The following is a 142,498-nucleotide window of genomic DNA, read 5'->3' as shown; positions in this document are numbered from 1 at the left end:
TTAAGTGTTAATCACCTGGGAACACAATAACTACTCCGGTGGGCACAGTTTTTCCTTAAATTCAGATATTCCCGCCTGGCTGAAAGCAATGCAAATCTCACGTGCCTGTCCAAGAGCCGTGGTTTGGTTCTTTGATACGAGACCGCTGGCACCGCGGATGGCACCAGCGCTGCAGAAGTGACGCACCAGCCGAGCTGCAAGAAGGTGCAAGCAGAAAATCTGAGCAGCGTAAGCAGGCGGTAACATTTTTTGCTTAGACACGTCATGCCTTCCCAGCAGCCACGCTTTCCACCGAGATAACCGTCCGGTGTGCCTTGTTTTCCAAACTCACTGGAGGTTACTGATGTACTGCCAATGTTTTAGCAGGAGAGCGCGCCGAATCCCACCCGTCCCGAGCCCCGGAGGAGCACCACGGGGTCGGGGCGGCGACGGCCCACGAGCCGCTGCAGCGAGGCGAGATGAAGAGCCCCGGAGCCTGTTCATTGTTTTTCCATTTTAAAGAAAACACTTGCCTGTAACTGTAACCAAGAGGAGAGGCAGCCACATCCTTTTTTCTTGTTTGGTAAATAAACCTATGTTAAGGGTACTTTGCTGGAAATGTTTATACTTTATTTATTTAAAAAAAATATACAGAGCACGTTGATAGCACAACATTTGGCCTATTTAAACAGGCATGGAGAAGAGGGTAAAAGCACATATGTGCTGCGATGCGAAATGTCCTTGGGAGGGGAGCCGGGATACGTTGCTCTGCGGGCTTTTACTTTCACGCTAATAGCAAAGACTTCTTTTGCCCCAGTGGTGAATAGTTTGGGGTTTTATGATCTCTAGAAGATAGAGAATAGCACCATGGGTCAACCTCAGGGATTCTGCTTGCCCAGCCTCTAGGCTTGCGCTAGGGCTAGCGCAAAAGGATGCTCCTTTTTAAAGAAAAGCCCATAAATGGAGGTGAGTGAATAACCCGTTCTCTAGAGAAGTTTTTGAACTCGGTGGAGAGCAGCATCACCAGGACGGTTCAGACGGAGGTGCTCCGCAGGGGCAGAGATACCACCCCAGCCTCCTGCTAGGCTGCAGGTAACGCCGTAAGGAGAAGCTCCCGAGAGCCCCTGAAACTCGCCACAGCCAAAAATACCTGTTAGGAGGGTTTAATTAAACCAATAGCTCCAGAGAGAAAGCAAACAGAGCGCACGAGTACGTGTGGGTAAATTCCAGTAGCATCAAAGTTGGCAAAATTGCCACTTTCTGACCAACGCACAGAAGTTTTGTTCTGTTTTAGGACATACTCTCTATTTATACGTCAAGGAGTAATTTGCCACTATTCCAGCTTGAGCAGAAATACTGCCAGCCGGGTTTCTCATGGGTTTGCCGAGTGGCCGGTAGCTCTGAAGGCTCAGACGCGAGATGCTAATCCGCAAAGGGCCTCGGCGCGCTCACCCTGCTCTGTACCATCACTGCGGCACGACCCGCAAACCATTTAAACGCAGTGATTTCAAGCGCAGACGCGCTGCTCGCGCAGGCCCTGGCAGAGCACTCGCCCGCCGCACAAGAACGGGTCCCGGGGGGAAAAGCGGCTGCATCGCACCGGAGCAACCGGGCTCTCCGTGCAGCCAGCGGGAAAATCCCCAGGGGCTGGTCTCCAGCCCTCCCCAGCCCCAAACGCGACACCCACGTTGGTCCACGAGTGCCACGCTCAAAGTTTTTGGCTATCCCTTTCCAGTGCAGCCAGATTTTCCTCTCCTCTTTCAATGAATGCTAAGTAGGGGGAAAAAAAAAAAAAAAAAAAAGCACCTTCACCGTTTCCAGCTCGGATCCACCCTCGCGTTTTGCAGCCTGAACCCGGAGCCGCGGAGGACGAGGTCTCGCGGCCCGGAGCCGGGCTGTTACGTGAGATGTTCAGGAAGTTATTTGAGTCGCCTGGATAAAAGCCCGCGGCAGCTGGGCGCGAGGCAGGAGCGAGACAGAGCGGGGCTGTATCACCCAGCAGCCCCAGGAACCGCGTTAGCTGCAGCCGCACAATGAGTTGTTTACTGGCCTCGGCTGCCTGCGGGAGCTGCCAAAAAGAGCGGAGGAAAAGGAGCAGCGGACACAACGCGGGCGAGGCGCGCTAGCCGGGAGGCTGGGCTTTAACGGCGGCTCCGGCTTGCAACCCCATGGAGCTGGAGACGGCCGGGGAAGAAAGGAGAGGGCAGCGAGCGCTCGGCTCCGCCAGCGAGCCGAGGTGAATCCACCGCTCCCCGCGTTGCCCTTCCCCGCGGCCGGGAGATCCTCTTCCCCCGCTGATGGGCCGGTATCGAAGGTAAGGGAGGAAAGCGGAGCTCGCGGCGGCTTGCGGGAAGGCAGACGGCAGAGAGGCAGCAGGCAAAGCGGGGCTCCTTCCCGGGGCAGGCAGGGTTTGCAATTATGCCCATAAACATGAGATCCTACAGGTTTCCCAGCGGGAGCCCAGGCTTTTGCAGCGAGCGGCTGGGGGACGAGCCCCCAGCCCGCGCTGGCTCACTCTGCGGAGAGCGTTTGCAAAAGAACCACTTTAAATTAAATCTCAGTTGAGAAAGATCTTATTTTCCTGCCCTGCTTTGCTTTGCTTTGCTTTGCAGCTCCTAGGTGCTTTCAAATGCCTTCCCGTTCCCCAGATCTCCCCTCGCCTCTTTGCTCTTAGTTTTTTCATCGGGAGGAAAAACAATCACAGCTGTGCAAAGGAAAACCGGGGCTTTACAACAGCTTTCCCCGCTGGGGACGGCGGCCAGGCTGGAGCTGCACGCACACACGCACGCTCGCGCGGCCGCGGCTGCCAGCTAAGTGCTCCGGAAAGAGGCTTCCTCCATCGCCGGCTGCGCTCGAGCCGCTCGCTGCCCGGGGGGGCCGCCTGGGCCCGGCGATGCTCTGCGAGGGGAGGAGGCCGGCGCGGAGCCCCCCGCCAGCCCCCCTGCGCAGCGGGCCGGGCTCAACGCCCCTTCCCCGAGCCGTGATGGCTGCAGCCTTCCCTCGGCAGCTTCTCCCCCTGCAAAGGGCTGGAGATGGCCCCGGCCGCGGCGTCCTTCGGGGACAAGCGCGGCCCCCCCGGTGTGGGGCAGCCCCACGGGGAGCACGGAGGGGCTGCACAGGGCCCCGGCCCGGCCCCGGCCTTCCGCTCCGCTCGGCCTCGGGGAGCTGGTTTCCTCGCTTCCTAACTCAGCATAAAACCGTCCAGATCTAATGTTGGCACCAAGGAAAAAAAAAAAAAAAAAACCCAAGATTTTAACGTTTTCTGAAATCCAGCTCGCACAAAGCCGTGGCACAAGCCCGGGCGCCCGGCCGGAGCCGCGCGGCAGCAGGGATCTGCAACGCGCTTCCACCCAGGCAGGTCTCGTTCCTCCCCCCGGAGCAACGACACGATTGGGATGGCGGGGGGAAATTTCTTTTTAAAGTGAAAGCCGTGATGTGCAAGCTCTCGGAAAGCGGTTCCCGTAGGAGCTGCTCGTCCGTGCTGGCGCAGGGAAATCAGCAGAGCTCGCGCCGTAATGCCGCTCACGTCACCGAGGGGACAAGCTCAAGACTTTTCCGCCGTTATTGTTTGTTTCAGCTTGGTGGAAAATATCCCTTGCCGAGGGATTTTTTTGTACTTGCAGGCAGTATCATAAAGACAGTCTTTAACACAAGCTTAAGAGATGAAAGCAGATGAATGTGGCGAGAGCCAAGACTTTCAGCTCACAATAATATATTCCTAGTTTCACGTACTGCGATCAAGAGATCTGCTTCCTACAAACTACATTAAAAAACAGGAAAAAAGTTGTAGTTTTATACTGAAAACTTTAAACTAGCACCTTGGCTTTCATTCATAGCTAAAATAAACTCCTCCTAAACTCATCTGCAAAATGCCACACGAAAACTTGAATGCAGCTATACACGGACAGAAAAACAATTGCCAGAAGTAAAACGCAAGAGGCACAACTCACTCAGAGCCATGTAAAGATGCAGCTGTTTGAAAGAAATATGACTTCATGCAGCAAGTCCACTGCAGCGCAGTGTGCAAGAAAAGCTTGTAGTTTTTAATAACGCTCCTTACTCCTTTTTGGAGAGGAGACGACCGTATCTTTGATTATTGCTCCCTGTGTGAACAGCACAGTAAACCCTGGAGGACGGGAGGTGCGGGGTCCACGGGTCAGCGGTGAGGATATCCCCCCTCGTGGCACTTTTCCATCCTCTTTCCCGTAGAAGTGTTTGGAAAGCACATATCCAGCGCTCCGCAGGTCCCTGCGGGTCGAGCGCGTGCACGGAGACGGGCTCCGCTCCTCCGCGTGTCGCATCTCCTCCGTAAACAAGGCGCTGGCTTAGTCCCAGGGCAGGGGAGCCCAGTGCCTTTCACAAAAGGCAGATTCTCTCCTTGGAAAGAGAAGTTATTTAGTCGCAGGAACAGACAGCGGCTCCACAAGGTTTCCTCAAATGCATCATCCTCTGAATTCAGTCCCAAGAAGGGGGGTAAGGAGCCATGGTTTCAGAGCCCGGTTCACCTTAGCTGACCCCGGTGGCAAGGAAAGTTTTCTGAGTTATCTGCAATGGGGGGGTTTTGCTTTGCAGAAAACGCAAAGCCTCCTGATCTTGGCAAGTTTGCGCAAGTCACATTGAAGGGCATTCATCGGCCCCCGAGCCCAGGGACAAAGATGCATGCAAGCAACATAATGCATTGCTTTCTCTGTACATAATATGCTTTTATAATATTTTAAATGCCTACTGTGCCCATAGACAGCCACAACTGAAGCTCTTCTTTTCATCTAATATTTTTCCCATTTTAATTTATGAACCTGTGGATAACACACTGTCTTCCACCACAACACGCGCTCGCTCTCGCATGGGAAACGGGAATCACCGCGTTCCCCAGAAACAGCAGCATGCCTCATAGCATGCCAAAACCCGGTTCCCTTTCACTCCTGTCATTATTAGAAATGGTTTCTGTGAAACTTAGCTGCAGAAACATCCCTCGCTGTCTCTGATTTCGTAGTTTTGCATCGTGAAGTCGTGCTATGCTTAACGCATTAGTACAACTCTGCTCTCTGCAGTTCTTGCTGAGGAGCACCGCAGCTGCACGTCCTCGCTCCTCGCACGCGCTCTCACCGTACACCGCTAAATAGTCCTCGAGACGTGAATGCTTTGCCCAAGAAGGGTGGCGAGGGGGGAGCATGGAAACCGCGCTCATGCCTCCAGATCAGCCAAACGTGCCCCGAGAACAGGGGATGAGCGGCTTCATCCCGGCGGTGCCCAGCAATGCGGGAGGCACCCAGAGCCTGCTGCTCCCGCAAGGCCGGGCTCACCCGAGGAGCTGAGCTCAGCCTATCTGCCCCAGCCCTGCCCAGGCTCTTGGGGGAAGAGTGCTCCAACCTCGCCGTCTCCTGCGAATGAAGCAACCGGAGCGGAAAGCCCTGCGTGACCAGCTCCCTGCGGCGAAGCGGTGCAGGGCACCGATCCTCCGAGGTCCCGAGCACCTGAGCACAGTGCTCATCGCGGCCACCGGCAACGTCCCTGCGGGGGAACACGCCCCGCACGCGGAGGAAACCCAGCCGCGGGTCCCTGCCGCCGAGCTTTACCTGCCAAAAGCCGAAACGGGCGCTTGTGCTGCTGCAGGCTGGCGGGAAGCTTGCTGAAGCTGATGCATGCAGAGAGAAGGAAAAAAGCCTGTAATTTTGGATAAACAGAGGTGAAAGTTCAGCTCTGCTGCTTCAGCAAAGGGCCTGGAACAAGGAGGCAGCCCAGAGGCAGGGCCCAGCGTGGGGCCGGGCACCCGGGCAGAGCGAGGGGCAAGGACTGCACGGGCACCCAGAACCACCAGACGCAGAGAGGATGCTTTGGGGGCAGAGAGCTGGCTGGAAAGGGGTTTGCAGCCCTCAGCAAATAAACTGGCTCCTGCTGTTGGATCCCTGAGAGTATGCAGGGCAACGGGACTCTCCCCCCCTTTTTTTTTTTTAATGCTCTTTGTCGATAAACAGGACTGCATCAAAGACAGCGCTACCTGCACCATCGGTTCCTACTCCAGAGTGAAAACAACCTTCGAGCGTTGGGTCGAACAGCGTAACTCTGTTTTTCATCAATTCTTCAATTTTTTTCATTGCATCTAAATCTTCTCTTGCAAGATCCAGTAGAGATCCTGGTAATGCTGTCATAAAGAGATGTCCCCGTAGCAAAGGGCCTGAGGTTGCAAAAAAGCAGTGTTCATACAATATTCCAAAATCCTGTTGCAGCTCCTTTGCAAGTGAAAAAAAGTCCTTCTGGTAGAAGCAAAGGATGCAGGCTGAGCTGGGGAGCTCGGGGTGAACTCCGTCGTCCCTGCCCGTAGATTCGCCCCTCGGAGGGCTGCAGCGGACGGGCTGCCGAAGCCCGGCAAGGGTTAAGCGGTGATGTAGATGGCGAGAGACATTCCTAGTGAAAACAAAAAGCGAGTCATGCCCTGAGGATCAGTGGCTGAACGTGGGGTAAGGCAGTTCACTCTCCTCTTCAGAAGGAAACATTTTAATTAGCTCAACACAAAACAGATACAGCGCAGAGAAGTCACCACGAGCAGGAAATGCTTTGGAGGTCTCAGAGGACAGTTAGGAGACAACGGCAGTGCTGAGCAATTAAAGAGAAAAGGGGGGGGGTGTTAGGAGTGGGTCTGATCGGCTCAGGTTTCCATCTCCAAGCCGAATTACCTTGGGGTCCTGCTTCAGTTCGGTCACCCTCTTCCCTCCCGGCAAGGGAAAATCGCTGCTGCCCTTGGCGGGTCGGGGAGGCTGGGAAGCCCCCACGGAGCCTGGTGCTAGGGGGTTTGTTTTTCTTCTGCCTAAGAGGATTTGACAGAATTTGAAAATCAGATGGCGAAATCTGATCGACTGAGATGATCAAGAGTAACTCACAATTTCACCTTCCTATCAGGCGTGGGAGATGTCACTAGACGCGCTGTAAGGATCGGGGAATCAACGTAGCATTGGCATTGAGGATCCTGGCACAATAAGCGTCAAAGCCATGAATAAGGGCCTTTCTGCCCGTCTTTTATCGCCTGAAGACGCTGCCTCTCGCCCCTGCGTGGCTGAGCGTTCGTTCGGGTGAGCCCCGGGGAAGAACGGTCCTTTGAAGCTGCAGCAACCTTTGCTGGACTTCAAAGCCACGCTCCTGTCTGCTCCTTTCCTACTGTTCTCGAATACATCACTCCGGATTAGGAAATGAAAGAGATTAAAGCATTTGTGCTTTCCGTCACTTTTTATGGTCAATAGCGCTTTGTTTCCCGGTGTATAATCCCATCGGCTTCTCCCGCTCGTACCGCACTGGGAAGAAACGTAGGAAAAGCTTACTGTAAAACCGAAGGAGTACAGTGGGGGATGCAGAGCTCAAAGCAGCTTTGCAAGGTGGCCAGATTAAAAGCCGAAGCAGAACTTTGTATCCATCAAAAACAAGCTGCGAGTGCTGTTAGTGCTGTTTCCCTGCAGCAGCAGGCAGCAGAAGTGGGACCAGCAGCTCCTGCTCCATCCAGGTACAGCGGCTTGCAAGCCCTCGCCACCGGGTACCGGGAAAACGGAGTCGGCATCGCTTTGGGACACACTCACTATCCTGCCATCCACTAGTCCATCCATAAGGTCGACACTTGCAGTATAGGCTTACCTTAATACAGTACTTCTCACTGCGAGAAGAACCCAAGTGCTAGAGCCTTATGTGGAATTATGATCTGAACAAAAACCTTCAGAAAAACCCTATTTGGACCTCTGACATAATCAAGGTAGAACAAAGGAGGGAAGTAAAAAAAGAAACTGAGAAAATGATAGCTGATGTGGCTGCAGAGCCACAGCACGGGGCTCGCAGGTGGGTCTGGTACCCGGCAGCGTGCTGTACGGCCCCCGCGCAACTGCGTGAACACCAGTAAAGTAAAAACCTCCCGATGAATGCAATTCTTGTCAAGAGAAGGCATAAAGCACATGCTGTGCCCAAGGAAAATACTTGTTTATTTGCGAGGTCAAGGTTTGAGACTGTATCAAAACACAACAAGAGTTACCATAACCTACAGACGTTTCTGGACAAAACCCAGAGAAAACCCCAAAAGCTAGTAAAACCTGCCTTTTGGTCTGTCAATTTTTTGGCTTCTGCGCAGCTACCGTCCTCTATAAAGCCTGTTTGTCACCGGATTTAGAGATAATGCAGGTACAGATAGCAATAACCCAGAAAAAAAAGTCTTTCAGATTTGAAAGGTCTTCATTCGGTCGGTCACAAACGTCCCGTGAAACGGCTCTGCAGCTTTGGTTATTTCAGTAAACACACGCACAGGATGCCCCGCGCGGTCACGCTAATAAGGATACATTCATCTCACGTCTCCTCTTAAAAACAAGGAGGAGAAAAAGTAAACATTGAGATGCAGTATCAGCCCCAAAATTCACACTGTAATCTTTTTGACCTCAGTTTAACGGACTTGTGGAGAATAAGATAAACCTATGGAAACAGAAAGAGTGCCACGTAGCAGAGCTGCAGTAGCTGAACTTAAAACCTGCTTTGTACCTGCAGTAATTATTTTTGATGCAAACGAACGATTGGCCTGAATTAAGCTACAGCCGCGAGCGGCTCTGCCGAAGCCCTCGGGGGCCACACGAGCGAGTCCCAGCTGCTGCCGGCTGCTTGCAGCACCCGGTACAAGGCAGAGCATCTCCTCCGTGTCACCACCCAAAGCCGGGTCCGCGTTCTGCCGCGGTGCCACTTCTGGCAGCTGGGCAGGGTCCTTCCCCCTTCTCCCCCCCGTTTTAGATACGGGACTTAAAGTTTTGGTCTGCCTGAAAAAGCACAGTGTAAAGTGATTTTGTTTATGTTTGCTTAGCTCCGTGTTTTAAAACGCGCTGCTAGAGGTTCTTCCGCCAGCGAAGCACAAGCAGCGGTGAACGTGATGGACGTGGAGATCATCCTGCTGCTCCGATTCTCCCTGCAAGGGAAGGGAAGGGAAACGAGTCTCACGCTCGGAGAACTGAACCCGTAGACTCGGGCTTCAGAGTCTGAAGCGTGTGGCTCGGTTTCAAAGCAACTCGTCAGCTTGTTTAAACCCCTCAGCGTTAGATAGGTAAACACCACAGGCCGGTGTTTTGCAGACCATAACTTAGCTGGACAGTTGCTGGCAGGCGATTCCCATGGACCTCTACACTAGAAAAACTCACGGTTGCACGATGCAGAGCAGGAGGGACGGAATGAAAGGATGAAGCACCGCGTCTCCCGCGCAGGGCAGCGCGTGAAAACGGGCTGCACCGGGCCGGGTTTTGTGGGGCAGCCCAAACCCTGCACCGCGTGCGCAGGTTGGAAAGGGGGGTTTCTGCATCCCTCCCGGGCACGTGGCTGGGCAAGCTCCGGAGGGACACCCAAGCCTCTCGGAGCTCCCCAGCGCGAGACGGGGCCAGGCCGGCCCGCGCGGTTTCACGCGGAGGAAAAAATCTGCTTATTGAGTTCAGTACAAATGCAAAAACGGCTTCTGGTGCAGATGATGTGCAGCCTCTACATGCTGCAAGAGGGTAGCAAGCCACGAACTTGACCTGTCCAGCTGAGCGTTAAGCCGAGAGGCAACACTATTCCCGTTGGAGCCAACGTGCGCCTTGGCACCCGATGGCATTTCGGGTTGTAGATGAGACTCCAGCCATTTCGATTGCTTCACACACAAGGAAAATGCACCTTTGAGCTTTTATTACCAAACAGTTTAAATGTTCGATGTTGTCTCCAAGCTACTTTCTACCATTTCACAATGAAGTTCATTCTGCCATGAATTTAGTAGGAAAAGCACTGAGATGATGTGCGCAGGAGCCCAAAGGGGTCTAAGGAGCAGTTTACTCCCTGCCCGGCAAGTGCCCTCACGGTCAGCTCCCTTCCTGCCCTCTTTGCTTAACAAAGCGGCCGTTTACACATGCTCTAGAAAAAACCCGAACATGTTTGGGTTTCATCTCAGCTGTCCATGCCCCACAACCAACAGCCATCAGGTAAGAGCCCGGCTGCCTCCGATTTGGACATTTGCTAATGCAGGAGCTCATCGCAAGCGTGTTACTGGAAACACAATTAAAACGAAGACAGAGTTTGCTAAATTGGTTGAAGGGCACGCAGCAAAGCCTCCTGAGGAAATTACAGCGATTTCTGCTAGTTCGGGGCGCGCACGGCCGACGGCAGCCAGAACAAGGGACCGGCGCAAGGCAACGCCGCCCTGCCCCGGTCCTGCCGCGCCAGGGCCTGCAGAGAGGCGGGGGCACGAATCCCCCCGGCAGGACGCACACAAGCACAGTTCCAAGTCATCCTTTTGGACGCCAAAAGATCCAAGTCATCTGAAAGTCATCTTCCTGCAAGCGAGATGTGGGGATCCTCCCTTCCTGCTGGTTCGCTCTGCACCCAGCGCGTCCGGAGGGGCGAAGGGCGGCCGCTGCCTGCCGTTGGCCTCAGCCCCGGTGCAGCGGGTCCGTGTTGTCCACGCGCTGCCGGGCGAGGGCAGGACTCACCTGTCCTTCGGCAAAGCCGCCACCACGACGCCTCTCTCAGCACTGGACATTTCACCGGCTGACTCACCGGCGGCACGCAAGAACAACCCTCAGCGTAAGCGTTTCCAGTAGGAAAACATATGGAAAACATTTAAATTTCATCAGAGGTTTTGCATCCCAGATTGTCTCGATTCCGTGCTTTCTTCACCCATTTGTTTGTTTATATGTTGCCATTTCAACCTTTAACACAAACTTTTTCAGTTACGCGTTTGCTGTTGAAACCCCGTTGTCAGAGGACCCCTCTCTGGAACAGATCCACTTCTTCACAATGGCCTCATCTCCCCAGACTGCTCCATCGCTTTAGTAACTAAGACGTGTTATATTACAGATTACCAGAGGACACAAACTTTGTTTCCTATTTGGTTTGCTATGTTTTATGGTGCAAAGGTCCCTCCGGTAGTTATCCAGCTTTGCTCCGCATTTCCAAGACGTTACCAGCCGCCATGCCCACGTCCCACATTGCAAACTATTCTCTCTCCGATTAATGAGACTTTCTGGCCACTTTTTTACAGACCTTAAAAATACATACTTAGAATAGCAATACGAGAACATCAAGAGAGTACTAAAAGCACTTATTTCTGGTAAACAGCACGCTTACTTCAACTACACGCTTCTGTAAAGCTTGCTGAATTGGGACAAAGGCTTACGAGCGCGCGATTTATGAGATTTCTCAAACTTCTGTTTCTGAACCTGGACAAAGAGAAGGGAAAGTAAAGCTGTCAAAACCTTACAGGAGTCCCCTTTAGAAAATTCTTTTTTTGGGGGGGAAATGTAAAATGCTTTGCAAAATATTACCATTTTTGCAGAAATTTAGAAGGAATCCCTTCCCCAACTTTTCCAAAAGCGTCAAGCATTTAGTTTTTGGAAAGCATTTACGGTAAACATTTCTGAAATACAACATTTCAGTTTTTCACTCTCAAAAACTTGTTTAGAATGTTCTTATTTTCAAACAGAAAAAAGGCAAAGCAGCACTTTGCCAAAATAAAGGGTTTTTCTTAATGCTTTTTAATTAAAAAAAGGGTTGTAAAATCATAGAAGTTTTATTTTTGCACAGATAAAGGCAAACACTAAAAATTTCAACTCCTTTCTGCTCTCAGTACATGTTTAGGTGAATACTTTAGATTGTCATTTGCTTCCATACCTGGGCAACATCATGGGTTCATGATCTAATTTCTTTCCAAATGCACTGGGCCACCTCCATCTAAAAATTAAGACAAACCTTTCCAATGCAGAAAGCTGGAGTTAGCTCTCACTCTCCCTTCCAACAGGAGACTAGAGAGCAAAGCGGGAGGGGAAAGGAAAGGCAGTTCAGTAACTGCTGTGGTCAACTTTGAAAAATTCCAATAAGAGCAGAATTTAAGAGGACTACATTGTAAACTAATTACTGGTCTTGTCTTCGCGTCCATTCCTTCGGAAAGGAAAGAATACCTGCTCTTTTGCACAGACACTTTAAAGGATAGTAGGTTGCAGGACTGATAGCTTCTGTTTGTCTCTCCTTTAGGACGAAAGGACTCGTGACAAACTCATGGTAGCAAGGCGTCAAGCGACCTTCCTGGGATGTGCTTCTTCAGGAGGAAGAGAGATCACTACCTTATTTTATGGATGTCACTGAAATAGACTTTGAGGCTCTTCGGAAGCCCATCACAAACCTGGCATGGGAAACCACAGCAACAATCATACCTGCTTGACAGATGATTCCTTTAAGTACAACTTGTACGGAGCTGTGTACAGCGTGGTCTTCATCCTCGGTTTGATTACTAACTGTGCCTCCCTCTTCGTTTTCTGCTGCCGGATGAAAATGCGAAGCGAAACAGCCATTTTCATGACAAACCTGGCTGTTTCAGACTTGCTGTTTGTGTTCACCTTGCCTTTTAAAATTTTTTATAATTTCAACAGGCATTGGCCTTTTGGAGACAGCCTCTGCAAGATTTCCGGTACAGCATTTCTCACTAACATCTACGGCAGCATGCTGTTCCTCACCTGCATCAGCGTCGACCGTTTCCTTGCTATCGTCTATCCATTCCGATCTCGTACCATCAGGACGAGGAGAAATTCAGCCATAGTATGTGCTGGTGTTTGGATACTGGTCCTCAGTGGCGGGATTTCAGCTTCACTGTTCTCTACAACCAACGTCTCTAACACCAGCACAACCTGTTTTGAAGGTTTTTCCAAACGTATCTGGAAAACCTACTTGTCTAAGATCACTATATTTATTGAAGTGGTAGGATTCATAATTCCTTTGCTACTCAACCTTACATGCTCCTCTTTAGTACTCAGGACTCTTCGGAAACCTGCCACCTTGTCTCAGATTGGGACAAACAAAGAGAAAGTACTGAAAATGATCATTGTGCACGTGGCCATTTTTGTTGTGTGCTTTGTGCCTTACAATTCCATACTCTTCTTGTACGCGCTCGTGCGGTCCCAAGCAATAGCAAACTGCTCCTTGGAGCGATTTGCCAGGACAATGTACCCAATCACCTTGTGCATCGCTACAATGAACTGCTGCTTTGACCCGTTCATCTATTACTTCACATCAGAATCCTTCCAGAAGTCTTTCAACATAAAAACCCAGATAAAAATGGATTCTCTTTTCAAGACTGAAACACCTCTCACAAAGACTGCACTACCAGCACCACAGGATGAAATAAGTGACCAGGCTATTACGAATGGGGGAGATCCAACATCTGAATCACATTTCTAGTGACATGTTTACACATGCAGTTATCTCCCATTCATTTCTTCATTAACACGACGTGCAAAACAGTTGTTTCAGAACATAGGTTCACACCTGGTGCTACTGAAGAAAAGTTAATGGGGGATAACTACACAGGTGGGCAAACGCTCACACTGGGATTGCTCCATCAGCTGCAACAGGCATCTCCACTTGAGAACATGAGATATAATGATCCAGATGGATCTCTTCGGAGATTATGGATGGGTGACAACACACACACCAGCTAAGGAGGGAATGGATCAGATTCTTTAATCACAAGATGCCAACATTTGGCATTTCTTCCCCCCAGCATTTGACATGGGACCAGCTGGGAAATATAAAATTTAATTTTCTTAGAGATATCTGCCAATATTTCATGTCTTCTGGAGATGAATCTTCATATGTTAACTCAATAACTTCACACAATATGTATGTTTGCTTAAAAAAAGGTGTAATAAAAGCCTTGGCTTTTTCTTATTTCACTGCAAGAGTATACATCCTGGTTTTACTAGATACAGGCATTTTAAATTTATTTTTTGGAGAGGTTTGGAGTGTAAATAATTCTGTTTTGAAAAGGCAGCAAAGCAGTTGCTTGCTGATATAAAAGCAAATTAATAAGAAAGAATAATTAATGAAGCAATTTAGAAATAAGTTTCATTCTTGTACGATTAAGCTGCTTTTTGTTATAAATGCCATCTCCAGGGAGAAGTAAAGAGTGCATTACAGCTGTGTTGCACCTGGGTTTTTATATCCCAGGAGATTATGCGTGACTATTTCTGGTAAGGGCTGGACTATAAAGTCAGCTGAAAGAAAGGGTCTGAAACCCCGGAGTTCTTTCTAGGCCAAATCTCTTACATGGAAATTGTACACAACGGAAGGACTGAAGAACCACGGAGTGCTGATCTTGCTAAAGAACTTGTTTGGATATAGACAACTGGTGTCCTATTAGCAGAATTAATCTTCTGCCAATTAGCAGAAGATCTCATAAGTGATTGTTTGCTATTTTTTTGCTACATGGTCAACTAATTAAACTGGAGGTCACAAAATAATTCCAAAAGAGAAATAAGTAAAACAAGTTAGCTGCACTGTTTTCCTAGGGAGTGATAGCAATGTGTTTTCTTGTTTTGCAATTAATTTATTACATCCTGCACTTCCTTTTATAGATATAGATTATATAAATATATATGTAAAGTTAACTATCTGTATGCTGTTGCATTTTACTGAATGGTTCATTCCTGCAGCCTTCGTAGGGACAGAAGCTATACTGACCTTAACTGGCTGATTCATTCCTCAGTGTAAGACATGTAAATGAGATAACCAAGTTAACATGGAAAAGAATGAAGTTACTACTTGCTAGATGAATGGTGTACATTTTCTGCTGGACAGCATAAAGCTGCTTCTAGGGCTATATTGCCAATAAAAGACAGATAAAAAATTAATGGAACAGATGCCTTCCACTGAACCACTTATCTTAATTCTCTCAGATCAAATCTCATGAAATACTGAGAGTCACACATCAAATGCAATTATTTCTCAACACGATCAGAGGTTTTAAAAGTGTGAAAAGACTCAGCTGCAAAAAAGTTTTGTTTTAAAAGGAATGTTTATGTAGCACTACTTTCACTTTGAATGAAAAAGTAATTTGCTTAACAAGCCTAAGACAAGCCCTCGAGGTCATTCCATTTTAGTTCTAAAATGACTGTTGGTTATATAGTGCCCCTGGCTTTTAGCATGTATTGCAGAGAACAAGTATATAATAAATTCGTTATAAGCAGGGAGTGTTAAAGCAGCCAAACCATTATATCTCAGCTTTGAGTTACGCCTGGATTCAGCTTGCATGTGAGACTGGCCTGGGAGATTTTTGCTGCATATTGAACCCTCAGACAACAACTGATCCACTTTTAGGCAGAAAAGAAATGGGAAAGCAGGCACAGGTCATTCAAGCTAATTGGCAGAATGAGATAGATGTGGCAGGACTGGAACACCGTGATTTTGTCAGTGGCCAGAAAAAATTTACCTTGAGTAGAAACAGCAAGCCGTGCTTTAAGGAGTATCGGTATTTGCTGAATGCGTTTCCCTGTCTGCTTATGCCGAAATCCCAAGAAGCATAAAGCCCCCCCCCCCCCACAGCTGATTGCAGCTAGCTTGGTTCTCATCTGCCTCCTCCACGAGATGAAGGTTCCCGTGCAGCTCCGCACGCGTCCCTGCAACTCAGCACAGCCATTCAACCCCAGGCAAAGCACCATGCCCCTTCTGCCCTTCCAGTACAGGCCCAAGCTGAACCGCTTAGGAGGCTTTTCAAAATCCCCATTTCCTTTGGCTGACGGGCCCGTTTCAACACTTGCCATAAAATGTATATTTTTTCAAAGAAGCTGTTTCCATAACTTCGGATCAAAATCCAGAGTGAGGCAAGTGGGATTTTACAAGCTCTGATACAAGCAGGGTTTCCATGTGCAGCAAGTTGTCCTTCACACCGCAGCACTGTCGAGCGAAGGAGAGGGGTCCGTGCAGCCATCAACGACTCCGACACATCCCGCGTCGCGGGGCAGAAGGGGCCACCCCAGCTCCCCTGCCCTACCACTGTCTGCTGGTTCACAGCTGTATCTAATGAGGCACAAGAGCTCTATTTTTAGGGGTGGCAGACAGAACAGCAGTGGAAAGGATACTTTAAAGAGCTGAGATTATGGTGTTGGAGATGCATTTCAAGCCCTCTTCTTGCGGGCAAGAAAAATATATGGTACATGAGTAAATGCAGTTCTCCAAGGCAAAAATCCTTCTTATTTCAGTTTTACAATGAGAAAATAGAAACTTGTTTACATGCCAGCTGTATCTCAGTGGGTGACGTTTTACCTGCCAGCTTGTGAATCTCCTGGTTAAAGCTGCTGCTTTCCACTTGCAAGCAAGAAGCAGAAAGATGAGATTCGCGAGTTAGACGCAGGGCTTGGGAGTTTCCTGGGACAAGGCTGTTCTCATTAACGGCGGCAGCTTAGCTGCTCCGGTGCGAGCGAGAGCAGACCTGGCAACAAAGCAACATCTCGTTTGCAAGAATCCTGGAAGACCTTCTGCTCCATGCTCTGCAGACCTTCCTCTGGTTAAATGTGAAGAAAGAAAAAAAAAATCCAACCTAGAAACCACTGTCTAGCCTCCTTAAGGAAACGTTAAAAGAGAGGGGGAAAGAACTGTGTGTGACTGGACAACATCCAGGCTGTGCATACATAGCTCAACTGTAACACGAGCATAATGGTTGTCTTTTTCTGAGTGAAACCAGTGCCAATGCTTACAAATTTCTGTTTGCAGTTTTATGGGGCAAGAGCTGTGGTTGATAGTCTCACATAAAATGTAATACTATCATCATGTGCCAAAATGCTAACTGAAAAGATTCATTATTTTGTAATTTAATACCTTATAAATTATATGGAGATCATATGTTGACTGACATTCACATCTGGTAGGATAGTTCTTGACTAATCTTTTTTCTAGGTCAGGTATACCAAGTAAATGCTGTATGGTTTGTATATAAATAACCAATTATGCATTCAGAGAGAGGAGAAGTAATTTTTCAGATGTTGGTCAAGACAAGCTGGAAGGAACGATGGTGGTAAATGAAAACTGGATTCACAGTTTTTCTGGCTAACGTGCAGCCGAGTTTTTCTTCTCCTCTAACAAAGGGCTATTGTCAGCAAACAGTACAAACCAGATTAAACGCAAAAAATCAAATTAAGAAGTCATCAATGCATTTATCTAGCTGAAGCTGAGAGACAGGATGCAGCAGTCCTCTCGGATGCTGAACATACAACAACGTTAATCCAAGACTTCATCTGCTCCCAGCCAGCTCCCTTCTCCCATTCCCCACTGCTCCTTGAGTGACTCACTCAGCTGTAAGCTCACCACCTCACTTCGCAAAGCTTTCCCATTCTGGAAAGCCCAAGCTCTGAGAAACAACACGCAAACCTCTCTGCTCAAGCTCACCTTCACACATGCACATCTCTACATAATGCCAGTCTGCAAGTTTTCATGGTAGCTGTCGTTACATGAGGAAGCAGAGCCTTGTGTTACGGTCACCAGGAAAGCCCTCCTCTTATAGCGGGTTTTTGTTAGTTAAAGAACAGGATCCACACCAGAAGAAAGGTGCCAAGTGCTCAGGTGACAGCATAAGTCTTCCCTGTCTTTGCAGAATTAGTGGGAATTACCCAGGCTCAAATCTGAAGTGGTCTGCAAGGGCGAGGAGGCAGCAGAAGGTCACACGTAGAAAGCTGCGTACTGGCTCCTTGCATAAGGAGGATGAGCTCCTGGTCAGAAAGGCACGCTCTGTTCCTGCCAACCTTGCCCATCTCGGAGATCTGCTGGGTGGATTCAACCTCTCGGTCCCTCTAAAAACAGCTTCATGACATTTTTTGAGAGTCCTCCCTGTGGTTTTGCAGGCAAGACCCTTCCCTCTCCTCTCTTTATCCAGACAAAATCCGCTATATAATTCAGAGAAGTCTCCCCTCTAGCAAACAGTTGTAGAGAAAAATGGGACCTATCGTATTTATACGATAAGATTATATAGCACCTCTAACGACCTTCTTGAAGGCCTGTGTCCCTAAGGGACTCCCCAGTAACACCTCCACTTATCTTTGCCCCAGGCTGATAAGCCCAAACAAGACACACAGAGCTGCGCGGGCCGGGAGCAGGACAGCTGCACTTCTGCACTCCCGCAGCTCCTCTCCGAAGCTGGGTGCACAAACGTGTAGGTCAGGAGAGCCCATCCCGCGCTCCTGAGGCTGGTGTCGGCACACCAAAAGCCAGGCTGGGTATCACTGCACCTGCAGAGCAAACGTAGCCCTGAGCACAGGAAAACCCCAAAGCTTTGCTGCATCCCAAGGATGGGCTGCAAGCGGTTCTCAGGGCATGATTTGCTCCAAGAACTCATAACCAAATGGTCCCCTTTTCAGTAGATAGATGACATTTGTCAGCATTAAAGAGGCACAATTATTCTTCCTAAGATTAGAAGTCCAAGCCCTGCTTTTCCTCCCCAAATGCAAGAAGCTGGAGTTTTAACTTCTGAGCGCTGACCTCAGGCTTACGCTTGAGAGTCCTTTCTGGGTGCAAGCTGGGGGCCGAGTCTCTGATAGACGCCCAAGGACCACAACTCTCAACACCCATGAGGTGGTGTGCTGCAAAGGCATTTTATTTTGAAAATTAAGTTAATGAGAGACTTAAAATGTTGCACTCAACCAGGGCCTACAAAGTGAGAAAGAACTATTCAAAAAGCCCTTCTTTACTTCCCAAAACAGCGATCAAAGACATACAGGGACTGTTGCTACTAGCTGAAAATCTAACAGCCTTCACTGGCAAGGCCTCCTTTTCTCTAGACGCTGATTCCAGCTTTTGAAATCTTTTCCCTTTCATGTTTGTTCTCTCCATATGCATATTAGTAAAGGTTTGCCTTGTTCCTTACTGTGCTTTTTGCTGTGGATGTGAATGCCAATGATTTGCCCCAGCATGGAGGATGCCAGGCATGGAGGATGCCAAGCTGACTTGGGTCTGCGCAGAGCTTTTTGCCTGCCAGTGGTCTCCCTGCAGGAAAAAAGGCTGCTGGATTTTCAGAACCTGCCGGGGTAGGGGAAAGGGAGGACAGAAAACAGACAAATGGACTTTCAAGCCTGTCATTTAATGCAGTGATTTTAGCCTCTGTAAAACAGGCGTATTTCATGGTGAAGAAAAAGGAAAGCATAGCACTATTTCTGGTTTTCTCTGGAAAGTGTCACTTCACTTAAAAATAATATTTAACTGCACTGGCAGTTCTCTCTAAAGTCTTAAATTTCACCTCTTCCATGTAAAAGCAACAGGACCCACAAACACACCTAAAACACTGGGACAAAAAAGGAGAGTCAGGTGGTTTCTCGTTAGGGTCAGGCAGTTACGTGGTGCATTTGTTTTCCCAAAATACTTGTCTGTCAAGTACCTAAGAAAATCCTGTGCTAACTTTTCTCTGCCTGTGGGATTTTGACCAGTGTAAACATTGCATAGAAGTTATCAACACGCATGTTTTGCACTGTCTGCTTTTTTATATGTGTGCACGTGTGTGTGCGTGCGCATAATGAAAAAGGAAAGTTTTTTCCAGAAAAACAGTATGTGTGAGTGTGCTCATTTATTCTGACTTCTATAAATAGACATATTAACTGGAATAATATTTAAATTGAAGGTTTTCTGTAGACCTCTTGAGAAACTCTGGCTACATCCATCACACAGAGAATTTCCTGGAAACCATAAGTATGGGAAACTGGTCATTCCCTTTTTGTTGTTTTATATAAATCCCCCCCAGCTTCTTCTGTGGCAACACATCGTTAGCCTCAAGCGTCTCTGGAATCACGCAATGCTCCCTTTGAAGTCAGTCACTCCATCACTTCTGAAAGTCAGCATCCAAAGAGCACAGACAGATGAGGAGGCCAGAGCAGTTGCCAGAGAACTTATTTTAATGAATTTACTTCCCTGAAGACATCCTCTCTCTCTGACACAGGATAATAAAGTCGGAGGCCGGGCTGCCAAAGCACCCTCCCGGCACCGCTCGTGCCTCCCCAGCTGCTTTCCGTCCAGCGTGCACGTCCGCGGGCCCTCCTTCGCCCCGACTGCTTCCCATTTCTGCTGCCTCGCTGGAGGAGTTTGCCAGGGAGCAGGCTGGTGTCACAGTGCACTCAACCCAAAGAGAAAGTGAGAGGACAGATATCCTCTAAGGGAAAAGGAGAGCGTTTCTCTAGATTTGGCGGTTTGGCTGTTACACTTGAATCTCAAGCCCAACAGTGGCACAAAGTTTGTGTTCTCATACTAATGGCAAAAAATTAATCTCAGTCTCTCCTGCCCACTGGAAGGGCTGTGCTGTTTCCAAAACTGGCATCAGGCTGTCTTATCTCCATAAATGAGCTGGCAGCAAAACGAACTCTGCAAAAGTCGGCGTTGAGACCTCCAACAATCTCGCACAAGGAGCCCGAGAACCGCACGTCACACTTTGAACGACACTGATTTAGGAGCTGACAGACAGGGGAGATATGATTGCATTTGCTAAACTAAATCAGCTGCAATAGGGCAACCGGGGAAAGTGCTTCCAATTCTGGTGTCCCACAACTCGGCAACAACTCAGCACAGTGAGACATCACTCTGAGGCCGCTTGCTACTGCACCGCTGTTAGATCTTGGGTTGGAAGACACTTCTACAAAGATCACTTGCATAAAAAGGGAAAAGACCTGTTATCCTGTCATAACAGTGGCATGCTGTCATTATTGCATTACAAATTATAGTCTGCCCTGTCACTGTACATTACTGCCTTCAAAAGAACATGTGCAGTAAAACACTTATATCCAGGAATAAAGGAAAAAGTCATAAAAAAACAGAATAAAATCTTGCGCAAGTGTAGGGCACAGTTTAGCAAAGTCAGGCGCTGACCATGCTGCTCCAGGTAATGGGGTAAAGACATTTTAGCATGAGAATACTTTTTGGCATAAGTATCATCATCGGTGCCCCAATATCAGGCTTAAAATTACAACAGAACTGAGATCCACTCACACAGCTGTAGAGCCATAGCAAACCAGGCAATGCATGAGTTAAACCAGGCTCTCCCCTTTCAAAGAGATGCACATTTTCACCTGCTTGAAAAAAAACTTCACAAGAAAGCACCTGAAGCTCAATTTTGAACAAAACCCCCTTTCTCCTGGTCAACAAAGCATGGTAATCACCAGCATCAGCACACATCCTCGCCCTTCACAAGCTCAGCGGGGGCAGCACCTTTCACAAGGGCCATCCCAGCCTTTTCGTACCAGTCTCCTTCCTTATCTTCAGGCTGGTCAATTGGCAGAATCTCATTTGCCAAACAACTTCTTAACCCTTTCCTGATCCTGAACGTATCATCACAGAGATAGGAACTGACGTTTCCATGGGGTTAATTTATCGTGGCTTTCTGCAGCTCAGAAGAGCTCATTATCTACCATATATCACAGAACTCCCTCACAAAATTCGGCTGGAAGTCAGAGTTTTTGCACTCAAGCAAGCACACAGTTTTTCCTTCCAGGATATTGTTTCATGTTGCTCTCCTCTGCCGATGCAATAACAAAAGCGGCATTTGGCATTCACTAATTTGCCACCCTGCAGCTACGAGCACGTAAATCTACCACAAGAGAGGTTTTGCTTTCTACATCTGCAGCTCACCTTGACATTTGCAGTTTGACACACGCACATCCCTAGGATTTCAAATCCTCCGCAGTGGCTGTTCAGCAGTCCCTCTACCAGCTCAACAAGAAAGTGGAAAACAATAGACTGTCAGAGGGAAAAGCAGCTTTTCTGCACATAAGCAATATCAAATACGCAGAACAACTTCTTAAAACCAGTAAGAAGCCATATACATAACTACCTGACTTTGCAACCCACCCAGAAAATAAAATAAGCGAATGAGTGTGGATGGCTGACAGATTTGAGTAGACTTGGATTCATTTTCAGATTTGTGCAGAAATAAGATATTCAGATTTACCGAAGGATGAATTTTAGTCTCAAGTCCCACAGTCACATCCTGCTAAATGTTCTCCCTGTAGAAAACATCTTCTCCAGTGATTACTATTTTTGGTCCTTGGTTGTGCAGTGTAACTGCACTTGCACTGTGTACAGCTAGGAAGCCACAGAGTAAGGGGGCAGGGGTTTCCATTAAAGTTTCTGCACTAACCTAAAGGTTTTTTGCTGCAAATTTGAATTGCATTTTTTTCCTCAACACTGCTTATGAGCATATTTTTTCATTTAAATGGAGAGAAAACAAACAAAGACTCTGCAACCTCCCTCCCACTCGTGTGTGGGAAGGCAAGGACATACCCGAGCAATAGAACCCATCCCAACCCAAGAGAAGGACAAATATTTATAAAACCCTTTTTTGCATTAAGCCATAAGCATGTTGTATCCACAGCACAGCAATAAATACGTTACCCTTCAGCATTTCAGATACCTGTGCTTGTTCCCAGATATTATCTCTTCACCAAAAACTAGCTTTGCAGCTAGGGGCCACAGATGGAGGTGAGGATGAGGAGGAGGAACATGTGAGACACTTCACACAGGCAGTAGTCACTCGAGCTCCCAGACAGGTATTCTGGAGTAACTCCCCCCACAAAAAAAAAGCCTGTGTTGGTTAATTGATACCCCCTGATGGCTGGATTCACAAGTGGTGGGTTTTTTTTGTGTGTGTGGCGGGGGGGGGGGTTATTTAATCCAATTCCTGTTAAAAGCTCTGTTCCATCAGCAGTTGTGTTGGCACGGCTGAGGGGAGGGTGTCTGTGCAGGTAGGACAGTGGCAACTTTTCAAGCCAACTTTGCCGCTCAGGTCAGTGCATCACAGAACGGCATTCCCCCGTTAAAGGGTAGGCCGTGTAACGGAGAGGGGTTTTAAATTCCATGTGAGGCCTTAAAAAACAGCTAAACATTTGAACTCCCGAGCTGATAAGACCAGCACCTCACTGGATCTGGCCCCATCCTTAGAGGTCAGCACACACATTTGGAATTCAGGTCATAACCATCAACTGTGGTTCAAACACTGTTTCACAGTTCAAAACAGAAATGAACCTGTTGCATGCATCATTTGCACTGCATAACAGGCTACAGACATCCCCCAGCAAACAGCCGCCTTCCTCAACTCAGGAGCCTGGTTCATGCTGTATTTTTACTTAGCTTAACCTGCTTGGGTTTGCTGTCCAACTCTCATAGCACCAAAGTACCTTCTACTGATAGAGCAACATGCCACTGGAAGAAGAATAAGCGATGCTGTTACAAGCATCCTTCACAGCTCTCAGTACGGTTACCGTTGAGGAGGGACAGTTACTGCTTCATCCCTGTTAAACACAGCAGGACAGGCTGAGCGTGTAGAACAGTTACAAGGCCAAACTGGAAAGAGAGCAAGGATAACTGCTGCCAAGCAACGAGTACATTTGTTTGAGCTCTTGAAGAGCCCTTGCATATGACAGACAGCCATGGCCTTGAGCTAGACTTTGATTAATGCAAGTACTGCAGGACTGGATGTTTTGGCTATTTAGGGATTTTTAAATCACATGTGGATTTGTCTGACACTAAAGCCTCAGACTTTGCGTGATCTATAGCACTTCAGTGAAGGGCCTAGTAAGAAATTTGCAGTGGTAAATTCCTTTAAAAATTAAATAAACAAAACCCAAGCTCATGATTACCAAACTATGAACTCATAACTGACAGCTCAGCACCTAGGTCACTGCAAGCTAAGCCAGCGCAAGCCTGTTATAAGCATAAGGGTCACACTATAGTAGACCAAGTAAATCGGGTTTTAATCAGGTCTTTGCTAAGGCCATCTGTCTCTTTACACTGACAAGGCCTACAGAACAATACGTTGTATTACAGCAAGAGGCTTGTTACTCGTTTTAACAGGCATACTCAAACGTAATTCAATGCTGACAACAACAATTCCCGTCCTCGGCCCCTGAACAGCTGCCAGACAGTGATGCCGAACTCGTAACAACGCAGAGGAGAAAGTTCACACATGGGGGATCAGCGCTGGGAATGACACACTCGCCCGGCAAGGTGACAAGTCATTAGGTACAAACACCTCTTGGTGATGGTGATAGCAGAAAAATGTGGCAAGTCTCGTTCCTTCCAAATAACATCCAAGCGAATTGGCAAGATATTTGCAAAGTGCTATGAGCCTGAAGAAACAACCTAGCATTTCAATGGTTTAAAAAAAAGAAGAAAAAGGAAAACCCAGACAGTCAGGCTTGCTGCCCTTCAGCCCTTCTACGCTGACCCAGGTATAAGATAAGGGAATGCTTATGGGGGTGTGCGCCCTGCATTGCTCATTTGCTCAACTACTGTGCTCCTGCAATGCACTAGACTTCCCGACCTCGTTTAGGGCATGTAATAAGAAAAAAAATGACCAGAAGTGCCCTAAGATTCTCCCCTATCTATGAGCAATGGCCTAAAAGAATTCCCTCACCGTATCCAAACTGGTATCCGAATGAGTACGAGGTTTTAAAGAGCTACAAAGACAGGAGGGTAAGAAATAAGTACAGCAAAGAGTTCAGGATAATCCCACATGCATATTTCTGGAGGAATTCATGCAGTGATTTCTAGAACGAGTAGTTTATACTACAGCAGAGTATGAAGATTTGGGGAGGGAGAGAATCAAAATTAGAGCTTGGATTTCCCCAAATATATGGGCTTGAATCTTGCACAGGATTTACATCCACTTGCCAAGCTGGCTGGACGCCAGCCAGCTCGCACCTGAAATCCCCGTCACTGCCCCAGAACAGCGCTGCGCTCCAGGTTTAATAAGTCGAGGCTCTCGGCAGGGGCTGCTGGCTCGGGAACAGCGCTGAGCTCACGCGGCTCTGTCGTTTCCGTCACGGCGCTGACTTGCACCTGGCCCGTGCAGAGCGCGCACGGGGACAGCCCACGTCCCACCGCTGAAGGACCAAACTTAAACGCATCAGGTGCTTTGGAGACGATTTTGCAACGCAATTGTTTTTTTGATTACGAGCAGGAATTTGTAACCAGGACAAACTGGAAACTGATTTTTCAAATAAGCTTCATCTATCATGCAGCATCTCAGACTAGAGCAGGGAGGAAAAGTACAGCCCCTTGCCAAAGCGATTCCTCTTTGCCTGTGAGTCAACAGCTTGACTCAGCCTGATGGGACACGAGCCATCTGACAACAACAGAAATCTGGCAGTTTGCATCTGCAAGTTAAACAAGCTCACGCGCCCTAAAAATAAAGTCTGCTAAGCTGCTGAAGTTGTATTTCCCTACCAAATTTCCTGCTGAGCAATTCCAGCCATCATTTGACCACATGCTGCTACAGGGATAACCTTCTTGGTTTATTATAGGTAAGGAGATTTAATTAGTAAGCAAGGAATTCCTGTTTATTGAGGTGGGAGTAGGAGGGAAGAACAAATGAGACAAAAAAAGTTATGAGCGATGTGGATGTTTGTTCTGGCACCACAGTCACCTCAGAATAAATATGATGTTATGAAACGCACCTCCTTCCTCTGCATGTATGTCTCACCTTCCTTCCCTTCACGGAGTATGGTTTAAATAAAGAAACATCTGCAGAAACTCTGCAGCAGAGGAGCCCTAATCAGGCAGAGATAAATATAAGTATCTGAGGCGTGTACAGAGGTGTAGGATAGCAAGGCTCTTTGTGAGAAATGGGTGCCAAGTCACTCGAGCTGTAGATTAGAGTTGGCGAGGATTTCAAGGCAGCCAAACGCCCGGCCTCTGGTACGGGGAAAATGCACGGCGGTAAAGATACAGCAACGAGAGGTACTTACAGGAAAATACATGTTGAAGTATCACGGCATGAAAAGGAATATATATGTGTCTATAGACATCTCAGTAAAAAGGATACGTTACAAGCAGATCTATATAGCAGACATATAGAACAAGATGGTGATAGCGCAACAAACCCTGTGACACACAGAGGTCATCGCTAGAGCTGGAATTACCCTGCGATTGCAGAATGACTTCTCCTGTGCATGGGAGCTCTCAGAAGCAGGCCCCATCTTTCTGCCTTTTCTTAGGGAGAATCCAGGCAGGGAAGTCCAGGCCTGATCAGAGACTTGTAGGAGAAATGAGCTCTTCAGGGTCCCGGTCTCCAACCAAGGTGTCCTCTGGATGCTCTACACAAAAGAAGGACACGGCCTCTGCTCTTAATGGACATGCTTGATGCTTTGCATGATTAAATAACCAATCCATATACAAATAATATAATCACCCTGATTCATGAAGCATCTCCTAAGTAAACTGTCACCATTAAAAATGATTTTTATCTGCCAACGCTGATCATTACCACAGTCATGTCTGTGCTTTGAACAGGAAATCCAAGAAAACGCCATGCAGGGCTCTGAACAAGCAGCGACTCTTTAAGCAGCCGTTGCTGGTAGTATTTTCACACCTCTCTCTTGGACTGCTGTTTCTCTTCCTATTCTGCTAAAAGTTTCACCTGGGGGAGATGGGTAACACAGGAGATTTAAAGCAGCCTCTCATAAAACCTGCTCAGTTCCACAGCCCTCGCTCCGGCAGTAAAATTTCATCTGGTAAAGTTAAACAGGCAGTTGCAGCTGGAGCAGGGCGAGACCAATGGCTTGCACAGGATATATTTTTACTGGCTTTGTCTCACTTGACTGCAACAGAAAGAAACCTAAGGGCTCTAGGAAAGGACTGGAGATCAAATTTACTTCCTTTTCTTGCAGAGTTTAAAGTGAAAGAGCATACTCCACAATGCTCTCACATGAAAGCGCATCAAGCATATTTTTAACTTTTTTTTTGTAATAGCTTATGCATGACTGCACTGGATAAAGACCAGAGACGGGGCCTGGTATCTGTCTGCATCATTGACATTGTACCGGCTGGGCTGAGCCCCACCACAAAGTTGCAGAGACACATTAAAGGACACATTCACAGCAAGAATTTAACCAGCCAATTTTTCATGTGCTCAGCCCCAAGCACAGAGTCAAGGACTCTGCGAGAGGCCCGTAGGCACCTTGCAGAGCTGATGAAAGGTGGGTGTCTCACAGCTCTATAACACTCTCCAAGCCAGAACTGTGAGGTGCTTATCAAATAAAGTCAAATTTTGCAGCTCAAGGTCACAACTTCTTCTGCATGGAACAGCAGAGCTGGACTGGAGCCTCCCGCTGTGGGAAAAGTCCTCCCATCTCAGTTATTTCACAGGCCTAAGGAAAGTAATGCTTCCGAAACCCCCATCTCTCCAGTCGCTATCGTAGTGACGAAGCTCAGCCTTTCACAACATTTCACTCAAGAATTCCAGGCCGCGAGAAGCCATAGGCTAAAACCAAGTGACCCCGGAGATTGCCAAGTTGTCACTTAGTTCCTTGGGGAAAAAGCTGTTGGTCAGTGTTTGTTTTCTGACTCACACTGCTCTGTTCACACTGGGAACACCGAAAGCAAGTAAGGAAGGAAGCTCCATTCCCATCTGGAAAACAATGCTTTAACTAAGGAAACACAGGATAAATTGAAATAGGAAGGGATGCAGATAATACAGAGGTTGCATTACTGTGCCTTGGCTATGTAAAGCTCCAGTGATACTTTGGAGACCATCCTAAGAAAAGGCTATTTATTCCTAGCAATGAAAATAGGTTTGTGTTAGCTCTTACTGCACTGCAGCAACACTGCACGTCTTTAAGTACCTTTAGCAGGAAATCAGGGTGGGAATTTTGGTCACAGGTCATCACCACTGAAGATGTGTATTTGGATAAAAGAGACTTTTTATCCAGTTCCTCCTGCTGCTTGATTCATAGTCAAATTATAACCCCATCCATATGGCCTTACAAAGTTGAACTTCCATAACGACCCTATTTAAGCTAGCTTCAGGATAGCAGAGAAAGCAGAAAGGTCATTATTTAAGTGCTTTGTTATTATAACTACTACAAGAAACCCAGTGACAAACACACAGACAGCTCCATTTATTTTTAAGTTTAATTTATTTAAAAGTAAAAGTTCCTCTAGTGCAAAAATCCTTCATTTCAGAATCTACAAATTGTTGGTCTGCTCTTATATACCTGTACTTCACTTAAAACGCTGTTCCCTATGGGAAGAGGCAAGCTTTAGTGAAGACGCAGAGCAAGAGAGTGAAACCGGCTCCATTTTCAGTGGTGCATACATTGGAGAATCACGCGGAAACGTATTGTTAGTCTTTGCTGTTATAGCCCCCAAGCATTGCAGTAATTCCCTTTTATAGTCACGGTGATCTACAGAGGAAGAGGCAGGGCAGATGGCTGACATGGGAACTAATCGCCCTTTGAAGAGCCTGGATTGTCTCCGTTAGCTGAAGTACTGACTTCTGTATTGTTTAGTCAGAAATACACAGAGTAGAAGAAAACTTGCCCAGAGTGCTACACACCTCCATTTGTTCCTAAACGAGCACACACCCATCAGCTCCTCCAGCTCCGATATAGCTATGACGCAGGTACGGCTGAAGCTGACACCAAGCCCAGCCCCACGTCCAGACCTCCCTGAAGCCATGCCCCAAAACCAAAGGGAAGAAGGGAGCTTCCAAAACCTCTGTGCCAAGCTGGCCCTGAGGCATGATGCCAGGATGGCATCATTCCCGGCTTACTGCATTTCTGTATCAGCATCAGAGCTGTTTGCACAGGGTATTTTTCCCCACCCATGGAAATGAGACAACTGTTTTTTTATGGAGGAAAAAAAAAAAAAAGCATACCTTCGATTATACAGTCAAACCAACGAAACAAAGCATCCTGTCCAGAGCCTGCAGACTGCTGCAGTTTGGACACCTGAAGCAGCAAACCACTGCCGCACTAGCGCAGCGGCTTCGGGCACGAGCACTTCCGCAGCCTCCCACTTTGAAGCCGAGCACCGAGCACGTCTTGTCCTTCCCTCTACACACCCACCACTTAAGGCAAATGTAGAAGAGGGAAGGATGCAGCTGGTGTTGTTTGGCTGTGAACATCCCACACATGCTGGATTTCACTTCAGATACTGCCATGATCATTAAAGCACCTGGCCCCGTGATGCTGAAACACTGCTGATGCATTTGTTTCCACATGAGAGCTCTAAGGGAGCTGTGTATTTATTTCAAAATATAGAGAATTTAGTTTATAGCCAATATCAGTATTTCTCTCTGGTCTTCACAGCTCTGGTGCTCGTTTCAAGTGAAAGATGAACCAAGGATATCGCGCTGGTGCAGGGCCCAGGGCCGCTGCTACCTGCATCCCCCGGCTGCCTTCCCCAGTTCCCTTAACTGTCTCCGGGATGGCTCATTAGACACCGTGACAAACACAAACGCAAAGCATCTCTTCTCCAAAGCAAGCCTCTAGAACATAAGCCATCTTTTCCTTTCAGCTTTTGCGAGCAATAAAAACACAGCATTTCTGGAAGAGCGAGACACGTAGTCAGCAGCCGAGTGCTGCCTCCTTACCTCCGACTGATCCAAAGGCCCGATGCTCAGCAGCAAGCGGGATGACGCTGGTGGGACCTGGGGGCAGGAGCTACCCCTCATGCAGTGGCAGGGCTGATGAGACGAGGCCAGGTATGGGGGTCATCCCACACTTTTCCACCTCTCCTCTGGAGGGAGATCCTGAAAGGAAGGTGATTGTTAGCAGCTGGCATTCAACACCCTCGTCACCTTCCAGGCACAGACACCAGCCGCACTGAGGCACGTCCCACCTGCAGAACCCTCCGCCCTCTTTGAAGGCCAAATTGGTCCTGTTGCTGGCTTTGCAGCCACCTGCTTGCCCATGGAAATCCACCTGGATACTGCCTGGCACCTGCTGCTCCCCAGATGCCTTTCCTCAGCCTAAGATCTTATCTTGATTTTTACCAAGTTGAATGTGTTACTTGCAACTCAACAACCCAGAGTTTAGGCTGGGATCAGCTAACACAGGTCAGTCAGGTAACTCAAACACTTCCACCGAATTAAGAAGTAGAGAAGGTAGATCTGGAAGTCTTCTGTTTTTTCAAGTTTGTACCAAGCTGGAGAGCAGACATCTCCAAGCTCACAGCAGCCACCTCTGCCGCTTTGAGTGAATCGAGCATCACTGCTCGGATGAGCAGATTATGGCATCTGGTGTCTATTGCTTGTCAAACGCACTCCAGGGGAGGACCAGTATGTGCCAAGTGCCCCTCGGCCTTGGGACGTCACTGAGCAGCAATGCCCCCAAGCACTTCCCAGCCAGGCCTCCTCCTAGCTGCTACGTTCCTGGCAGGAGCAGGTAGCAGGGGAACAGGGTCAGCCCTGCCTGCCTCAGCACGACACAGTCCCGTCCCAAATGGGAGCAAGGAGAGGGAGCAGCCACCTCTCTGGTGGCCCAGGGGACCAGAGGATGCAGCAGAGGGAAAAGGGGACATGCAGACAACTGGGGGAAAGACATGAAAGGGCAAGATGGGCTTGGGCAAATGCAGAGAGATAGAGCAGAAGAAAACCCCTAAGAACTAGAGGGAAGGAAGGAGGAAAGCAGCTGGAAAGCAAAGATAACCGGGCAGAGAGAAGTGATGTAGGACAGACAGGAAAGAGAAGCTTAGAACAAGGCATGAAATTGGAAGAAAGTTTAAACCAGGAGTCACTTGTTTATAGCCACGAATCCATCACACACTGAACCTATCCCTCACAGTTGGCTAAGAAGGAAACAGTAGAGATTCTTAGGTCCAGAGTCGCTGAAGATATCACCTCCAACATCAAAGCCATCCAGCCCAAAAAGGATCCACGCTGCCAACTCATCCTCTGTTTTGTTCTACAAAAATGACCATATGCTACTGTAAGAACTCGGGAAGAATAAACATATCGCTGCTAGTATCAAGAAAGCCAGGAAAGCCCAATTTCTCTTGCAAGACCCCACATGTAATCATATAGCTTGGGCTGAAAGGGCAGGCAGTTGCCTCCCCACCACTACACACACATGCAGTCATTCCTAAGTAGTTACCAAGGACAAGAGAGTTGAGTACCCACAACAGCTTTCCTGAGCAGAATTTCACCAAGCTGTTATATCTGTTGCAGATCTACATTACAGCACTCCTTCCCACCAAACCGATCTCAGGATCCCTGCGGCGGGTGCTCCAGACACACACACACACACACCACAACAGCCCTTGCTCTGCAGAGCTTACCCATTGCTGGGGAAGGCAACTGTTAGTTCGCTATGCTCAGAAATCACCCAGGGCCAAGGCATTTGCTTCCCTCAGCTCCTGACTGGCATCACCGGACACCAGTTTCTGCAGAATAAGTTCCTCCAGCCCAGTCTAGCCAGTCTGCTGCTATTTTCCTTCCCCAGTCACACACTGCAATTCTCAGTATTAACTACAGGCAGCATCTCAAGCGTGTAGAAAGGAGATACTAAGTGAAGACATTCACCCCATTCCTGCCCATGCAGCTCCTCCTGAACTGCTGCTGCGAGGAGGCAGTTCATACATCAGCTTTGGGAAGTCATTTCTGCAGCAGCTGCTGCTTATTTGTGACCTCCTTAAGCACAGTGCTAGAGTCAGTGCCCTTTAACCTCCTTCCTCCCCCATCTAGGAAGGACTGATTTTTCTCTACACCATATATCTGCCAGCAGTGACAGCCCAGGCTGGGATTAAGTGAGCTCTAGTTAAATATTCTAAAAAGCATATCTGTAACACCCAAATCTCTCCCAAGTACATAACTCAGCTGTAAATTATACCCAAGACTACATATCAGTTTTTTATCTAGAAGTGTATCAGGAGGAGAACTGCTTACGAGACCCCTTTTGGCAATGCCAGTAAGTGGTTTATGGTCAGTTCCAATTAATGTTTCTTTCCCAGCAAGGGGACCTGAAACCCTTCCCACCCATGGAGGTTGGCCAAAGCCACTTGGGAGCACTGACACTTTGCGTGTGTTAGTTCCCTAAACGCACAAGCTACTCGTCTCCTCTCCTGATCATCCTGCTGCAAGAGGACTGTGTCAATACACTCCACAGGAAACGTCTGGGTGCAACTTGTAGTTTTGCACTTGCTGTCATTAGGCCTGGGACCTCTTTAATTAACCTCTCCAGGGCTGGAAGCGCTTTGCTAAGACTTGCTACCAGCATCCTCAGGATTTCAGGGCTTGGACTGGGGAGTACAGAGCATGCACAAATTCCTCTTTTCTTCCCCCTAATGATACCTGTCAGAACCATGCTGACCTGACGTTTTTATTTTATTTTTTTAAAGGTAGTCTTTAGAAAAGTCTGACTCCTGAAGGTGGTAAGGGTGCATCTGAGTTTTACACACCTAATTATTGGGGTTCTGCGTGTAAGGAAAGTGTCCCCCAATGACAAGTGATTGTATTCACATGGTCAGTTTTTCTCTGGTGCTTAGAGCAGTGAGAGCATCCCCTTCCCTTTTATTCTTTGCCTTCACACACGAGAAACTGCCCAAGGCACAGGAGCCCTATGGAATAGATGAGCTCTGCCATTGCTCTGAGCTTCCCTAACCCACAGAAGGCATCCACCACCTTCCCCTTCCCAGATGGGCTCTCCTAATTCGACCAGGGGCTTGACTAACAGCTTATTTTCCACACTTCTGCTAAAAAGCATTATTGATTCATATACTTAGGTACATATGTCTTCAGTGAGAAGATGGTCACACTTTGGGCCTTGAATTTCACTTGTTTGCTGCCTTCTACCTCTTCTTTTCAGAGAAGCATCTTCATTTCTAGCTCCACATCTGCTTAGGTGTTTGTACCTTATTTAAAGTGCTCTTTTTGTTTTCCTGAGGATAGTGCAGCCAGTCATTCAGAGCTGAGTACAGCAGCACTGTTTCATGGCTTGCCCAAGTTAACTAAGAGGCTAATGAAGCAATTAGAGGCAGCAAGGGCCTAAAGAAATGGCAGGTTTCTCAAAATTGCTTTCTGCCTTTTCTTTTATATGATCCCCCTTGGTCAGATACTATCATCACACCCTCAAATACAAATAATACTAAAAATAAGCACCATGAAACAAAAAGTAGAGCAACTCAAGGCTACAAAGTCTGTATGGAAAACTGCTTAATGACAACCAGAAAAGCCATACTGTGACAGACAGCAGGGCCAGCCACGCAGAGCCAGAGCAACACCAGAGGGCAGGCGTGGGACACGAAAGCAAGCAGGAATCAGAAGCTGAGAGGAATCAATAAAATACATCACGATGAGAACAGTCTTCTGTAAATTCATCTCCTGACAGAGGAATTTGAGAGTATTTTTGAAGGCTGGAGGAAAAAACGTTGCTAAGTGGGAATATGCACAGGACCCCATAAGTAAATAAACAAACAAAAAAAATCATTAAGGTCCTTCAGAAGCCTCAGATCACCTGAAAGCTTGTTTTCCAAGCGAGTCCAACACTCCAGATCCTCATGCCACATGTTCATATCCAGAATTTCTCCTTCCTATAACTACTTCCGAAGGTCCTCTTCTTCTAAGCTCACTACCTTCTTTAATCTACCACTGACAAATTCCTTCAATGAAAGGTTTGTTGCCACAACATCAAATACTGCTTTTCCCATTACACCACCTTGAGCTACAGACTGATCCATCAGCAGAGTTCCCAAACCCGTTATCGACATGAGAAGCAGCACCTTGCAGAGGAAACACTGTGACTCAAAGCAACAGGACACAGTACCAGGAAGGAATTCAGATGCATTAGGAATAAGGGGAGGGGGAGGAATTTGGAAAGGACTGCACTTTTAAAAAGGAAAGTTATTTTAGGCATGGGAGCATAAATACTTCTTTCACTTCTTAGAAGTTACTGTAAAGAAAAGGATTACAGGTTTACAGTCAGTTACTTTTAATATTAAAAATCAGAGCTAGTGCCTAAGGTATGTACTGCCCTCATGTGTTCAGAAAGAAAAACAAAGGACAAGAGAAAGCACTAACCTAGAAAGTTCAGCCAGTAAATGGAAACACCACTGTTTTGCAAGATCTACAAGCATTGCATAGCATCAGCTACTCCTAGGCATTAAGATCAGATTCCTGCTTACCACTCCAAACAGCTCAGCATCTTTTCCCAAATAAAACTGATGGTACAAGCAGCAGGAGAGCCAGAGCCATTCTAAACCAAGCAGCTCAGTCTGCTCCTCCCATGGGTCTGCCCTCTCCTGGCTTTCCCATCCTGCTTTAGAAATGGCAATGAGGCTCAGGTGGGGAACGAGCTCCAGGTGCACCTGTTTTCTAGACCTCCTTCCATCTTTGCCTCAAGAAATGAGCCATGGATTATCAAAATGCTCTTGAAATTGCACCCAGAGTCACCCCTTGGCAAATATTGTGATGGCAGAGCCACAATTCTGCAAGTAGGTAAAAGAAAACAGCAGTATATAAATGCTAGAAATTAGCAATACAAGACTCTTAAAGAACTGAGGTACCGAGTATGCTTGGTGGTGATTTTGCTTATAAATTCCCTGATCCAAAGTGTACTTGCCCTCAAAGGGAATGTGGTCATTATAGGAGATTTTTAAAAGCTATTTTTAGACTCACCAGTCATTTGCTCATAAAGTTACCAGCACATTAAAAAGTGCAAACCATGTGTGATTAGTGTTCAGAAAAAAACCAAAATCTAATAATTTTAAAAGGCATATTGCAACAAGACAAGCTAAAGAGTGATTGTTAGCCAAGAAGACTGAACTGCTGATGCCTTCATTACTGAGCATAGTTGGTTGGGAATATTAATACGAAAGGCAATCTGAAAGACCCTCAAATTCCTCAAAAAAATGAGGTGAAACTGTCTGAGCTTCAAAGAAGACACAGTCAAAGGAGTTAAAACCAAAAAAAAAACCACCTGTCAAAAAGCAAACCTAAGCCAAATTATTTCTCCTTTGAGGTTTACAAGAGCATAGCTCTTCTTGCCCCCACTTTCACACCTCTTAGAAAGCTATTAAGGAATCCCAGATTGAAAGCACTAGTGCTTTGCTTGGACCCACTCTAACATCACTCTGCCGGATGCCGGGTTTTCTTTTCCCTTTTCTAATGAAGCACAGGCACAGTCCTGAACAGCTCTGAGCAGTGACCCAGCCAATTCATGAACACATCCAAGTGCTTTTGCAGTTCACCCTCAATTTCAGGACAGCTGGCATGGCTCTTTTCAGGGGAGCAGGAGCTAAATGCTAGAAGCTAAAAGTCTTTTATGATAACACAGCTGGGTGTTCTAGAAGGGACCGTCTAAAGGAGAGGAAGGCGACAGCCTGGAACATTACTTGTGTTGATGATGTTTGGGGAACAGATCATTTTTGATTAACAGCAACCAATTGTTCCTGATTCTTTTAAGAAGTAAAGTCTCCACTCCTTAAGGCAAACAACCCACCCAACAGAAAAAGCTGTGCTTTTTACTCTAGCATGTCACAATATTAATGAAAACATGGCAGCTCTTTGCTGCACATTAGGATATTGAGTTATCATGACTTGCCAAAAATTCTTCTAGCTGATATGATAGCTATAGCCATACCAGATGACAGAAAACTTGTGCTATCTCCTGTGGTCAAAACAGAAGAAGTGGTGAGAGTCTGGAACAGAAGAACCACTGTGCTGGACTTGAGTTCATGTCCAGTCATCCTGAGATTCTGGCTTGGACAAGAGGAGATGGACCAGAAACAGCCAGTTAATTCTGTAGATTATTCGGCATAGACAAATGTTTTATATTTGTATTTGAGGGTGAGATTATCCAGAAATTAAGTGTAGAGGGAGAATTGAATGAAGAATGAAGCCCTCTAGGAACCCTACAAAATTCAGGGAGAAAGATGTACTAAAAGATGGACTAGTGAGACAGGAGGAATACCCAGACCAGAATACTACAGCATTTTGGTTGCCAAGGGAAGACAAATACTTCAGGAAGAGCACTGTTGGACCAGTACTGGCTGAGGGGACAAGGAGATTGAAAATAGAGTACTGCCTTTAAGAACTGGCTCCTCAAAACATGATTTGACACTTTGACAAGAGCAGTTTGAATAGACTGTCAAGGGCAAAGGAGGGTTAGAGGAAGAGAGTAATAAGGAAGGACAGGATGGACAAGGTGATCTCAGGTGAGGGTTGTATATTTTTTCATTTCTATCTGTGGAAAAATTTGAGCTATTCTGTGTGAAGGGAGATTCAGAAGCAGGAAGAAGTTAGGTCTTGTGGGGTGAATCAAGGTGACAAGAAACAGTTAGAATTATGGGCTGGGATGTGATTAACCCAGAAAAGGAGAACTGCTAAGTACAACAGCACGGCATTAGCAAGAAAGAAGAAATCACATGTGCTGTGGAGAAAAGTGATGGGATTCTTGCCAGATATATATGGAACCAGAAAAAGGGTGTGGGATAAAAGGCCAAGTCTGGAGTTGTCAGGCTGGACCATGCCACATGAGGAAGGAGCAAAAACACAAGATGAATCATTGAGGTTGTGGAGGGTGAGAGGAGGAGCCCGCAAGGAGAAGAGGAAGAAACAAGAGCTGACGTTGGAGAAGGTGGCTGATGAGAAAGAGCTGAGTGAAGATAGCTGTCAACAACCAGGACATGGGGAAGAAGTGGAGAAAGGGGTATGGGATGCCGGGTGGTGCATGAAGGTGGGATGGGAAGCACCAGAAACGAAGGAGGTAAAACCAGACCTGATCAGAGGCAGGAGGAGTGCCTGGAGCACAGAGACCTGAAGAAGCTGACAGTGATGAAGGCTTTTCTAGAGATGCAGTAAGGATTTCCGAAACAGCACAGGGTGGGGGATAGGCCAAGAAAGCTGATGAAGCAGGAAATAAATGTGAAATGAGTGGCAGGCTGGCAGAAACGGTAGTGAAAACAAAGATAGGAGATGTAAAGATAAAGGTGGTCTGCCTGCATAATAAGAGTCCCCAGAGCTGAGGAGGACAAGGAGACAGAAAAGCACCGGTGAGAAAGACACACCAAAACAGAGAGCTGCAGAGGGGATATGAAAAGGGTTGAGGTAGCAAGGACAGGGGGAAAAAGCTAGTGCAAAATGAAGAGGAAAGCAGAAAAAAAGCATGTATTTATTGTCAGGAGAGGTGTATAGGGGAAAGCGGAAGACATGAGTGATGCAAAGAGTTCAGCCAAGCTTGTGCAGAGAGATGAAGATCAGGAGTGTTGGCGGTCGTGTTGCTGGATGTAGTTAACAGGAACAGGGCACCTTCCGAGACACTCGGAAACCAGAGCCGAAACACGGCACTGGGCGCGACGGCGAGAGGGACGGCAGCCTCCACAGCCCTCACTGCAGAGGCGGCAGCCATGCCGCGCGGGGAGCCGGGACCTCCCCTCCCGCCGCAGCCCCACTCGAGCCTTGCATGGGGGCGGCGGGGCTGGAGGGAATAGACCAGCGCGGGGCGGCCGCCCACACAGAGGCAGCCGCCATCGCCTCAGCCCAGGCGGCGCAGCCAAGATGGCTGCCACAGCCCTTCCGGCACGTTCCGCCGCCCCAGCTCCCATGGCGGCTCGTGGCAGCGTAAAGCGCATCAGTCACCCCCGCGGCAACACCTGCAGGGGAAGCGAGACGGCCGCGGCACGCTGCGCCTCGGGAAGCGGCAGCCACAGCGCGTGTCCCGCAGGGCCCTGCCAGCCGGCGGCTGAGTCACTGCCGTCACCACTGTCGCAATGTGTTTATGCTTCGGGTACCTGCTTTCAGTATCACTGCTTTTGCCCAACTAACACACACACACACACACAAAACACACAAAACCAAAAGAAAAACAGTGACAGTGAAGAAAAAAAAAAGGAGGCTATCTGAAGTCCTTGCAACAGCCCCCGCGGCCTGCGCGCTCCCTCATCCCCGCTGGGAAGGCGGCACCGGCGGGCGCGCGGCTCCGGCCCGGCGAGGCCAGCGAGGGCAAACCTGCCCCGGCGACGGCTCCTGCCCCCGGCACACAGATATAGCAAGCGATGACTCATTTATGGCCGCTAGCTAGCCGGCGGCTCGGCAGACGCTGGCTTCCTCCGCTCCTGCGGCTAGCGGTGCTGTCGGTTGGCTCCGGCCGCCGCCTCGCTTCCTGCCGGAGGGCATCCTCCGGGGAGGAGGAGGAAGGGCGGGAGGGAGCAGGGCTTGGTATTGTTGCCTGTCCAATTATATTTTTAATTAAAGGAGAAAAAAAAAAACCAGCAGCTACCAAGAGAGAAAAAATAAGGGCGGAATGGAGAACACGGGGAGATGCAGCACTGGGCTGGCAGCATTGCTCAAGTGCTTGGGACACCCATGTACCGGCGAAAGGAAGTGCGCTTTGATGGCAACGATTCCCTAACGTCTGTCAGGCTAAAAGATAAGAGTCAAGTGATTACAAATCCTTAAAAAAAAAAAATTCAAGATTTTGTCAAAGTTAAGTTTCTTGTTTCAAAGCAAAACCTTTTCCTAATTTCACGTAGTCTTATTAACAGTGAAATAACCCTCTGCTCTCCCTGCATCTCCAGACACAGGGATTCTTTTCCACTCTTGTTTTTATTTCAGCAAGACAACTTTTAAAACTAGTTATTACTTAAAAGAATCACTTTAGGGAGTTTAGCACTTTTGTACAGCTTCACATATATCGCATTTCTTGCTCCACAAAGACTTTTTCACAAAGACTTCAGGACAGGACCCAGACTTTAACACATTTTCCTTTTTTTTTTTAATTTTTTTTTAAATACATGTAAATTTGTTTCATTGAGTTTCAGAAGCAGATACCTCATAGCCTGAGGCAAATAACTGCTTACAGAAGAAATTTTACTATCTGAAGTGGAACTGAAGCTTATTGTTACAAATAGTCACATAATTAGGTTAAAAGGGACATAAATCTTTACAAAGTCAAGTTCCTTCCTGTTCTGAAGGCAAATTTTCAGCAGGGGAAAGTCCATTTAGCCAGAGTTTGAAGCTAAAGAAACAAAAAACAAAAAGCCCACCTTAAAATAGCAAGTAAACCCAAGAAGGTAATAAGTCATAGTTAAAAAATAATTTGCTCTGTGAATGCAACTGTATGAAGTTAGAACGAACTCCACAGCCGTGTCTGCCAGAGAGCAAGAAACAGGTCATATGGGTAGGAAGGACTAGGTGGTCCCTTACTTAGGATTTCATATTTGAAAGGACAAAATACAGTTCAGTAGCTGGAAAGCCACCGGCTTGAGAGAGACCAGGGCTCAGTTCCTAGTCCTGACATTTATATCAGATATATCAGGCTATAGCAAAACTGGATTTGGGGAACTAACAGAGGACTTCACTTAAATCCAGAACTGAGATCCCACAGTTTCTCCTACCGCTGCTGTCTAAACTCCATAGGCACTTCTCACCTCAGCCTTGTAGCTACTCCAGACACAGGGCATAGCATACAACTTGCAAACTTCAGATGCCAGCTAGTCATCTAGACTTCCTTTTAGTCACTGGTGGAAAACACTTGCAATGGCTACATTTATCTTCTAAAATAGACATCTAAAAGCATCACACCCTAAACATACCCATTTCTTTTTGGTAACCAAAAGAGGAGTCCAGCACAAATAGCCCAGAGCCCCACTGCGGGCCTGAAGTCAGAGGAGGTGACTGACTCGGCACTTGCCCGAAGCGTGCCGGGCTTGACCAAGCAATGGAGCACTCACTGTGGCCCTCACAGGACCTTTACAAACTGTCCTCCAGAGACGAGGAGCCCCACAGACTTGATGGCAAGAGCCATCAGATCCCCACATAGCAACACAGGCAGTATTTTCTTTAAAAATAAAGAAAACAAAAAAGGGGTCCCTTTCCTAAGTGTTTCTTAGCATCTCTCCTCAGGCTGCTACCTGTACATGATACTGGCTACTCCAGGTCCCAATTTAAGAGAGCTGCCCAGGGGATACATGGGAAGCACAGACATCTCAGTTCTTCACCCATTCCAAAACCCTAGAATTAGCCACTCTAGTACCTAACTTTGAAGCCCACAAGTTTTTTATTCGCTCTAACCTCTTTATTTGAGAGCAAGCAGCTATTCAGGCAATCTCAGGAAGTTACATAAAATCTCAAGCAACACAGAAGATTGTCAGGGAGCACAAGGTCTGGCTGCTCCCTAAGGGAAGGCAAACCAGGAGCCAACGTGACCCCGGTGCAGGCAGTGCCCTCACCAATGGATGCAATCCCACCAGTGCAGAGCACAGCAGCAGACCCAGGTGCTCACAACAGGCTCCATCAACAGCCCCAGACACAGGAGGCAAAAAGCCAGATCCAGGGCCCATCCAGGAAGCCCAGGCAGGAGCAAAAGGAGACAGGGCTGGAGACAAGGCTGCAACACAGGTGCAAAGTCCCTCCAGGAGCCAGGGCTTGAGACAACCTCCGGCGTACAACCAAGGGGTCCATCCAAGAGCCAAGGACTCACACTGCAGCTCTGCATCCAGGCCAGGGCCAGGGCTGGAGCCGTGCACACCTGCAGCCCAGCCTGGGGAGGGAGTAAGGGCCCTGGGCTGAGCTTAAATGGGCCCCAGGGCCATGGGCAGGGTGGGTGGAGGCCCCAGGTGAGGCTGCTCAGGGCCATTTAGGCCTATTGATTTAGCATAAAGATTTAGCATCAGGTGGCAAACATCACTGCTATGAGGTGGTTGTAGAGTCTTGCAGCTTTCCAGACCTTTGTACAAGACACTGACACTGAGTCACTCTCACACCAGGCCCTAAAAAAGTCCTCTTCCCTTTCTAGGAAGACGTCTCTTGCTTCTCTTCCCCTGCCGCCTTTACTGCTGAGCAAAGTGCGGGGAACGTGCTCTCATAAATGCTGCACTGATCCTTTCCTCTCAGCCGATCTTTACTGGCCTCCTCCAAGCACAGACAGCATGTTCCTGGTGATGGTCTCCACCTCCCACTCCTGCTCTGCATCCTGCCTGCATGCTCTCGTGGGGCCCTACCTTCCACCTGGCTCCACTGAGCAACGGGAGCCCTCTGAAAGCAGAGAGAGGCAGAAGGGTGCATGCATTTCTGCTGCAGGAGCCAGCATCTGTGGCTTTGGCAGAGGCAGAGGCAAGAGCCAAGGCCCAAACAGCTCCTGAAAGAGCTGTGAGCTGTGTGTGAGCATTTACATGCACGGCAGCTACCACTGGTTCTCCTTGCTGCCCAGGTTCCTCTCGGAGACCTCCCTCCACTGCGGGGCTGGGCTCTGAGGAACTCCAGGAATTCTCCACTGGTGTTCAGTGCAAGTCTTTCATCCACCTTGTCTGTTGTCCTTGCTCATGTGGATTGCTCCAAGAGTCAGGTCTGAGGAGATTGTTTTTTGCAATACTAGAAAACCACCAAAGCTGTCAGTTCTAGGGCCTGGGGGCATGCAGCGCAATGAACAAACACCAAACGGGCCTACCTTCCTGCAATACTGCACCCCAAATGCTTGTTGTAATTCTGTATCTCTCTGCCTTTAGTGGCCTCATGCCTTGCAGTCTTTTTTCAAGGGCTGCTTAGAAAAAAACTCTAGCCAGAGTTGCACGTGAGCAAGTAAATAGAAAAGACGGCACAATCTGAGAACCAGCCCTAGTGACCATGGAGTTCAGGTTAGCAAGTGCAGGCAATGAAGAGAGCTGATCTGTCCTGCAATGCAGGACACACATGCTAATGGCACATCTGCTGAATCTCTTTCTGGATGGTACAGTGAATGGATCAAGAACCCGCTGCTGTTTGGGAAGGGAGTGATCTGAGACCTGCCATGGTATGCTGGACACATTCTGAGTATTTAGGAAGGCTAAAAGGCCCTAAAATCTGTGAGGGTCTTTCTGGAGGAGTGTGGGCTGGCCAGCTGATTTGACGTGGTTGCATCCACCAGCAACACCCGAGTGTGAATCAGCCTCTGCACACTGTGTTCTCTCACTACGGGAGCCAGCTGCAACAGCAGAGCTGAGTAAACGCTGACCTGAAAGGTTGCGTGGGTGAAGGGACCAAGACCAACATGAAAAATCAGAAGCGTTAGTCTTTGTAGTTCCTTGGTCCCCACCTGTGAAACAGGGCAAATATCACTGCCTTGGCTAATGAGTTAACATTAAAACATTAAAAACTGTAAGATGCTCAACTGCTACATCAGGGATGTTATATAAATGCACAGACACGTGTCTATGCTTCATCTCATACCTCAGGAGCCTTCAGACCTGCTGCCTGGGGAACTAATAGCAGACTAGCCACAGCAGATGAAACAGTGTGGGCTGCGAAGCCTGCCCACAAAGCTGCATAAATATCCAGACAGCTCGTGCTAGGAACCGTACTGTTACAGCCGCGCTGCACTTGGCTAACGGTTTGAAGGTAATGCCTGCAGCAGCGAGTGCAGGGCAGGGAGGCACTGGGATTTGTGCACCGCTGGATTATCCAGCAGGGCAGAGCTGGTTTGGATCCTGGCCAGGGTGCTTACACTTCAGTCAAATTAATCCGGACGTGCAGCGGGCAGTGAGCGACAAGTCTGCGCAGGAGGACAGGCAGTTCCCAGGCATGCCACTGCAAAGTGAAAACTCTGTGAACAAATGTGAAACCTCAGCGACTTCACAGCAGGCCAGCGCTGCATGTCATGCAGCTGTACAGTCTGTGTGCTAGCGTTAGCAGTGCTTTACCCAAGTTTACTCTCTTGCCAAGAAAAGGACTGAGAAGAAAGCATTTTTTTCTCAGAGCTTTCTTTGGTGACCTACATGGGGAAATCTCTTGGTTGTCTTCCCTGGGTGATCAGTCTTTCATCAGCGGTCACACTCCTGAGCACCCAAAGCTGAGCTTGAACAAAGGACTTGGCCTTCTTAAATGAGGCTTTGGTAGAGTAGAGGTACCAAAATCACAGTCACATGCAGCAGATCCCTAAATTGTGCCACGTGCCCGGAACTGCCCATCTGGAGCTGTTGAACACCGAACTCACGCCTAAATCCCGCTGGAATCCAGGAGAGAGCTATTCCTTCAGCCCATGTGGCTGGCAGCGGTGGTGGCGGTACTGTCACCCCTGTTTGTAATTGCCACGTGGCTGGAGCACCCACTCGGGCTCAGGGCTGGCATCCGTGCTGGGTTCACACCCTGGTCGCATCCCTCGCAGGAGACTGCACTAACTACTGCACTAGTAAATTATTCCTTTTCAAGAGGGAGGTGACTTCTCCACCCTTCCTTTCTCATCTCTTCCAGATGTGCAGCCAAGAATTCAGGATTCATTGAGCCGAAAGGGAGAGGGAAAGATCACGTACCCACAGGCTCAGCTTTCGCTCTGAGCTCCCTGCTTATGGGGCCAGCTCTCCTCCAGTGCCTACCTCCCCTGGGGCTGGAGGAGAAAATTCAGAGGCCAAACATCAGGCACAGCAATGCCAATTTTTCAAGGATACACAGAAGCACTGGCTCTAGCCCCAACGTACGTGAGCAGAAAGCAGCCATGCACCGTTCTCAGCCAGTTTCAGAGGAAAGTTATATACAGCCTTCTCTGAAAAAATAGCTGTGAGAAGAAGGGTGGCTCAGTTTGGGGGTTAAACATGTAGTTTGTAAAATATGGCTGTAACAGAAGAGGCTGCTCAGCTATGTGAGGAGATCAGTTCAGACCTTACTGTGACGAGGCTCACATTCAAACAGCATCACAGCAAGAATTAAAAACCCTCCCTCTGTTTTTTGGCTCTCTGTTTCTGAGAGAGCGCCTGTCTCTTCTGCAATAGCTTTAATCCATGCTTTAAGCAGGCAGGAGTACATCTTGCTGCCATTACCCATCCACTCCCCGGGAGAGTAGGATTAATTACTTCTGTCGGTGTTAGCAAGAGCCCATACTGCCTGCAGACAACGAACATTTCCTGTCTGCAGCCTTGGCTTGGCTGCACGTGCAGGCAGTCCGGTCCTCCCTCCCCGCCCTGCAGCGCTTGCCCTGCGGCTCAGAGGCAGGCTTCACCCTCGGTGTCTGCGCCGGACACCTTCCGTCAGCCACAAGCTCTGTTTGGCCACTGCCCCTTCCTCCTCCCGCAAGCTGCTCCGCGAAATGCTCTGGACATGCTGATGCCTTTGGTTTTCCTGCACCTCTTTCATGGCATCACCTCTCAGGGCACAGTCACTCCGTGTTTGCGCGAGTTGTCTAAACACACATTCATCATGCAGCCGCAGTGAGTACGAGCAGCTGAACGCTGCTCAGCCCCGGCTGCTCAGCCCCGGCTGCGTCCCTCACGTGCTCTCGCTGGAGTTTCCCTCCCCGCTCTAACACATGCTGTCTCACCGCCACATACGCTGCAGAAGGCAGATCCTTCCTTCCTCTGCAGCATCTGTTGAGACCAGTGACAAAAGGCAGGATACTGCTTTGGTGAAGGCTGATGCCTTCTGCTCTGTGGCAATCTAATTAATACATGTTAATAGAACTAACTTGAAATTCCTAATACGGTGACTGTTTTGTGCTGCTTCCAGTTATTCTCTTTCCAGTTAGAAAGAAAGAAAGAAAGGAGAATCATCGTGTCTGATCTTTACATCCTGACAACATTGTTTTATTGATTAAAGTTCTCACATTGCTGTTCATGCCTTGACCACAAACCAGCGGTTTCTTCCTTTCTTTTTTTTTTAACTGTACAATAGTTCTCAGAAAAAATGGTTGCATCATGCATTTACCAGATACAGCTATCCAAGGCAATGTGTTTTATCATCCACTGTGGCTAAGAATGTTTTTATCTAGATGCAAAGGTGCTGAGAAGCCCTGGGAAAAGAAGAGCTGGGGGAGAGACGGATGTAGAAGAGGAACCCGAGAATTACTAACAGATCTGGGAAACATCTGTGTTCTTCTTATGAAAAGTAAACAGAAAAAAACCAAAAACGTTTCATGAAGGTTTGCATGCCGAAAAAGAGAAAAAAACAAAACAAAAGCCCCCAGAAGTCCAGCCTGAGATGAGAAAGTGTAGAGTCCAGTTCTCATTCAAAGCTAATTATCACTTCTCAGCTAGAGCCCAACACAAACTGTGATTAGCTACAGCTTGATTTACATGAGGTCTTCTGACAGCCGAGCTTCTTGGAAACCTGGGGCTCAGTCCAATATCCCAAGACCATGTGGGATTCTTCCACTGACTTCCAGGAAGAGGCAAGATAAGGAACTTTGCTTTTTGTCTAAGATTAGATTTTGTTTAAGAAGCCAGTTCTGAACTTTTGCGCTCTTTGACATGGAGGCCTGCAGACCCTACTCCTCAGTGTCTGAGCAGGGTTTAAATAGAGGCATTATCCCAATCTCAGATGCTTTCTTCCAAATCCCCCAAACAGCTTCTCAAAAAGCTTTTTATTTTAAAGCAGCAAAAATTAAAAGTTATAATCAAATTAGAACCCACCCTTTTTAAAAATTCATAAGGGTTTAGGTCTTGATTTCATGTTCAGAGTAGGTTTTCTTCAATTATATAAGAAAATTCACACCTAAGCACAAACCAGAGCGAGAAAAAGAGAACCAATTAGTGCAGTGGCTGCTCTCACCAGCCAGAGCACGACTAGCAGCCTGGCTGGGTCTGCAGAGCAAGTGGGTCAGCACATAGCACCCAACAACCACGTGCAGACCATGCTCTGACAGCGCTAAATTACAGAAAGGCTGCTCGGTCAGCAGAGTCCTACAGTGAAATGCAATTGTAATGTTTTGGCTTATCTCCTTCTCTTCTAAAGAGATCCACGGGCTTCATGATGCTTTTCCCATTCAATATTAATATCTCTGTGGGGTTTCTCTATGGTCAAGCTACCAGCCCTACTATTTCAAGCTTCTGTTAAGGAAAGCCTCTAAGTAATGATAACTGTAAGCTTTTGCTGAATCCCCATGATGACATGATGAATTAATTCTCTTACGAACAGTTGGAAGTTTATGAAATACTTGCTTTCTCAAGGAGGAGCAGAACTATTATGATCTGGATCCTTAATCAGCTACAATAGCTAAATGTGCATTGTGTATGTAAGAATTCATTTGCCAAGACCTGTTTGTAGTAAATACCCTTAATGTTTGCTAACACAGCTCAAACACACTTTAAGTGAGCCTAATTTCTGTGCAGAAACTTCAGCAGTTTACCAGCTCTAGAAGTTATGTGGAGAGTTTGCATGGGATTTGGACAGTTAAACCTCAGATTTAAACCCTAATGAACAACTAGTACTTGTGGTACTGGTTCAGGGATAGTTCAACTGGTAGTTGTGCTTTCCCTCTACAAGTGCAACTACTATGTAGAGGGAGAAACAAATTTAGACTGACTCCAATGCAACAAACATTTCCTTTTCCTAGCTCGATAATCCTCCATCTGATGATGTATACTTAGAAGCAGCCACTTAATGTCAAATCCCTTAGGGCAACTACCAAAACCCCAGCTTCAGAAATAGCATTTAAGGAACTAGTAGTTTCATACAATCCACCTTATGGATAAGAAAAAAAAAGTGAGAAAATGGGGGGAGGGGGAAGTAAGAAAAATAGCATATAGCTATTTTGTGCCATCCCAGAATTGAAGGATGCTCTCTGTTTGCTTAAAACATGTCAAGACTGCAGGATGCTGCAGTACATAATTAAGATAGTTTTGCGTTGCATTTCCTCCCCAGGTGTCACAGAAAAATAGCTCCTGCTGAGTGAAAGACAACCTGAAAAGAGAAAATAGAAAAAAGGAGACAAACTAAAGACAGAGGTAGTGGAGAAGTCATCAAAAGGAGAAGTAGTGACTGAAAAATCAACAGGGCCAATGAATTACCATTGCCAAGGAAATCTTGACTCCTCTATCCAAATGTAACTGCTTGTAATAGTACAAACTTACTCATCTTTTCCAACATACAGCTGGAGTTACAGTCTTCATGAGATGCAAGCAAAGAAAAGCATTCTCCAAAATGGGCGTCAGGCTGCAGGTCTGACGTGCAGTCCCTTTGGCTCCTGCTCTGCTCCCTCCTACCAGGTTCAGAAGACCAAATCCACCTTCCTGTGAGAAACCACAGCTTTTTATCAAGCCTCTTCCCAGATCTGCTTTGCCTATTTGCCCAGAATTGCTCTGCAGATCTTCAGTCATAGCTCTGTCTACATCCACGGGAAGATGCAGTCTTGGCCTTCACAGCTGGTAGTGTTCAGCTTCACTGGCGTCCAGCATGGTCAGGCAGTTTGACAGTCTGTTGCATTCAGTGCTAAAGTGCTAAAAGCAAAAACGAGACTTATAAAGAACTTTTGTAAGGTAAAAAGCAACAACAAAAAGACCAGATTAAGCTAAGCTAACATCTCTCAGGAAGGCCTGAGATAAAGCTGCTCTGTCTTCAGGTATGTACACATATGTGCGCCCCTGGCTTTGGGCAGGGAAACCAAACCAGCTCCCAAGACTGCATCCTGCTCCTTTGGAATCATGGAAAGTAGGAATAGGAGCAAACCCTTTCCCCGTCTTTTCATTATTCCCAATGAATCAGTAAAATCCTTGTGGTAGATGCTTTGTTTTGTAGGTGTTGTCAATGCTGTTTGTGATTTTAATGGAATGATTAAGTGGTTGTTTCATGAGCCTGTTTTCTCCAGTGAACCATCCTCCTTGGACTCCTTTACCAGGCTTGTGCTGTTGATCTGTTTGGGCTGGGTGTTGATATCGTTGAACTTGTTTTTGAGGCACACGCCTAGACCTGTGTTAAAGCTCACAAGGCATCCCGTCTGTCCTACATGGCACCTGACAGGCCTCTTCCCACATTAATTCAGCAGGACGTTGCCAGCTCAGCACAACTTCTGCGGACGTAGACACCTGCTAACCTCCCATGGGAAACACCCCATTTGTAGCACAGCCCTGTCCTACAGAACGTGAATACCAGACGTTTTCCGTTTCGGTCCTGCTCTTCTCTGCTCCCATATCTGCCAGCCCTTCTGCCCGCCCCCATGCCCTTCACTGCCTGGACCCTGGAGAGAGCTTTCCAACTGGGATGCCTGTTAACACTGTGGACTGCCCGCGACTCTCACGGCTGCCCAAGCCTCAGCCCATGCGCTGGGATTTCCTAGCAGATGGCCAGTGAAGCTGCAAAGGATTTCATCTTCCTTCAGGTGCAGCTGGCTTTGGTTTAGGGCAGAAGATATGTAAGGGTCTTACAGGGGATTAACTTTGGTACCACCTGCCCCATCAGTACTTCTGAGTATTGAGTTCAGTTGACTTGCTTTGTCTTTCGCTCTTGCATAGTTTGACTTGTGCACTGGTTTCGTGTGTATGTTAGCAGTCTGACCTCATTCTTGTCAAGTTATTCCTAGTTTTCACATTTCATGAAGTTTGCTGTTTGCCAAAACCTTTGCTGCTGTCTACCCAGCTGAAATGAAAGGGGAAGCCCAGCCTTACGAAGTAAATGTGATGAAGTACAAGAGCAGAGGTGGCTGCTATTTGTTAGGAGGGTGTTTTCCAGCCTTGGGAATCCCCTGTGGAGTTTATTGGTTTTTGCGTTCCAGTTCACATGAAAACACTTACCCTTCGCTTTGCAGCTGTCGTTTGCAAGCTGCAGCAGCCTGCAGCATCACGGGCAGTATTTGGGACACTGGCACACCAATGGCTTTTGAAGAAACAGCATTTTCCTTCCAGCCTTCTTGACGCACGCTCCTCTGCTGCTCCATGCATGCTAAAACCATGATGTGCAGTCACATGCTGGCAGGCAACGTCTCTTAGCCGATGGGAACTGCTTTGCCCTATCTAGCTGAGAGGAAGTACTGCAAACATGCAAATACCTGAACTCAGAGCCTTGGATCTTCCCACACCAGTTTCATGAGCTTTCCCCTGCAGACCCAGGCAGCACCGTCTTGACAGTTAACACATCTGCTGGCTCAGGCAGGAGGGCAAGCTGCGGGCATGAGAATGGCCCAACGGTTCCAAAACAGGTTGAAAAATCTCATTTCCTGAAAGCCAGCTGTTGTATTTCAGGTATGTTCCCAATGGCAACAGCCCGAGGATGTACAACTTCACACCAGTATCACAAACTTTCATTACCACTACTCTTATAATTGGCTTGGCAAGACAAAAGTGGTTAGCCACAGGCATATAAGCATTGAGATAGCTCTAGCAGCTTGCTTCTAAGCTGATTTTGGTTCCCTTAGTCTGATGATCCGATACTAGAAAGTACAGGAATCTGCTTGCAGAAGTCCATGGAGAGCTGAATCCTGACGCAGAAGCTCTAAAGCCTGTTAGCTGTGTAACATTGGCATCTGGTTGGATCTCACCGGATTACACAAATCTTTCTCCTCCAGCAGCACTGACAGGTGAGCAATGACAGCTGGTATAAAACTGGCCTCATGTGTTTACAAACTGTTTCCTCTGGCAGCTTGTTCCCCAGCTGCTTGCGCTGCAGGGCTGCTGTGCGATGGGACGCTGACGGGCTTTGCGGGGCATCCCTCGGCAGCAGCAGGTCTCAGGACCGGACCGCTCGCTGCCACCCACCACTAAGGTCCAGGTTCCTGGGTGAACAACAAGGCGAGCTGTGATAAAACGCTGGCTGGCAGGGCTGCTGAGAAAGACAGGGCTGGTCCTGGCTAGATTTGGGGAAGAACTGTGTTCTGCAGAGCGGAGCACTGGCTTCATCCTGTTCCTGCATACTGATTCCTAAAGCCACTTTAGGGATTGGTCCAAAACACTGTGCAGATAAGAAAAAGGGATCATGTGTAGAGGCTTGCAAGAGCTGCTACAGAAGATAGGGTTACTTACCACTACTTAGACACTCTTGGAAGGAGAACTTTAACAAACCTCTTAGACAAGCTGAGGAAAAAATTAAAATCACCACCAACAAAAATAAGCAAGCGTTCCTTCCTCCAGGCCCTTCCGCACACAAATTTTCTTTTGTCCAGCCCAAAAAAGCATAGGTTACTTGATTTTAGGCATGGAGCGATTCAGACTTGTAGGGCAAAAACATTTTAGCAAAGACAACCGATGAAGCTATTTTTAGCAACAGCTGCACGGAAAATACTTCTCAGAGGCTCTGGAGTGTTAGAATATAATACATATTTCCTCCTTTTTAGTTTCTGCTGAAATAAAGAAGTTCAGAAGTAAATAGTAATAAAAAAGCAACTGCTTGGACGGGTAAGTACTTGTGGCTGGTTCTGGGGAGCCCCACATCTCCCACGAGAAAGTCTCTGAATTTCATCCAGTTCCAACAGTTCGAGGTGCTCAGCCAGCCTGAAGAAAATCTGGGGTGATTTGCCAAGGTTTTGGTGCCCCAGACTCTGAAACTTTCTGAGATTTCCTATCTCTTTCTACTATCAGGGAGGAATATTTTTGTTATTGTAGAAACACTTGGATTATGAGTCTTTTCAGTACATCATAGTATCCTATTCACAATTTCACTAGCCCAGGGAGGAGAGCGAGTGTTGTGGTACACAATAAGTGATGATCTAAGGCAGAACCAACAGACTTCCCTATTAAAAAATACTGCTGTGTTTTGAGTGAAAGCTATATATTTCAAATAAAATCTGCCAAAGAGCCTTTTGGACAAAAATAACATGTGCTTTTACTAAGATCAGAGAAAACCACTGACAACATGATCTAACTATGTTGCGCAATTTTAGCTATGTAACAGTAAAAGATCCAGCAAAGAGCAATGTTATTCCAGTTGCCATCAAAATACAGGCAGATAATTAGAAATCATTTCTCAGAGTACACCCAGTTTTTACCTCTCCCTTGTGCTTGCTCTTGGTTTTTTTAGCATAGGAAAAAAATACATTATCATCTGAGGGCCCAAATATGCAGGGGAAAGTGCAGAATTTTGAAATGCTTTCCATTACATGTTCCTCTTTTTGTTATCTGATTTAGAGCATGGATGAGTATTTTCTAATAAACAACACATTTATGTACTTTAATCCCCATTTATGTTTTCCACATCCTATTATCAGCGTTTGTACTCCTTTAAATAAGTCCTTATAATTGGCGATAAGGATAACTGGGATACAAATATTTACTTTTCGCTTGTAGTAGTACAACTCTTGACAAAAGTCAAATAACTTCTTGGTAGCAGCTTTCACTGAATACGTGCTTGTCCAAACCATGAAATGCTTGAGCTGACAACAAAATAAATTTGCTACCCTGTCACTGAGCTAAAAGAAAGATTTTTGACATGAAATCTAACTCTGACTCTTTTTTTTCAGGTGAGTGTTAATAATTATATTGTATTATTAATGGTGACAGTATACTTTTGTCACAAATAGTGACATGGTGCTGTTTCTTCACGAGTTCCCACTCAAGGGCTGTGATTTTTTCATTAGGCTGATTTTTTTCCTCATGTGCCTTCTTCCCTTGTACGTGTGGAAAACATGCGTATCTAAGAAATGGCTTCAAATATTCTGTGAACTAAAATGTGTTAATGCTGTTATCATCTGGTAAGATGAATAGCAGCAACTTTATTCTAGATTTCGGACAAGAACTCAGAAAGGAAGCACAAGCAGAGAAAAGGCGCAGCAACATGTTTCTACATGTGGTCACTCTTGCATGTTGAAAGATGCTTGCTGACAGACAAGCAGGCAAATTTAGAGCTATTTTTCGCATTAAAGCGATGAGAACGTGTGTTGCTCAATTATTCTTAGTGGAGCATTACGTAAGGGGCACTGCAGGCACCCACGGGCTGCAGCCCGCTCACGACTGGTCTCTGCTCCGCGGTTAAACCCACGTATTCCAGCCGGGAAGGTGGGCTCCGGCATTTGCAGTAACCTGGAGAACCTCCTGCGAGCTGCTGAGGACCAAGGGCCACGGGTGACGAGCCACCAGTGGCACGTTGGAGCTGAGGCCAGGCAGCTGCTCCGAAATCCACAGGTCATTCTGGTATTTCTGGTAAGCCCAGCGTTCGGGTAAGCAAAAACCAAGAGCAGGAACAATTTTAGGCATGCCATGCAAATCAAAGATTTACCTACACAGCAAGGACAAACAGATATGGGGGAAAGTCCATCAGTAACCAATATAACTGTCTGCAAAGTCTCTAGAGGAAATTCAGTTTTGTCAGCAGAAAAGGCCACGGCCTGCTCCTCACCTCCGGGATAACTTAGGGAACCGATAGGCAATGCCAGCAAGCTTCAAACCCTCCAGGCTGGCTACGAAAGACCCCTCTTCTAGCACAAGCCGTGCTTTGGAGTGACAGCACGCTGCCGGACCCTTCGCTAGGAAGTTCTTTGGATGTATGCGATCTTTCAGTTAAGTATCACAGAAGTCCAGGCAACATCCTTGTGTTCAGGACAGGAAAATATTATCCCCACTCTGCAACTGGGGGAACTCAAGCGCAGAGAAATTCAGCAGAATTACTCCGCAGGTGCTATGACTCGGCCTTTAAACCTCTGTTTCACACCTATACACTTTTTGTAGCAACCTGCACTGAACTAGGCAGCCGGGACAGTTTATACGGATAAGCACATAGCAGCAATGGGAGCCGCGTCTCTTTTGTAGGTAGATCTGTTCAAAAGCCTCCAGTGTGTTTTCACAAGCAGCCGGTTTTTGGTGTTATAGCTTATCTTGCAACTGTGCAATGCGTTTCAGGTACCACAGTGCACAGTTGCAGCTATGGTTAATTTAATCTCTTTTCTATAAAGAATGCAGCTTTTGCTCAAATCAGTCAATTCTATTAGTGACAAGCGAGTGAGGGATGAAAGAATTACAGCGAGAAGCTCGCGCAGATGAGAGCACCTGCAGAAGAGCCGATAGCGTCTGTTTTCCACAAACATAAGTCAGGTCAGTCAGTGAAGTATTTTGGAAAAGCTGGTCCAAAACTGGCTTCTCCTGAGCTCGCTGGGCTACAGAGTATAGTGAGGTGATTTAATTAAAAAGATAGCTTTGCTGTTGGATAGAGTCCAGCAAATACATTCCCATTGCTGATGAACAACTTAAAAAATCAGCTAAGCGGGATGTATTGATAAACACAGTATTGGCCAAAAGCTCGCTATTGCTTTTCATGAAGCCCGTACAAATAATTCTGAAGTAAACAGCTGATAACATAAAATCCAGCTTTTACCAACCTCCTTTGACAAATCATGGAAACAGCTGTCTATGGACCGCAGCCTTGCATTTTAAGGAGTGTTAATTTGGGGTCATCCTTATCTGAATCAGAGCCATTCGTTTCAGCATACAGTAGCAATAATGAATTTGGAAAGTCATCCTGGAGAAGTTATGACCTAGCCTGGACCCCAGAGCGGAGGAGGCGGCGATCACAGCATGCTTGTGAGATACGGCCAGCAAACCACGAAGCTTCCTCTGCAGGGCTGGCCCCGTCCCCTGCACAGCCGGGCCAGGGCCGCACGGCGAGGAGGAGGAGGAGGAGGAAGAGGTGGAGGAAGGAAGAGACCTGCAGCTCTGTCCTCCTCCCCTCCATGCCTGGGCAAGCCAAGGCAGTGCCCCGAACGCCGGTTTCTGAGGAGTCAGGCATCAACATCTACGTTGTCCCTGGGTCGGAGAGCAGGTGCAGTGACGTTTCACTCCGTCCTTTAAACCGCAGCGTAGCAGAGAGTTGAGCTGCAGCGGCGGCCGTGTGCTGCGAGCCCGAGTCCGACCTGGAAAAGGCAGGTCGGATTCCCTACGGCTTCCTGCAAACCCAAACATTCAACCTTTGAAAAGTCTTAACACAGAAACGACAGCGGGTGAAGCCCCAGCCTCCTTAGAGCATTAACCCCCTGGAATAAGGGTGAGGCTGGATTTCACCCCGCTGCCGGGGATGCCTGAGGAGCTGCCGCTGCTTGGCATTGCTGGCAGCGAGCTGCGGCGCGCGTAATCCGAGGTGCCTGTTTACAAAGTGCAAGCGAAATAACGAGCCAGGCTCAAACGAGCGCTATAAAAAGCCCCTGGGATGTTTGACCGCCCTGGAAACGGGAGCTGGTGGGAGGTCGACGGGAGCGAGGGCTCGGACATGGCCACGAAGGGCCTCGGCGGGGAGGCAAAGCTCGGCTCCCGCGCCGGAGCGGGAAGGAGCCCCGGGAGCGTTGCGGGGCGGCTCGGAGAGGAGCATCCCAGGACGGGAGCCCGGCCGGGGCTCGGCACCGTGCAGACGGGTGGCACCAGCGCGGCGGTGGCCATGCCACCACTTTCAGCAGCGGGTGATGTCACGCAGGTTGCTCCGCACATGTAAACAAGGCTGCTGCGGTGCCGGGCGAGACGTCGCACTTCCTCCTCGCGCTGCACGCTCGCCCGGAGCTGGAGTCCTGCCCGGCAAGGTAAGGCTGCTTTTAAGCTCTCTCTTTGCAATTTAGGACAAGCCTTTGGGAGCCTGCGCTCTTCCCTACGGCAGCGCTGCCTTCCCCGAGCTCCCCTTCGGGGTCGGCTCTCCGGGAGGAGGTTGGCGGCACGCCGAGCCGTGCCGAGGCGAGGGAGCTCCGCGGGCTCCACTCCTCCGTCCCCGCACACGGAGGGGTTAAACAGCAGCTGCACGAAATTACCGTTACCGGAGCAAGCGCCGGTTTATAGCCCAGGCGACAAACGGCTCTCTGACTCGTCTTAAACGTCTTACTAGGCGTGCTTTTCTTCTTTTACCCAATTACTCAACAAGTATCTTCTATTTTAAAATTGCATCTGACAGTGAGGGAATTGTTGCAAATCTGCTCCTTCTGGCAGTAATTTATACTAAAAGAAAAAAATCTACGTGCTGCGCTGTGCGATCCGCCCTGCTCTCAGCCCGAATTGCGAGTAGCACATGGGTATTTGCTCGAGTCGGGGGGACACAACAGGACAAAAACAGAGGTGGTTGGACGTGTTTCATCCTCAAGAATTCGGAGGCGGTTTCAATTCACAATCCAGGCTGCAGCCTCCAGCCCAGATCAAGATTTACCTTGAGTCTTTGGCTGACACTTTTAAGCCCTGCTTTGCAAAAACGACTTGCTCCGGGGAGCCGCAGCCGTTCGTGCGGAGGGCGTGGCAGAAAGGCACGAGGTTCCAGCTGGGATCTGGAGGGTCCCGGAGTAAATCAGAAGTGTGCTTTGGGGATCGCTTTGTGCTATCGAAACACCGCAAAGGGTGAGTCAGGCTGTCCAATCTGCCTTGCTTCAGATTCGTGTAGGAGAGGACTTCAGCAGTAGGTTGGTGTGTATGAAATGAGAGCGTGATTTTGCTTAAGGGCATATTTTCTGTTGTTGAGTTCTGCCTCAGCGAAAGTGCTCAGCCCTTGGCTCCCGTGCAGACATCCCAAGCCATGGGAATCTCGTCCATGAGGCGACTCCATGCCCAGGACAGCCCTTGTCCGGCAGAGGGAAAGCGCTTGGACACGGCGGCTGGGCTCCCTTCTGCTGCGCGTGCAGTTTCTTCAGCTGCTGGAGCTGCAGAAGTGAAAATTAGATTAGCATTGCCAAACCAAAACATGTCATCGTCACAGATCAGGCAACCCAGATCTACTCTTTTTTCTCTGGAAGAAGAAAAAACAGAAAAAAAATACCCTTAACTGTAAAACTTTCCACTTCTGACTGCAGAGGTTTCACACTGAAGTGTAAGTGCAATAGCGTGACACATTCACAGCTATGCAAAGAGGGCAGAGCCTGCAGAAAGGCACTTCTGCCTAATTAAACCAATTACTCCATCTGCTGATGGATGTGACAAAGATATGGGACTGAGGAATGGCATTCCTGTACTTCTCAGCCCTATCAAGATGAACATCCTTTTCCTGGAAATGCCACGACATAATAGTTTCCAAACGTGCAGCTAGAAGTAATAGCTTGCACACTTAATTCTTTCCTTATTGCAACAACCTCAGAAATATAAACTCTACTTAAAATGTAAAAAGCACTAGTTATATACCACTGTGTTTTTTTATTTATTACCTTTTTTTTTGAAGTGGCATATTCTGAAATAACATTTCAGTAGGAGGCTGGTTTTGAAGAGCCTTTCACTGTCTCCCTGCAACATGGAAGTGAGTGTGGATAAATAAGATGGGGCATTTCAGCACTTTTCCTTCACTGTGCATCATGCAGCAGATGCCTCTGCTTCCCTAACAGCTTTGCAGGCGGAAAGTCTGATTTCGGGCAGACGTTCAGTGGTGCTCCCACCTGAGCATCTGCTTCTGTGCTCCGGCAGCAGGGAGGATGCGGCTCCAGCCTGAGCAACAAAAGTGGGATGAAGGGCAGGAGCTGAGCCGTTTTGTGGTCCCCTGCCCAAATCAGCCCTTGTGCGTGTGCCTGGCTGCATTTTAGCTACGGGGATGGTTAAATCTCCCTATGTTTTTGTGCCTTTGCAATGAAGTTGTTCAGTATCAGAAAGCGCTGTGTGCTGATGAGCCCGCAGACCTTGCACACGTAGATATTAATTGTATATGTGGTTTGTTTTTCATGGCCTGACCTGGGAGTCCAAGGAGAGCCTTCCTCGGGCTCTGCGGGGTTTGGGTTGGGCTCATCTGTGTCGTTAACCAGCCAGAGGTGTTAGACTCACCGGGGGGGTGGGAGGGCAACGCCTGCATTTCTGTCGCTTGGGTTTCGTGACCGTTGAGCGCCAAGGGCTTGGGCAGCCACCACGGCCACCCCGCCGCAGCGCTTCGGGACATCCTCGCTGCGAACGCCGGGGTCTGAGGGCTGCCCTTGGAGCAGCCTTACACATCACACGTGTCGGCTATATCGGCACACAAGGACTTTTCGCCCTGGGCTCGTCTCGGACGATGGCAAGACGAAGCCGGGAGAAGGCGGCGGTGGCACCTCCGCTCCGCGCGCTGGGCAGCCCTCGTCCCCGCAGCCGCCCCTTAGAGCTCGCCCGACAGAGGAGGGGGAAGAAGCGAAACCTTGATGAACTCTGACACCTTGTGGCCAATTAGCGGAGGGAGACGAGCCGGGATGGGGGGGCGGGGGGGGACCTGTCCCTGTGGCAGCCCGGGCACCAGCTTTCCGCCCCAGAAGGCGAAGGCTGAACCGCGATACCGCGTGTGCGTGCGGTGCCGGCCTCCTGCTTCAGCAGGCTAACGGTGTCTAGGGGCATCCGTGAGCAAACCGACTGCTGTGACTCACTTGAACTCAGACTCGCTTGAGAACACGGATGCACTGGCCAGTTTTTAAGTAATAATCCTCAAAACAGAACGTTTTGCAAGTGCACCCATCCCTCCGTGATTTCAATGGCCGCCTTCACCCGTGTGTTTAGGTCAGTCAGCCCAATCCTGACATCCGAGGAAACGCAAGCAGCTACTCACTTCAAAAGTGGCTGCTCGATGGCTTCTTGCCAGACGGGGAGGTCACGTGCAGAGGCAGCAACTGGGTGCACCGAGCAGAGCTGTCACTGCGAGCAGGGACATCAGCCACAGGTCAGAGCTGCGGGTGACACAGGCGGAAAGGGAGCACAAACCTCCCGAGCTCCAGAAATTCAAGGCAGTCTCAAGAAACGGCATGCAACGCAGAAGATGACATTTCAGATAGGCAAAGGAGAAGTATTCCTCCCGAAAAGGAGGAACGCCTGGATGCAAAATTGAGGCTTAGTGGCCAGCTCCCAGACAGCCAAGACCCTCCTGCCACCACCGCCGAACAGAACATCTCACCTGAGCTTGCTCCAGAGCTGCCTCAGGGACGAGGCTTAACGGGAGCGACCTGCAGCCTGGAGCAATTGCCCTAGAGGGACGGAAAGAGCCTGCAAGGGTTGCGTTGAGACGCCTGGCCTCAGCGTATACTGAGGTCCTGCTGCCTCGTAAAGGAGGTGGACTGGGTAGACTTTCTTGATTATCTCATTTTGTTGATGCTTTGGTGCAGCTGAAGGATGCAGCCCATTTGCTGAAGCTGGTGGTGCTGCAGGAGATAAATCAGCAGGCCTTGCTTTTTGAAGACTAGGAGAAAACGAAACTTAAGGAAATGGAAGTTTAAAGAGAAAAACAAAGCTGGCAGTAGGGTCTGTTGGGAGTCCCTGCAGGCGCGGTATTTGGTGGTCCTCCTCACCGTCTGGGTACGCAAGCCAGCCGTTACGGCAGCGTCGAGCTTGGACTATGTCCTGTGCTAGGACCTTGCCACATCCAGACATTTCTGGGGCCTGAATTACAACCCTTCCATAACAGCCTTGAGTAGAGTCTGTACTAGCTGCCAACTTCAAGCACCACAATGATTAACAAACTGAAAAAACAGCTATTTATGTTCTCTGTTACTTGAGAACTATAAATTCTTTACTTTTTTAATAACATTAAGAAAAAAAAAGCATTAGTAACAGGATACGAGTTACTAATATCTACCTACAGAGACACTTTTTTTGGCAAATGCCCCTTGTAAATGATGCTTGCAGAAAATGAGTCACAAGCAATGAATCAGTGTCTGCAGAGCCACATGAAATAGGATGATGATACTCAATTTTTTTTAACCATTAAATTAGACAAAGGAGGGAATCACTCTAGCAAGAATTACAACCATATGGGGAAATACCCAGTGAAAGCAAAGTCTTCCTGCCTGTGTTACCCTCCTGAAAAATGTCCCAGTGAATAAAGCTAATGAAAGAAAGAAAGCACAACAGTCCAATCTGTGACATTTGGCCATCTCTAGTCATCTGAATCAAAGGAGAACCAGAAGGTGGAAATATCTCAAAATAAAATTATCCACTGAAGAGAAGTGGGTGGGCTACAGCACACCTGCCTCTAGCTTATTCCTGAAACATCATCCGGCTTATGGCGGCCGCTATTACCCAGGGACCCAACCGTAGGCGGTCCTGAGCTGCCAGAGGATGGGCAGCTTCTCCTACCCTTGGCGTAGCACTTTGGCACCACTTCACCCACGCTCATGTCTTTGAGGCAGCCCCTATTTCAGCTCCTGAAACTGGATCGCTTGTTTAAATATATTTAAGGTAGCCTGAAAACTCCCGCGTTCAGTGTGCTGTGCTGCCATGGCCTCCCGGCATGCCCTTAAGGGTCGGTCCCTCGGTGCGCGAGCTCTCTGCTTGACGAGCGGTGACAGGAGCAAAGCCCTTGGTGGGGCATGCGGAGAGCACGGCGAGGGGACTGACAGCGGCAGCTCTGGGAACCCAGCAGTGGTGGGAGACCTCTGAGGAGGTAGCCTTGAATAATAAAGCGATATGCTTTATATAGAAGACATTTCCAAACCTCTACTTTCTACTGAATAGTCAAAAAAGAGATGCAAATGTAAATATAACTATTGCAATGCCTTTGCCTTTACACCTTTGTTTTTATTCCCTGCAGAAATGACCCACGCGCTCTATCCCGCGCCGAACGTTTCCAGCAGCCCCGTCATGACACAGAGCAACCGAACTTGTCCTGATCCCGTGATAACGTTTAAGTACAGCCTGTACGCAAGCACCTACACCATCATATTTGTGCCTGGGCTGCTGGCAAACAGCACTGCCCTGTGGGTTTTGTGTCGCTTCATCAGCAAGAAGAACAAAGCTGTGATTTTCATGATCAACCTGGCCGTGGCCGACCTGGCTCACGTCCTCTCTCTGCCGCTGCGAATATACTATTACATTAACCACACGTGGCCTTTTGGGAGGTTCCTCTGCTTACTGTGTTTCTACCTGAAGTACCTCAACATGTACGCGAGCATCTGCTTCCTCACCTGCATCAGCATCCAGCGGTACCTCTTCCTCTACCAGCCCTTCAAGGCCAAGGACTGGAAGCGGCGGTACGACGCGGCCATCAGTGCCGCGGTGTGGCTGCTCGTCGGGGCGGCTTGCTCCCCGTTTCCCATCATGCGGAGCTACGGCCTCGCCAACAGCACCAACACCTGCTTCGCGGACCTCGAAGTCCGGCAGATCGACAGCAAGGTGGCCACGGTGCTGATGACGGCGACGGCGGAGGTCTTCGGGTTCGTGGGCCCTCTCATTATCATCTTGTTCTGCACTTGGAAAACAAAGGTTTCCCTTCGGGGATTTCAGATACCGCCGCAAAACAGCGGCGAGAGGCAGAAAGCTTTACGGATGGTTTCCATGTGCGCCATCGTGTTCTTCGTGTGCTTTGCACCGTACCACATCAACTTCTTTTTCTACATGATGGTGAAAGAGAACGTTATCACAGACTGTTTCTTACGTAGCATCACTCTTTACACCCAACCCTTTTGCTTAAGTCTTGCAAGTCTGGACTGCTGTTTGGATCCAATCCTGTATTTCTTTATGAATTCAGAGTTTCAGGATCAGATATCGAGACACAGCAGCATGGTCATCAGGAGCCGGCTCATGAGCAAAGAAAGCGCCTCATCGTTTAAGGAGTGAAAAGAAGGCTGAAAAGAGTAACCAGATATTTCATATGCAATCCGAGACTGTTCTGTGATGTTCGTTTACCACCTTTGTGGAAGATCCTGCAAGACTGCTTTTTCGGGGGAGATTTGTGGCGGTGGAAATCTTTTGATTTACACACGATAAAAACTTGTTTAAGACCAGCATGTTAGTAGCTGAGGAGCGACCCAGCCGGCGTGACTGCGCCCGCCGACGCGATGCCCACGCCTGACCCGACCAGACCGTGGAGGTGCAGAAGGGAGCAATGAGGCTTTCGTCGGGATTTCCTGTTTTCCCAGCTTTAGTGGTTCTGTGACCAAGTTGGAGACAGTCGCATGCTGACATCCACTGAAGCATCTTCCCAGCTGAAAATGTGCAGTGTGTATAAGAACCCCAAAATGGCCAATAACCATCAGTGACTGTTTCAGGTCTCTGCGCTCAGGGACGCGGCACGTGGAAGGTTCACGGCTTGCTCCGGCGCGGCAGCCTCCGTTTGCCGACTTCAAGCCCACGCCACGAGTCGCAGCGCTCGCACTCGTCTTCCCCCCTTCCTGTCTCCATCGTTTGCCTCCGCTCGCCCTGCTCCGAGCTTGTTCTCCGCTGCAGCCCGTGACCTGCAGCCCCGGGCGAGCTCTCCCCGCGCTGCCGCAGCCGCTCCGGGGCGCGGGACTGGCCCTCGCTCCCACCGCCTCGCTGCCCGCTCCGCAGTGGGACACGGGGCTCCGGACCGCGGGGAGCCTCCGAGGGCGGCCGGGAGCCCCTCTGCTCCGGGCTGAGCACCACCCCGGCCGCATTTAACCCCCCCGGGGGCACCGTGCGAGTCCTCACGCTCTTCTGCCTACGGCTGTCTCAGCCCGAGGGGATCTGTGATGGTTTTACGGTGAAATCCGTCCCCAGGAAAATCAGCTGGAAAATGTTTGAAAAAAGTAAGGTGCCCTTGCCGAGACAATGTCACCGCCCGAGCAATGGCTAATTTCCTCCAGTAAATTATTCACAGGTATTTTTCCCATCAGCCACTCTCACGTTCTTACTGTTTACATTTTTATGCCTTCATTAACGATGAATATATTAAAAGCAGTCACAAGGTTGGATTCCATTTACCCCCGAAGCGCTTTAAATAAGCCACAGGTTTTAAGCCGCATTCACCCAGTTTGTGTAACTTCCAGGGTTTCGGCATGCTGATGGCTGGGGGGAGTTTTGGCACCGATTTATTCCCTTTGGAAAACCTGCGGCTTTTCAAAAGCTTCCGGAGCAATTCTCAGCAAGCATCAGCGGCAGCACCTCACGTATTGCTATAAAATACAAGGAATTTCAGAAACACTCACTAAGTATAACTGAAATCTAACCACTTAATTCCACTTTGTTACGTTTTGACTCAACCAAAGATTTTCTGCATATTGGTTTTACACACAGTGAAGTGGGGAAAGGCAAACGACAGCCAGGTTTCGATAACCGTGACACCAGAGTTCCTCTGAAAGGCGCTGAAGACATATTGTTTCTATAGAATAAGCTACTGTAGTTCTCCTGTTTGTAAAAAGATGATTAGGATCTATAGTACGATGAATTTAATCCTATCTGTATGTAAGTGAGAGGACTGAAATGTGCTTATCTGAAGGAAATAGCTTTTAAGAAGAGTGTATTCGTGCAAGTTTCTGTAGTTTTCTAGTGAGGAAACTGCCGAGTAGGTGAACAGTCCATCTCCCAATGAAGTCAATGGAAATATTTCCACTGGTTTAACTGGGCGGTTTATTACGCCAGTGATATACATACACGTTTACACACTGCACGTAATCCCTTTAAAATGTGAGCAAAGGGTGATGCTCAGGTATAGTTAAGCATGTATAACGCAACTCTTGCCAGCTTAGCAGCTTTCTCATGAGCTAGATGCTGTATAATATCGTCCGTGAATGAGACTGCAGTTTCAGTGGCTGTTTTGAGGGTTTTGTAGACCTTGATCACCTAGCACGTGGCTGGGAGCTGCTTACTGTAATTTCCTTCTCAAACAATTCTGCATTTATGGAGTGAAAACAAGTTGAAGACACTGCTCTGGTAACCGTGTAGCTTGTTCTACGTTTTTCCTTCCAAAGATTGATGCTTAAAAAATAAACGCATTTTGGCAAATGTAAGCTGAGTTTTATAGTTATCACTTACACCTGCGGAGCCAAACAAGACCGGTTGCTCCATTGCATAAATCACAGATTTGCCTTCAGATGACTAAGTGCATTGACCTCTACCAACTTTTGCTATCCTTAAGCAGATTGCTTACCTGTCTACCTGCCTACAGAAAGGTTTTCACCCCCGTTGAATAAGATTTTTTTTCTATTTTTAAACTATAACACTTAAGTTGGCCTTAGCCATGTTTTGGGGACAGAGGGGTGCTGCAGAGCAGGACAGCTTTTCACCCTTTCCCTGCTGGAATAGGTGCGGTGCTGGGAGAGCTGCCTGTCACAGCCCTGGGGCTGTCCGTGTCCCAGCACGGGGCACGGCTGGTTGAAGACAACTGACCAGTGTCGTTTTTATGTGCAGGGACAACAGTAGAAGTGAAGACTATGTCTCATCCGACAATCATTTTGTAGATCCAAACCCAGTGGCTTGAGAAAGCACTAGCACCATTTAGGGGAGGGCTGGAATGGGTAAGGACAGTCCTCCGCATGCTCAAGGCTGAGATGTGGAAGCGGCAGGGGAACGGGGCCCCTCGTTTCTGGGCAGTGACAGCTGCTCCCCCACCCTGAACGCTGCATTCGGCGAGGAAAGGCTTTTTGGGGGAACGCCACTGGGGTACGGATAACTTTTTGTGAGCCTTGAGGTCCCCAGGCTCATGAGAGCAGTCACGGGGAGCAACACGTTCTCTTTGTTACTTCCTCTGAGGCCGCTTTGTGCTTATCTACCCCGATTCCTGGAAGAGTGAGTCAACGTCGATATAAACACAGTTGGTGACTCCATAAGGGTGACATCCCTGTCACCACGACAGCATCCCCGAGTACCCTCAGCCTCAGCCACTCACGCTGGAGCCCTGGTCTTGCTGCCTCGTTTGCTCTCTGAGCTCCCTCAGACCCTCACGAAACCAGTCCCTTTTGCAGATTACAGCAGAAAGCGGGGCCAAAACCAGGGCCTGATGTGTTCCCCTTCCCTGGCACTTGCACGGGGCAGAAGACAGTCTCTGTAGCATCCAGGAGCATCGCATCTGCTGGCAAAAGAAAACGCCTTCCTCTGCAGTGCCAGCGAGTTGCCCTCCTACCTTAACCGATACCAGAGCGCTGATAACTCCTCTCCCAGCCCCAGCCCGTAGGTCTGTCTATGGGAACGGGGCCCCCGTGCACGACACCAAACGCACTCGGAAAGAAACAGAACCTGGGCAAAACTCACGGTACGTAATGCCTCTCTTCCAGCCTCAGTTCGAGCGGCAGGATTTTGCGAGTACCTCGGCTTTATTGCCTTTCCCTAAATGAAGTTACCAGTTCTCTGAGCAGAGAAAAATCAAGAGATGCTGTAAACACAGGATTGCAGCTCAAAAACGAGGAGGCAATTCAAAAAGCATGAAAATTCTCCATTCTATTTCATAGATTTTGGAGACACGTCCAGAAATCCCTGGTCTGCAGTTTACACGAGGGCTTAATCTGAAAAGGTCGAGAGTAACTGACACTTTTTTGCTCTAAAATAAATCAAAGCAGTGGTGAAACTCAGCCGTACGCAGCGGGCCACCAGCGCCCGGCTTGCACGGCACCGAGACCAAGGTGCTGCCTTGGCTCCGAGCGTCCCAGCTCTCTGCACAAGGCTTTGTGCGGATAAGAGCTCTTCCTCCTGAAAAGCCCAGGCTTGTTTTTCCATACATCCTTCAGGTGCATCCTGTCAGATAGGACCAGACGCAGCACGGTTAAAGAGCTGCCCGTTATATGCACTTGGCCTTCTGCCCACAGGATACCAGCCTGAAGGCAAAGAACCAAAGGCCTTAAATAAAGTTTCACAGATATTTAAAAATTCCTTTTATCTTCTGCCTTTAAAAATGCAAAATTGCATACTGTAAAATACACGTTTGGCATTAGTAATGAGCCAGAAGAGCTAAGTAAAGATATATACGCAGCTGGAAGAAGAACAAAGAGGTTTTGTAGTATATGTGGAAGGGACAGGCTTAATGCTCATCAACCCACTGACCTTCCATGGCCAAGGATGCCACCATCTTCTGCACGGCACGGCACGGCGGTGAGCTGACAAGCGGAGAAGGAACCCGGCACGGCTGCGAACCCAAGGCACGAGTCCAGCCCTCGCCGCAGGCTGACGGCCAACAACCCTCCAGCCCCACCACCCCCCTGAGTGGGTGCCTATAAATAGGGAGTAATGCTGCTGGGGAGGATGCTGGACGTGCGCCTCGGTCGCAGAAGTAGGAAGGGCAGCCCGGACATCCTGATAACACAGCCGCTCCGTCTGGGAGAAACCTCCAAGCCCTGCGGAGAGCTGCCCTGGAGCAGCGCCCAGCTCCTGTTACGAATTTATGAACGCTGCAGCAAACACCTGAGCATCGTTCCTGCTGCCAAGGATCTGCATCAGCTGCTGAAAACGATGCACAGGGAGAAAACCTTGAATGTCAAGCAACGCTCACCCCTGCCAGGCCGGGGCTTCGCTCTCGGCTGGGACGGGACGCGGGGGCTCTGCAGGCTCCTTTTTGCAAGCAGGCTCCGTGTGAACGGTGGCTTCACACGCAGTAATGCAGGAGCCATAGACACGTCTATAAGTGTCGGTGTTACACCTGTTTGGACCTCCCCCAAAACATGTTTTCTTTGGGAAACCAGCAGAATACCCCCGCAGCTACCCCGGGCTGACGGCGAGGAGCTGCCGTCCCCCTGCTCTTTGCGAGGACGTTGAGCCGCGGAGCGAAGCTTCACGGCACGGGGCGCGTGGCTGTGCCGCCGCCGTCGCATCCCGGGAAGGTGGCTTCCTTCCTTCGTTTCTCTTCCTCAGACGTGTTTCTGCTCCTTTTGTGGGGTCAAACAACCAATGAAAAAAAAAAACCTAGAAAAAGTGATTTTATATATATTATATACAATAAGAAAGGGAAGCATGCCAGCAGCCGTGCCATCTTTGCAAACACTGGGCCATAAGATGTGACACTATATATTATGTAATGCTGTCCAACTGCAAATGAGTCATAAGTCACACTACAACGTATGCACGTGTTGTATAGGCAACGTATGCATATGCCGTTCGCAACAGTCCGGAAGGGAGGGCTTCGTGTCCAGGTCTTCTGCGGGCAGTAGAAGAATTAAGAATCTCCCCTCCACACACACATACACACATATATATTAAAAAAATCACACACACACACATATATATATACACCACATATATATGTGTGATTTTTAATTGTATATATATATTTATATATATCTCCAAAAGAAAGGAGTTGAAGGAGGTAGAAAGAAGAAAGGCACCAATGAAGTTGGGGGTGATGGACACTTTTTTTAGAAAGTAAGTGTTTTTGGAAACTCCCAACCTTAAACCATCATATTATTTCAGGAATAAAGCCTAAACCCTCAAAAGCTTTAGCCTACAGCCTGTATAGCCTCAAGGCTAACAAAACTCCCAAGGAAAGGAAGGAAAGGGAGGAAAATTGGTACCTTCCAGAGAATTTCTCCTGATACGCCTCTCAGTTTTACTTTAGTGGGTGCTTCCTGGAAGACTTTTGTTTCTGTGGTTCATAGTTTTTAGCAAGCAAACGGCAAGTGATTGCAGATAAAAGCAAAACCAGCTTGGCTGAAGGCACGAATGCACAAATCATTACAGCATACATGTTCTGTGCAAACAGAAAAAAAGAAATCTGTGCCCGAGTCCTAAATCACGCTGCCGTTGGATCAAATGATGTCATCGTCTTTCCAGTTGTTTTAACGTCATTAACTGTACACGTTTTGTGTGGCGAAGAGAAACAAAATACAGGATTTCCTGTTCTAGACGCTGTATCGGGCTGCAGATGCCGGCAGGATTTCAGCGCTCTGAAATTTCCCTCAACATGCTGAAGTTGAGAGAAGGATCTTTGGGGCTGGGATTTCGGAGAAAAGTTGTAGCAAATAAAAGCAGAAAGCTTGCTCCTGCCGCTCGCTAGTATGGATGTCCCCCCCCCGAAGGATGGGACTTGCGGGAAGGTAAGCCTGATTTCTCTAACGTTTTCTTCATAAGCTATCACGATTTCGAGCAATATTTTCATCTGCGTTTTTCCAAGAGGTCTTACCCGACAAGCGCTGGGGCAATGTCCCCAGCAGCTTTGGACAGTGGCAATTTATTCCTATTTCTTGTAATTCCGGAGGGCTGGGAGCGGAGAGCAGCGCATCAGAGCACAAGCCTGCTGTGCGCAGCAGTAAATAGGGAAAGCCTGTTTCGCAGAAAATACTTCAAGACCGTTTTGATTGACAGAAGCTACTACAACCGATCCGTTCTGTTTACGTGTTTTCTATTAGTGCCTGGACTGAAAAAGCAAATGAAATTACTGCCTAAAACTAAAGGTCCAGAAAGCCTCTGCTGCTTAAAATGAGAAGCTTTAGAAAAACTTATTTCAAGCCAAAAGCAGATTTATTTTTTTTTACTAGACTGCTTTTCCTTCCAACATCCAAGGGTTTGGGCTGATCCGAGGGAGGACGCTGTGCCGTAGCGAGCGGCTCTGCTTCGGCCGAGGGCTGCCCAACGCCGGGGCTCCTCGGCGGTGCGGTTTGGAGGGCGGCATCGTTATCCTTTGAAGAACAAGTACATGGAAAAGATGAGGGCAAGCGTGCCCGTAAATCTGGGAGCAGTAACTGCAATACCGCAGAAATGCAGGGCTGGGTGGGGCACGCGGTGATTCAGAATAACCAGGCGATTTTCAATCACGACAGCCGCATTCGGATCTAGAAAAAGAAACTGCTAACATGCTCAGAAAAAGAAACAGGGGTATTATCCTCGCTGTCTTAAGCTGCTAACGAATTGCAAAAATCAGCTGTTGATTAAAAAATTGCAGGGCTACCTCCAGCACCAGTGCTCTGCTTCTCCCGGTAGCAAAACCTTCCTGCCCTCCCTCTCTGCAGCGGCACTGTAAGATCCCAGCACGGGAATTAATTTCAGCGTGCAGCTGGATGAAACTCAGCAATGAAAAAAAAAAAAAAGGGAGGAAAAGAAAGCGATGGCACAGTGATTAAGGAGTTGCCAGGAGTATTTTCTGCAATTTCCAGAGTCACTGAACCGAAAGCTGGTGCAGGCGGTGGGATGGGGGCCCTGGGGGGACTCTCCGTCCCGGCCCAGCGTCACCGGTGCCAAACCGTGGCAGGACGTGGAGGGACTCGGGGCGAGAGAAAGTTCCCCGCCGAGTCCAAACCGAGCAACAAGAATGACAAATCAAACGCTCGCTGCTTCGGGAAGCGCTGCACGGAGTGAGACGGGCGGGAGCCCAGGCCGCACCTCTCGCCAGGTGCCCCAGCAAGCGTTGGCCAACCCAACCGAAAGCGGCGGCTCCGAGAGCAGCGCGCCGGCACTGCCGCGTGATGCAGGCGCTCGGGCTCGGCACAAACACCAAAAACTGAAAAAAAGCAGCACAGCAATTGCCCAGAGCAGCGTCAGGATTCGGGCCGGGGCGCCGGGAGGGATGGAGGGAGAGGGATGCAGGAGCCGTGCAGAGAAGAGCTCCCCAAGACATCGTCTCCCGATTTTCTGCAGAAAAATCAAGGCGAAGCCTCACAATTTCTTGCCAGGCTCAAAAAACCTCAGTGCCAAGAGCATGGACCGCTCGCGGTCACCCGCCCGTCCTCGAGGCGCCGGCTCCTTCCTTTCGGGGTTGCGGGCGGGCGGCGAGAGCGCGGGAACCTCACAGGATGCCGGGAAACGAGGTTTTGCTTCTCGTCGCCACCTCGAGCCGGGCGTCCCCGTCCCCGCCTGCCCCCGCGGCTCCGGTTTGGCAGGGAAAGGAGAAACCCTCTGACCGGAGGTCACCAGGCCGGGCGCCCGCGGTGGCCAGAGGGCACGTTCATGCAGCGGGCGGTTTCACTTCAGTGTTTCATTTTTACTTCCCAAAAGAGAAGAAATAAGTCAGTAAGAGGACCCAGTTTTGCAAGGACTTGATTCGAAAAGCGGGACGTAAGCACCCTGAGAAAGGCTTTCGGCACCGGCTGCGGGGGCTCCCGTCCCCCACCGTCACCACGACGGGCCACGGGCCGTCTGTGACACCTTGCAGTCAAGACCACGCGTCCGGCACCCCGTCCCCAAGAGCAGAATTGCACCGCCTTGCCCCAGTGCCGCTGCAGACCCCGCCGGGGTTTGTAGCCCGCTGCCCGCGTTACCATCGCTGCCTAAAAAGCAGAGCTGCCCTACGGGCTTTGCTCGGGAATAGCGGGATTCATCAAATTCATTGCGTCTTGGAGACCTGAGCGAGCACCTGTGACCCACGCATGATCCGCAGATACCCTCCGCATTGACGATGGGAGGAGAAACGGGTAAATAGATGAAATGAATTTCTGGTCTAACTAACAGACAAATGTATTTATCTTCCCCCGTGTCCTCAGTTGTTGCTGGAAGATAATTCCCGTTGCTACAACATGATGCCTGCGTAATGTGCCATGAGAACCGAAATTGAGTTAGCAGCACTGACAGATAGGCCGCGTGCGTGCGGTCAGCTATTAGTTTTTAAATCCACTCTTGAATCTGGAGCCAGAGCGCTGATAGATCCGTCTGCACCTCTCCATCACCGGCCCCCGCCGCAGCCCGCCGCCCGCCAGCACCGTCATCGCTCACGGCGATCGCTGCCCTTGCTGCCGGTTCGCATCGAGCCTCTGCTCAGCGACGGCTCGGTCCGCTCCGCATCTGCGTTCGCTTATGGTTCCTCCTGAACCACCTGGAGACCTACCAGAGAGCACCAGTCGCACAGGAGTTTGCAGAAAATTGCATGCGATAAAAGCCAGATGGTCCTGAGAGAAACCCCCGGGCGCTGAAGAAGTGGCCCAGCGTCAGCAGTAGAGGCATGGAGGAGCTGGAGCATGGTGGCAACGCGAGGATGGCGGAGGGCAGGGTCTCCAGCCGCCCTCGCACGGAGCAAGCCCGCTCTGAGCCGCGCGGGAGACGCCTGGGCCAACGCCACGAGGGGAGATCAGGCTCTGCACCTTCCCCACGCACACGTGCTCTCTAGCCACATACACATGCACCCCTATATAAAATAAATAAACATATATAGCTTTTTTGTAAGTCAACTCTAGCTCAGACCCTTCCAGGGCTGAGGCTCTACCTAGCTGGTCCTTCTGTGCTTCTGAGCTCAGGAGGAGGGACAGGAAAGACAGTGCAGACTTTTTAGACGTGGCTGTGACGGCTGGGATGTGCGCCGGCTCATGATGCCCCAAACCCGGCTGCCAGTCCAAGTGGGGAGAGTTTTCAGTCCTCTTTGACCGTAAGTGTGATCTGTTTCTCAGGCAAGTAAATCACCTACCTGTTCCCTGTTCTCTCTCTTTTGAGGTGTATATATATGTATGCACCTATATATACTCTATATATACTATATATATATATATATATATATGGTACATAGGACCATAGCTGCACAGAAATACCCCCCAGGGCAGGTGGGCCCTTCCATGAGAACATTGTCATCTAAATGCATTGACAGCATGAGCCGTCTCACTTAAAACTTCTGTTTCTGTACTGAAGTGCATTTATTCAACGTGGGAAAATACTGAAAAGGTTTTGGCTTTACAGCATCTGTTTTTTCTCCCTACAGAAACCCTCCGTTCACCTTAGTTGTCTCTTGAGCCAGGAGATTCAGCCGAGATGGAGAGCAACATGTCCTCCGGGAACTGTACTAATCCCCAGATGTCCTTTCAGTCCACCCTGTACGCGATCACCTACACCATCATATTCGTGCCCGGGCTGCTGGCAAACAGTGCTGCCCTGTGGGTTTTGTGTCGCTTCCTCAGCAAGAAGAGCAAAGCTGTGATTTTCATGATCAACCTGGCCGTGGCCGACCTGGCTCACGTCCTCTCCCTGCCGCTGCGGATGTATTACTATATAAACCACACGTGGCCCTTTGGGAGCTTCCTTTGCTCGCTGTGTTTCTACCTGAAGTACCTCAACATGTACGCGAGCATCTGCTTCCTCACCTGCATCAGCATCCAGCGGTACCTCTTCCTCCTCCACCCCTTCAAGGCCAAGGACTGGAAGCGGCGGTACGACGCGGCCATCAGCGCTGCGGTGTGGCTCTTCGTCGGGGCGGCTTGCTTGCCGCTGCCCATCGTGAGGAGCCCGGCCTTGTCCGGCAGCACCAACACCTGCTTCGCGGACCTGGGCGTGAAGCAGATGACGCTGGGAGCCTCCATCGCTTTGGCGACGGTCGCGGAGCTCTTTGGGTTTGTGATCCCCCTGGGCATCATCGCCTGCTGCACGTGGAAGATGAGGCGGTCCCTGCAGCACTGCCAGACGCAGCTGCAGAACACCAGCGAGAAGCAGAAAGCTTGGCGGATGGTCTTGATGTGCGCCGCGGTGTTCTTCATCTGCTTCACCCCGTACCACCTCAACTTCCCGCTGTTCATGATGGTGATAGAGAACATCATCAAGGACTGTGCCATCCACAGGAGCACGCTCCGCTTCCACCCCGTCTCCCTCTGCCTGGCGAGCCTGAACTGCTGCCTGGATCCCGTCCTCTACTACTTCATGACATCCGAGTTCCAGGACCAGCTGCTGCGACACAGCTGTGCTGCCCTGAGGCTGCGCTTCGCACGCGCGCGGAGCAGCCTCTCCCCCGGGCAGACCAGCGACGACATTCGCATGAAGAAGCGAAGCTTTCCGCGCTTCAAATTTTGGTCCCTTCCAAAGTTCTTTGGTCGAATAAACAGCATGGAAATTCCTCCGATGCCACCAGACGAGCTTTTGTTAGAGTCCATCTCTTGAAACGCGAGACGTTTCCCTCTGTGCAGGTGCTTCTCCGAGCTTGAATGACGGTTGCGTTAGGTCTCCAAATAGGTGTTGAATTACCCCCGTGTGCAGCAGGTGCGAGAGTCTGACCCAGACTCGATGAAAATACATTTCACGGTTGTGTTGTGGCTATTAGTGACTGTTTGACCCACAGTGGTCTCCGTCGTGTTATTGTTAAAATACTCGAAACAGCCATCACTAAAATCAGTATTTTTCCCATGCTGAACTGCAGCCAGGTTTGATTCCCTACAATTCCTATCACTTCTGTGGAGTCCCACAGGAAAGGGGAATATTTCTGGACCAGAAAGAAGTGTTTCTATCTATTCGTCATTCCCGAAAGCCCTTTTGAACCCCGGCTTTCAACCAGGCCGCTCGGCCCTTAACGGAGGTGCCGCCAGGCAGAATTGCAGCACTGCCTGCAGCTGCCGGCGTCCGATTAAAACCGCCTGTGCTGAGCTCTCGTTAGGCTCTCGATCCGGACAGTTAACTATCTCCACGTGGAACGAGCCTCCTTCCACCGAGGACTCGGCCTAGGCTGCACTGCAGGACTACCAGGTCGCCAGCAAACTCCAAGCTGGCAGCGCTAACCCATATCCACGCCGGTATTAAAGGGAGGTTTCGGACAAGCTGAGTTGTGTCAGCTGAGTTGACTCTATTGAAGAAAAACCACCCAAACCCAAGCACGGGAGCCCCCGAGGCTGCCGGAGCTACGAGACGCCGGAGCGAGGGACGAGCGCTCGGAGGATGCCTGCAGCGGGACACGCCGGGGCGAGCGGGAGAGGGAACGGGGAGTCCTTCCCGCGGCACGTCCGCGCGGGAGCTCCCGTCCCGTGTCGTCATTGCGAGTCTTGTGTTACCTGGCATTTTGCTAAAGCCTCTGCTCATAGATTAAGATGTTACATGAGCCTCTCGGGTTTGCCTTAAGGAGCAAAAACGTTTCCAGCCCTCGCTGGTTACCCGAAGTTTACGGAGCTGATCCAAGCGCGTCCTTAAGGCTTCAGACTCGGGAGGAAATAAAATTATCCCAACACGTATTTCGGCATTGCGGGGATTATTTTCAGCGCTGTGACTTATAAATAACCTCATCGCCTCAGGCCGCTCCCGCAGACGCCGCGGAGGCGGAAATCGCCCGCCGGGGACCGGCCCTCGCGCCGCGAGCCCGGCCCGGGGCATGGGGCAGGCCAAAAGCCGAGCTCGGTCCTCCAGACGCGGCCGCGGGAGGTGCACGGTGCTCCCGGGAGCCGGGCGCCGGCTGGGCGGGAATTGCGAGCCGGGGAAAGCACGAGTAAGGCTTTGCACCGAATCCGCTCTTTTCCGCAGCGCGTTTTTTGCTCTGTTTGGCTTTTCTGCTAATGAGGCACTCAAAGAATCACGTGAGCAAACGCAGGCAGAGGATTTTTGGAAATAAGCCTCCCATACGATGGAAAACAGCTTTGCTGGTAATTGGATGCACATTTCCAGCCCCGCTGCGTTTCTGGTAAGAGGCATTAGCCAGAGCTGCTCCTGGAGAGGCGGAGGAGGTCCAGGCCACCGGGCAGCCGGCGCTGGCACTTGCAGTATGCAGGAGACTGGCACAAAACCCGCTGCCGTCCCCATCGGTCCGTCCCTGGCTAGAGAAATCTCCTCCGAAAAGGAAAGAAAAAACCCCAGAATGACAAAGGGACATGTTTTCCTTGCTTGCTTGGGGAAAAAAAGTTTTCAGGGCTTAAAAAAGACCTTTTCCAGCTGAGCCGACCCGGCGAGGCAGATGCAGCGCTGCTCGCGCGCCCGCCCGGGAGCGGGGTTTAGCCCCGGAGCATCGCGTCCCCCAAGGGTTTAGGCAAGAAGCTGCTGCTGTCAGGATTTATTTTGCATTTATTTTGTATATATACACACACACATATGCACTCACGTATTTTATATATATATATGTATGTGTGAAAAAAATGAGATGACGCAGTAGAGGAGCACAGGTAAGGCATGATCAGCGATGTCTCACACGCGCGATGCTTTCTAGGGCACCGCAAGAAGGGAAGGAAAGCTGCGTTTTTCCTTTGCTAAAAACATCGCTCTGCATTTCTTTCCCACCGTGACCGCATGCTTCCAGCCCAAAGGCAGCGCAGCTACTTTGCCCCTGCAAAAACACTTAGTTCTCAATGAAACGTGCGCCATGGACCCACCAGGGAGATGCAGAGCCTCGTGATTTCTGGCACGCTCTGAAGAGCCACCGCTCCTGGAAACGAGTTTTTCGATCCTCCCCTCCTCGCTCCGGGAGCCGCGGGGCCCCGAGCGCGGGCTGTGCCCGGCGGCAGCCCCGGCAAAACAGGATACGGTGACGTCCCCGGCGCTTCGGCAGCCCGGGGCCGTGCGGGAAACGCGCTGCCGCCCCGAGCGCGGGCTCCTCTTTCCTATAAACGGGCCGGCTTCTGGGGAAGCGAAAGTGCAAAATCGAGCATCCATTGCACATTTCAGGGAAAATATATCAGATAAAGCGCTTGCACCGCAAAAGACGCATCCCGGCCCCGTCCGAGGGCAGCAAAGCCTGCAAGCAGGGCCGGCGCGCAGCCGCGCGGCGCCGGGTTTAGCGCGACTTGGCCCGATGCGGCGGTTTGTGGTTTTTCGGGCAGGCCCCAGGATGCGAGGCTTCGAGCCGGGGATTGCCAGGTTTTGCAGCACGTGATTTCGGGGCGGGGGAGAGGAAAAAGGCCGTGTTTAGGGCGCTCTGCGGGGCGGGAGGCAGCGGCTGCCCAGATGCACTGGCTGCTGCGGGAAAGCTCCCCACCGAACCTGCTGCAAGCTCGGCCGTGCCGCGAAAGCAGCCAGCTTCTGCTGCCGAGGCCTCGGGATGCTTCACAAAATACCCCCCGGGGGGGACGAGCTCCATCTAAGCAATAAAGCCAAAACCTCCAATGCTTTTATTCCAAAAGTAGCAAGATTAATCCATCCCCAAAGCAACGGAGCCGGGCGTGAGGATACCGCGGTGCTGAAAGCTCTGGCTCCTGCCGTCCCAAGGCTAATTAAGGCACATTAAGCAATCAGCAGACTTAAAAATAAGCAAAAAGGCCATAAACCTTAAATAGCAGCAGCAGCAGCTAATTAAAGTGACCACGGCAGCGTGGAGACGGGGCCGAGCCCCCGCCACGGGCTGCCGCTCCAGCTGCACCTCCCAGAGCCCCAGACTTGTCCTCGGGACCAAAACCCACCGTCGTTGGGTGATGAAGCCTCAGGGCATCCTCAGGGGGTCCATTTCCTATAAATGCAATGAGAAGGGTATATGCAAAACCCTGCTTTAGCCAGAACTGTTAAACCAGTAAACCAGCACTCCTAAGGTGCAGGTACTTCTGAGCACCTCTGCGTCTCGGCTATGGGACACGTGGCCACATACAGCTTCCCTGATCGGACATGCAAGAAAATGAATAAATGCAGGTAATGAAGTTATAATTTAAGTAGAATTGCTACATAAATTAAAAAAAAAAAAAAGCTCTTTCAAAATAACCTATACAAACTGAATCAAGAATCCTTGTGCCTTCTTGATTTTGAGTTTATTGAGTTGAGGTTTTTGGGGTTTTTTTAATAGTTCTTGAGCTAGAGTCACCAGGCTGATCGTTACAGAATTACTACTTTTTATATATATATATATATATATATATATATATATATATATACACACATATATATACACACATATATATACACACATATATATCACAAGATCTTCCAATACTGGGTAGAAAAGCGGCAAGTTTGTGCTCTGGCGGACCGTTAATCAGTGTCCTACACTGCCCTCTGCTGATCGAGATTAACCAAATCCTGGCTTTTCCTTGCACAAATGCTCTGCTTCTCACTGACCCAAGGGAAGTGGCTGCTCGTCTCCCTGCGAGCCATCGGGTGAGAGACGGGATAATGCAACGGGCAGGATTTGGTGCCCTGGGTGTTCGTCCAGAAGGGAGAAGTCGTTGGCTCTGGCCCTCATTTGCTTCACATCAGCTACAGAAATTTGGGGAAAAACGACGTAATGCCCCCGAGAGCCTCGTGCCGGGGGGGTGGGGGGGGGCAGCCGGAGCGGGACCACATTTTGGCGTGACTCTGCAAGAGGAGACCAGAGCCCACGGACATCCCCGCGTGCGGAGACCGGGCACCACCTCAGCCCCCGCGCACGGCCCGGGGCACCGCGGAGGCAGCAGCGGTCTCACTGCTAAGCCCAGCGATGACCGTGCTCAAACCTGCACTCTGCACCTGCAAACTCTGGGGAAAAACAGGCAGGAAGCGGCTGAGACCCATCCCGGTGTGGCAGATCCTTGCAAAACCAGCAGTTTGGATTCCTAGCGCTCCCCCACTCTCCGGTTTCACCCTGGAGGACAGGTCTTAGCCAGACAGAGCTTCTCCAGCCTCTGTTGGCCCACAAGAAGTTTGCATCTCGTATACTCTTAGCCTAGGACTTGAGCTGTTTGGGCCTGCACTTACCCAACTCTGACCTGGAAAAGGCTCATTTTGTCCCAGGCAAACTTCATTTATTAGCAGGGAGATTTCGGTCCTGGAACAGCTGCCCCGTCTCCCCCCGGCACCGCTTACCCTGAGTGGGGGCTGGCACTTGCTGCTTCTCCATAAAGAAGATGCAAGAGCCAAGGAGAAGCATGTGCACAGCGTGCTGCTGGTCAAGCCTCCTCATTAGCTACTTTAAAACCTTACAAAAATACATCCACATGAACTCAAAATAGGAATTTCTGTATTGTCCTAAATATTTTCAAGATTAAAACAAAAAAAGCAGAAAAAACAACAAAAAACACTTCTCCATTGCCCAGCTAGTAGATGAAGCGAAAGGACTATTGATTATGTTGTGCCAGAAGCAGACACAGCCCAGAAGGTACAGGTGATAACTAGATGTTATCACCTAACGTACCTATGTGTCACCTGGTCGTTTCCCAACAAGATCTGGCACCAGCGGGACTTGACCCCACACATGGGTTCCTGGCAAATCCAGACTTGGCAGAAATAGATACTATTTCCATTCCAGCCTCCAGGCCACGTTTAGCCTGGACATCAGGGATGCTATTTTAGCATCACATTGCAAAGAAATCCTCCTTGCATCTGGGCAGCTGGCAGCTGCTCCCTGGACACGCTGCAGCTCCAGGTCAAACGGGGCCCGAGAAGAGGCCAGCAGCGAAGCTGGACTAACGATGAGGGAGGTGCAACCCCAGATCGGTGTAATGGAGCCTTTCCTCTCAGCTTTACCCATCGACCCTAAAATAGATCCACCCAGGGCCAAGCACACAAGACTTCAGCTGCGATTAGTGCACACTCTTATTTTGCTCGTGTCATTTCAGATCTCCACTTTCTATATTTGTCACAAACAGGAAAAAAAAAAGTCACTCAAGTGCAGACTGGGTGGACAAACGTGTCTGCGTCTCCCCGTTAGCCGCGTGTGAAAGTTCCACACCGAGTCGGCGGCAGGGCGAGTTTCCTCCGGCCGCCGGAAAGCCAGACGCGGCAGCCGGCTGCCCAGGGAGGCCCGAAGAGGAGAAACGCTCCAAAACATGGGCTGGGGTTGCCTCCCCACGGCCTCACAGCCTTCGCTTGTGGATGCTGGGGAACGGACCACCGACCTCAGGGATGTGTCGGTGATGGTCGTGGTGTCCTGGCTGCTGCCGACCCGTCCTGCTTGCAGGGGCTGATTTTGGGGGGGGGGGTTGAAGAGGGGTCTACAACGGCGCTGCCTCCCCATCGGATCAGGGCTTTCCCGCGCAACGAGGGGCGATCCCGGCGGAGCAGGAGCCGCGTGGGCACCACGACCAGGTCCGGCGTGGGGCAGAGCAGTGCCCGTGGGCCAAAACACGCGTTTCCCATCGCTGAGGGACAACGTTGGGTGGAGGGAAACCCCCGTCCAGCCCAAACGGCAAAGGGGAGCAGGACCCCAAGGAGCCGGTGGGAAGCCGGTGTCGCGCGGTCCCTCGCTGTCCCGCGGGAAGAGCCCGGGCAAAAGGCACGGAAAGCTCCCATGCCACCAAGAGAGGGGAAGGAAATGGGGACGCAGGGATGGGCGAGCTCGGGAAGGGATGGGCAAACCAGCAGAGAGGAGAAGAACAGGAGAATTACACTGGGAATGGAAGAGGAAAGGAAGGGAGAAAGCAGGGAAGGGAGGCAGGGTGACAGAAAGTCACAACGTTGAGCTGAAAAAGAGAGTGAAACAATCTCAGGGAGGGAACGAAGCAGATGAGAAGCCTGCAGAATGGAGGGAGGAAAAACATCTAGCAAAACAGCTCTCGGTTTTGAGTCTCTCTAGCAGAAAGGGGTCTTTGGAAGAAGGTATTTGCCCAGAAGCATCCTTTCTCCCGCGAGATCTGGCCCTGATTTTGGCCAGCCTTGTCCAGGTGCTGCTGGGCACCTGCAGCCCCGGAGAGGACATGGTGGTGGTGGCCACCAGAGCAGACAGGAACCTGCACGGCGGCAGGATTTACCAAACCACGCTGCAACCGAGTGCTCAAACACACCTCTGCCCCAACGCCCCGGCCCGGCTCTCACCCGCCGACACGGCGAGCAGAAAATAAAGCCGCCGGCCGAGAGCCGCGGCCCCACTTCCCCCGCGGCGCACGGGACCGGCGCCTCGTCACCGGCCGCGGCGGAGGGAAGTGCGGGGGCTGCCAGCGCCGCGCAGACGCCCGCCCCGCCGCCCCGGCACCCGGCAGTTGCGCTTTTGCTTTGCGCGTCGAGAGGGCAGCGGGAAGCGGCCGCCGCGGAGCAGCGTCTTCCAGGGCGGCCCCGGGGCGGGAGCCGGCAGAGCTGCAGCCGGGAGAGGAGACCGCGCAGGTAGGACCACGCGGGCTTTCTGGCCGCGGTCATCCCTGCTTTAGCTTTTACGAGGTTCAAATTGTGCCCTTCCCAATATTGCACCATGGCTTTCCCTGCCTCCTCCGACTCGCGTTGGAAATAAGAGGAGACGAGGAGGCTGTTTGCAGAGCGGCAGGGAAAACTAACCACCGACTTCCACGATGCTCCAAGGGGAGAAGGAGGAGCCGAGGTCCCGGCCAAGCAGGGCGCTTCCAGCGCGGGCCGTGTCGGCCGGGAGCTGGTGGGCTCCCTGCCCGCAGAGGTGTGGGGTGGCCTGGGCACCGCGGCAAGGCAAATTCTGGGAATTTGGAGTGAAAATCCAGCTATGAAGCTTCATTTTCTGCTGCTGTCATGTGACTATCAAGAAAGAAGCTATATTTAAGCAGAATAACGACTCAGGCTATTCTTAACCTTTGCAAAGCCCACAGCTGCCGTGAAGAAGAGTGGTTGCTCGCTAACAGGTCCCTCATAAAAGGGACTCATTAATATATGGACTTTTCTAAAAAAATACAGCACATCTTAGCAGGGGGGTGGATATCTGAGTTACTCATTGCTTCAACCTGCCTCTTTACAGCTGCGTCAGGGGCTTTGCTAAACGGTCTGTTGCTTGCAGAAGTCGATACCCTGCCAAACATGCTGCCTTTTCACCGGCTATTTTCCACTCAATTGCCAAAGCCAGGAAAAGAAAGGTCCCTTCTCCTTCCTGGTTTTCCAGGGATTGCCGCAGCGCGGGCTCGGGGCCGCCAAGCACGTGGCCCCGCGCAGCCGCGAGCAGAGCGAGCGCAAACCCGGCGGCTGCTGCTCCGGCACTTTGTTTTTCCTCCTTTGCCCAGGGAGGACCGAGGCTCTGGCAAATAATTAAAGAGCAGAAGCAGCGTGTTTCAAACGGCATTAATCAGCAGTGCTTGTTTTCTCTCTTGCATATTCTTGGGATTTATTCAGCCGAAATTCCCCTCGTTGTCCCTGCTTCCCCCTTGCTGCCTCGCGCGCTGGAGGTGCCGCCGGGCTCCCGGGAAGCCGCTCTCCGCCCCGGCAGCCGCGCTCGCCCCGCTCGTTTTGACGTGGCCGCTGCCAGCGCTGAGACAGCAGCTCGCCGCGGGCTGGTGCCGGGCACGGCCCCTTCCCGGCAACGCCGCAGCCCGGTCCGGCCCTCTGAAGGGTTCGCTCCAGCCACGCGCTGCAAGGCGAAGAGACGCAGGGAAAGGTTTTCGACCGCCCAAGGCGGTGACGCAGGACCCAAGCCCTGCTTGGCCTTGCAGGGCTTGAGAAGCGCAGCCGCGGGAGCCCCCGCTCAGCCCGAGGGGCAGCGATGCCCCGTAAGCACGAGCCTCCTCAGCAGCGCTGGATCCGTGCGAGGCAGGAGCACCAGGCACTGCAGGAGACCGGACTTCGGACCTTTAGATCCTCGGGCAATGCGTATTTCTCTCCCAGCACTTCAGAGATGCTCACACAACAGCAGCCTGTTTCACCTGGTAGCCAAGACGCATGAGCCAGCCACATCTTGCTGGAGAAAAGCATGCAAAACCCACCGGAGAGGTGGTGAGAACGTGCTTTGGCACCTTGCTAGATTCACGTGATGCCAAAACTGGTTTCTTCCTCCCACCCGTCGAACCAGCGCGGACACGGGCTGGACGCTCAGGGAGCAGGAGCCGGGCAACGGGCAGGCGTAACGCAGGGAAACACCCAGAAAGTGTAACCACAGAAAGAACGTGGGACCCTGCAACCAAACCCGAGCGGAACGGCTCCTCCGATGCCCGCTGCTCGGCGAAGGCTCCCGAAGGCTCGCGCCTCCGTGACGCCCATCGCGCTGCTTCAGGCCAAGCACAGCGAGGTCTTAAACACCGCGAAACGCGTAAGGCGCTGAGGATACCTGCCAAAACCCCACGTGGCTTCGGCGGGCAGATGCTGCCCAAGGAGTACTAAAGCGAGAGTTCCCTACGGCCAGCGTGGCGAGAGGTAAAATTGCCTCGGTGGAACAAGACACAAAATCAACAATCTACCAGAAAACAGCTTAAAAAGAGATTTAATCTTTCACTGACATTTTTCAAAAACCTAATCGTCCTATGTAATTATTAGTTTCTATTTCTCACTATCATTTCTATTAGATACCTGTTAAGTATTATTATTACTATTACTAGTAGCTATCTCTATTACAATAGGGCTGCAACACTTCAAGCATTGCAGAAAGCAGGAAATCCACAAAAATTGAGCACCCTCCTCTGCCGTCAGGCCAGCGCCCGTCCCGGCACAGCCCTAGGTGCCCGGCTGGGAGAGGAGCCCGGACGCAGGAGAACCGCAACGCGGCGATGCCTTTGCACGGCTTTGGTGGGAAACGATTACTTTTTGAAATCACTGCCCATTCTTCTTTTATTTCAGGCTCTAGAAGAGAAGCGGGAAAAAGAGACGGGAGGTTTTCCAGCCAGCAGGACCCCCCACCTCCCAGCGAAACGTAAGTCCACAGCGAGCGTCGGCGCTGGCTGCAACACGCAGTCCGGGCTCTGCCCGCCTTTGCCGGATTTGCAGCACGGGGAGCAGCCTCCTTGCTGCCCCAGGGCCAGACCTTCACCCGCCCCAACCGGGGCGTGAGGGGCCGAGGCCGCGCTGGGGAGAGCGCTTCTCCTGCAAGTGGCAGAGTTAAAAAGCTCACAGATGCTGCTTTTATACGTAAACTGCTCCCATATCCCCAAATCCTGCATTTGTCCGCCCGGGGAGCAGAGGCTGCCCGTGAACTGCGGGAGATACCTGCCATGGGATGCGCCCAGCTCTAAACCAACCCTGGCGAGAAACGGGGCTAGAAACCCTATCTAGGGTTCCCATTTATTAGGTACAAAAGGGGAGTCGTCGTAAAGTGCCTGGCTAGGTAGGGGATGTCCTTGGCAAAATAAAGAGAGGGGAAAGGGGCACAGCAAGGGAAGGAAGCTTGATACAAGCAGAGGCTCATGCTTAGCACAGCCAACAACAACAAAAAAGCGCCTGTAACACATCAGCTGAAGAGAAGCAAGAGAGCGCAGCATGTGAAACAAAATTTCCTCTTTCTGAGTCTTTTTTTAGCAGCCTGCTGTTTTTTACACAGCATGTTTGGCTGAACTACCACACTTCGAAGTGCAGCTATTCGGGATTTCCAGAGCGCCGTTTCTCATGTCGCTGCGCGTCTGCTCGAGCGCGGGCTGCCTCGCCGAAGCGTCTCCGAGCGGGGTGGGCTCCCGTGGTCCTCGCCCGCTTTCGGGGGCTTTCGGGAGGGATGGTGCTGCGAGGGGGGAAGGGGCGAGAGCTGTGCAAGACACGGGGCGAGGAGGAGGGTGTTGCAGAAAAGCCAGGACCTGGTGGGGCCGGGGAACGAGGCGTCGGGTTGCAGGGGGAGAAGCCGAGGCTCCTGGATGCATGTGTGCACCAGGCTGCCAGCAGCATCCCTGGGCTGGGGCCGCCCTAGGCTGTCCTGCCCTTGGGTATCCGGGGCGGCGATAAGGGCAAACCTGCCCGCCCCGCTGGTCCAGATAGCACGGAGGAAGAGGAGGAAGAGGAAGGGTTAGCCTTCCTGACCAGGGGAGAGGAGCTGCCAGGCGAGAAACCAGAAGAAAGACAGCCCTGTTAATAACCGCCCTTGGAAGGAAGAGATGGGCGATGCTGCTTCAGGCCTCGCTCTTGCAGGCACTCATGTACCTGCCCGTCAGCCACGCGTAGCCCAGCCTGAGCACTACGTACAAAACTAGCTCCAGTCGAGCACCTGTGTATTTGCAGGATCAGGACATCTGCAGCGAGGGTGAGGCAGGGCGCTGCATTGCGCAGTCGTTTGAGCTCCTTGTTGCTTGGGGCAAACTCAGGCCATTGAGACATCCTGGGTGGGAAGGTGACGATTGCCCCAAGGCAAAGCATCAGATCGTCCCCAGCCATCGTCGCCCTGCCAGCCAGCGTGCCCACGTCCTGGAGGATGGTGGCAATGGCGTATCGAGGGAGCAGGGAAATTAAGATGAAGCCAAGAGTGAATTCCTAATTCTACGTGTGTCTTACTACTGCTAGTGCTGGCACAGCTGAGTAACGCGCCCGTGCCGTTGCTTCGCCTGGGTTCAGAGGCCCCTCACCTCCGCGTCTGGCACCGCGGCAGGTAGACGAGCCCCGGCACCCCAGCTGCGTGCCTGCCTTCGCGGCGGGGGGGGGGGGGGGGGGGGGGAATGCTTTTTTGGGGCGCCCCAGCATCCACCACGGAAAATCGTAGTGAAAGACAGCGTCTCTGCACCAGCCGCAAATGCCAAACCTCACTAGGCAGATCTACACGCTTCCCCAGCGAAATCCAGTCTCCAGGTAGATCGAACCATAACCTCCTCTACCCGTGCATCCCTGCTCCTAGCCCGCGTGTTCCTACACGCAGCATCCTCCTAAGACCAACGAGGCTGTTTCAGCCCACTTGGGAGGAGGAGAAGGGAGGGACTTGCTTTGACCAGCCAGTTTGCAGGAGATAGATACTTGATGGGTTAACAAGTGGCCTCTTGAGACCATGTGCTGGTATTGAATATCTCCTCTGAGCATAGCGGTGACAGCGAGACCCTCGCAAGCGGCGAAGGAGTCACAGACTTCACCAAACACTCATCCCCTCTACAAACCCCTCTCAGTTATTTGTGTCCATAAACTTCCACCAAACCAGAGACCGAAGCACTCCGTCAGCATCACCCACCGGTGGCTGATAAAAGCTAACACCCAGGTAATCACCAATCCGTTTTCCTGCATGACTAACCGATTACTCACATTTCTAGAATTAATTGTACAGCTTCTTATATCTGAAGTTGGTCTCAGAATTAATAAAAGAATTGGAAACTTTTTGGATGGAAGGCTAATTGACTGTCTTACTAATCATCACTTCTGAAGTTTAATGGGATGATTTTACGAGCCCTTTTCTTCTACTGGTTATGTTAGATATTGGCTCATGCAATGCCAGCACAAAAACCACCTCAGTCTTACTGGACTGGTTACTCAGTGGTATGACATGAGACACTATAGGAATAAATAAATAAAAGCTGCCCTTCAGAATGGTTTCCTTTTGGAGATTTTGTATTTTCACAGAAAGCTACTTCAAAGTTTTGGTGGAATGGCACTGAGAAGTAGATCAAGCATCTTCATTAATAAACATTCATAATACAAGGAAGCATAGGAGAAAATATCACAGATAATAGCAGGATATAAGCCTTTAATTTTGCCTTTATAAATGTGCCTTCTGTGCTTCGGTTGGTACCTACAACTTAAAGTTGTAGGCTAATATTTAACGTCAAAACAAAAGATGAACAGAAGGTTTGGGTAGAGATCTGAATTTCATCTGTATTTATCTGATCGGGTTTTTTTGTTTGTTTGTTTCCAACAACTTTATTTCAGATTCAGATAATATCAGCTGCTTCTTAGGCAAGCGATTTTTAAACAAAGTCCACCTGCAGTGAACTGAGTTTGCAGGGAAGCAATATCTGGTAGCTCCAACGACCACAGCTCACATCAACAAAAAGGCTAGAGAAAAAGCAGTTGTGAGAAACTCATATTCAATATAATGCATATTGTTTTGTGCGGAAAAGCGTTGAATAAATGGGCCTTTTGTCTCTATTTTCATGCATGTTTTATACTCTATTTCTAAAAGTTAGATGAAAAATTTGGCCACCCTGAAAAAGCATGCTACATTGCTCTCCGTAGCTGTAAGGGTTGAGATATTTTAGAGGTGATGGACACTGAGGCACCAGTTGTGCCTACATTCAAATGAGACGCAGTTAAGCAACCATTAAAACCGCTGCCAGGACTTCAAACATGCTCAACCTCCACAGAACCAAAACAGCACTTTTTCTCCAGATGACCAAATCTGGTGAAAGGCCACCATTTTGTGACTTGCCATTCAGAACTGTAGTACTAATTGATGGAAAATGTTAATTTCTCAGATTAGTATTACTCATCTACCAAACAGCAGATTTCTTGCTGTAACGCAGTCGTAGCCCCAGACCGCAGCGATCTGTTGTAATTGTGTATTCCTCTTAAGTCATCTGGTTGAAAAGCAGCACCCGCTCTTTTCAGCAAAATACACTAAAGCTAATGACCAGCTCCTTAAGTGGGAGCTTTGCAATGAGAAGTGTCTTCAGATCTCGCAGTTCTTGGTTGGTTATAGCTGCGGCGATCATGGGCAGTTTCTGAACGACTTTTCTGGAAAGAACATGCATAATTTGATTTTCTGGCTCACTTCTTTTGTGACAGACCGGCAGAAACCACACTGATTTCTTCTCTAAGTTAAGGGGAATAAGAGAAAAATGGTAATATAGCAAGTCTGAGTCAGTGTGAACTAACTGCTGAGGGCAGTTGAATGGGATCAGGACTGGGAAAGCAACAGCCCCGAGGCAAAACACGAAGCTAGAAGCAAGAAGCCGAGGTGGCCGAATACAGCCCAGAGCTGGTCCAGGGCGCGGGGACAGGCGGACTCCTGGACGCACAGGGCAGCAGGGGAGCTGCTGTTGCCATCGTGAAGGTGACAGTAGGCCTAAAACAGGGTGTTTTGGCTGATGATTAGCAAGGCTGTTGTGCATTGAAAGGCAGCAAATCTTTGCATCTCTCTTAGGACAGGAAGACTTGCAGATGGGCTGATGTTCTTTCAGGCCACATTGGTGGGCCCACAATTTTCCCACCCACAGGGACAGCATCCAGCGGCGCTGCAAGTGCGATGTTTGCAAGCGCGGCGGTCACAGCAGCGTGTCTGTAGGACCAGCTGCACAGCTCAGGAAGGGGAGCGACCAAAACAGAAAGTGGAAGCGAAAGGGACCTCCAGATGGAAAAGCCAGAGCTGGGCGTCCACAGCTTGAAGGAACTGCTGCAGAAAACCGACAGAAAGTAAACACGAGCAGGGATGAGTTCTGCCTGAGGGTGCAGCGTGAAAAGCTGATTTGTAACAGCAATTAAACACATTTTCTCTTTCTCTTTATTCCTCTGCAGCTTTGCACCCACCCTCAGCAGGCAAGGCACAGGGCTTCCTTTAGACAGGGGAAGAGCTGACCACCACAAAGGCACTAATAAAAGGTTTCCGCTAAAGAAACAGTCCTTCCTTTCCTGCAAGTTTTCATGTATGTTTTGCTTTTTAAGACCCATTCCTGCACGCAGCGTTATAATTACAACTTTCTGTCTTTCGGCTGCAGGGTTGCATCTGTTGTCAAACTCACGCGTTGAGAAAAGCGGCTGAAATGCCTCCCGAAAGGTGACAGAGGGTGCAGCGCCAGCGGCAAATTGTCAGGTGCTTCAGCACACAACGATGTATTTCCGTGTGGACCGTCACGCCGTCAGTGCTGCACGGGACTATATCAGGGTCTAGTAACTTCTGAGGAAGACATGAGTGAAGTGCATGAGCAAGACTTTAAGTCATTCGCCACAGAACCAAGCTCCTCCCAGAACTGGACTAGATGATCCTGCAACTGAAGCCCTGCCCACAGACACGAGGGTGGAAAGAGAGATGAACTTTTTTACTTAAAACACAGACAACCTCAGGACAACAGACAACAACGTTATCATGCGGTACCACCAACTTTGCACATCTAGATCATCACAGCAGAAGACTTCATGAAGAACAAAATAAACCCATCCCAGAGGGCCAGGGAAGCAAAGGAACAGGGCGAACGTGATGCTAAGTGTGCAGCTCTTCTACTGTTCTTAAATGTTCAGCCCTGCAGGGAACTGGAAGACAGCTGGGAACTCTGCAGGCCGCCCCACCTGAGCTCAGACCTGAAAACCAAACATGACGAACAATTCGACCTGCTCCAATGATACAGACCTCAAGTCTTATTACGCGATTACATACACTTTCATCCTGATCCCTGGACTAATAGGAAATATATTAGCTCTGTGGGTCTTCTACGGCTACATGAAGGAGACTAAAAGGGCTGTAATATTTATGATCAATTTAGCCATTGCTGATTTATCCCAAGTTTTATCCTTGCCTCTCAGGATTTTCTACTACCTGACCGGAACGTGGGAGTTTGGAGGCGGTCTCTGCATGCTTTGTTTCTACCTGAAGTACGTCAATATGTATGCAAGCATCTACTTCTTGGTTTGCATCAGCGTAAGACGATTTTTGTTTCTTATGTACCCGTTCAAATTCAGCGATTGCAAACGCATCTGTGATGTGTATATCAGCATTGTCGGGTGGATCGTAGTCTGCATCGGCTGTTTGCCTTTCCTTCTTCTCAGACTTCACCAGAATGCTAAAAACACGTGTTTCGTGGACCTCCCAGTAAAGGAAGTTGACCTTCCCATCTCCATTGCCATGATGACAATAGGTGAATTGGTGGGGTTCATAACGCCCCTGCTAATAATTCTATATTGCTCATGGAAGACTATCTTATCGTTAAAAGAAAAAAATTCTGCTTCACGTGACCTTGGAGAGAAAAAAAAGGCTTTAAAGATGATTCTCACCTGTGCTCTAGTATTTCTGATTTGCTTTGCACCTTACCATATCAGCTTTCCATTAGATTTCTTTGTTAAAACCAAAAAGATTAAAAACAAATGCGTCCAGAAAGTAATATCAGTGTTTCATGCTGTAGCTTTGTGTCTTGCCAGCTTAAATTCCTGCGTAGACCCAATCATCTACTACTTTACTACAAATGAGTTCAGAAGACGACTTTCAAGACAGGATTTGCAAGACAGCATTCAGCTACACAACCTAAGTTATGTGAAGAAGCATCCCAGAACTGAACCCAAGGACCAAGCTGTAGACTCTTAATGCTGGACTTCCCAAAAGGTTTTCAGGTACTCCAAATGCTCTCTGTCATTTGGGGGTTTGCTCCCATTTTTTTCCCCCAGGACACTGGGAGTGACTACCCAGACAAACTTCTGCTGATTTCAGTGAGTGTTTGAGTTTTAAAAAAAAAGACCAAAACTATGATGATTTAATACTCTGGTTGCAAATTTCCTATGAACACTGAATATTAATTACACTGTAAGTCACACAGGCTGTAATTCTGGGCTGGCCAGCCAAGAGTTTAGTAGCTTTGCCGGTACAAAGCAGCGGAGTACAAGGATGGGGCGTAACCAGGAGGACATAGACCAAAGCTGGTTTAGCCCCACTGCTGGGATCAGGAAAGCACCCTGAGGTGACGCGTTGGAGGCATCAAGCCCAAGCCCGAGGCTGCGCACAAACTTTCCGTGATGAGAGGTGCTGCCCGTGCCCAGTTGTCACCGCAGTGGCTGTTGCCCTGCCATCTCCGGGTCACACCAGCTGACTTCAGCGAGAGGCAGCAAAGATTTGGGGGGTTTGCTATGCAGAAAGAATTTAGCCCCAAAAAAACAGTACTTGACACAATATTATATTTTTCTTAATTAATTGTTACTGTGAGAAGCATGATCACTGGGTTCAGACGAATTAGCAGGACTGTGAAATGCATAAAGCCGTTTTCATTTGGAATTAATTCCTTTAAGTTTTCTTGATTCTCACACAACTGGCAAAAGTCACAATAATGCGAAGGAAGGTGTTGACTAAGGGAGGACTTCAAGAAATGTTCCCCTGGATAATATAATAATATAGCACTTACTATTTAATTTATATACAAAGCGCCAAGAGCCTGCCTAGTGCAATACTGACTACATGGCAAGGAACTTAAGCTTCTTGCCCCAAAGGACTTACAATTCAAATAACTAGCAAGGCCTTGATTTTGGGGGTGTAGCAAATGGCATGTTGCCATCTGGACTCAGACTGAGGGTCAAGCTCATTTCTAAGGAAAACCATAAGGAACCAGCAGACCCATACTGGCCCTTCCCAGGAAGATGCAAAGTCACTGAAGTGTTCAGACACTTTTCTTCTGCTATCAGTTCCCATTTCTGGATCACTGTAAGAAATACCAAAATACCATGAGTAAGTTCAAGGCCATTTTTGCTGACTTTGATAAGCTTTAAACATGAGTCTGTTCTTTAAGGGTATTTATTCAGACTACATGTCCATCAAGCCTTTCAGGTCCTCCTTTGTCCAAAGTCGAGATTAATGAATTCAATTATTTCATGATTTGAATAATTCTTTTTGTAATTTTCAAAATGGCAACTCTTGGTTAAGTCATTAACATCAGTATGATTAAGATGTACTCAGAGAAAGCTAAGCTTTTTGAATGTTGCTGTAATGGGAACAGTTCAGATACTCAATATATGCAGTCAAAGGTGTCACCTAACAGGCTATGAGAGCTTTTTTTAAGGAAAGGCTCAAATATGGACTTTTTAAAAGAAAAAACTCTTTAATGTCAAACAACAAAAGCTTTATGCTTAACTGTTTTTTTTTTTTTTTTTTTTTTGCACCTTCTTGTGAAATTCATTTTTGTGTGAACATTTTAAATGTTAAATTTTTAAATGTGAAAATACTGTGATGATATTACATTTTATTTAATGCAAATGCTGTTTTATAGATTTAATTTATAAAAACATTTATATTTTGTAAAAAAAATCCCAGAGAGTGCTGGAAAACAGAAAGACTTCCTTATTATTTTTCTTTTTAAGAAAACCCTCCACATAATAAAACAAAAACCCACTTCATATATACAGAAGCTTGTTCCCGTGTGTCTGTACCTACATTTGGCTGAGTGTGCACTGCTAATTCATGGAAATTGAGTAGCACATTGTAATTTGCTCTCAGCAATGAAAAAAACCTATTTATTTTCAACTTTCTACCTGCATTCCCAGTTGCATATAATAAAAATAATCTTTTTTAAAATTTTAAATGTAATTCTTGCCCCACTCACCTCTAGCTGCCTGCATCACCAATTCATGGCTACGCTCTGCCTCTTATGGAGGCAGAACCTGCTATGTCCCTTCTTCCAAATACAGCTCCTACCGTAGTCACAAATGTCTAAAATAAAGCAGAATTTGCTCTTATATATGTGCTCTTACATATATAGGCCTCAGCAATAGCCATACTATGCCTCGAAATTAATGCTGGCGCACATGAATTAAGTCAGTAAATTATGCCGTATCTAATCACCCTTTGCAGCACAGCAGCAGCAGAGCAAGGGAACCGCATTCAGGTTGCTCAAGGCTGTACTCAGAGCATGCCAAAGACTACAAAAATAACGTTCAAATGGTCCTTCTCACCAGGCTTAAAGAGCATCCTAATCCATTGGCAGATGGGTGCATCCTGGCACATCCTCCGGCCACACCGAGGATCGGTCCGGAACAGACTAGGGAAACCCAGCAGGTTTGTTTCACAAATGAGAACTGTGTATAGCAAGTTTCACTCTGAATTTTCAGAGTTTGGCCCAAAGTAAAGTAAGACTACGGGATGCAAGTCCATGATAACTAAAATGAAAAGACAGAATTATATGTTAAACCAAAGAGTAAGGAATTTCATACAGCTCTGGTGAGGGCCATCAGCAAGGGCTTACAAGAGCTGGATGTTTCCAAGGAACTTCAGGTTCCCCCTATTTTTAATGAGGGATTTTTCTCCCAGCTCTGTGCAATTCATACATTGGCAGACACATTAAAAGCAGATCTCAACAAAATTTCCCATCCGCTCAGAAAAATAAAGGAACTGGGGATGGACCTAAATACATTTTAGGGGTCACCGAAGATCTCCACACTCGCTCCATCCCAGCAGTGCTCATCTCCTGGGCACCGTATTTTGTACAGCCAGACTCTGGTGTAACAGAAAGGTGGGGATGTGCTCTGTGACCCTTTGTGGAGAAAATCAAAATGCTCTTTTGCAAAGGGATAAAAAACATTGCTGTAAAACTCACTGGCAAGCTTCTCGTCTAACTTCTATGCACCAGATGTTTATGAAAAACATGTGAATTGCTAGATATATACATAACTAGTTCATTATCACTGCTTCTTGATGGTCTTTATATGGCTTCAAGTCACCTCTATAATAGGTTATAGTCACACATGAACATACACCCTTTATCATTTCAGCATTCATACTTTAAAAGCATGCAGAATTTAAAGCTTTTTCTCCATTTTATGAACACACACAACTTTTCAAACCAGCCCAGACCGAGTGCTTTGCTTTAGGCACATCAGATTGTGATTCTGCTGGTTTAACTCACTGTCACCCAACCTGCTGCAAAACCAAACGCAGCAGTTAAAGCTCAGTTCCTCCAGCAGAAGCTGCGTATAGCTGTGTGTAATGGAGGTTTGCCAGCGCTGAGATCACACCAGAATCAGCACAGCCGCACAAAGTGTCTGTAACACGGGCATGACCTATGTGTTGAGATAGCGTTTGCTGAGATAGTGGCAGATGTGCCTGTAGAGATACAGAGCGAGCAGCCTACTTAGCACTGACACAGAGGCCGGGTGTCCTGGCTGGGATCTCGCTAAGCGAAAACAAGATTTGGCCAGACCGGTAGAGTTTGTCAAATCGGGATCTGTGCAAAATAATGATACTAAGTTAGAAAAGCAAGACAACCGTCAATAGGTGTGTACTAATGGTAAAAAAAAAAAAAAAAGGAAAGAAATCTTAAAACCCATCTAAAAACTAAAAGTACCCCCATGTACCAAAACCACCTGGACTGAGCGCTTAGCACATACTTTTGGCCTGGCAGCATGTATCACCGCTTTGGCTCTATCAGCACTAATTGGGCAGGTTTTGGGGAGCACAGCACAAAGCAAGGTCCCCACAGAGCAGCCATGAACCGTTCTGGTCATCCCAACAGCTTTCGGTCACAGCCCTCTAGGGAAAACCACCCCCCAGCAGCTATTACAGAATAAACTAAACCGGTTTTACCATCATGCTGGACAATTTTACACTTGGGGATAGGAGGGTGCAAAGCGTGTTTTTGCATAGCAAGCTGCCCGTTGCAAAAGGGACTCTGCAGCGCTGCTCTCAGATGCCCCCTGCATGGACCTGCGCGGTGGCAGAGCAAGGCAGAAACCGATACGGGGTGGCAGACACTTTTACCAAAAATGCAGTTTCCGAGGCTGGAGCGGAGAGGGAGGACAGTCCCTAGCTGCTCCCCACGCAGCCCGTCGCGCCCTCCTCTCTGTGACCTCCTTCTCCCTGTCCCTCGCTGCTGCGGTGGGAGGGAAGGAGGGCACAACCCGACCAGAGCTACTTTTAGCTTCGGAAGACGAGAGACACCTCACACAAAGCGGTGTCAGAAGTTCGGAAATACTTAGATGAGAAAAGCTCATATGCTTAAGTTGTCCCACCTAGAAAATACTGTGGGTGCAACAGCAGCAATTTCCCCTGCTGCCATAGCAATGTGGTTTATTCATATTAGTATTAACGGTCTCTTTTTACAGGAAGTCTAGCGTAATATTCACAGTATCTCACATGAGCCAACTGCAGGGGAGACGCTGCTCTCCCCGCCCCCCCCCGCCGCAGCGGCTGGAGCATCCCGCCGGGATCTGCCTCGGGATCTGCCCAGCCCCGCTCCCGGACACGTGGCCAAGCCCTGCAGATGCCTCCTGGAAGATGCAGGTGGTCCCTCTGCTGCCCCGCACCGCGGCATCCGCCCCGCCGGAGCGGGGAAGAGCAGCAATGAGATTTTCCTGCCAAACAAATGAAATTAAGGGCTGACCTAGAGCAGCGCTGCCCTGCGCTGGCAGGGGTGACATGAAGAAAGGGGTCCGGGCACCTGGCACCGGTGCGCACAGAAAGCCCAAGGCTCTACAGAGCAGCAAAACGTTGCTTAGCTTGTCCCAAACTCTCCTCCAAACCCTTCCTGTCTCACAGACCTGGGCATATTCTCACCCCTGTGCCAAAGAGAAAACAGACATTACGCAGCAAGGAAGGGAGGGCAGGCAGCCCCACCGCCGTGGGGAGCAGCCGGGCCGACCCCGGAGCCCCATGCAGAGCGGCCAAGGCAGCCGCCATCACCCGCCGCCTTCGCAGCACGCGCTATGCTAGAGCCCGGCGCCGCATATCGCGCTCCGCTTAACCTTTAGATCATCTGCCTGACAAATAATCTCGGCCAAGAGAAGATACCACTTCGCTTATGTAACGGCGGGCGCGTTTTCACACGCAGCTGATGGCTTCGGGCAGCTTGGTGCCAGCAGCCCGCACGTAGGCTGCAAAGCGATCGCAGCTTTGCTGTGTCCCTGCAGCTACCACCCCCCAGCTCTGCACGCTTCGGCTGCAGAGGCCACGGGAGGTTTGGGAGAAGGTCAGTAAAGGGTAGTGCCCAACCGCTACGACACCGGGGACAGCTGCTCTTGGGTTGTTTTTCTGACCAGCTTTGAGCTCTCTGCTAGGTGAGGGCTGATTCCTCGCTGGGACATCACTCACTGCTGGCTGCAACTCCCTGTGTCATCTGAAACCAGCAGAAACAGATATTTCCATGGGTCAAAAGGGCCAGTCTTTTCTCCTGAAAACTAACTGAATGAAAGCACTGGGGATCTTAATAAGAATATATCTCAGGTTAAAAAACAAAAAAACAAAAGATCCCTTTATTCTGTATGAAGTACTTCCTCTGGTTGCTCAACAAGATCCTTTCCCCGAGCAGAGCTGTTATTGCGGAGGTAGCAAGAAGCGAATGCACTGAAGTACATTCAAGCTATGTTACCACACTGACTTTGCTCTGAGGTTGCAAACGACTTTCTGACACACACAGAGTGAGATTTAATCTTTGTTAGGCCAGAAGAAAAGGTATATTCTCTCCTTATTTATAACAAATAACATTTCAGCAGGGTTATTCTTTATCAATGAAAGAGGACTATTTCAAGGAGTCTCCCTGAAACAGAAAGATTTTTTCCTTGGACAAATGTATAAATTGGGTCCCTGAAAAACAGACAGTCTGCAACTGCGGGACACAAGTACAGTTCTGCAGCTAGAAAATGACTTTGGGGTTGGCTGTACTTAAGCTAATGCTTCCATTAGGGCTAGTTCTGTTCCTCACTTCCCCAAATTTTGCCTTTCCCTCCCTGAAAAAAACCTGAAAACTTCAGTGGAAGGAAGATGGTTTCCTGTGAAGTTTTGGCCTTGTCAAAAATACAAGTTTCCATTGTAAAAACCAGGAATCCAAACGAAGCCTTATCTCCAGCTCTTGTTCAAAGACATCCTTTGGAGATACCTACATAGGTGCACATCTCTCAGTGCCAGATGAGATCCATTTCCCTCTTGTTTTGCAATCACCTCCTTTGCAATTTGTCAGCAAAACCAACTGTGCTGGGGACAACTGAGGCTTGGTGGCACATGGGGCTGGAGCTTCTCATGGGCACTTCATAAAGAAGCCAGCAACCAGAAAGGCCTGCGCCAAACCGAGCACTGGTTTGAGCTCAGGATCATATTCAGAGGAGGTTGCACTTCTCCAGCCCCAAAAAACAACTTCTGGCAATAGTGCAGATCCAGGGAAAACCGGGCAACTTGAGGCATGCTTTGAGATGTCAAACTTCTCTGCAGCAGCATCAAGACAGTTTTTTGGGAGGTCTTATTTACACTTGAGAAGGTAAAACTGGATTGCACAATTTGGGGTCAAAGCAAGGCTCTCGGCTTCAGCAGACGCCGAGGCGCAGAGGAGGAGCTCCCCTGCCGAGGCTGGTTTCTGAATGTCTCAGATGGCCCCGGCGCGCCTCCGTTTCCATCGACTCCCACGCGGCCGCGTGTCTGCGGGCCCACACGCTGTGGAAAGTGCACGCGCCGTCCCCACAGCTGCAAGCCGCTTCATCCCGCAGCGACGGCTCTTCTCACAGCTTCCTTTGTGTCACTTATCACAAGAGGAGAGATGACAGGGGGTTTTTGCACTTCGAGACTTGAAAACATGCTTACAAACAAGCCACACGCGCAGAGCAGAGGCTGCTAAGGAAGTGGGATAGCGCTCGCCTTCCCCCCTTCCCGTTCTGCTTTCTGGCCGTCATAAGGACAGCTGCAGTGAGTCAGAGCAGATGCCCATCCGAGCCGGTGTCCTGCCATGGACCATCACCTTTGAGCGAAAGCGGGTCCTGCAGCTCGTGCTCCTTCCCTGGGCACAGCCTCCGCACAGCCACTGCTTCTGGGGCTTCCCCAAGGCCACCAAAACCATCATTTTTCAGGGCCACTAAAAGCTCTTTTCTCAACCCATCTGTCCAGTAGGTATCTGAACCCACTAATCCTTTAAGTCCTGTCCTGCGGCACTGAATTCTGTATTTTAGTTACACGTGCGTTGCTTGAAAACCTTTTTTTGTTTGCTTTGAACTGGCCACCTGACAACTGTGTGCATCCTCTTCCTCTCGTTTTATGGGAGAACAGTTCCCTTTCCATCTTCTCTACTTTATTTGTGACTGCAGAGATCTGCCAAATCTCTCCGTCAGTTGTCTCTCTCCGTCTCGGGGACCCTGGGCCACCACCTTCCTCTGCCTCAGTTGGGGGTCGCTTCACTTGACAGCCTTGTCCTCCTCACTCAGACCCCTTTGGAGACGGGGGAACAGAGCCACGGCACGGGCACTCCGGGGGTTTATTCAGTGGCACAGTGGTAATTTTCTCTGTTGTTCACTATTCCTTGCTTACAAATTTGTAAGTTCTGTTCACCTTTACCATCACCCACCATCTGAGATAACATTTTCAATGAGTTATCCACATGACTCAAAGATCTCTTTTTTGTGAGAGAAGAGCCAACTTACTGTCTTTCTCTCCCCATACCTTTTTTTTTCTTTATCAGCAATGAATTTTATTTGACATTTTGTCCTCTGGTTGCTCAACAGCTTGAGAACACTCCCCATTTCTCTGTAGGCAGGTTTAGATTTTACTGTTCTGATTAAGTCTATATCAGCAGCAAACTTTGACACCTCACTGTTTACTTCCTTTTTCACTTTGCTGTTAGAGGCTAAAAATTAGTATCTTACCCGGTGTCACCAAAATAGCTCACTGCCCTTGAAACCATGTGCACAACCCCTGTGCCACTGTCACCAGTCTGAGCTGGCAGCGCTGGCTGGGGCGGCTCGGAGCAGCTCTGCAGGGCAGACTTGAACAAAACGCACATGCGATGTTTTATACCACTCCTCACATCTCAGTAACTGAAAAAGCAAAGTGACTGACCCAGATACAAATCAAGCCCATCCAAACTGGAAAAAAAAAAAAAATCTCGTCTGAGAAGGTTTTATAAATACCCAGACAAAACAGAGTAGATTAGTGTGAGCTGTTTATACAATCAAGCAACCCATTTACTAGTCAGGGTGGAGGTGCTATAGCATTTAAGCTGATAAACTGAACCACATGTAAATGTAGTCTACGCAATATAGATTAGTAGTCAAAAGATTAAGCTTCCATATCTAACTTTGCAAAAAAGTCCAGTTAATTAAAGCCATCAGGAATAAAATAGCCCCCCAAAAATCAAACACATCTGCAACAATTGTTGTGGTACCACCACTCTCTGTACCAATCATTTTGGTGATATCAGCAACTGTTTTACTGATCTTTTTCTCTAAAATAGTGATTTGCACTTAGTAAGAATTTAATTGCATGGGTAACACTGCTGAAGTAAGTAAAAGACTCTTTCCTCAAATTAAGAGGAAAAATATGCAGCAGATGAGAGCCCTCTAAGACACCTGGGGGGAAAGCATAACATTTGAGCTGGACTGAGCAGTCTGAGATACAGAGATCTCTTGGTTTGTCTTGTCATCAGGTCCTTCCTTCAGTGTTTCTTTATTTTCTATTCTATTAAAGACTCATGGATAGTTTTGCAATACTGATGAATTACCATAAAAAAACCACATTTTTATATTGTTTCTTATCTCCCAAGACTGAACACAACGCAAAGGTTCCTACTGACTCCAGCAGGCACAGTATTAATGAGAAATACTGACCCCTCCAAAGAGGGAACAGGAATGAACAGAACAATTTCTTGGATTAGCTCAGCTGAGGCGAGTGGGTCACTGTACTCTGTTTAAAACCTGACAGCTAAAGCCACTGTCCACAGGAATAACAAAAATGCTCCACCAGACAGAAGTGTGGGACAACCACAGGAGAGAAAGCAATATAAATGTCCTTTTTCATTGTGCTGCCTTTGGCTACAAGGGGAATAGCTTGTTGGCCCCTTTGGCTCCTAAGCACTGCATTGCATTTAGGAATAATCTGCAGACATGACAGAGACTAATTTTAGCCATCAAAATAACTTCCTTTAGGGTTTTCATCCTCCTCCTCAGGGAGCAGCCTTCAGCTAACAGAAGGAGGTGCCTGACTCAGGGTCAGGTGTATCTGATATATCAAGTGCTAGATTTAATGCAGGAGTTGGGTTTCTAAAGATTCAGCATTGCAGCAACTTTGAGATGCCAAGACGTGGAATGGAGCAAAACGCTGGGATGCCCTACACGGAGTCTGGGCCAGCTCCGAGCTGGACCCAGAGACAGGACAGGCTGGAAGCACAGCCCTGCCAAAGAAATCCTGAGGCAAAAGGTGGGGATTCTCGCTGGATTCTTTTTTTCTTTTTTTTTTTTGAATCCACAACTGAGATCCCCACTTGAAAGCCATGAAAAGGCAGGGCAAAGACATACCTAGTTGTAAAACACAAGGAAGGGATAAACACCGCTGCTCCTAACAACCGCAGTCATTGCCTAAGAAGGAAGGAAAACATTTAAATTCTTCCTTAATTATGAGAGGATTTGAATCCCTTTTCCCCCTTGCTAGGAAAATACCCTAGGCTATTCTGCATGGAGATACTCTCTGCTCCTCACATCAAAGCAGTGTTTTTTTAAAAAAAAAAAAAAAATAGTAGGCTGAGTACAGGGAACAAACTTGTACATGACTTTTAGTGGTTAGTGCTGTCTCCTCAAAGGGGGAAAACCTGGGTGCTTGTTCCTGCTATTGGGTCTATTTCTGTATTTTACGTCAAACCAACACTGGATATAATCCGTAAACATCACCAGCTGCCTTTATGGCTTAGGTGGGTTTTTTTGGTGGCAGTCAGCACTGCATTTTACAGAGATCTCCATCCTGTCCCTGATGAAGACTGAGCAACAGCTCCCTAATAAAACCTGTCAGGTAACACGCAGGGATGTCCCCAAGCCTGTTCACGCTTCAGCATGAATTAGACCACAAAAAAATAATCTCCACCCCAGCCAAAGCTAGTGTTTAGTTCTGGACATATGCAGAGGTTCCAACGCAAGTTAAAGGAGGGGAAAATCAGAGCATCTCTGAATTTAGGTACCTTCATGGTTAGTTAGAGGTTGAGCTAGGCTCAAAATTATAATTTTTGATGCAGGTGTCAAAGTCTGCTTAGGTTTCCTTGCCCCAGCACCACTTTTTCTAAATCTAGCCACAAAATTCAGAAAAAAAAGAAACAACACAAACACCAGAACAGTCAAAGGTAGGATGAACATAAATGACCTGATTGTCATACTGTATTACAAGAATTAATGAACACATCTGTCTACCCATTTTCCCAATAGGCTCAGCAATGACGTAAGAACGGAATACCTGGGGGGTGCCACACAGCAAAGGTCATGGCTTTTACCAGCCATAACATGCAAATGTCAGTGGTTTATTCCAAGCACCGAAGGATCAACTCCATCTCTCTACTCGCCCTTCCAGAAGTCCCAATAGAAATATTTAATTTTAAAATCTTAAATCCAAAAAAAAGTCACCACTGTTTGCTGACTACTTTCTCTGATCCGCAGCAAGTCCGCACATCAGTCCTGTGATTCAGTGACATTATCTTGCACAAAACCCACTACTACATGACATCGCCAATATTTAAAGAAATGGTAACTCCTTGTGGTCAGACAAAGGTCTACGCAGCTAGAGAGAAAGTTCCCAAGAGACCTATGTAACACAGAGGCTAAAAAACACACAGCGCAGAGTTTCTTGGTTGATGAGAGGTTTCTTGTTTAAGTGAATTAATGCAAACCATTGAAGTCCCACATCCCAGACTGTTCCTGTTGGTTAACAGTCTATAAAATCCAGAATGAGGCTACTGCAAACCCAAAGACAACAGCAGCACTGCTCCCAGTGCTGGCTCCTGCACTGCAGCACAGTGCCTTTCCTCTAAGTAACTTCACCCAAAGTTTTTCTCTCTGGCTTCTTTGGACTTGACTGACCCATCCCAGGCCAAGAGTTTCAAACTCTTGGTGGCACCGAGCTCAAAAGCTCTTTGGCTTATTCCTCATTCAATGGGACCCTCTAAAGCAGTTTCTGGCTGGGGAGAAGGCCAACTTCTCTCTGTAGGGCAGTAAAGGAGGTATTTATTCCCCAGTCCCCCTTATGTTATTATCCTTAAAGGAAACCACAGGCTGCAGAGTTGCAGTCGACATGTTAGCAGCAGGACGGAGCTGTCCTCAGAAATGTTGCTACAAATTCCAGCCAAGAAAGTCAAGCAGTGTCTTTTACTGGTAAAAGCAACATGCTGCAGCTAGCTCAGTCCCCTGCTCAGCACCTCACTCAGTACCTTGTCACCAGGGAATCCTCCCCGCAGGAGCCAGAGGCCCTGGCTCAAAAAACACAAGTTCTGCATAAGGGAAGATTGCTTCTGGACATAGGAAATCCCTTTGGAGATGCACCACAGGTGCTTGGCAGCACAAGGAAGGTCCTCCATTTGGGGACTGTGAATCAAACAGGATTGCAGACCATCTCCAGGCACCGCCGCCAGTGCATGCCGTGGCCTGTCCTCCCAGAGCATCCACACTTACTTCCTTTGGTCCCAGCAGAAACTGGCAGAGCCTCGACACGGGGCCTCCAGGGAACTGATGGAAGCAGGGCATCAAAGTCAATTTCACACTAAGTTGGTTGGATCTTGAGCTGAAAAGAAACAAAAAACTTGACTGCAAAGATATGGAAAAAAAGTGGGCTGAACTAGGCACGTGAGCGCCAACCTCAACGTGAAGGAAATCCCAGACTCAAGCCCCAGCGGTGACTTTGTTACTGATGGGTTTCGCCCCCACATTTTTGTGGAACTAAAGCATAGGGAACATCTGTATGCTTCTGAAGCTTATTCTGAAGCATATTCAGCAACTGAAACATATTCATATGCTTCAGTGATTTGCTGGCTCAAGGCCAGGTCTCAGCCCACTGCTGGACCAAAACGTGGGCAGACTATTCAGGGCATGACGCCACGAGTCTCCCAGGTGACTCAGAGAGCTGAGGTTTGTTAGCTTTTGCAAGGGCCTCATGAGCACGAGTTTGCCTCCATTTGCATTGATTCAGGTAGGTCCCTTCTGTGCAATATGGGACCTGGCGTACTGCTGGGGTTCACCCACGGTACGATGCCACCCTGCTGAACTGAGAGAAGGTGGCTGCCCTGGCCTCACCCGAGTAGCATCTCCCCTCTGTGCTGTCACAAGCTACAGAACTGCCCATAAAAATAGAAAAACTGCTTAAGCTTCTTTTTGGCCTCACATGCACTTGCATTAATTTTAAACCAACTAAATCCTAAAAATGTTGTTAGCTGGACGAAATCTAATATTCAGTTATAAGTAATATTGCTACCAGTTACTGTAACAGCCCTGTATTGTCCATCATTTAATAGAAATTTCATGACATACAGTGGGCAGTCTTATTGTGTGAAGTCATGGAGCAGTGCAGCCTAAAGCAAGAATTGAAATCCGGTCTTTGTAAGACAAGGCCCTGGTAGAAATAACAAACAGGCGGCTACAACCCTGTCTACCCAAAGACAAAAAGATGAATGCAAAAACAACTCTGTGAGGCTTTATGGCTTTGAAGACCATGTCCATGCTCCTCAGGACAAGAGCCACAGCCAGCACGGCCTGTGGTATGTAGGAAGGTGTGCGAGAGCAACCAGGCAAAACAAATCCCGTTCAACCATTCCCCCTATGGGTAAGTGATGTTGCTCTGTAAGAGATGGAGGCCCAGACTAAGAGCACAGGCCTCAAATCACCTGAACATCAGTGTTCAGCTAGAGATCCAAACTCTTCAGCAAGGTCCCATCTTTACTTTATAGCGTTAAAGCATTTTGGCAAACATTTTTTTTTTTAATATGTAAATGAAAACACAGAAGAAGAAGAAAATCAAATGATGCTAAGAAAGCAAAAAAATAAAGTTTTCTACAGGGAAACCAGACTAGCTCCATTAAAACATAATGGATATTATTGTGAACCTGGGACAGAAAGATATCCAGTCCTTCTGCAAATGGAATATTTATAGAATAAATAAGAGTTGTTGAGATCCGGAACTCTTTTCTCTCATACTGAAGGCAGTCAGCCAGAAACTCTCATTTCCCCCCAGTTAGTGAGTCATTTCCCTACTGAAAATCAAGGGTCGTAATCTACAATGAAAATGGGGCCTCAGGAACACATCAGCAGTCAGCAATTCTAGGTTCAAGCTCTTCTCAACCTCTATAAACTTCTACTTCCTCATCACCTCCACCCAATCAAACCCTTACCATAGAAAATACTCTCTAGAGTCTTTAATATAGGGAGATGGTGTCTTTAGAGTTTCATTCCTGCCCCTCAGCTGTCCAGATAGCCACCTGATTCAGCTGTGGTTTGTCAAGAGTGATGATACTTAAGTTTTGACAAGAGCAGCAAGAACTTAGACATCAAGGAAACCAGCATATATTACAACACAGATGTACAAGATTAAGAGAAACACTTTAATTTCTTCTCAGACTACAAACTGTTGTGTGAAAAGCTAGCAGTTACAGCTCAGATCACAGCCACAAAAGTGCTATCATTTACTTGGTGCAAAGAGGTCTGACTGCCTTTTTTACCATTAGGTGAGAAGGCAAAGACCTAACTGTTTCTAACTTCACACTGGGTGGTAAGGCACGTTGGTAAGCCTAAAATTGCCTGGATGGTGGTTCCTTCATCACTCTTGTACTCTAAGCATTAAGGATTAACTAGTGAAAGACACCCTCTGAGAGTCTGTGATGACAAAGAAGCTGCGTTTGGCAAGTAAAGAGAAACCAAAGTACTAAATTATTTACCTTAAAGTGAGAGCGCAACAGGATTACCACTGATATTATCACTTCACAGTGAATAGAAGTGAAGGATTTCTGATAGTAACTGCAAACTCTAGGTTTATCTATACACAGATCTGCTCCTGATGACTCCTATATGCAGGCACTTTCATTCCAGAGCACCTGGTTCCACCCTGGCAGGCGATTAAATTTATAGGAAGAAGGTTCCCTGTTCTGGAGTAACAGTATCCACTCATGGACTTAATCTGGAGCAACTTCAATATCCTAAAGTGGAGCAGCTCAAGGGAATCTAAATGCTTCTATAATGAACCCATAATTTATTATATTCACAGTCAGAATAAGTGATTCTTGGACAATGAACTCGCTTTCACATTTGTTAATGTGAAACCTGGGGGGAGGGGTGTTAGAGTACAAAAAGATATTTTAAAGAGAGAAAATAAGCTGAAGTAAGCAAAGAGTTAACTATATGAAGTAACTTCCTTTGGAGGTGCAGTGGTAGGTGGCAAGTCTTAAATTATTCTCAAGACAGGAAATACACCCATCTATTTTGCATAGATACTGTCATGACTGTCTATATATATAGGAAATTGTTTTAATGAGATAATGCAACTATATATATAATGTGTATAATTATTTTGGTTAGAGTCTTAAAGCTTCAATCAATACTTGGATTTGGGTGCTGTGCCATAGCTGGCAGCTGAATCACTCTCTAGGCAACTCAATCTGGATGGTAAAAGTAGCTCTAATCCTTTCCAGCCTTACCTTGAGTGCAGTCCTCCCAGAGTGGTACAGCCGCCACATGCCCAGCTGATGTGCCACTGTAGAGACTTTGCAGATTATACCACATTTATCTGTCCCTTTAAATGTTCTTTTCTGTTCTAGGATTTTTTGGTTTGGGCACGTTAGGAGAACATGAGATGAAATGCAACAGATTTTGGGGGCTGTCTTTAGTTAATCACCATAATGCTCTTTTTTTTCCTTCCTAAATACCTAGAAAAAAGGACAAGAAACCAAAATATCCACCTACAAAAGCTAAAGCTGGCAACTGCTGGATCATTAAAGACTGGAGTGGATTGGCCAAGTTCGCCCCACCCTCCTGCAAGCACAACTGCAGCAGTTCAGAAAGAACAAATCCCAGGCAGAGAAGGAAGATTTAAGGACAGTAAAAGAGAAGCCTCAAGCAAATTCAGAGCTGATTTCAGAGCTCTGGTATTTCTGCAATCATGCATGGTAAACTCTGCTAAGCATGTCTGTCTTTTTGGTAGCCTTCCCCGTGATGCCAAGAGCTAGTAAGTCCACAGAAGTCAATCCAGATCCTGTGATTCTGAGCAATTTGGGGAACATTTGCTTACTGCGTTTCAGCCATGTAGTTAGCTCAGCCTCTGGACACTTGCACTTTATGCTCTATATGCAGCCAAGGAAAAGGAATAGGGACTTCCACAGGATGACTCAAACCACCTGATCTAAACACCCACAGTTGGTTTATGTAATTCCCCTCCCTTCCCCACCTAATCAAGTGCAAGATGTGGCACTGAAAGGCAGATTTCCCTAATCCATTAAAGCCTTTTAAAAGGTTGTACTAAAAAGTGCTCTTGCCCTCAGTTTCAGTAGTTAGTACATTTTAATCCTACTAGCTCCACAACTTGTTTCAGCATCTTTCAGGAAAATGAAAATAAATAGTATAAAACAACTTAAAATGAAAAGCTATTTGCAGTTACATGTGATACAATAAAGAAAGAAACAATCGACCTGCATTCTCCTTTCCTGAATCCTCTTCTACAGTATAGTGGTTATTCCTTACAGCAGATCTGTCATTACTAGACTTTTGCACTGAATCTTCTTTTTTTTCTTTTTTTTTTTTTTTGGGGGGGGGGGGGGGTACAAATTCCATCTGGATTAGATTGTGATTGGATGGGGACAAAACCCCCAAAGCATGAAAGTCTGAAAGTAAAATAATGCTTGCTTCTTCTCGGCATGTTGACAAGATGATTACATGTGGGCTATTAATGTAGATACTATCAGAGTAAAAAACTATTCCTAGTCATAAGCTTGCTCCCTTAACCTTGTCTTTGTAGTAACTTCCATGCTCAGACCAGCGTTACCCTTCACCCTGACTTTATCCATTGATTCTTTACACAGTGTTTTGGCTTTCTACAACCTTCCATGTAGCTGTAATGTTAATATTTCTGTTCAACCTCCACATATGAAACATTTGCTATTTATCTGAAAACAAAAAATTTACTATGCTTGCATTAACTCCAGGCCTTTCTCAAGTACACGTACTCATCTTTGTCTTTGAAGCTTTTGCTTCATATTATTACCTTCCTTTTTTAAAAATCTGAAGCTTAATTATAATGAAAACAAATGTTTCTATACGCATGTCAGTTCACCTTAGCTCATCCTCTGCCTGCTCCTTTGGCTGCTGCTTCCTGTGATTGCTTCCTGAAGCCTGCAATGGAAGAGAAAATGTAAGTCAGCCACTGTGAGACTCTACCCTGGAACCTCACCCTGCTAGCACATCTGCCTATGGATGACAGCCCGCCTGCCCTTTGGAGTAGGCTGCATGAGACCAGGTCTTCCTTAAAACATTTTCTTCTTTCGAGAAAGAGAGCATTTGGCAAAACTCAGAGCTAGGCTCTTCTCATCTAGCTATAGAGGACCCAGAAAAACACGTTTCTAAAAATAAATTTGCACTTTAACTCATTGATCCTAATTTCATGAGCTACATATCACAGACTTTACTAGCAAAAGTAGATAGTGTACATGAAACAAATTGCTTTGATACACCAGTTGTATGATTATAATTCCTTTTCTGTTGTGTCTTTTTTATATGCCTTTCTTTTTCGCTAAGGAAAAGGTGAGAAAGACTTCTTGTTGAAGTCCTAGCAAAATGTCTTGCAGTTCTCCTATACATTAGCAGATAAGCTAAGGACCTGGAGGAGGCACTCTAACTCCAAAACTGCTTTTGTGCTCAAAACATTTTGAATTCAGAATGACTTTTTCTCCCCACTGAAAACAAGGATAGAAGCTCTTCCTGGACCACTTAACTACAACCATCTTGACTGTGCTAGGATTTTCACAATAATGAATGGCCTAAATTTATCTAAAACAAATCCTTTCTGCTGCCCTAACCCCTCATCAGCCCAACAGTCTCTCCTCCAGACCCTTATCTTCCCTATATCACTACCACCATAATCTCTGAGGACACCTATTGCTACCACAGTAGTTTTGTGTGTAAATATAATTATATCAGCTTCCAAAGTAACATAAAGTAGCCTGAAAAGGGCTCTCTTTTTCCAAATAGCTGCATACAGACAGTGATTTTTGCTATAGCAGTGAGGTAAGACTTTTCATGCCCAAGCTAAAAGAGTCTGCAGTATAGAATTGAGCTTATGACGAAAAATTTGCCTCACTTTTGCCAACCAGCTTATCAAGTCTGAGGTGCCAAAGCTCTATTTCATATCAGGTTGAGACCTCAGTATGTGTTTCAAAGGTCTCTTAGCTGTCCACATTTTTTATTCCCTTGTTCTTCATCTCAAGGTGTTTATACATACAAACAGCAGTTAAGTCTCCCTGAATTTCTACAAAATCAGGCCAGAGGAAAACTAAAATTCTCATGTATAACCTAACTGCCATGCAGATGGTAGTCTACATTATCATCTGCATTATCAATTAACACCCACTGCAATGAAAGTGTCTGCATATGTCACTTACCCAACGCCACCAGCAGCCCACACCTTACCAGTCACGAGCTCATTTAAACAGAAAGCTCTGACTTCCACAAAGCTCAACAGCCTCTCCTCCAAGGAGCAGATTCAATGTTGCTGTTAGTTGTGATTTTCTCATATGTCTGTCTGACCAGAGTAAAAATAAATTTGGAAAAAAAAAAACCCTCACATATAATGTTGGAAGAAGAATCATCCAAAGCACTGGGTGGCCTTTTCGCATTAAGATATTTAAAACTTGGAATTAACTACGTATCGTGTCAGGAAAATAATCTGCAAGCTAGTACAAACTTGCCAATAAGCAAGTGCATGGACACCACAGATTGTGTATTTACTGAAAAATCAAGCAGCGTGAACAGGACTATATAATGTCATTACTGTAAATAAGTTTGAATTTGCATCTAAGTAATGTTATTCCTTCAGGTACCGCACCGACGTTCAAAGCACAACACCTTAACAGCTCCATTTCACAATAAATAGGGATGAGCTGTTGTAGGAGTTGGTTATGAACACTCAGTTTGCGCTGAGATGCAAATTCTTCTCGGCGCTTTGCCCCAGGCGCAGAGCGGCTGCCAGGAGCGCGAGGGCTTGCCGACTGTGCCATCTACCGACACAACGCGCTCCTCGGCCCAGCTTCTCACAGGCTGCCTACACGCAGCAGTCACTGAAACAGAGACAGACGATTCTAGAGGCAACCTTAAAACCAGGGGTCTTTGACCTGAACATGTGTCCCCCACATAACGTGATTCGAGCTAGATAATAAGGCCAGCACGCCCCATTTCAGCAGCTTTCTCAGAGCAGGAACAGTAGGCAACTGGGACATTTAGCTGTAGAGACCAATTTGTACCTTTGAATACATTGGCTCATTGCCGAGAGCATCTAATAATTTCTTAGGGCACTAGCTTTCTTTCTTTTAAAAGGTTTGCCAGACAGAGGTAAGAGAAACTGTTTCAGTCTATCTGGAAACATTTCTATCATTCCTTATGTACATCCTAAAGTAGTCAGCAAGTTGAAGCCTTGTATAGCAAGAGTTAACCGCTGTGCAGTTGGAAGGGAGAATTTCTCTTTTTAGTTTTCAGTAGAGCCAAGTCTTAATGCTGCAGTCACACTCTTACCTGCTCTCTGTAACTAATACACTTCCAAGTCTCTCCACTCAAGACTAGCAGAACAAATCAGACAACGAGCCCACCCTTATGATCCCTCAGGTCATCCAGAGGGAAGTCGCAGCAGCAGTTACCCTGCCCAGGCATAGAGCAAGTCTGGAACAAAAAGAAACTGGTTAATGCAGACTGCTTCCCCTGACTCAGTAAAACACATTTGACTCAGAGACAGCAGTTAGAACAAGTCTTCTACAGTATTGTAGTTGAGCACTGAAGTTTTAGTCATAAGGAAAAACTTACCTAGACTTATAAATTTAGAGCCAAATGCTCTTGGTTGAGACATGTCCTCTGCATCACGTTTCCCAAGATTCACACACCTAGGGAGAGCAGTTGCATTACAGCACTTCTGTCCTCTTTCGTGAGGTAAGGTGTCAGAATTCCCTACTGCACAGGGCCTGTAGTTAAGTCCTATTTTTTTCCTGCACAGACAATTTCATAAGACAACTGAGAGCAGCTACCATTGGAGCCACTTTTTACTCCCTAGCCCTTAGCATGGTAAGCAGGCTTTCTGTATTAGTTCCAAATGCACAAAGTTACTTTCCAGGGAAGCTGGAAGTGTAAAGTACACACTGTGGCTCTTTGAGCAAGCAGAGCAAGAAAAAACTCACTGCAGCTCTCATAACCCATAAGTCTTGCTGTAGTGCAGAGCTAAGGGCTAAAAGGCACTGCAGTAAGATGTCAATCCACCCTCCACTGATTTTGGATGTCACAATATGCCAGAGAAACTCAAAGTATTAGCACTGCTGTGAATACAGTAATATAAGGCCCTTAATCACCAGTCCCACCAATCCCAATATCCAAAGTGCAGAATTACAGAAAGCATCTTCCCTCCGCTACGCCGAATTAGAATTCATCATTATTGCCGACGTGCCAGGAAGTCTGCTCTCCGAATTCAGTTTACAGCACTAAACATCACTGAGAATCGTCTCTTGGGAGATCACGTTTGATACGAAATGCCTTTTACCTCCTTACTCGCCCTGCTCCCCACGTGTGTTTTGCACCACTAAGCATTCCCACAGTAACAGGAAGAGGAAATCCCACTCCACAAGCTGGAGAGGGTGGGGGCGGAAAGGCAGCAGCAGGAGGAACACCGCATGCTGCCTTCAGCATGTCACCGCCCCCAGGCAGACCATACCCCCCCGCATCGCGCTCAGCCTCTGAGCACCATTGAGTCACACCAACACCAAAGTTTTAGAGAAACATTTATTACAGGGTTGCAGAATTTATGTCAATATAAAGTCCCTTATTAAAACTCTCAGGTTTATCAACTGCAGGACACTAACTCTTCCCTATCTTTATCCTGCAGCTTTCAAAAAAAGGAACGATACTCTCGACTGCAGGAGTAATATGCTACTTGCTCATAAAAAGTTCATCTAAAAAGTTTGTATAAGCCAGAGTAGTTTAAGTTTACAACTACAGTCACATTCACAAGTGGGCTATACCAGAAGATATTCTTGAAATAGGAAGCTACAAGATAAACGAATTCATAACCAAAAATACTGACAAGCTTTAAGGGTAACTCCATCCAAATCTAACAACTAAATACCACAAAACCAAACAAATGTGTAAGAATTAAAGTGTAAGCTTAGGGAAGGTTCCAAATATACATACGAATTCAATACAGTAATTGCACAAAATGAAATAAAGCAATGTCAGAGGTTTATGATCACTGAGGTTAGATCTTACATGCTTCACACATGGAAGTTAAAATAAACCCTTAACAATATTTATCAGAAGGTTTTTAGCCAGGAGACTGAGTGCAGAGCTATTCTACAAAACTACACAAAATGTGCAAACCACAGATTATTAATACATTAACTGTTCTGTGAAAGTTAAGGTGAATAGAACTGGTTCCAGCCAAGAAATTGGTTAACATTTTTATATATATATATATATTTTTCTGCCATTCCCAGATTTTAAAATCAAACATTCAATGCATAAACTGATATTACCCTTCTAAAAAGAACCTTACTCAAATTTAAGTTTTACAAGAAAAAACTAAAAATATTGTTATATCAAGGATTAAAGAAAGCTGAAATGGTGACTTTGTCTTTTGTAATATAAGCAATACACAGAAAATGCATAAGGCTTTTGATTATCACTGCACATTTTAATTTAGAAGTCAAGGTCTAAAGCTCAGACTTCTCAATGAAGGTGTGACATAGTCGCTTCCTATTCAGCGCCATTCACTGTTGACAAATCTTTGTTTCAACAACGAAAGAGTTTTCAAAGTGCCTGATTGAATGACAGTTCTCCGCTGAACGTTTCTGCAGACCTGGAGATGAGAGGAGATGAGAGTCTAGGTGAAGCAGATTTATAACTTCTTTACAGGAAGCATTCATTCATTGTTTTTTTAGATACTTAGATGTAGCTGCAAAGCACTATATGAAGAGCAAAAATAAAATAACTCCAGGTGTTTGCCACTAAGGCTGCACATGGGTTTCTTTATCAGATAGCCTCCCATTCTGAGAACAGGGTAACATAAGAGGGGACTAGATACAAACAGGGGACAAAACAAGCTACAAGCTATAGCCTTTTTGTTCTAGTACCCTGTCACTATTTTAGTGAGAGAAGAGAGAACACTAAATAGATGGTTTATAGCAGTTTCTCATAGCTCTTTGTAACCACAAAGGAAAGGGGGAAAAAAAGCAGACAAACTGCAGGGAAGAGTTAAGAACTCTGAGAGGATGCAGAAAGAGCTAACTCTTTATCAGAACTTTTCTTCCTTCCTATGTATTAGCACAGAGCATATTTCTGTGTGGCAGCCTTCATCTTGATGTGAGCCCTGCAATGATTTACCTCTCACTTCAGGACCTTATTCAAATTTCTCCCAACATATTTAAAGTGATTCTCTTTGTGCTGGAGCATGCTAATGCTGAATTTGACACAGGCAGTTTGCCTCTATCAGCTGTGAATTTTTAATAGGAGACAAGAATATGAAGTCCTGCAATCACAGACAAGCTGATCAACCAAAGCTCTCCAGTACACAGCAGTTACAGAAGAAAGCCTTACAGCTTGTTGCAATAAGCAGAGACTTGTTCAGAGTGAGCAATGAAAGCTCTTCGCAGAAGTCTACAAGCATTAGGTCTTAAAACGAACCCTGCAGGGCACTGTTCTAGTGTATTAAAAACATTAATAGTTGGGCTATCCTTCAATTCATCTCTCTTGATGTCTGCACAAGCTAAAGAGTAGTTTCCAGTGGCTATGTAACCAGGTATATATTTGAACAGCTAGGATGAATTGTCCAGTCATGTGTATGCCTCCAGTTACATCTCCAGGGAATTCCTGCAGAACAACCCAGAGTCACACTGATCTGACAAGCAAGTCTATAAACCCTACAAAAATCTGAGAACTAGTGCAGCACCAGGCAGCAGCTAATGAGAAATCAAATCTGAAAGGCAAGAGAAGCCTTGTCCCTGAACAGTTTTCTCCTCAGCAGCGGTCTTTCATTTGAAGAGAGTTTTTTCCAAGGGTAAACAAGGTTACTTACAGGAAAGAAACTGCACCAGAGGTGTTATTCATTTACTAGAGAGCATTTCTACAGAGGTATTCTAGAATAAGTCATTTACTGTGCAGCGAAGATGTCAGCAACATGAACTGAGATATGCTAGAGCAAGATAATTTATATTTTAAGAAAACACCATAAATACTCTTCACAGCACTGCCTGTAGATTGCAGTCTTTCAACAGTAGGAGTCAATTTAGCTGTTGTGAACACTTAAAAGAAAAAAAAACACACATATCCTTGAAACACACATGCCTCTCTTCCATAAAGGCAGCATTTATTATTTCTTCACCTGCCTTATGCTGTTAGCTATGCAGGAGCACCAAGTTAAGCTCCCACATACAGAGTTTTCCCTCTAGTAATAGGATGTAGTCTCTAGGGAACGGTAGACACAAATTCAGGCTTTGCAAGCTGTAACTGGGCTGAGGAAAATCTTGCCCAAGAGTCTGGCAGGAAAACAAGAGCAGAGAGTTCTGACAAACCAAACATTTGCATTCTAAAAGCCAGTAACTGACAAAGGATTAGTTTGCTATGTGTTCAGTGAGAGCAGCAAGCTATGAAATGCTTCGAAAACTCTAGTGAAGTAAAATTTACAGCATCATCAGATTTTCATATTCCAGGCTTCCTTCCAATTAGTCAAGCCACTGACACATCAAATTTAATCCTGATGAAACTAGCCTTTTCACAGAAGTGCAGGGGTAGGAGAGGGGAGGGGAACAGACAAGGAAGAAAAGGAACAAAAAAGCCTCCTATGAAGTGTTCTTCCTCTTTCAAAGAAGAGATCTGGTCTAGATGTCCAACTTTTCAAAGCAAGTGAACCAGTAGATAATACTTTTCCTTGGTGTTCATGTAACCCAGTTTCAGATAGGACAAAGACAGAGCAAGCTAGCCGCCCTACAATGACTCACATAATCTGATTATCTGAATTGGGGGGTCAAACTAAGACTTCATGCAAAAAAATGGAATAGAAATAGACTTAAACTGAAGTTTGAGCACATAACTGCTAATGCCAATTTTGTAACTGAAACTTTCTCTCACCAGGTTTGAATGAAGCTTCATATTCATACTTGAGAGTAAGGAGGAAGAAAAAAACCCAAAAAACAAAACAAAAAACCCACCACCTGCACCCCAGTTCTGTCAACCCCTATGTGCTGAAGGCCCACAGATTTCCAGAGTCTTAGATTTTTTTTTTTTTTAAATTAGTATTTATGTACCTCTTCCCTACTATAACAGGGGATTTCTTTTACTGATGGAAACTTACCCATTATCTGATCTCTGCGCTGCAGTCTGAAAGTCTCTTTTCCAACACAAAGTTGGTAAATGAAGATACCCAAATCAGACACATTATTTATCTCCTCTGTAACCACCATTTCTTCACGGACTAGATAAGTCTGAGGCAAGTATGAGCCAGTCTAGGAGGAAAAGAAGTCTTGAGATACAGTATTCCATTAACAATAGACAAACATCACTACCATTTTCTTTGCTTTGGAAAGGTTTGAGACCCTAGGTGTCAGTCTTCCTTCATTTTAACATTACACTAGTTGTGAATGGCTGCATACCAAAGTAGTTAAAAACTGACAGAGGCTATTTCAAGCAGTTGCAGTTACAGTCAGAGTGAAGTTAACACTGCTAACCTCAGATTATGTTAATGTTTGCCTCATGTGTTCAAATTTATTTGTATGCAAGTATTAAGTCTGCAGTTAAAACCTGAGAAAAAGAAATACAAGATCAATTTTAAAGTTTTTCCAGTATTTGAAGCATATTGACCAAAACACGGAATGTGATCTACAAAAGTTAGGGTCTTCACCAAAGAAGACAGCATTACTGAAACTACCACCCATCCCCCGCAATCTCAACTCCAAAAAAGTGTGGGGCCACAGGGCTGCATTTAAAGTTTGCCTTCATGAAGGAAGAGGGGAGAGGAAAAAAGAAAAAAAGTGGGGCTTCCTTGAAGCAAGTTAATGCTAGATGCTGATCTAGCTTAGGTGTTGAGCAGTCAGCAACAACTTTTTTGAAACATACATTTGACACGTGATAGCTCAGTATCATGTAATTTGGGAGTAGCAGCAAGCTTTACCAGCTTGGCCCATAAGATTGTTATTTTGAAGAAAATCCTGTTTTAGTCACTGAAGAATGAAGATTCATGTGGAAAGTTCATAACTATGAAACTAGTAAAACAGAACAAGTTAGTGATGTCTTTTTCATTAAAGCTCTTAAAGGGCAAGCAAGCTTTCTGGTAGTAACTTTCAGTTTTAGGCTTTCAATGGTATTCAGAGATTTACCAAATGTCTTTATAATAGCAAAACTTATCCTTATTAACTAGATGCTTTTAGCTTCCATAAAGCCAAGTATTAATGAATGTATTAAGCATGAATCTACTCAACAGAATGCATACTGACAGCTGGCCTTAAACTTCAGTACAGTGACTGAGACAGGGGGGATTATGTACTTTGATGGCAAAAGGACTGCTACAGCAAGAGACTGTAGCTAAGTTCAGAAGCAACATCCAGGATTCTTAAACGAGATCTTCTTAGCCCAACTAAACAGCACAGTTTCCACATACCGCAAGTTTTGCGAAGAGATCCATCAAGTTCCTTGGTGGCATAACTATGGATGTATTCAGTGGAATGACGTAGCAGTTACCCAGTTGCAAGTCAAGATATGCTGTCAGAAGCTGTTGGGGCCCGGGGGGGGGGGGGGGGAAGAAAATTTTCCATTAGAGCACAGTTCTACAAGAGTACAGTTCTGCAAGGTCTAACAAGGAAGTTTAAGAATTAGAGTGCATGCACAGGCAGTATCAAAACAACACACTGAGGAACCACCTAATCTATGAACTTATTTGTTACTATTGTTCCAAACAAAGTTGTTATACCTCTGGTTTACACAACATAACTTCTGAACAGAAGTGACAGCTGACTAAGAGCTAAACATTTCAATCTTAACTCTTAAAAAGAATAGAGTTTACATTAATACAGAGAAAGTACTTGCAAATCTGTTCTCATAATTGAAGTAGTCTAATTAAGCACAGTGCAAATAAAAGGTATCCAAATGCAGATAAGCAATCATTCTCTAGAAACAGTTCTTTAGGACAAGTGTTAAAGTCTCCAGAAATTCACTTCAGCATCACCACTGAGTATAAGACCAGCAAAAACAGAATTACATACATACACACACACACACACACATATATATCTACTTGTTTTATTACAACTTTACCAGAATCACCTGAGGTTCTTAAATTGTCCAAATGCTTTAAGTTATTGCAAGGTTCTGCGAGTGTTCCAAATACAGGTAGCAATTTGTCAAAAGGTAGCATATACAGAGATTAGTTCTAGCATCTTTACAATGATATATCTGCAGTTCCAAGATTTGCTTTACAAAGCACCTGAGGAGAGCTTTTACAGCTAGACTAAGGATAACGATCAATACTATCAGTGCAACTTCAATAAAAACGTTAAACCAAAAACCAGCCTCCCATCTTTGCTTTAGAGAAACTACATGCTACTAATGTAGCATTTTTGATTTCTGGCTTTCGGTCACTTTTTAAATGATTTTAATTCATTTACTTTCAAGAAGTAGGACTCCACACTTGCTTGGAATTCTAAATTTTGCTATAATGTGAAGTTTGGCAGTCTTATACCGAATCCTCAGTTTTGTTTCCCAATTCATGTTTACAGAATTCTCTTTCCCTCAATTTGAATTAAACAGGATTCTTAACCACATGGCATGTGTCACTTTCAGGCATACTACTGGCAACAATTTTTAAAGTTGCACAGCACTGAGATCCATTAGTCTGAAATGAATCAGAATCACCATGGGTGTGAACTTCCCTACTACTCTCATAACACTTCTCATTTGCAGAGGTACAGCTGCTCTTAGGGAGTTAAAACTGAACTTTTACACTTTATGCCAAGGGTCAGATTTCCCACACCTAGGCCCCCTCCCCCCGCAAGAGATGCTAACACTGACAGTAAGTGTTAGAAGCCTCAAGAACGAAAATTGAGGAGCCATTATGACTGCCACCCGCTCTGCAGGTTCCTGCTGAGACTTGTTATTTCTCATTGCTTCACACATACTCACCCTATCAAAGTCATGAACAATCGCTGCCGGATCACTGTCAGAGAACTTGGGAACTGGAACATCAATGATCGCTATGTTATCATCTTCCCGAATGTCAGCTTCTTCAGCAATGGGGAGGAAATAAGGTTCTGCTGCACGATCCCGATTTTCATTCTCAAAATAACACATTTCACCACGATACACCTTATGCTAAAAGCAAGAGTAAACCGATTACTTTTTGAAGGTAAGATGCTTTAAAACTGTATTTCCACCACTTATGCTAAGATGACACGTGGCATCTATGACACCTGGAGCTTGTACAAAAGTTCCAGTAGCCTTCAGGTGTCAGTTACAAGTTACCACCGTGATATAAATGCAAGGCTTAATGAAGGGTTTGTAATTGCACTTTTTTGCTTAGCGATGCTATATAAAAGGGAAGCTTCACATTACCCTAGGCATGAAGTACTTGTAGATGCAGGCTCCACCAACAACAACTCCCGCCAAGATGAACGCTAGACCCAACAGAGTCAACAGACATCTTCCAGATGAATTTTCACTTCCATGTGTGGCAATTTCTGGATCCTTTAAAGAAAGAAAGGTGGGAACTGAGAAGATGTAGCCGCTTTAAATTTAAAGTGAGCTGTTACCAAGTGCTTCACTTTGACCTACAGTCCTACAATGATTATCGCCGCGTACCTCATAGAAAGAGGTTAAGCACTGTAAAACAAATACTTTCATGAAACATTTTTGTATCATATCAAAGTCAGTTTTCAAACAGCACAGAAAGAAGAGTCTTATTTAAGAGTAAGCTTTCTTGACAAACCTCTATCCAGATCTAACCAGAAAATAAACCCGTCTGAAGACCTGAGGTGCAAGAAATTTATATAACTGTAAGAAAAGATACAGCGTTGCAGCTGCAATATCATAATAGCAAGGCAAGATTTGTAGGGCAAGGTCATTTAAAGGTGCACAGTGTTTTCAGGCCTGTTCCCAAAGCCTATTTCCTATCCTCCTCTTACTATCAGATAGAATAAGGTAACGTGACTTTTCCTTATAAGGCTGGATTACCCAGGGGAGGGGGGGGGGAAATTATGATGTGATCTTGTCTATTAGTTGAGCGGAAGTCAGCTCACACTTAAGTCAAACATTCAGGTTTTGGAACTTGCTTGTAACATGCGTGAATGAAGATCACTACAGAAAAGAACTACTAGTCAGACTAAGTGTAGTCTCAAAATATGCTCAAAAAAGTAACTTTGTGGCATATCCTCCCTCGTAGCTTCAAAATTCTCTTCCTCCCACCCAAGTACCTGGGAAGTTTTGCTTCTAGCAGTCTAAATTTGAACTCTTTAGTGATTTTTTTTTCCTCCAGTATTCTCTTAAACAGCAGAGGACCTCATCCAAACAAAACTACTACTACTGCTGCTGTTAGGTAACATGGGGATCACTTGTGCAATACTGATTGCAAAGTTGCTGGTGGTGCCTGAATAGCAAGTTGTAACATTCTTCCAGTTCTTTAGATGCCTTTCTAGTCCTTCAGGTGAGAGGCCCAGACAAGCCAAGTGGAGAACAACAGCAAGAAGTACTGTCAAATACAAAACTGGCAAAAAGAGACATTCACCCGGACAGCAAACGGCATTTGTGTGTCTCAAGAAAGGAGGGGGTGGAAGGAAGAAGCAGCAAGTGTTTAGGTAATCTAGACATTCAGCTCAGTACATCCCTTTAATGATTTGCAACTCTTGTATTTAACAATTTACTTTCACTATCTGCTCTTCCTACTCAGCATAAGGACAGAACTGGATTTTATGCAAGTAGTAAGAGATCTTCTCCTTTGTGTTGGTCCTAGAGCCAGTACCTAGATTCAGCACAGCAGCCTCCACATCCATAATTTGGATCCCATTATTGGCATTTCTGTATAAGGCAATATATGTGACCTGTGACCATGACATGCCACAGAATTATTAAAAAGGCTGCACATATTTCTATGTTCAGCAAGATACAGCAGTATAAAATTCAAACACATCAGCTGTGCAACTATTGTAAGGCGAAAAACAATCTATGTTTAGTGAAAGTCAACACTCCTACATTCTGGTCTCACATCTGAACGAAAAAGAAGTGTTGGTTCAGCAAGACATAAGCCTCTCCTATTGGCTGGAGAGGAGTCTGTCAAAAAACAAACTAGTTTCAGGTCAGAATTATGTCACATCTATATGCCATTATATGGCAACAACATTTCAGAACTATCTTGCTCGTAAGATCAAGGCTAGTACTGTTCTCTCCATGTTCTGCCACCTTCGCCTACACCTTTCAGCTATTTCCCCATCTAGCCTATCATTACTCAAACACAGCAGCCCGCAACAAGTTCTGGCACTACAGACTTCCTAGCGCTCAGATGATATGATGATGTCTACGTGCGATTAGCTACAGTTGCACTACGCTTATTTCAAACAGAGCAGAGCCATTTATCGTATTAGGAAGCAGTGCAGGAAGCCAGAGTTTGAGAAGAGTGTACAGAGCTGATAAGGGAACACAGTATCAGTATTCCCTTCCAGCAGGTTACACAGCCTCAGCTCAAGAGTCAAACTGCAAAGACGACACAGTTCTAAGTGGTGTAGTAACATGTAAAGCAAGTTAGCAATAATGGAGGAGAGAGGAAAAAGAAAAAACACAAACAAGAAAACCACACACTTGTGTTAACATCTGCAGCTAGCTCAAGAGACACTGTTGACACAGTCTGTTCCAAAGAATCACAGCAGAGCATTCTGCAAAGTCAAGTGTTTTGTGAAGACTATCTAGTGGACTTTTACTGTGCTGTTTCAGCCAATATGAGCCATTAAGCTTGTTTGCTCTGCCCAAATATTCAGGGGCAGGAGAAGAGAGGCATTAACAAGCACTAAAGTGAGTTTGTCTTTGAGTAGAACTGTGAACTTGATGTTTACATGCAATTCTAAGCCCTGAGGTCAGAGCGAAGAGTGCAGTTAAAGACATGTACACAGAATATTGCAAAAGACATAATAAAGCAACATACACAGAATATTGCAAAAAGCATAATAAAGCAACCTAAGTAACTACACTTCTCAATTTTGAGGCTACCTTGAAAACATGAGAAAGAGAAGGGCATAAAGTATGTGTGTAATATATATGCAAGAACTATGCTCAGAACCTGTATAGCAGAGGGCTAATATAAGTGTGTCTAACAAAAGGTTGCCTCAAAAGTAGTTGCTGAGTTTCTTCTACAGTAGACTAGCCAGACTAATCAAGCTTTCAAAATTTAACTTAGTCCTGCATCTACACTGTTTCCCAACTTCCTCCCTCTCCTCTTGCTCTCTGAATCAATACAGTAACACCAGATTATGTGTGCATGCATACAACCCTACAGCAACTCAGAAGATACCACCGAGCAATACCACAACTCTCTGTTCCCTTCCTCTTTTAGGAATATGCTGTTTTAGGAGAGGGGGAGGCTTTGTGAGCTGGGAGGCAAGCTACTTGCATGATTAGGACTTTGAGGAAAACGAGAAGCTGAAATCCAAGATCACAGTCTTTACAGTCCCACTCCATGATTACAGTAAACTTGGCCCATCCCACCTCCTCCAGAGCTACCAGTTTATTTACCTACAGGCTGATTGTCAACTGACTGGAAGTGCTCGCGTCTATGCGTGCCACCTTCAAAAATAAACTCTCTCCACAAATTTAGAGAGTTCAGTTCAAACCAGCAGCATGACAACTCATTAGGAAGGAAAAGCCAACCACAGAGTACTCATCTGGGTTTCTATTTAAAGCCCCTTTATGGTAGGGTTCTTAAGTTAAGCTAGAAGTGCCAGACAGCTCACCGCAGCAGCTCTTCCCAACTCGCTGCCCACAAGGGTGTCAGAGCTTTAACCCGCTTTGTTTTCCCGGCGGCTGCTGCTGCAAACCAGTCCTTTTCCCGGGGGTGGGAAGAGGCTGCAGGCGAGGGCACAGCGCTCTGCCCCGCGGGTTTCACCGGGCCAGGGCCGCCGGGACAGAGCCGAGCCGAGGGGGTTACGGGAGTGGCGAGGAAAGGCAGCGCTGGCAGCCGCCCAGCCGCCGGCCCAGAGAACGGCCCAGCGGGCTGCCCCGCGGCTGCCCGTCCCGGCCCTGCGGAGCGGCAGCCGGGAAAATGGCTGCGGTGAGAGAAACCGCCAGAGACACCGCAGAGCCCAGCCCGCGGCGCCGCGGCCGCCGACAGCCCCGCACCGGGCGGCAGCGGCCGCGGCGGGGGGAAGACAAACCGCGGCCGCTGCCGCCACGGCCGCCACCGCGGCGGGGCCCCGGCGCTGACTGACCCCGGCCCCGGCGAGAAGATGGCGGCGGCGCCCTCCGCCTCCCCTCGCCCCCACCCCCCCCGCCGCGCTCCGCGGCCCGGCGGCGGCGGCAGCCCGCTGCCCGCACCTTGTCGGCCACCAGCGCCTCGGCCGCCTCCTTCTTGGGCTCGTCCTTCTGGGCGAAGGGGGAGTTGAAGGCGATCTTCACCATGGCGCCGGTGCTGCGCAGCGCCCACCTCGCCCGCTGAAGAGCCTGCTGCGCAGCTGGGGGGCGGGGCGCGCGCTGGCCACGCCCCCTCCCCCCGCCCCGCCCCGCGCGCCGGGCGAGCCCCGCCGCCGCCGCCACCACCGCGGGGCAGCGGGGCAGAGCGCCGCCTGCAGGTGGGGCGCGTCACAGTGCATTGTGGGAAGCGGGCGGCCCGGCGGGCGGCCGCCATTGCTGCGGCGTGTGGCGCTGAGGCGCTGTGGGGGCTGCGCCGCCTTCTCCCTGGTGGGGAACCGAGCACAACGCTGTCAGAGTGCTGATGGCCCTCTGCAAGCCTAAAAAAAAAAAAAAACTCAAAAAGAGATGTTAAATTAGAAATAAAACAAGCAAAAGCCCCATTACAGCAGGCAGAGTGCGTGAGCCCAGAGGGAAGAAGCGCTGTCAGCTCAGCGTTTCTGCTCATGTCGTGATACATGGCAGTGTGATACCCAGCAAGAGCAAAATATATCCCTTAGCAGTGGTGTGGCATCCCCACTGGATACACGTTACAAAAACACGCTGCCACATGTGCTTGCTCTGCGGGCGACGTGCTACGCCAGGACCCGAGCCTGCCTCGTGCCTTTTATTCCTGTGGAGCCTTCTAGAAGCACCGCGTCGTCCTGCCCAGGGGTTATATAGCTCCACAGCAGCACGTGGGACTACGCAGGCAAGGATGCGGACCAGATCCCTGCCTCAGAGAGACCTGCCGCCTAAAAATAGCCTGAAATCTCAGAGACGCTCGCAGTAATTTGCTCAAGGGGGATGAGATGAGGAGGACAACGGTGTACGACAGGAGGAGGACGCCGTTTGCTGCGCATTCCTCTGGTCTTTCTTCGCAGCAGTCATTTTCTTTCCTTTTAGCCAGTTCTTGCTGTGAGCACTATTCATGTTGATAATCTTACATACATTTAATACTCTGTATTTACACAGGCATCACAATGCTCACTAGTGAAAAGGAGAAATTTCTGGGCCACATTCGGTATGACATAGAGATAGGGATATTTTTAGTCAAGCGTACCATCACTGACATCCCTTCTCTAATGAAATAGAGCCTGGGGAATCCTTAACAACCATGAGTACAGACACGACTTCCCTGTCCACTGAATGACTCCAGGGGACGGGGAAAAAGCTTCATATATTCGACTGTCTGAAACTATCTTCTGCTTCATACTGATGAAAGTCGCTGTCAGTCTCACTGGAATTTGACTTTATGGCTCTAGAAAGGAAACTGTTTTAGATCTTGTGCCTATATCATTGAGCTATTCCTCATAGACAGCTATAATTAAACAGAACTAAACACTAGGCAAATACTGCAGTAAGTAATTTTTCTAAGTGTAAACAAAATGCAGAGTTCATCCCAGTGCTCAAAGCATATTCCTGTTATACGACAGATGCAATATCACCATTTCCTTTCAAGATCATAGGTTTGATATTGCTGCCTTTCAGGTTAATAAGAACTTTGTCTTCAGTCAAAGAACAGTCTTTCCTGTCTGTTTAACCTGACTTTGTTTAGTAACAGAAAACACTTTTACTTAATTTCACCAAAAAAATCTACAAATTAATTTTCATTCTTCCTAGTTTTAGCATGTTAGGAAGAAGTTAAACCATACTCCCATCATAGTCCCTAAACATAGATGTAAAAAGAGATTGGATAAGTTTTCTGTATGGCCGACACAATATCTATACAGTCTGGCAGTTTATCCATTGTATGAATAATTTTCAGTACCTTAATCTAGTACAATTACTTTATGCTTAAACAAATTGACTTTATCCTCCAATTACCCAGCACCTTTATTTGAAAAAGAAAATACTCAGTTTTCTTGATAGGACACAGAACTCCACAGAGATAAAATTAAAATAGACCCTTACATTTTATCAAGATTAGTGTCTGTACCTGCCAGCTTGTTCACTCAGGGTTGTGTGGTCTGTTGCAAGGGATAGATGCACCTCAAAAGACTGTGCCCAAGTAAGAATTAAAAAATGTGGAGTTTTCTATGTTTATCTGAATTTGTTGAATTTGCAAAACTGGAACTCTCATAAGATTCATCATGATATCTTTTGCCATTTCTATAGCATCTTCCAGAATGTAAAGAAATCATTTATCTTAGCATGTTCAAAACTTCTTCAAAATGTGCAGTGTCCAGGAGAAAGTTATTCTGATGTCATCAAACCATATTTCCTTTCATTACACACCTAATAATGACTGTCAATTCAGTCAGTAACTTTTCCTGCCATATAAAGCTCCTTCTACGCTGATTGTGTTTTGTAGAGCAGCTGCAATCTGAAGTAATAGGTCTGGGAAGACAAATTACATACTAAGATGTATGGGCATAAATTCAGGCTTTTTTGCCATCCTGAAATCATTAAGCTATTCTACCTAATAAATATTAGAGACCTGGCTTCCACGTTGTGTCTCTGTGGGTGATCTCACCACTTTGCCTGTAAAATGCTTCTGACCCAGCCTCTTAGTACTGGCTCAGTTCTCTTTCAGACTTTCCCCACATTATGGCTCCAATTGAGGCCCAAAATATATGAAACTCCAAGACCTCCAAACAAGTGATATCCCTGACTCTTTCGAATTCCATAGAATCTCTGATTCTCTTTCTACTGAAATACCCTGTTTTTTGTTTACTGGTATTTACTCTGAGATCATCTTTATCACCTTGAGAGGCAAGAGATTATCCTTTTATCCTAGTTATCCCTTTAATCCTTATAGTGGTTGTAATGTTAAAGCAACACTGCTCTAACAGGTAACGAATGTACAGACTACACTGACTTACAGACTGGGGGAATCTGGCAAAAAGAAGGGTGAACTGGTACGTTACAGTGGCTATGGCAGTTGCCTTTGAGCCTACTCACAGAGAGTTGTGAACCGTATTTCTTAAAACTGACATTCAACATGGGCACCTCCCATTTTAGGACAAGTGCTGAAGTAGTCCAGGCAGTCTAAGAATATTAAAGAACAAGTAACCTACATAGCACTAAAGCTAATTTTTAATGTATAGGGGATTTTTAACAATTCTAGTGTACTTTTTAGAAAACACAAACTTTAAAATTCTTTGATGCTTATTCTGTCTCCCTTACCTCAGTCTTGTTATGTATGTCAGGAGAATACTTCCTTATGTCTTGGGAATACTCTTACAGTTGTTACGGTTTGTAAAGTATTCTCTGACTTTGAAGTAGAAGGTACTATATATGTGCATAATCTTCAGTCACATATATTGTTCTAGTTCAAACAGAAACTGTGATCAGGAGGACTGCAATCTGGCAAGGTGTGGAAGCACACCCTTTATATTTCAACGGTCACTTGCAGCTTAATGTTAAGCATATGTTAAAGTTTTTTGGTAGACCTGAATCTATGTCCATACTTAAGTAGTGAAGTCAGCATGGGCTTGATATTCTTAATGCATTTCACCCAACAAGTTTGTATCTACAGTGACTGTCTCTTACTAAACACAGGTACAAAGCATTGCACAGTTGAGCCCCAGTGTCAAATCAAGGTAGCACACACCCAGAAACAGTAATTAATACATGTAATTAATGCTAGTTTTAAAATATACACAGTTTCTATCATTTGAAAAGTTTTATGAATAGCATAATTCCTGAAAGATGGACAGCAAAAGGTAAACAGTAACTGTGTCACATAAGTCTATTAAAAATGGAAGAGAAACTACAAGTGTGATTATGTTTGCGAAGGGAGTCCTTCACTAAGTATGTTTATCTAGATGTCTGAACTCTTGCTTTTTGCTTTGAACTTTTTCCATCCCTCTTGTTAAGACTTCCTCCTTCTTCACCCACTCAGCCTGTTTTCCTTTGCTCTCTGGCTCTGATATTCTCTGTCTTCCTTACTTCTCTAATCAGTGATCCTGGTTCTTTCCTCTTTAGGTCCCCTACATTTCTACCTCACTCTTTTTTATACGGCTTTTGGTAAGGAATCTATCCATATTTCAGACTATGAAATTATCACGCTGAGAGCTGCCCATATAAACTTTTGTAGGGGAAAATTATTCCCACTGGACTGTGATGAATTTGGGCCTTTGACTGAGGATATCTGTTTCTGGACATCGATTATTTTATTTACTCCACTTAACTTCCCGTACTGCCCAGAGTGCTTTTTTGTGTTGCAGCAACATTAGATTAAATCTGTGGCAAAAAAGCATACATTACTTACTTTTACTAATTGCCTCGCTACAAAATACTGTGACAAGAATATTAGTTAAATGGAAAATAGCCTATCTGCATTCAGGGGAAAGCCCTGTTTCCATTCCTCTGTATGTAGTGACAGACTGCGGAAGTGATGAGCAGAAAAGTGAGCCTGAAGGAGACAGAGAAGAGGTGATTACTGATTAAGCAACAGAGTCAAAAGCATGTCCTCTAATGGCTGTGTTCGAACTGCACATTGAATAGCACTCCGCTGCCCACACAGCAGTTGCCTCACAAAACAGAATTCCACAAGAAATTCCAGTAGTCCAGAAAATGTGCAGAGCAAGCAGCACGCCCCGAACGGTCAGCAGCCCGCAGTGATTAAAGGACCAAATCGCCTCCGGTGTAACTGCAGTGAAGCAAGCAGCATTACACCGAAGATATATTAGGGACGCAGAGTCTTTCTTGGCACGTCTAAAAAAACATTTCCAAATTCTGTTGTTATTATTAGAGGAAATCCTATAAACAGTCAGAGCTCAAACTATCGTCTACTGAATGGACCGAGTATGTGTTTCTGGACATGGATTGGTTTTACCTTGGCATTGAGGGGTGTCATCTCAGGTTTCCCCTTTTTGCTTTCAAGTACACTTCCCCCAGCACCACCCCGAGAGCCCGGTGCCCCACAGCTCTCCCTGGGGCAGGGGTGGGCTTGCCGAGGTTCAGTTCACTCCGCTGCTTGGTGGCACCTCCTGCGAGTTCACCTGCATGGGGTTGCTCTCTGCTCCCCCCGTCCAGGGACTTGGCGAGAACTGTGGGCGCATCAGAGGCTGGTGCTTCTTAGACACCCTAAATGGCACAGAGGCTGGGGTTAACCCCACCCTCCGTCCCTGGCATTTTCTCTCTGTCCCAATTTCTACTTGCTCGTAGGAGGTGCGGGGTGGCGTCTCGCCTCAGCCCCGAGAGGCAGCACGTGGCTGGTGGGTGCCTGCTGCGCTGGCGTGCAGGAATGCGGCATGACATGACACCCGTGCCCCACCGCCAAAGGCTCCCCAGATGTTGCCATGATGGCCAGCCTCTGCTATCAATGCGGGGAAGCAGCCCGGTGTGCACCACACTCGTGACCACAGTTGTAGCTTGAGCTTAGCTTAATGGCAAGCAGAGACAGGGAAATCTTGTTTGGCTACATTTTCTGAAACTCTGGTTCATTTGGCTTGTGCTTGCCTACAAATGCAGTTAAACTAGGGCTGTACCTACACTGTGGCTGTGAAAAGATGTTCCCAGATCAACAGCGCTGTGCTGGCAGAGGTCCCTAACGTATTGACAAAGCTGTGCGCTGACTGGTACAGCTTGTTTGACTTGTTATATATGGTTTTATTTTGCAAAGTGTTCATATGGCTGTGCACACAGGGACAGCTCTTTTCTGGCATAATGCAAACAGTATTCCCCTGGAGACAGTATTCTTAAACTACGTAAATAATTGTTGTGCAGGCACATCATCAGTTTAACATGGATTAAGATTTCCAGTGAAGGTGCAATTCTGAAAGAAGCCTAAGAAAGAAGAGCTCTAATTTGATCTGATTGTTTATGTCCATGTGTGTTGTGTACCTACTGTCTGCATATTGCATAGATAGGTCTGTTAATATGGCATTAATAAGGGATTTATAGCCAGACAGCATTCCAGCTGGAGAGTCCTCTTATTTACAAAGCAATGTAATCAGGGACCTAGTCTATAGATTCTGAGCACTGCAATAACAGACTACAGAAGGTTTAGGAGCTGGGGTGAAAAATGAAAGGTGAACTCTCTGAAGGTTTTAAAATAATTTTGTTAATCTTGCAGGAGTATATTAGAGTTAGAATTAATAGCATATAGTTAGCAAAAAAGCTGTAATGTGATTACACAACTGTCATGAGAGATACCTTTTCTGCAAATGTACACTCTTTTTTCCTGTCACTTTTCTATCTGAAGAAGAGCAAGCATGTATTTTAGATATCACAACAATATCACTAATTCGTAAGAACTTTCAAGAATAAAATATTTTATTATATCACCCTACTTACCAAACTTTAATCCATTAATGTTAACAAAAATCACCCTCCTACTTGCCTTTGAGTGACAATATATTACCAATTTCTGCAGCCAGCTGCAATGTGCTTTTGCTTTCTTTTAACTAATGAAATAATATGAACTTTTAAGAAAGAAGCTCTCATGGAAAATGAAGCTGCCTTCATCCTCATCTACTCCCATGTGCATTTTTTTAGAATACAGGTGTCCCCTTCCATCAGTGTGAAGTCAACACTGTCAAAAATAGAAATACCACAGAACACCTGTCCTAACAGCAGCTTACCGTACAGATATTGTCGGTTAAAGTGATTTGCTGCCCTTTTCTGTGCAGACTGTAAGAGAAGTTGTGCAATGGGGTGCAGATTTTCTGTTAAGGAACAGAACAGGTGATAGTGGTATCCTGATACGATGTTTATCTGTGAGCAGAGGCTTACAGCTCTGGGAGGCAAAGCCTCAACAAAGCTGTGGTATGTGTTCCTGGGTGAAGATAAAAGCTAGTTTTCTAAGACGTAAATGCCTGAGCCCAGCCTGAGTTTCCTCTTTACAGTGCAGAGAGGAAACAGCATATGATCATATGCACGCACACTCATACACACACACACATACTTGCATGTAAGTTTGATGCATATATAAAATATTATGCAGTCAGAACAGATCCTAACAAAATTGTTAAACTCTTTTTATCTGTTGGTTTTGAGAATATGGCTTTTGATTTTAATGTAAAGGGATTACTGTAGACTATGGTCTACAGCAGTTTTAGATTGCAGCTTTTACTGCAGAAGGTGTTTTCTGTTCATAGGATACCACATCATGATACAGGAAATAACTTGTGATACCTTATTTTCCTGTCGCAAGAAATCTCTTCACAGAATTTGTTTTCATTCTGAGGAGACACCTGGTGAGGTTAGCAGTCTTTGATGAGACCTCATTCCATGCTGTTTTGAACGTGTTAAATCTTCAGCAGACGGCAGGGTGAGTAACACTGAGGTTTTGAAGGAGCATCATGAGAAATCCCTAAAAAAGAAATGTAGTTTTCTTCTGTTTTTGTATGAAGCATTTTTGTATGAAGCCCCCAGTTCAGAAAGAAAAATCTTCCTGAGGAAAACATTTCAGGACATACTGAAATCTCATGAAGTTAATGTTAAGGACATGTGCACTGACCTGAGTTTGAGTTCACAGAATCATAGAAATGTTGACTGGAAGGGAACTCTGTCAGTCGTTTAGTCCAGCCTCCCACTTGAAGGAGGACTATCACCAACATTAGATCAGGTTTTGTGTAGCTCTGTCTTCAAAAACACCAAGGATGGAGGCTCCACAACCTCTGGGTAACCTATTCCTGTACAACACTACCTTCCCTCATGGGGAACATCAGCCCTGCTGCACCTCATGGGGTTTCTGTTGGCTTGGATGTCACTGATGTCCCTCTGGGCTGAGACTCCGCTATTCATGGCATTACCCACTCCACCAGGTCACCAGGAAATGGGTCTAATCTTTGCACATCCATGTTTTCCAGCAGACTAAATACAGGGCTGGGCTTCAGCAGCAACTCAGTTCTCATCCCCCTCTCACTGGATCACGTATATTCTCAAACATGGCACTTATTCTCCTCATAGATAACAGTCCTCCCCAGGGCCAATTTTGACCCTTTGTCAAGCCTATTTAGGCATTGCATATTAATGGAGTATATGCCTTAGGTCAGCCAGCCAGTAACGAGGTGAACATGCAGGAATATTCTGCTGACAGCAGTATTATCTTACCATCTAACAGTGGACACAGTGATTAAAATTAAGGAAAAGGTTCTGAGTTTCTGGCTCATATGCTTGACTTAGTATCTCAAAAAAAAAAAAAAAAACCTAAAAAACTTTTCAAAAAAGCTGATTTTAGTATTTACACCCAAAGCCCTGGTTAGGGATGATGGTGGGATGCAGCTCTCAGACAAACCTCCAGGAATAAATGGAAATAGCTATGGGACACGAAGAAAACATGGCTGTGTTACTGCCCAGCTCGTAGAGCGGTGCAACTTGGGGTCTCCTCTTTGACATCATTTCCATTTCTTTCATGGCTTCAGGTCTTTTAACTCTAATGATGTAGAGCAGGTCATGTTTCTGCTTATTTCTAACTCTGGGTTCTTCCTCCATCATGCAGCTTAGCAGAGCATTAAAGAGTGTGACCCTTTTGTGCAAGCAAATAAATCTCTGCTCTTCTCTAATTTAGTAGTTTCTTAGAATTGTAGTAGCTTTTTCTGTTGTCAGCTGTTTACTGCCTGGACCCATTTCTTGGAGGTGGTGATGCAGCAGGACTCAACGAAGAACCATACAGAAGCAGCAGTGTGCTTATTTCCACCTCTCTGGGGATTGCACCACAGAGCATCCAGTTCTCGGCAGTTGTGTTGCAACATCTCATCTTTCGGTTAACCCTCAGATAAACTGCAGCCAAGCAACCCAGTTATGCCCCAGCTTCATTCACTGAAATTCACTTGCTGGGAATTCACGTGGGACCATTTGCTTGAAGGGCCAGAGGGTCTTTACAATCTTGGCATTTCTAAAATTCCCCAAAGCCTGTATGAGAGCTACTGCCACTGTTCACAGCCTACTGCTGTTGCTGGTGTGGGAAGCGGCTGCCACGTACCAGGAAAGTTAATACACTCCCAGCTCTCCGTGAATTTCCCATGGGGATGTCTCAAGAACAATGACCTTATTTCCAGGTTATTTTCTCCTACTTCTTCCCAGGTGAATATCCCCATTCGAGAAGGACATCATCTCCCCCGTGCTGCTCTGCTTACTCTGCGTCGTGTGCCGGAGGCCTGGAGATTATGCTGTCTTGAAGCCAAATCTAACCCTGTGACAAGTGTTTCTCACCACTGTCCTGAAGTTTGCAGTTCCTCTCACACCCTGAGCCTGCGCTGAGTTTGTTAGAGAATGAACCGACGTCTTCGATGGCTGTCTGGCCCACAGTGCACGAACGCAGGTGCCTGCTTTGCTCCGTGCCAGCGGCCCTCACATGAAGCCCTCGCTGCCTCAGGGGCCGAGAATTGGTTCTGCTGGAGCTAGAGCATTTTCTGAGCTACAGCATAGGTGGTATTTAGTTCTTCCGTGTGTTTTACAAGCTGGCCTTGAAGCAGATATATATGAAATTTATATAGCTTATATTCAGTTCTTAGATTGGTGCTTAGTTTTGGATTTCACCATAACTTCTACATGAAAAATTATGGATTTAATTTGGAGTCCTAATACCAAACAGAGCACTTCTTGCAGCAATAGTTTGCTGCCTTTACATCTTTTATCTTTCTGAAGAAGCACTGATATTTGCAATTGCAAAATTGCAAAGAAAACAGCTAAATGGATGGAAATCACATACAACATTCGAAAAGAAGGTCTGAGCACAGGACCTGCTGGAAGCCCAGCAGCAAGAAACGGGTTTGTGTTGGCTCGTGCGCTCGCTGCTCGTGTGCACCAGGCAGCAGCCTCCCGCGGACAGGAGCAGCGTCCCGGCGAGAGGCTGCCTGCGGCGGGCTCCCTTTCTCCAGCACACGTGTGCCTGCAGCTGGATATTGCCTGTGACACATCCTTCCTACCTAGCGGTGCGGTTTTAAGAGGAACCCACAAAGTTGACGGTGTTGGATTACAAAAGACGCTGTAGAAATCAGGCACCGATAGGAAGCAACAGAAACACAGCGTGCATTTCTCTCTCCAACAAACAAATATTTCAGAGTTCCCCTTGTGCACTCAGCTCTGCATTTTCATAAAAGAAAAAAAAGCTGTCTTTTTCTTACTTAAAATGCAGCCAGTGGAAGAGGCCACACCAAAGGGTGTTGTCTTTTTATCTAAAAAAAGACGAAGGGCTCCCCAAAGGTGGGACATGGGGCGGGAGGGATTACCAACATCTGGACCCGGCGGGAGGGATCGCCCAACATCTGGACCCACTGCAGGGTAGCGGAGGCCACTGCTCGCCGGCAGCGGTGGGGCCAGGCACACGTCCACCCGCGCCTTGCTCAGCGTAGGCACGCTCCCACGCCGGTGCCGTCCACCCGCAGCTGCAGGGGACCGTGCCTCGTCCTCCGAGAAATGCAAGCCGGAGGGCTCGGGAGAGAAGCCCAAATACAGAAGCCGTGGTTTTTTTTTTCCTCAGAAGCCAAGAAGCGTGTGCTGAACTCACTCCCACAAGCTTTCGAGTTGACTTTTCTAGAGCTCAGGTACCTTCAGAGGAAACTCCAAACCTCATTTCTTTTCCTAGTTTTTCCACAGTAACTTTAAATAGAAAGAAAGAAAACACCAGAAAAGCACTGTGCAAAACTGAAAGTTCAGTCCCTCCAGGCTGAAGGGAAGTGAAATCAAAAGAGAAATGCAGTTTATACACACTGCTTTATATTTTCGGGAAGTGCCTGTGGACAAGGGTCATGGGGAGACATCCCAAAGACGGATGGATAAGCGGTGGGAGAGGCACAGACGCAGGGCGAGGGACGCGTGCCCAGACGGAGTCATCATTTAAATTCTGCTGTCAATATCGAATGGAAGAGAATTTGGTAAAATCTTTCCAATGACACTTTTCCATTTCCCTTGAGAAATAATTGTAGCATATACAACTAGGGGATTTTGTAGAGATAAAATCTAATCAGGAGGTAAATGAGAGAAAAAAAGCCTCTTGCCTCGCAGATGTCTTTCCTGCCTCCCAAATGTCCTTCCTTTCTCCCTCATTCCTGCCTCATTTTTTCAACAATGTACTCTTTCTTAGGCCCTTCTCATCCTCCCCAACCCCCTCCCCAAATATTTCACGGTATCAGAGTATGATTTGTTATTGCAAAAGAAAAGCCACATTGTTCAACGTCTTCCTCTGCTGAACTATGCCAGAGTGGCACCTATTTTGGAAGAGTTTCCTCATATCTGACTAATATGATGAAAAACATGATTCATAAAAAAACACAGATAATCATCTGAGAAAATTGAATGCGTGTATCTTTAAATGAGGCTTAATTTTCTTAAATAATAATCAAATCTCAAACAACTAATTTAATGTGAAGGCTCCATCTTGTGGCAAAGTAAAGCAAATTCACTTATTGCAAAATCAGTATTTACCATTTCTTGTTTTCCAGCAGCTCTTCTGCAGTAACTTCACCAACCCCTAATGCCGCAAGCGGGTGCCTCTGGCCATATCTGGAAGAGGGGCAGCAAGGCGAAGGGTGGTGGGGAGCGGAGACCACATCAGCCGCACGCCGAGAGCCCTCGCAGGCCACCGCCAACCCTCTTGCCAGCTGGACACATCCACCGTTTGGAAAGGACACGTGTCTCCGTGCCTCTCCGTATCCAGGACAACGAAGAGGCTACACGCTCGTTGGCGGAAGAGCGATTCAGTTTAACGCTGTTCAGAGCTGTAGGCAGAGCTGTGATTTCTATGAAACGTGCAAATTGTCAACATCTGATCAGAGGGCCGGGATGAAAAACTAGGAAATACAGCAGAACCCGTATCGCCAGCCGCACGCCGAGAGCCCTCGCAGGCCACCGCCAACCCTCTTGCCAGCTGGACACATCCACCGTTTGGAAAGGACACGTGTCTCCGTGCCTCTCCGTATCCAGGACAACGAAGAGGCTACACGCTCGTTGGCGGAAGAGCGATTCAGTTTAACGCTGTTCAGAGCTGTAGGCAGAGCTGTGATTTCTATGAAACGTGCAAATTGTCAACATCTGATCAGAGGGCCGGGATGAAAAACTAGGAAATACAGCAGAACCCGTATCGCCATCCGTGCACAGCCGTTGTTGTGTCCTGCGTCCGCAAAGCATGAGCAACTCGCGCCGGTTCCTACCAGCAGCTGAAGGAGCGAGGTGCCCGTGTCTTGCGGTGTTGGGCTTTCAGCACGAATCCTGCATCCAAAGGAATGGGGAAACCCACCTAACTCCATGGAAACCCACCTAACTCCAGAGATGTGGTCACATGGGACCCATGCACGTGGCTCCTGGTGCCGGTGCAGACCACACTGGCTTCCCAAATGCACTCTCCTTGTTCAAATTCACTCTCAGTTTTGCTACATATTTTCAGACCACATCCCTTTCCCAACAGCCTGCAGAAGGTCTTATTTCTTTATATTGTCTCCCTGTCAAAGCCAGCTTTCTGCGGTAGCTTGCAATAGCACACTGAGCAGCAAGAGCCTTTGCTTGTGCAGGAAACGCGGGGGCAGATTCCCCAGTAATCGCTACAAACCTATCAACACATTCATCAAAAGGGAACATTTGACCTTAAAAGCCTACAGGCAATGGTAAAAACAACATATCTGACCCACAAACCTGCCGAGTGTGTCCTGCAGCGGAACTCTGTCTGATGGGATTGTGCTCGAATTCATTTGTATGAAGAATCTCTCAAACGTAGGACTTGTCAGTTTTGGCTGGGTTCTCTTGCCCAGCCTGATTACGTCCTTCTTTAGACTTGTATCAGTGATGCAAAGCACAGCAAAAAACAGGGCCAAGTTTTTATTATGAATGATTTTTTAGTAGTTTGCAGAAGTTCTGATTAAGCAGCTGGTCCCGAGTGAGAGCATTTGATCTGCCATGCCCCAGGCTGGGCATCCCTCCTTCCTCAGGCAATTCCCTGCCAAACAGCGGCACGGTCGGAAAAGCAGCTCCCGAGGCCGGGGGAGGACGAATGTCCCGGGGACTCCGGACTCCTGATTGTGGAAACCACTTATTTTAAAACTGAGTTTGAATAATCTTTAATAAAGCACAGTCGACTGCCCAAAGCAGCAGAGTTCAGTGCTGTTTGACCACTCTCAGTTGTCAAATTCTGCATTATTTTATAAAAACAAAGGAAAAATCCCAAGAGGTGCCGCTGAGGAAGATGCTCGCCCTGCTCACCCATCAGCCCGGTGCTGGGCTGGCCGTGGTTGCGGAGGAGGCAGCGCGGCCGGCGCAGGACCGGGCTCTCCCACCGCACAGAGTGAGCCGTGCCGGCCCCATCCCGCTGAGGAACGGGAACGCCGGGGCCCTGCTCTGGCCAGATAAAACCCTGGAGAGGAGCTTTCTGTGGGGCAGCCGGAGAAGGAGAATGGCTCCGTTATCTTCCTTCCCCCAGGAACATGTGGAAGCGTGTCATCTTTTTTTACTAAATATAAACCAATATAAACTAAGGCCTGGTTTTAGTTGAAGCATTTAACAAGCTGAAATATTCTGCTTCATGCCTTTTTACTCTTTCCTGTACCAGCTACAATGCTGAGTAACTAATGAATGCAACATGATGTGGTATTAGGTTTAAAGCAATGTTTTCCTGTTGCTGTTCCTTACATGTTGGTTGCACCCTTAATGATCTTTGTAGGATATATTTACTTTAAGGAATTAGCTTGGTTGTAAGTATGCCAAGTGATCAAAACCAGGCAATGCATGGCTTGCTCTCATATGACAAGTTTCGGAAACAGGGAGGAACAAAAAAATCTTACTTTCACAATTAATGCAGATCGTCTTGGAAATCATCTCGTCCAGACAAATGAACAGTCTGTTCTTTCTCAGGCAATCTTATGTTAACCTCTCTGTGAACAGGAACTCAAGAAAGAATCAACGCTGGGGAAAAAAGAGGCCTGTACTGGTGGTGCTGGTAGCATCTGAATGCAGGTATTACCATATATCACACATACATGCTTTCGTACCTATAGCCTAATATGGGTAGATAGAAGGGTATCTTGAAATTGTGGTCTTGCCACTGAGAAAGGTGAAGTAGCTGTTTGTGCAAAGTCGTCTTCTTAACGCAGTCTCCAAGTTTAACATCCTCCAGTGAAGAAGGAAGCTGCAGCCTCAAAAATTGGAAGAAGCAACTGTTGTAACAGTGATTAAGGTAAAAAAAAGATCACACCACGTTTTGTTATTATTCCTGTTGCTTTGGGTGTTGTTGCTCAAACTCTTGATGCGGCCATGCAGCCCACCCTGGAAAATCGTGACAACTCCTTTCATTACCCTATCATCATTCTGTGATTAAACAGTGTTAGCAATATTACACCATCAAATAAATGGTCCATTCCTTTAAAACCTTTAAAGATTTTTAATTATCCTTAAAACTCTCAACACCTAATTCAGATGTTGAGGTTTCTCTGCTCTCACAGTAGCTGGTGACAGATCAGACCTGGAGGAAATCCCTCTGGGTGAAGTTCTTGCTGGCTGAGGGTCTGGTGATACTGGTGGGGAGAGAAGTAGAAGGGGCGACAGCGGTGCCCTCATAGCGTGAGGATGGTCATTGCCTCTCCTGGTAAGTCCTAACTTGGGATTTCTCTTGGATTCATCTTGTGTGTAGGTGAATCCTTCATCCAGAAATAGTCAGGGCTCTGCAGTGGTCCTTCTACAGTCTGGATGCCATTGAAAATGCTGATTGCTCACAGCCACCCAAAAAGGGCTTGGAACAGTGACCTTGCTGTGTTGATTGGTGATCGTGGAGCAATTGCTGCTCTCCCACATCCCATTGGCAGGAGGCGGCAAATGGATGTTTTCAGATGAACATTCCTGTTTATGGGATTTGGCGTCTGACAGTGCATCAGAGCATGCGGTTCTCGGCGTTGAGGCTCCCTCACACATGTGCCTCCTTGAACTGGCTTCTCCATGGCAGTCGTTCCTGGCATAGCTGTACTGTTTCCCTTTTGCATAATCTCATTCATCCTCCAGCCTGCAGGAAAGCTCTCTTTTAACACAGAGTCACAATATTGACTCTTCACTTTGGCAAAGTGCTGAGCTTTAAATAGCGCTTCTCAGTTACAGCGATGCACTGATTTATAAGTGATCCATAAACAAATGTAATTAAACAGCATAAGAGTAATTGTGTTAATAAGCACAGAAGACATTGAATTTTGTTTTTTGCCATCTATTCCTGCTTCCTGTATGCCAACGTGCTCACTCAGGGCTTGCAGGAAACAGCTCCTTTCGCCTCCATAACACACCTGCTCATCCAAGGCAGGTTGACCTCCAGCTTCACTGCTGAATAACAAGACAAGGAATGCGTTCAAGCTTTTGACTAAACCACTATCATCTGTAACAGATTTCCCATCCATGTGCGTCAATGGTCAGAATGACTTTTTGCAGGGTTGTTTTAGGTTTGGGGGAACATCCTCTCTCTGTCCACTGAGCTGGGCTTTTCAAAAATTAAATTGCATCTCCATCACATTTCATCTCTATTTGTTATTGATTATTTATCAGTCTCATGTAAACTGAATTTTTTTTAAACCACACTTGCCCGTTTACAGATCCTTGAATTTCTGTGATGCAACGTGCCACGTTTTGTTTGTTACTTAGTTGTGCGGTAACTACTCAGGCTCCAAGGGTTCAGCCTCAGGATCACATTGACAAACCAACTTTTTATGACCCTGCTTCATTATTTTGGCTCCGAGATCAATTCACAAGACACTCTGGAAAAATCTGCCCATTCCCAATATCAAACCAAAGGAACTTCTTTACAGCAGACAACTTGTGAGAAAAACATTTTGTGAAAAGAACAAAGAGCGGATCAGTGTCCCCCCACTCTGCTCGCTTGCCTCTCCATCCTCCCGCTGCCAGGGTTGTCTCCTAGCCACCAGCTGCCCTTTTCCTGCCCACCCCAAGAGCAGCTACTTCTGCCAGCTGCTTGCGCATTTGTGGCTTTATCCTAAATCTGTGCTATTTGTGTTCTCACATGAGTCTGCAAAGTCATGGAGCGCTGCCATTTCTTGGCAATCCCGTAGGCGACTGCAGCAAGATGTCCAGTGCCCAGCACCAGCGGGAGCCACGGTCAAGCAGGTCAACTGCGGTCAAGCGGACAGGACCACACAGCTACAGCATCTTGGTCTTTTTCCATCCCAACAGCAGGATTTTAATCCTCTGGCATGCAAGGGAAACAGCTGCCATGTCCAGAGGCAGATCTGACTCGGAGCCCCACAAACTCCTGCTCCAACAAGCCACCACGGTCACCCTGGCCAAGGCTCTGCTGTCACCCACCATGAGTTTTCTGCCCTGTTATTTACCTGTCACCTTTACCTGCCAGCCCGTGGTTGCAGATATCTGCTGTTTCTTTTCTTTGCCCAATGGAGCCTTTTAAGAGATCTCCACGCTGCTCGAAAAGAGGTTTGCAGTTCGATTTTATTAGATTGTCAATAAACCAGCAGGTCGTAATTACACACCAAAATCATCTAGACTTGAAAGCACTGATCACTCCCTTGCTCTCCATGAGCTGTAACTTAATGCAAAACCCTCTGTCATTCTCCATTTTTGTGCCCTTTTATTCATTCCTGCTGAGTAATTAAAAATGGCTTATAACTAAACACTGGGGATGATTTCCGAAATGTTCTGTATTTATTTGCAAGGCTGGTACTTCTGTCATTGGCCCCCTTAAGTGATTCTGAAGGATTGTATACAGGTTCCTTTTACAGTGTATTTGAAGTTTGTAATCCTGCTTAAATACACAAAGATAGGAAGGATTAACAAACTGCCACGCTGAGGCCAAAAGAAGACAGAGCTAAAAGCAATCAAGGAGCAGCCTATACGATACATGAAATAAATTGGGGGAAAAGTGGAAAACTGTCAACAAAAATAATATGTTATGGATCCTCAAGCCTTTCTGTTTATGCTAGAGGAAGCCTAAATAATCTGTGGTTTCTGATGCTTGATTTAGTTTTCCACAAGCCTAATTAACACCAGATTAAGTTTGCTGCCACTATAGTTTATGGCTGAGATTGACAAATACTTGCTGTTTGTTTTCTTAAAAAAAAAAAAAAGCCCGAAGGCAATAACAGTATGACACAGTTAATAAGCTTGAAAACAATGCTGTAATATTCATTTTTATAAACTTAGAAAAAACCATGACTTTCCATATTAAAATTCTAGTCCTGCACTCCTTATCAAGAAAGAAATCCCATTGACTCAATATCCCATTGATTTAACCTATAACCCTGTGAATTTAAGCTAAAAATTAAGCATGTGCTTAAGTGTTTTGCTGAACAGAGATGGACTGTACCATATGTTTAAAATAAATCACATACTTAGGTGCTTTGCCAAGCATGGGCCAGAGGCTCTGCAGAGCAGGTCTGTGCAAAACAATCATTTACACATGTAGAAAAAACAGCGGCTCCATGTCCAGCAAGATGTGAATAAACCCCTATTAGGGATATTTTTTAATGAAAGCAGCACTGGAATGGCATGAGCCATTATTTGTCACGGTCGGTATGAATGTCCTTCAGGGCTGAATCTGCCCTGTTCTCTTTAAATACCCGGTCTCAAAAGAAGTCCTGGAATATATACAGCTATGACCCAGATGAAATCACAAATCTGCAACCATTTATGTAGGAAACATTACTCATTCAGGATGACCCACTAAAGTCACCAGGATTTCTGATGGAAGTCAAGCTCCTTGCATGTGTAAACGCATATGCAAAGAAACCTTTCCCTATAAACGTGCACACAAAGAAACCTTTCCATATAAAAGCTCTGGGTGCAGCTCCTCAGCCTGCAGATATGGGTCATTTATTGCCGAGGCTGGCAAGCACGCTCCCAGCCACATCCTTTCACGATCGTACTTGGAAATGCACCCTCTACCCAATGGTTTTATTGTGGCTCCTTCTGGACTCAGCCCAAACCCAGAGACCCAGAAGCTGATTTGGAGAAAAAAAAAAAAAAAATGTCTTAAAAAGTTGACTAAATCCTTGCAAGCCTCCCAGCAAGACTGGGTTGAGCAGAGATAGAGATCTGGGCAAAAACTTAGTGTTTTGCAGGACTGATTTTCTTGATTCCTATTTTTCATTCACTGCATAGCAGCAGAACCAGAATATTTCTACTACTGCTTCCTGAAAGGAACCTAATGAACAGGGTAAACACTATTGAGGTCTCTCTCAAGCTTTAAGGGATTTAGCACATATGACAAATTTATCCAAAATTAACCAGCTTATCATGGTGCAGAAGAAACCTTACAGCTCAGTGTGACTGCCCCTGGGGAGGACCTTCTAGTACAAAACGAGGCAGGAGCCATTGCATCAAGGAAGAGCATCAGGATTAGGCTCAGAAAGGCAGAGACTGATCCATCATGCTCAAACCCAGGAGACAGCAGGTCCCTCTAACCTCCACTAGCCTAGAGGAAGGATCTGCAGGTACCCAGCAACCTTCTCCCTTTTCTCCTTCCAAACAAGTGACCATTTGTCTGAGACATTTAAATCCATTTGTTTCAAGAAAATACAGAACCAAAGAACCAGTTCATGCTTTTCTTTCCATATTTCTCAATCCCTTTGCTCAGACTTCTAGTGAGAAAAGTTGACTTAAGCCATGAAACTCAAGGCACTGGGGTTCAGATCTCTGCCAGACCGTGGATAAGGCATTTCACCCCTCTGAGTCTCAGTCCTTCATTAGGAAGTGTAGATAATCTTTGTCTCAGACAGGTGTTGTGGGGAGTCAAACATGTCTGGAAAGTGCCCTGCTTCTCCCATAATTAGACACATAATGAGTCTGAGTGCTATTTTCTGCAGAGGGTCTTCATTCCCTCTGTGATCAATGGAGAAACATAGGCAACTTCAAGCAGGACGAGCCACCTCCAGCAGGTGCTTCTCCATCTCCCCTGGCTCAGGAGAGCCTGGACAATCAGCTGAGACCAGGCTCCTGCCTTCAGCTGGTGACACAGGGAGGTGAACCCTGTCCCACTCGGAGACACTCAGTGTTCAAGTGTCTTGTGTCCTCACCAAAGCCGTTTTCAAGGTGAGGACTGGACCCTCTGCACCAAGCAGTGCTCCCTGGAAAAGGAGGAATGTGTCCTGCATCTCCAGAGGACGCAGTGGTGGGGAGCAGCACACTGCTGCTGCTGGGCACTTACTTGGGGCTGTTTCACCGATTTCGGCACCTGCGTCGCAACCCGAGAGCACTATGGAATCCAAAGCACACAGGAGACAGATTTAACTGAAGAGTCTGAGAAACTGGAAGACTTAACTAAATTTGCCCCAATTTTTAGTCATGAGGTCACCCAGTAGAAAACCAGGCAGTGTCCAGAACAGGTTGACTTATGGTGGGCACCAGCCAGAGGTGAGTGCCACCGTGCCGCAGGCGGAAAGGGGCACTGGCCTGGGACCGGCGTCTACAAAAGCTCACGTTTTGGCTCGTAAGAGGCAAACACTCTGTGACACTGAGTGTAAACACTGGGTTTTCTTACACAAAACAATCAGCTGAAACCTGATTTTCTGCATGTGATATTCACATTTACAAGAGAAACCCTAGACAAACATATAAACGAACATGTTTCCCTATGGGGATTTCACAAGTTGGCTGTCCGGCTCCCAGGGTGTAACAGTCCTTCCTAGCAGCCTCCATCCTTTTTGTTCATCTTTGAGAAGCTCCATACAGTATTTTCTCACTTATTTTTAAACCTAATATTCTGCTGTTCTGAGTGGATAAAGCATTCAGCAAAACAAAAGAGTAGCTAATGGTCAAATTGCTAATAAAAAAAGCATATGTTTCGTTGTAAAACACCACTTTCAATTTTCTGTGATTTAATCAAGTTTCTACAAAATAACTCGCAAGATATTTCCCCTGAAGCTGCAGAATGTGGAGCCCAGTGGTCATGTCACATCAGGTTCATTAAAACAAACGCACACAAAAACCAATATCCAGTATGGGAGTAAAGAGCAGCCCTAAGGGCTGGGAAGTGAATGGCAAATCAAGAGAGCCTCAGCTACATCCACTGAGCACAGGGCTCCCATGGGCTGGTTTTGGCACAGGCACCGAGGAAGGAGCTCCGGAGGGGCTCACCGCTCTGCAGACCTTGGCCCTCTGCAGAAGTCCTTCAGACTACAAGTGAATAAAACACGGACGTGGACATAGATGTGGATAACCGGGCAAGACAAGTAAGTGTTTTCACTACTGACAGCAAGTCAGACCCAACACAGACACTGAGTTTCCATCCTTTCATGTTCTGCTCTTCCTTAAGCAAAGGCAGAAATACTATTGCCTTCAAGCTGAGCAGAACCCAAACTAGTTTTGGAAAGACTGAACAGATAATGTTACCGTTCAGTAACACAGCCAGCAGCTCAGCTGAGGGAAACAAAGTCGTAAGCCAGCACAAACATCTGATAAGGGACAAATGTCAGGATTTCATGGCTTTTTCCTCTTTTCCATTATGCATTATAAATCACCAACTGAAAGGGTTCACTGGAGGGTGACACAAACCAAGAGGAACTCCACATGCCAAAGGACTCCTCACATCTTCCCTTTTGGCCTTGAGAAATCCAGGTGGCATCTTGAAGCATCCTACATCAGGACATAAGGATGGGTCCCAAGTGTCCTAAGCAAACCTCTGAGCCCTCTGCAAGTGAAAACTATCCCTTGGGAGTGGATTCCCTTTTGCTTATTACAGTAGGAAAGGGACTAGGAAAGCTCTCAGGTCTCAAGGAAAACCTTTAACTCGGTAGAAAACTGCGTAAGTGAGACAAAGAAGAGCAGCTGGAAATCATGAGAAACTCGACGCTGAAGTCTGTCCAAAGTCAAAGAGGCCTGAGACCAGGCACATGGGTGCAAGGGCTGGACCAGGCCAGGACACAGGCTCTGGGCCTGGAGAAGGACAAAACACAATGACAGCAGAGGACTAACTCCAGGGGAGCTGCATCTCATGGTGGGAGTGCACCCATGGCCTGCCTGATGCCACCAATATGACCTTCAGGGCTAGCACAGATGCTCACAGTGCCATCCTCCATGCCTTTATTTTTCCCTCCCCAGAAACTGGTTTTGGTGAGTATTTGCTGCCCCTGACTCAAGAGGTCCTCCAACACTGCCCAGCAGCTGAGGACTCTCCCAAGAGAATAAGCCAGGAAAACATTGCAGAAAACTACAAAAATAGGTTTTGCTTTGCCTCTTGTTACAGCAGATCCACCCCAGCTACGTGACCCTGTGCAGGTCCCGTTGGGGCTGGGCTGTGCTTGAGCCCAAAGAGCATGGCTACAAGGCCGGGATGGGGCAAACCCCCACGTGAGCACCCTGCACAGGCAGCTCTGCCACTAGCATCGTTTCCACCTGGACTTGCACTACTGCCTGGGCTCATTCCCCCTCATTTAGAGCCAGCCTGAGTATTTCCACCTATCTCCTCTCAAGGTGGAGGCACCTTTAACATCTGAGCCACAAGGTTCCTATCTGCAAAACGCCTGCATGGGATCTTCATGCGGGCTTTCTCACCCCAGGACCCAGACCACGCTCCCTTCCTGCTCCTGTAGAACAGGAGAACTGAGTTTCTACAGTAAACTGAACATGTCTGTGAAAACCTGATCATGGGGAACACTTGACTTGGACCACTGCATTTTCCAGCTGAGGGAAGCAACCCAGGAAGACTTGGAACATCAGTGCAGAAGATGTGTCACGTCAAGGCTGTATATGATCAGCAGCTAGCGCTTCCTGAGGGTAGGTCTCCTTTATACATGTCCTGACAGCACCCAGCATTAATGTCATCCGGGGTCAGAGAGAGCAGGACTTCCCAAGGACTCACCGTGTCCACGCACGTGTGGCTCTGGACAGCGTTGCAGCCTGCAACAGGCATTGCCCACCATCATCCAGGCACTAAGTAGTCCTAAATCCAATACGCACCGCTTTACAAATCAGGGATAATCTCAGTTACACTGCAGGGCATTCACCCCTCTGCAGCCTTCAGGAGGGGATTAAGGGGCTTATGTGGTGCACCAGCCTCACGCTGACCTTCTGCCAAAGGCAGCGGGGTGTGATTTCGTCAGCTGTCAACTCAAGCGTATTTAAAAGCTAGCATTATTGTCCAAAATTCATGTTTCGGGGATTTCTTTTCCAATAGATTGCAGCCTCCAACTCTGAACTGATCCGCAGATCTGATTCCCACCAGTGTCAGAGAGCCTCAGTCAGATGCTGAAGCCACAACCCCGACACCAGCAACAGCAAATAGAGAGGGACAGGATTTTGAGGCAATGCACTGAAATGGAAGAAAAACACTGAGGATTTTTAAAAAGCACCCTCCCCTGCATGCAGTTAGCTTCAGGCTAAAAAACTTCCCTGAAAAAGCTATCATTTTATTTCAGGTGTACTTGGGGAACAGCTGTTACAGCACTGCAGTTTATCATGCTCCATAATATTGCTGATTTTCCTGAAGAGTGAGCAAGGCAGGCATGGGCTGCAGAGCCATTTGGCTTCAATAATACATTTCCATACCTTCTTATCCCAGATTTCTCAACCCACTGTGCAAAGATTTATCATTTGCTAACCGTAACTGTTCACAGGGTCAGAGCCTAGGAAAACTGCCTCGCAGCTGAGAGCAACTTTCTCAAAGAAAGAGAAAGAAGAAAAAAAGATGGACACAGCTCACTTGTTTCTGAACTGATGGAGAAGGAGCAGCTGCTCAGGCCCCTACTGCACACGCTCTCACCACAGGGAACATCATCGGGCTGCTGCTCTGCATGGAAATTGTGGAGATATTAACTTTGGCCAGGCCTGGGAATTATTTTTGGAAGCTCTCACATTGTCAGGGAGCAGCTTCCACCTACATTTAATAAAGTTCCTGCCTCTGTTATGGACAAAGATGCAAGAAGTCTTTTCCAGGCGTTTCAAGTCCTATCTATCTTTAGAGCAGGAGCACTGTGCCATCCCGGCACGTGCAGCACAAGCTCCTTCACGAATCCCAGGGCTGGCGCTTTGCAGAACGTACCCACTACCAAAGCATCCGCGGAGAAACCGCCAGCAACACCGGTGGCAGCCCCAGCGCCGTCCTCGCAGGACATTTGTGCGAAGGCAAACACCCTAACCCAAAATGCAGCTATAACGTGCACTAAATGAGTCAGGCAACTCATTTGAGATGGCTTCCAGAAGGAAAAGGCCTGATATTCTGCACAGGTATCTGCAGTGCTTTTCTTTCCTTGAATCCATTTTTAATAGAGTATTAGATGCTGGAGCAGGCCAAGTTGTTCTGCTCTTCTACCTTCCCCACTGGCTCCTAAACTGGTCTCTGTGGCCGACTCACCATGTAGCAGTAATTCTCCTTCTTGCTTCCAGATGTTGCGTCGTGTAACAAATAGTCAGAAACGCACAGCGCGTTTCCTCCCGTTTGCTCCACAAGCAGCTGCAGGGACGGGGAAGCGACGCACGCGCTGGCAGCGGCGAGGCTTGCTGCTGCTGAAGAGCATATGCTTTTACAATTAAGATCCAAGCCTAGCAAAGCAGTGTGTTTTTGAAAACAAGCTATTATAGCTGCCTCTATGTTTCCGATAGTGTTTATTCTTCAGCTTCAGAAATGAGTAACTGAGCCATATAACAGAGTATTTCCCTGGGTTTTGGACATTTGCATGTGTTTTAAATCCTACCACCATCTGCTGATGAGGAAGCTGCGATGTGACATGCTTTGGTCGGTGCAGACACAGCGTTTGCAGCTTGTGCAGGAGCCGATCCCTGACACCGACGGGAGGGATTTAGCTGCGGGGGGGAGAGCAGTGCACTGGCCGAGCTGGTGTGTTGCTGTTGGCCTTCACCGACCACACGTCCCGCCCGGTCCTCCACCTGCCCAGGGCTATCACTGGTGATTTTGAACACCCATCACTCCTGTCTGGTCCCTCCTTTTCCCTTTTACTTCCCAAATGATTCCCAGCAGACTCAGGAGGCTTCTTTTGCCGGGCTTTGGGCTGACACCAGCCCAGACGCAGCAGGTCCTACCTCTCAGCCCTTGCCATTCTCCACCGCGGCCACTGTCCCTCCTCCGGGCTTTCTCCCGAGCAGGGTGACCGCAGACCGCTCGTGCTGGTGGCCCTGGCGCTGCCACCAGCTCCTCCACGCACAGGCAGCAACGGGTCAGACCCAGGCAAGGGCAACACTGTGCAACGCGTTAGCACGAGCAGCTTCATTCACATGGCACCTTACGGCTGTTCCTAGAGCTGACTGTAGTTACATCTTGGGAGTTTCTTTGCTGACTACAGAAATTAAATAAGCAAACACAGAGCGTCCCATGCTAAACGGGGAGGAAGCAGCTTTCCCAGAAGCTTTGCATGCAAACAGGGTCTACAGGAAGGGCCACATTTTCTCCAGGCCTCAGCACCTTCCCCGTGCTCCCACCCTCTGGAAGCACTGCCGGGGTTCCCAAGCGCGTCTCAGAAGCAGAGCAGCTTGCTCAGGTACCCACATGGAGGGTCATGCACCAAGAATTACAGACTCTCTGTGACACAGGGCACAGTCACGGTACCTCTTATAACAGGCAGCCTTGGAGATGAGCAGAACCGAGAGGCGTGCTTGCATCCATGTCTGTCTGTCTTTCCATCCATCACACATGCACACTCCTCCTAACCTGCCACCCCTCCTTATTTATAGGCAGCTGCCTTCCCATTAGCACTTCATTAACCACACACCTGCGGTGCCTTCAGCCCCAGCAGACCTCCTAACCACGCACCTGCGGTGGCTCTAACCCCAGCAGACCTCCTAACCACGGACCACAGCAATGTCCCCCGCAGGTGTCAGCTCCCTGTCCCCAGCACTGCCACCCCGGGGTCTGCACGGGGAGGGGATGTGAATGCGGCGTGCAAGTCTGCCGTGCACATCCGAGAGCCCCGTGGTTGGAGCAGGAGGAAACTGGGTTTTTGTAAACAGGGACGGCTTGCATCCTTTTTAGACAGTCAGCAGAGCGGACGGGTGACCTTCCCGGGCTTTGCAGGGACAGAGAGCCGCCGTGAGAAAAAAACAGCGGTTCTGGCTCCCTTACTACCTTTTAACACCCAACTCAAAGACCGCAGCAGGAGCTCAGCCAGCAGAGGAAAAGTTGCGCTTCCCTCCTGTCCCGTTTTATCGCTGTTTCCAGGCAGGATCTGCAAACTCCCTCTGCCTTCAGGTCACCCACCTGGACCAGTTTCTCCTGCCTTTCCCTTGTACTCGTTTGACCTTGTGTCCACTCAAGCCAGCATGGAAACCAAAGCCATGGAAAACCGGACCTCGCCTTGCCCGCCTTCCTAGGCAGGCTCTGCCGTGTCTCTTTTCCCCCACATTTTCTGAAATAAAGTGTCCTGAAATGCCCTCCTGAAAAAACACCCTGCCCAGCCCTGCGGGAGTCTGGCAGCCGGCACGTCCCCAGCTCCGCGGGACGCCGGTGAAGCCAAGACCGGGGAGTCTCCGCGCTGCTCTGTTTTTTCCTCACCTCAAATACCTCTGAGTCACGGTGGCTTTCTGATGCCACCAGCCAGCCGTGACCATCCCAAGGGTCTGGGGTGCGTTGCTCATTTCCAAGCATGACTCAGCTAGTTGAGAGGTAATTTCATGACTCAGCGAGATCAGTAGTTACGCGGTTCGTGTGCTGTCCCCGAGCCGCTGACCGGTGCCGTGCGCTCCTCGCCGTGGGACCAAAGCTTTC

At 47.6% G+C, this 142,498-nt stretch overlaps 5 protein-coding genes and 1 long non-coding RNA gene across 7 annotated transcripts; 4 read left to right on the top strand and 2 right to left on the bottom strand.

The window, feature by feature from the left end:
• The first annotated feature begins 1,782 nt into the window (after positions 1-1,782).
• LPAR4 (lysophosphatidic acid receptor 4) lies at positions 1,783-13,676 on the top strand. Its single transcript, XM_026095993.2, has 2 exons — positions 1,783-2,293; positions 11,983-13,676. The coding sequence occupies exon 2, from the start codon at positions 12,136-12,138 to the stop codon at positions 13,180-13,182; it is 1,047 nt and encodes a 348-aa protein (XP_025951778.1). The 5' UTR covers positions 1,783-2,293; positions 11,983-12,135; the 3' UTR covers positions 13,183-13,676.
• A 37,109-nt stretch (positions 13,677-50,785) lies between these two features.
• LOC135329575 (uncharacterized) lies at positions 50,786-56,908 on the bottom strand. Its single transcript, XR_010391123.1, has 2 exons — positions 56,564-56,908; positions 50,786-54,716 (listed from the first exon to the last, which is right to left on the bottom strand). It is a non-coding gene; the product is annotated as an uncharacterized LOC135329575 (long non-coding RNA).
• Positions 50,961-61,691, top strand: LOC112980859 (putative P2Y purinoceptor 10). 2 transcript variants are annotated; one of them, XM_026096061.2, is made up of 2 exons: positions 50,961-51,261; positions 58,538-61,691. In XM_026096061.2, the coding sequence occupies exon 2, from the start codon at positions 58,540-58,542 to the stop codon at positions 59,560-59,562; it is 1,023 nt and encodes a 340-aa protein (XP_025951846.1). In that variant the 5' UTR covers positions 50,961-51,261; positions 58,538-58,539; the 3' UTR covers positions 59,563-61,691. The 2 variants fall into 2 exon arrangements, with proteins under 2 accessions (XP_025951846.1, XP_064374527.1); XM_064518457.1 differs by lacking the exon at positions 50,961-51,261 and adding an exon at positions 53,404-53,621.
• Positions 61,692-65,420: 3,729 nt separating this feature from the next.
• On the top strand, positions 65,421-71,498 carry LOC112980806 (putative P2Y purinoceptor 10). Its single transcript, XM_026095969.2, has 2 exons — positions 65,421-65,699; positions 69,281-71,498. Exon 2 carries the CDS (start codon positions 69,331-69,333, stop codon positions 70,444-70,446), a length of 1,116 nt encoding a protein of 371 aa, XP_025951754.2. The 5' UTR covers positions 65,421-65,699; positions 69,281-69,330; the 3' UTR covers positions 70,447-71,498.
• An 8,150-nt stretch (positions 71,499-79,648) lies between these two features.
• GPR174 (G protein-coupled receptor 174) lies at positions 79,649-87,536 on the top strand. Its single transcript, XM_026095968.2, has 2 exons — positions 79,649-79,723; positions 84,420-87,536. The coding sequence occupies exon 2, from the start codon at positions 85,013-85,015 to the stop codon at positions 85,994-85,996; it is 984 nt and encodes a 327-aa protein (XP_025951753.1). The 5' UTR covers positions 79,649-79,723; positions 84,420-85,012; the 3' UTR covers positions 85,997-87,536.
• Positions 87,537-106,102: 18,566 nt separating this feature from the next.
• Positions 106,103-117,047, bottom strand: ITM2A (integral membrane protein 2A). The gene is made up of 6 exons (XM_064518456.1): positions 116,887-117,047; positions 112,927-113,058; positions 112,498-112,686; positions 110,981-111,091; positions 109,679-109,829; positions 106,103-107,188 (listed from the first exon to the last, which is right to left on the bottom strand). The coding sequence occupies exons 1-6, from the start codon at positions 116,968-116,970 to the stop codon at positions 107,100-107,102; spliced, it is 756 nt and encodes a 251-aa protein (XP_064374526.1). The 5' UTR covers positions 116,971-117,047; the 3' UTR covers positions 106,103-107,099.
• Between the last annotated feature and the right edge of the window lie 25,451 nt (positions 117,048-142,498).

Source organism: Dromaius novaehollandiae, chromosome 11, assembly GCF_036370855.1.
Source record: "Dromaius novaehollandiae isolate bDroNov1 chromosome 11, bDroNov1.hap1, whole genome shotgun sequence".
Lineage (NCBI taxonomy): Eukaryota > Metazoa > Chordata > Aves > Casuariiformes > Dromaiidae > Dromaius > Dromaius novaehollandiae.
The sequence above is the reverse complement of the archived record's forward strand: the minus strand, read 5'-3'. Positions and strand labels throughout refer to the sequence as shown.

What these genes read in the sequence shown, in the direction of transcription:
- LPAR4 (XM_026095993.2), top strand. Translation starts at nt 12,136, where the DNA reads ATGGGAAACCACAGCAACAATCATACCTGCTTGACAGATGATTCCTTT.
- GPR174 (XM_026095968.2), top strand. Translation starts at nt 85,013, where the DNA reads ATGACGAACAATTCGACCTGCTCCAATGATACAGACCTCAAGTCTTAT.
- LOC112980859 (XM_026096061.2), top strand. Translation starts at nt 58,540, where the DNA reads ATGACCCACGCGCTCTATCCCGCGCCGAACGTTTCCAGCAGCCCCGTC.
- LOC112980806 (XM_026095969.2), top strand. Translation starts at nt 69,331, where the DNA reads ATGGAGAGCAACATGTCCTCCGGGAACTGTACTAATCCCCAGATGTCC.
- ITM2A (XM_064518456.1), bottom strand. Translation starts at nt 116,970, where the DNA reads ATGGTGAAGATCGCCTTCAACTCCCCCTTCGCCCAGAAGGACGAGCCC. An exon ending in AGGCGCTGGTGGCCGACAAG is followed by an intron (nt 113,059 to 116,886) that starts GTGCGGGCAGCG and finishes CTTTCTTTAAAG; the next exon opens with GATCCAGAAATTGCCACACA. An exon ending in GCGCAGAGATCAGATAATGG is followed by an intron (nt 107,189 to 109,678) that starts GTAAGTTTCCAT and finishes TCTCATCTCCAG; the next exon opens with GTCTGCAGAAACGTTCAGCG.